Consider the following 128,541-nt stretch of genomic DNA (forward strand, 5'->3'; position numbering starts at 1 on the left):
AGCAAGACATCCAGCACCTCTGCTTGGTGCCCCCATCCCTCCTGCTCCTTCTTCCCACTCTTTATTTCTCCATTCAAATGATGGACTATGTTGAATTTTAAATCAATTTCTTTGCGTCAGGAATTGCCAATCCTGAGACAGCTCTTCAGTTCGTGCCATGTGGGGAACGTGAATGAAGCCTGTGAGCAAGCTGTTATTGCAGAGGGGATCCATGGACCAAGGAAGCAGAAGTGCTGCTCCTGAAGAGACGGTGTGAGAATACAAGGCACCCACAGCCCATATTCACACCTGTGCCCATATGAATGGGGTTGCTGATCTTGTGTGAGCACTGCACCGAAGTGGTGCTTCCCCCAAGGGCTGTGTTGGAGGCACTCAGAGCCGTGCTCTCCCCAGGGGAACGAGACTTCTTGTCCCACTCTTGACCCATTTGGGGCAGGCTGAGGTTGTGCACCAGCAGCTGCAGCTTGCCAGCCAGGTACTGGGAACTTGCTTAAGTACCCAAACTCCATAAAAACACCTCTACATCTCCTCTTTGGACCTGGTCCTCCCCTGTGCCTCCCAGAGTCAACCTTTGAGCATAGTGCCATCTGCTGAGAATTGAAGTACTCGTGCAGCCCAAACAAGCACTGCCACGTCTCACTCACAAAATAAAAATAAAACCCTTGGGACAGTAGAATTCATAACAGGGCCTCAAATGGTAGCACACCTCTGAAACAGGAGATGCAATGATTGGCCTAGCATTTCACCAAAAACTGGACCATTTGCACAAGTGAGTCTGCTTGCTCACATACCAGCCAGAAGCCCAATTTACTCTAGCTCCAGGCTGAGCTGGCTCCTTACCTGGCTTTCATACATCTGCAACTAGATCTGAAATTGTGTTTGGTACTTGAAACTCAGGATACACGGAGTTCTTGAAGAGACCCAAAGAGAGCCCAAAATACAGGTCTTGTTATGCCATGCCAGTGCTGGCGTGTCCAGGTGTCTAGAGAACTGTGACAACCTCCTGCTTGCAAAGCAAGACCTTGGAGACCACAGGGGATCCTCTTGGGCTCTTGATGAAATAGAAACTGGCCTGGAAGGAAACATCACCGTTGCAGAAGGCATTTTGTTTGCAAAGGCCTTCATTGATCCTTATTGTCTCCCTCACCTGCTTAACACTCACACTCCTCCTTGGTGCTGAGCTCCATCTTTCCTTGTTATCTGCTCCATGGAAAATGCTCTCCTCCTCTTGTGATCCGTGCAGGTGAGCATGCCTATGGTCCTGCTCTGGATGCCTTCTTCTCCAGCCGTGAGACAATGCTATGTTCTGCATATGGAAACTCATGGCTAAAGCCCCTTTCTCACAAGCAAACCATGAGCAGGGACTCCCACCTCACACCTAAATACACACACAGACATACGCAGAGCTGAGGGTTATTTCTGCAGGTTCTCTCCCTCATATGGGGGTCCAGCACCTCCAGCATGGCCCTAATTGCTCTACCCTGGCCCCAATGGAAGTTCGTGGGTAGACAACTGCACCAGAGATTCCCGACTCCATGTATCTGAGTGCTGCAGTGAACCTCATCCTCCACCTGTTTGGAGTCGCTCAACTGTTCTGCAGTATTCCTGCCTTGAAACTCTTCAACAACTTTTTATTGCACACTGTAAGCACTCGACAATAAATGTATGGTTGTTTCCCCATAAGACTACAATGAAAGATCTGGGTCCGTGCCTCTGGAGGGTTAGTGTCAGCAGTCCAGCTAACAGATATGGTGTCAAGCTTGTTCTGTTATCCTCTGAGTTAAATGCACTGACAGGTGGCAAAAGGCATATTTTATAAGTGAAAAAAAATCAAATAAAACACATGAAAATGCATGGTGTTTTCGTCTGTCGTCAGCAGAACAATATATTTTATTTATGGCTGTGTACGGTGGGAATATCAGCTCTGATCTGCAGAAGTGCAAATTAAACTGCTGCTTTAGATTATCATATTTTATGCATAGTAACTTTACAGGCTTTGGCTTTTTTCATTGTTTGTAAAACCTTTATGAGTTATTAACTTTTTGTGGTTTTGTCAACCATATTTTAGATCTGAGAGGTTTATTCCCGCTCTTATACTAAATGAGGCGTTTTGCTGCTAAGAGAGTTCAGCGTTTTATTCAGCTGTGATGACTTTCCCTTATTCTCTAGCACGAAGCACAATTAAGAGAGAAATGTTCAGTAGCTTTATGATGCCCTTGTCGTTGGAGCTAATCCTTTTTTTCCCCCACTCCATTTTTTCAGGGATTCCCCAAGGATTTTACAAACCCTACACACTTGTCTAGCATCTCCACAGTGGCACAAACAAACACATGGACCCCAGCAGGAGCCTTGGTTTTCATATTTTAAGTAATTCCACTTTCTATTATTGCAAGTTTAAAGAACATAGGAATTTCCTGATTAATATTCAGGGCTTATGGGTGAATTTTGCTCAGATTAATTTGCACAACTCGTTACTTTGGTAGGTAGCAGTGGCAATGAGGACTTGACTTTTAATATCACTTCATGTGTTATGTCATGGGAAGCTTTCTTTGCCCAGGACATCTCACAGGTTCACCTCCCAAGTTGCCAGTGATGAATGACAACCTGTAATGAATGCAATTCAATACAAATGACAGAAAGCTCTTCATTCTCTACAGGAAAACAGCACACATTCCTGAGGAAGTAATTTTTTTAGTCATTTTTCCCATTTGATAGAGTCATTGAAGCATCAAAGACACAAGCAAATGAGGCCAGAACACCTTGACCTGGGCAGAGGCTCCAGACCCAGAAAACACCTCCTGGTACTTTCTTAGGATGATCTCCCAGCACCCAGGGCTAGAGGCTTGCAGATGTCCTTAGCCACAGCTGGTATCTTTGTAGCTCATAATCTACTTTCCTAGGCAAATGTAGTCCTCCTCTGCTTGTGGGTTGCATATTTGAAGCTATCCCTTACTGGACTTTAATAAAGTTACTCTTCCCATCAGTTATCCAGCACATTTGGTCCTTTCTCCATCTATTTCTTAGATTACATTAGGATAAATTGCCCTGAGTAAGGAGAAGCGTGAAGCACACAGTCTGATATTTTCTCATTTTCTGCTTTGTCTCTTGGGCATTGGCCAAGTAAACTGCCATGGAGACCAGCAAATACAGCTTGCTTCCCCGAGACAGTCTTTGAGGAAGAAGCTAAGGAGCCGAAATAGCCACAATGGCAGGCTTCAGGCCGCTCTGTAACTTACTGTGACAGTCACACGCACAAAAATCTCCGTCGTGATGTGGGTGAGAAGAAAGGGCCTTGTCTGATTTTGCGTGTATCAACAGGCAGAAGCGTTTTACAAAGTCCTCCTTGCACGGAGCTCTGCAGCTCCCAGACATCCCAGGAGATGGAGACAGCGACCTCCTGGCTCACACTGCCCGGAGACTTTGGACCAAGGACGACAATTCGCCACCCCGATGGCACTACCAGCAGGTCACAGTCAGCATCTCCTCAAAGCCGCCTGAAATCTTCCTTTAAAACCACCAGAATGGAGCAGTTTAATGGCACCCCAAAGCGTCACTGCAGATTAGCTAGAACCAGCGCGGGTGGTGCTTCCCACAGGGACTCCTGGTCCCAGCTATTTTTCGCTGTGATCTTTTGTGATGATTGAATGCCATAATTTCTGGGATCCCCACAGCTGGTCATTAAGAAGCTGGGAAGTCAGTACTGATGACTGGTTTCCCCTGAGCTAGCAGAGCACTTCTCAGCACGTAAGTATACTTTTTTTCGCCTTGAACATTGGAAGAAATTAAATGTAAGCTGAATTTCTTTCCCATGAGCTGTTTGTATTTCAATGTACAAGGACATTTTTTGCAAGAAAATGTGACATCCCTGATCACACGCAGCACTTAAGAAAACCAAGTCAGATTCTTCCAATTGGAAAATAACAGCAAATGTAGGAGATGGGGACTGTTTTTGTGTTGATTTTGACTTCTGAGCCAGTGAGTTAGGAGAAAACCCGATGGCAAAAGCACTCACTTTTGGCGAGGGTGAGAGAAAAGACCCCAAAAGAGGTGGGCGGCGTAGACTCAAGATGTAATGTCAAGACTTGTTGACGTTCCAGCTGTTTCTAGTGATGTGCCAGTGCCTGGGAACAGCTGGGAAGAGCGGCTTTCTGTTGGAAGAAGGAGCTTTATTAGCTTATAGCAAAGAAGAACTAGGACCACACAAAGCCATGCTGCCTGGGGGAGTTTCCCCTCTCTCTTCATTGACCATACAGAGGAACTGGGTTCCCGCTTAAGTGCTCAAATTTCTGCTTGAGTGCAGTGAATAAAAGCCTTTGTCTTAGCTGCCAAAGTCCCTCAGCCAAACCTCTCCAAGTTTCCAGCCTTCTATCTAAAGCCACATTAGCAATTATCTTTATTGCTACAATAAGCCTCCACCTGTACATTTTTCTGACAATTATCAATGCCGTAAGCTGGGAATTACAGCTGGGATGAGCTGCACCACCCTGACAGCTGAAGGCAGGACTGTCCCTTCTGAGCGAGAGCAGTCCCTTTGCCAGCTCGTCACCTGTCCCTTCTCTGCGGGGCCTTTCTGAAAGGACTCAAAATGCACGTCCACCTTCACTAATGCTGTCGCTTACCCTGGCGAAGCGCTGTCCCTCAGATCCACTTTTCTCTTGCACCGAACAAGGGCTGTCCAGGAGGTGATGCTACACGCGTAATTAGACCTGAGGTGGCAAGCTGTCACCTGCTGATGGGACGCAAGCACCCAGCTAACAAACAGACCTCTCCTGTAGTCACAAGAGAAAAAGCAGCCAGCTTTCCTAGCTATGCAAAGAGCTCTATCGATTGCATCAAGAGGAAGGGGGGAAATTGCATGAAGGATGGACTAAGGACTCAATATTCACTACTGATTATAGACGTAAAGCATTGTTCATTTTTTTTTAGTAAGAGATTTTGAGAAGGAATTGTCTTTTCTCCTCCGGCACAGCCACAGCTCTGTGGGGCCCTTTGCTTCCCCCTGCTGACACTGTGGAGCCGCCCGGGTGGGCTGTGGCTGCAGCCAGCCGTGGGAGTGGGGAAACGAAGGAGGATCGGCTCCGACGGCAAGAGCTCCTGCATCCCACATCCCTCATCCTACATCCTACATCCCACATCCTGCACCCCACATCCCGCATCTCTCATCCCGCAGCCCCTCCAGCTGCCAAGAGGTGCACGAACAGGAGACGAGGAGGAAGAAAAGCACCTGAAAGCCCCCACCACACCTCATCCCGGCGGGCAGGGTCCCAGCACGCTCTCCCTCCTGGCTTCTGCCCAAGGCTGGATTTTGTGGCTCCCCAGCCCCATCTCCCAGGAGTGCCGGTGAAGGGGTTTGGGTCCCGCGGAGCTTGCAGGTAAGGGGGAAGGTGGAGGATGCGCTGGAAAGGCGTGTGGGGTAAAAGCCAGTGTGGGGCTGTGGGGTTTGTCAGGAGGAAACTGGCTTTGGAGTTACTTTAGAATTACCTTAATTCAGATTGTTCTCTAAACATTCACTTGGCTGCGAAATTTTTTTAAGGAAACAAAGAAAAAACATTTTCTCTAGCAACCTTTGGAGAAGAGCCCTTGCCCTGGAGGTGCTGGCTGGACCCTGAGCACTGGCCATGTCCCAGCAGGACCCTGCACCTTTCGACAGTTTTGTGTGGGAGCTGGGGTTTTGGGAAGTGCTGGCAAATCTGCCTGCTGTGCTCCTGAGTCCTGTCTGGGGCACCTGAAGCTGGCAGAGGGCAGAGCTAAGTTTGAGCAGAGCCTGAATGCTGTAGGGCAGGTGTGGAAGTGGTCCTTTTGTCCCTCGTAACCTAAATATTTAGGGTGAGAATAATGACCAGCACAACTGTTCAAAGCCAAAACTGCCTGAAATAAAGAAAAGACCGGGCTGGAGGGTCCGTGCTACAGAGGCTTATCACTGCTGCTTGTTGGGGACAAGGAGCAGAGTTACAAAAGAAGAAGTGATGTGGGACATGGCGTTAGGGCCACCTCCAGAGGGGGCACAGAGCAGAGGAGCGGTGTTGGGACAGGCTGCGGGAGGCGTAGGGGTGCCGTGGCTCTGTGCTCCCTGGGTTGCAACCTGCCACCCCAAAAAGTGGCGACGTGGAGAGATGTAGGGGCTCAGCAACTTGTCCCCCACATCGCTGGCATCTGTGAATGCAAGGGTAGTGCTGTCACCTTGTGGTAGTGACCCCAGGGAACAACTTCTGGGAGAAGTTCCAGAAGCTGGCTGTGTTTCACTTTTTTTTTTTTTTTTAATTTATTTTTATTTTTTCCTTTTTGGCTGAGTTTTCCATTGTATGTGACTTTTCTAACTCTCCAGCCATCGTTTCAGCTTTGGCAGGGACAGTTTTCAACAACGGCAAAACTGTTCTTGAGCTGCCTGCCAGCTGAATTGCACTTCCAGCACCCTCGTGCACCGACAAATAGGAAAATATTTCAATATTAAATAAAATATTAACTTTAACACTCACGGTAGCTACTGCAGATTCACTGATGAGCTGGGGTGAAGGGGCAAAATGCATTTATCCAGCAAACACCGGCTTTTTCGAGGGATTTGTCAGTCTTGTAGGAGTCAAACCCAGGGTCTGAGGAATGAGTTGACACCACCTCCTAGTGGTTATGTGCATTGTGCCCTTGTGTGAGCAGGATTTCTGTGTAACCATCACGATTTTACCCAGTTTTACCTGGCACAACTGCATGCCAGGGCTCTGACTCACCGTCATTTCGGGGCTCCATCACTAGGTGGGGACATGCTCACACACACCGAGCCCTCCTTCGGTTTGTCTTCACCGTTTTTTTTCCCCCTGTAATGTAAAAAAAACCAGCAAATTTAGACAAAACATACCTTTTACCCTCTGGTTATGGACATACAGCATTCCTATCCAGACACGGATCTGCTCATGGCAATTTGGTGCTCAACCAACTTTTAACGTGGCATTTTGTTATTGGGTTTCCGTGAGACTTACTGCCACCAAGGTAATTCCAGGCATGAAGATACGCATAAAGACAAATCCTATTGATCTCTGTGCATAATTTAGAGCACTTATGTCAGTAGCCAGTAGTATACTCAAAATTAATGTCTACTTGTGCACTTTCAAGAATAAATCTTCACCTAATGTTTTAAGGCTTCAAATTAAGGTGAAATTTGGCTGTGAAAGCTACCAGTTTCCCTTTATCCTTCCAGTTTTCCCTGAGCATGTAACAGAGCTCATGTCCTCCCTGAAAGCATTCGCCAATACCTGTAGTCCAAAGGCCCAGGACTTGCTCTTCTGAGGAAGGCCTGGATGAGGGATATGTGCTCCCCAAATTTGTTCAGTACTCACTGTGATGCCCACCGAGATTTGGGAGGCTAATTACGGTAGCTACAGCTGATGTGATAGGAAATAAAGTTGGCAATGGGCAGGAAGCAGGCCCCATCCCGTTCCCCACGGTAGCAGAGGGTCCTGGGCCGCTGAAACTCACAGGCCCTCTGGTCTGGTCGGTCCTGCAGACCACAGGGAGAAGAGGCATGATTTGGGATGGCTCTTCTTTCCTGTGCCATCACCACACGTGCCCCTTTCTGGTCAATCTTTCTCCTGCACCCAGCTTTGTTTCTCTCCACCTATTCATGCCAATGGTGCTGGCGATGGACCTGTGGTGTCTTGGAGGCTTGGAGCATGGGCATGTGTGTGTGAGGGAGCTTTCTGAACTCCCACCAACACTCCCACGGACACAGGATGCTATTGAACTGTCTAGTGGTGTCTTATGCCCCGGCCTTGGATGCCTAGCTGGTTGCTCATCCCTCACACCACCTCATAAAAATTCTCCATCACAAAGAGCAGCTTTCTAATCCGGCTACTTTTTAATCAAAGGCATCTTGTTCTGGGCTCCCTGGGGCTTGCAGTTTCTATTCCACGTTCCTCTTCAGAACCTTCCTTGATCTGAAAACTGTTTTCTCCCCGCTCTCCCTCTTCCTTTTCTTCCCTGAATTCGCTTTTGCTCACCAAATAATCTTCACAGAGCTTTGTGTCGTGTAGCAAACTGTACCTGTTTCGCTGGGCTTTCTCACAGTGTCAAATAAACTTTGTGCTGCCTCCACCCCAACCAAAAGCAGGGCTCTGGGGACCCCCCCACATGGCTTTGTGGGTTTTTGGGGTAGTGAAAGCCCGCTGAAGTGCGTGAGCCCCTCTGGGCTAAGATGTTGAGTCAGCTGAAGACACTGCTTGTGATTTTCATAACTGTGTTTGTTTCTGTATCCCCACAGACACCCCAAAAGGTGCTTCACGATGCCAGCCGGCCTGGAGAAAGCTTGTCACCGGTGCATCTCCAAAATTGCCAGCAATGGTAAGGCAGCTCTGGGAGAAAGCTCCCTATGTATTTAAACAGACCTGTAGCTAATATAGAGAGATATATAATGAAAATAAGGTAATACCAAGTCCCACCTGAAGTTTCCTTTTCTTTCTCCCCTTTTGCTTTCTTTCCTGGACAATTTTAGGTGCTGATAGAGCACCCAATAGCAGTTGTATCTCTAAAACACCCACCTGAGCTGTATTATTTGGATTAAAGTAGATTCGGCAGGAGGTTAAAATGCAAGGATTTTAAAGCAACTTACTCCCACTGACTGTATCTCCTTTTTACTCTGAATCACAAATGCCTTTCACTTTCAGGTTTTGGTAGTAACAACTTCTAATTCCACTCAAGTATGCGAGGAAGAAAACTCCTTAATATACTCCACCACTCCCCATAATCCATGCTTCACCCACGCAAACAACTGCACTTGTCAGCCCGTGGCTGTTACCTCGGGGGCTTCTGTATTAATGCCTTGGCTTCACTTGCACAGCTCTCCAAGTTCAGAATGAACTTTTACAGGGATTAAGCCTCATAGCTCCTCGCTGTCTTGCAGGCCTTCAGACAAAACAGCATCAGTGAAGATTCCCAAATGCATTTCAGTGTGACTGGATTTGGGAAAAGCAAAATTCAGGAAAGTGGCTCTTGGGTCTGGCACTGGAGGAGCCCCCAGGGTTACTGCTCCCTCCTGCTATTATGTTGCCACTGGGGCTTTTAGGATGGCTGAGAAAACAAATGATTGTTCTGAACATTTTTTGAAAGAACAGGATTAGTTCTGATCTCATCTGTGCTCCTTTACATCAGGAGCACCCTCCTGGATACACGCGGTCACCCATGCATGAGGAAAATACCCTCCCAAGAAATCCATCATCTTTAGCTTTTCTTTACGTTTAAGTTTGAAATCAGCCCAGCTTTAGCAATGGATCAGCCAGTGCATCCCAAATTGATTTTCTGTTCATTAAAATGCAAGCCCTTCTGAAGTGCACTGGTGCTCAATTTCACATTTTCTCATCATCCTGGGTATATTTTTCAGACTGCCTTTCAGCACAGCCCCATATTGTACCTATGGTCTCCTGGTATTTAAACGACTCTGAAGAGACAACCTACTTGTGCAGCATCATTTAAATTCTTTTCATTGTTGGCACAGCAATTTAAGTTCAGAACATCAGGGCAGCTTTAATTAACTGACCGAAAGGAAAAAAAAATAAAAGGCTAATTCACTATGCTGGGTCTATCGCAAAGCAAACCGATGGCTCTTTATGCAATGCCTGTATTGTGTTTAAAAAGTACATCTGGAAATTAATCACAAGGGTCCAAATAAAGGACTGAAAATGTGACATGGCTCTACTTCAGTAGCTAGAGACCTGCCATAACACTCAGGCAAGCTGTTCTGCAGCACTGCCTAACCCCCAAAGTACCTACAACCCATATACACCCTCCCCAACAGCTTGAAGGGTCCCAGGTTATCAGCACCTCCTTCTTCTACACCACTGCAGGTGAGAGAAGCACTGCTGGTGTCAGTGCCGGAGCCAGCAACTTAATTTCTAGGTGTCACGGTGCTGACATTGCTTACCTGGGTGCCCAGGTGCTATTTCACAGCAGCACAAGCTTTGCTAAGCAGACGGTGATGGCACGCAGCAAACAGCTGCATCTCTGAGGCTGGATTTGGTTTGCAAGTCAGCTCTGTCACAGCTCTCTGCTCCCCGTGGTGGCTTTGTACTGGGGCTGGAGTCCTCCCCAAGCCCCTCTCGGTACTGTAGGGGATTCCTGCAGATACCATGAAGGAATAAATTGGGGATGAAGACACCTGCTACACGTACGCATGCTGGTACGCTGCCAGCTTCCTGCTGTTTTCCAGTCATCTCCAAGGCTGCACCCACACTGCCATGTGCATCTGCCCCAAGGCATGATCCGTCCCAGGTCCCAGCACCCGAATTTGGGTGTCAGAAGGGAGTAATGTGAATTCACACCTGGGCTTCTGCTCCTCAGCTTGCCCATGAAGACAAACCCAGGGGTGAACGCAAAATTTGGTTGGAAGCTGGTAGCAGCTCATTAAAAATAAAATAATAATAATAATAATTCCTTTTTTATCAGGACATAGACTCGTGGCAAAAACCTGGCAGGCCATAGAACAAACAGCATTTGAGAGTGATGGCTAAAGGACCCAACACCCCATTTATTCCTGTGTTTGGTGTCAGGGAGCTTGTCACACACTCTACTGGGTAGGCTGCCCACTGCCATATCAGCATGCCATCGAAGAAGTGGGTAGGTTAGGATTTACACCCATAAATCACTCCAGAACGGAAGAGAGAGCGTGACACAGCCATGGTGTCAGTGGTGATTGGAAGTTCATTTACTCCTTGCAGTGGAAGAGCATGGGGAGCTCTGGCTGGAGGCTGAAAGCTCCACTGAACGGTGGGTTTATGGCAGCAAAATATCCTGCTGGGCAGGAGGCAGGGGCTGCACCCACCCTGCTGCTTTTCCTACCCACAGATTTCAAGGAATGTGCAAGATATAAAGCTATCTGCTCTCCTCTTTCCCTGCTGTGTCTGCACACTGGGACTTGGCTCACTGATGCCTCCCAAAGCAGGACCTTGCTCATGTCAAACACCAAAGAGGTGCCCAGCGGTGACGCTCTGCCTGATGCCCTGACACCAGCTCCTCGGAGCAGATGTTCTTCTGAGCCATGCCTTGGATTATTTCCCTCACCTGCCTGTGGTTTTAGAGACTACTAGCTTTATTATTTTATTTTTTTCTTGCTACTTTTTCTCAGAATAGGTCCAGGGGCGTCTTTGCCCAGTGGTGGTACCCCCAACTTGAAGCCATCACGTGTGAAACCACGCAGAGAGCAGCTCCCTCTCTGCAGAACTGGGCTGCCCTCGCAGCAAATATCATTTTCCTGAGCAATTTGTCTTCAGACCAGGCTGGGGCAGCACAAGCCAGGCAAATCCAGGCAAAGCACGCGTGTGTCCTGCCTGAGGAGCATTTCTGCGAACCGCCCCTCCATGCTCACATTTTGGGGGAAACGCTTTTCCGTGCTGCTAGCAGCGCTCAGAGCCACGCAGAGCCCTGCCAGTTGTGTAGGCAATTGCGTCTCACGCTGGTGAGCACGGAGCTGGAAACCTTCCCAGACTACGCATCTGCCCCTCCAATTCCAGACCTGAGAGGCTGGAGCTGAATGGGGAGATAATGAGTAAATACATCCCCGGCGACTGCTCTGGGAGGGGAATTAATGAGCCATTATCTTTCCCTCCCGAGCAGCAGCGAGCGGTCCCTGCCTCCCATTTCTCTCCTCCAAAACCCAGCTTTTGGGTAGACGCAAACCCGGCCACCTGTGAGCCAGATGCACAGCCCCAAATAAATGCGGGTCCTGGCGAGCCTTTTACAGAGCTCCCCACAGCATCCCTGCGGGCAGATCATGCACCACACAGGAGGAGGAGGTGAAGCCTCAAAAATACGGGTGACGCCTGAATTTTGATGGTGCCCCTGTGTCCCCTGCCTCAGTTTCTCCTCCTGTAACAGGAGGAGAAATTGTTTTGCAGAGGCTGCAGTTCTGGGCCACGAGCTGGGATTTTTTTCATAAGCTTCTGAGGAGACATCCTACTCTTTTTTTTTTTGTTTTATTTTCCTCAGCCCCTGTGCAATCTGTGCCTACCTCCATGTCCTGCTCTTTTGCCTCCTTGGGCAGCTACTTGCACAGAAGTACTCTGCAGGGATGCTCACCACAGCACTTCCTCATTATGCTTCCTCCTCATTTTTCGGAGCAGCAGCTCGCTTTAATATTGCGAAGTGCTCGTGATTAGGTACAGAGGTGACAGCTCTGGTAAAAGACGGGCCGCTCGCACTGTTATTGACGCTATTATTTCTGGGTTTCTGCAAAGGTAAGCACTCATCCTCTGCAGCAGCAGGCTGTGCTGGGGAAGTACCAGGGCTCAGACACACCAGAGGCTCTCCGAGGAGTAACTGAGCACCGCAGGTCCACTTATTCCAGGGAAGAGTTCACGTGCAGCCCCAAGAGCATCCCTCTGCGAGGCCTCACTGCACAACAAACATGGCATCCCCCACTGCACTGCTTTTCTTGCCACACATCTTTATGGATAAGCAGCATCCAGAAAGCACTGGATGGCACTTCTGATCTTTAAACTTCAACCAGCCCCAATAACACTGTATTTTCTTTCTTTTTTCCATTCACAGCATGCTTTATATTCGGGCTCCTTGCTTTCCTTGCCTTGCCGTTGTCCATGACTTTCACAGGTAAGTCGGCTGTTACAGCAGTGTACCAATATGAATTTCCTGACGCTGTGAAGCAGGTTATCCTGTGGGAGAAATGAGTAGGCGACCTTAAAGTTCCCAACTGTTAGCCCCGTGTGTTGGTATTTAAGCTTCAGACAGAGAAGCACAGCCCACGCTGTATGGCGGGGAGCAAGCAGCTCTTGAATTTTGATCCTGTTTGTCTCAAATACATCTCTGGTGTGAGCCACCTCAGCACAGGGCAGGGGTCAGGACATTTGGAGGCCTTACTGATACATGCTGGAACCTAACCAGGTTTCAGTTTCTCTATATTTACCCATAACTCTGAATTTTCTGGCTTATTTTGGGGGCATCCGAAACACTTCCCATCACTGGGTTGGGCCAGGTGACCTCCAGAGGCCCCCTCCAACCTAAACCACTCTGTGCTCTCTTTTTACCATGAAGTTGCTGACAAGCTCTGAGCCTCAGCCCTGTTTTAATTCACTTTGATAGCAGTGTATTTACTTCAGCTCAGTTGCTGCTTAGGCTACCAGCAGCTGGCAAGGGGCTGGGGGTGTTTGGGCTCAGTCTGTGGGAGGAAGCTCAGCATCCGAGACACGAGAAGATTTCATTAATCAGGATCTGAGCCACAAAAATCCTAGAAGCATAGGGCTGGAAGGGAGGAAAAGATCATCTAGGCTGCTATTTCTCCGCCTTTTTGAAAGCTCGACCTGTTTTTTGGCTCATCTGTCTCTTTATAGCCACCTGAAGGCTGGATTTGCAAGCAGCATTAAAGATCAACTATTTAAGAAAGGAAAGAAAAAGACTTAGACTTGCATAATTTTATACATTGTTAAACCGTGTGAGGCTCTTTCCTTCCCTGAGCAGCAGTTTTTCCTTATCATTAATACAGATTTTAAAATAATGTATTTGCTAACCCTTCGCTGCTTCCTTTGGGCCTTCTACCTCCTCCCCAGGGGCTGTGACCCACACTTGAGACACGTCGGTGGAGGCAGAAGCTCCCTCCCCTTTCAGACAGGCTCAGGGCACCCCAGCAGACATCGGACTTGTCCTTACTCAAGGAAATTCCCCAGCTTCTCAGGGAGATTATTTCAGCGTTTTATTGCTCTCACAGACAAAATATTCCCCCCCCCATCCAATCTAAATCTTCCCCATGGCAAATGAAACAGATTACAGCCTGTCCTACGCCCCGTGATCACAAAGATAGATTGGCTGCTGTCCTACCCACGAGAAGCTTTGAAGTACTTGAAGGTTCCTGTTACAACCCCACTCCATCTCTCTTTTCCCAAGAGATCTCAAAAACCCGATTCTTTCAGCCTGACCTCACAGGCCACTTTTTTTCTAGAGCTCTTTTGCTCTTTTGCCTCCCTCCTTTGGCCTCTGGAACTTATTTTTTTTCCCCCTCAAAAAAAAAATATGACAGAACACAAGGCTCAGCTGAGACCCGAGGAACGAGCGGTGCAGGATAATTTCCTCCTCTGCTTAACCTGCAGGATTCCTGTAAATGCACCTCAGAATGAAGGATGCTCTCCGTACCAGCTCGTTGGCTCTGCTGTAGTTTATGGTGCGTTGCAAGCCCAGATGTTTTTTGGCAGTGCTGCTCCCTATCAGACATTCCTCAATTTTTTTTACTTACATTTCAGTTTCCTCTCCCAGACGTAGTGCTTGACTTTATTAGGTGTCATCTCATAGATTTTGGATGTCTTTTTCCAGAGTATCCAGGTCACTTTACATTGTAAGTCTTGTCCTCAAAATCCCTACCAACCATTCCAGCTCGGTGTCCTTGCGAACCTGCCCACCTTCTGCCTCATTATTAACGATGGCCTGGCGCAAACGAGCTCTGCATGCAGATGCTGTGGGCAGGATGCATCCCACCTGGCTCTGGACTGTACGCATCTGTAGCCAAGCTCAGCGCTGCCTGTTTCCCCTGCAGCCAGTTAAGAGTGATGGGCATTTCGGGCAGCCAAAGTCCCACAGCCTCCTTCAGATGTCTGCACTGGGAGGAGATGGCTTTCAAGGGAGCTGGACAACCAGCCTAAATGTAGGCATCTAAAATCTGGCCAGAACTGTAAAAATGTGTTCAGCTACAGGCTGGCACTGCTCCCTTCAGCTGGGGCCTTCTGAATACCACTGATGGCTGTGGCAGGACTCTGATTTGGGTGTCCTAATTAAGAATTAGGGAGTTCTAATTAGGGATTAAGAAGCAATTAGGAGCTAGGGAGATGGGCTGAACTGTTACATCTCAACACATAGGCTCTTCTGCTTAGCCATGACTTAAAATTGCTATTTATCCCATAAGAGGATTTCAGCTTTAGCTTTTCCCTAGGCTGAATATGCCTGAGCTGTGGAATAGGGGTGGGAAGGTAAAATTTCAAGTGCAGTACAGCTTGCATGCATGTTGACAGCTAGCCTCCTGGAAATGAATACGTGGCTGGAATCTGACCACTTTTAAATATCATTTCTCAGGAATATTTCATTAGATCTTTAAGATCAGAGAGAAGTGGAAAGCGTAAAGTAAGACACTAGCCTGGAGCTGTGGGTATCTCCTCCATCAGATACAGATCCCTTTTTTTTTCCGAAATTAAGACTTACTGAAGACTTACTGAAATTAAGAGATAATGTCACCGTAATATGGTGTTGTCAGAGGATGTTGGTTTCCAGCAGCTACATATCTGCAAAGGCATTTTTAGGAAAACTAAATGTCAAGGAAAATGCAGATATTTATTATCTGAGCAAAAGCCTCTGATTTTTTTTTTTTTTTTTATAACAGTCTGTTACCATGATCTCAGAGAATAACTTGCTGATGTGTCACCAGTCATTTTGGCTCTTGCATTCTGCAGAGGAAAACTGTGAGATATTTTCAGATGTTAACAAATAACTTATAATAATATTAGTTAAAAAACGGAGATGAATAACTGGTAGCTCTGGTAATAATTATACACGAACAACATACATTTTACAATTTTAGGAGTACTGTAAATCACAGGGTAAGTCATGACACATGAAAAGGAGTCACAACATTTTCCAAGCTCCAGACTTGTGACATCATTTGAGCCATGGCTTGTTCAGCAAATTTCTAACTTCTACTGGTAGGGCTGATACATTTTTCATTAAACACTCCAGTAATAATGACAGCGATGGAAGGACCTCCTAGACTTTTGTTTTTTTGGAGATTTTTTCTAGTTTTCTGGACAGTGAAAGATTGCTCCCAATAACACAATCCTGTGCATTGTCCAGGCTGTCTTTATGTGCAGTGTTCCCCAGGGGCAGCTAAATCAGATCTGAAGGCTGATGACATCATTGTCTCAGTAGCCAGTCTAAGTCTTCCCCTGTTCAAATTTAACACAGTACTACTCCTTGTGCTCATGTCTATACCAAATTAAATAATTCCTCAACCCTCAAGTGCTCCCAATAGTTGTCTGAAGACTGCTCTGATACTCTGTACTGTGTTTAGCCAGTCTTGATCTTTAGTGGCTGTTGCTAACATAACCTTCCCTTGCATTTCATTCCTGCAGCCACTGCAGGGATTCTGTGAGTTTCCCCTGAATTGCTGATATGTTTTCTGATCAAATGGTGCCCAAGGTACTCACTTAGCAATAAATCTGCTGCAGAACCTAGATCCTAGGGTAAGGCCCCCAGACCAGGCCTGCCAGAGGGCTGGGCTAGGCGATGGTGGCTGCAGCCATCCCCTAGGAACAAGAGAAAAAGGCCTGGTGAGAAGGTGGGGAGCAGGCAGCAGACATCAGATTGATCTTACCTGAGAATCATAGAATCATTTGGGCTGGAAAAGACCTTCAAGGCCTTCAAGTCAAACTGTCAACTTGACCTACTGAGTGCCATCACTAAACTATGTCCCTCGGTGCCACGAAGCCAACCTCCTTTGGTACGAGGTGCATCGAGGTGCATTTCAGCGATTTTCAGCTGCCTGGGAAGAGAAAAGCAATTAAAATGAGGCCAATGCTCGGAGCCAGGACAGGTTGCAGGGAGCACTCGACTGAAAGCAGAGCTTTGATCTCCCATGGTCCATCTACCCCATCATTAAGAGCCGAAACGAGCTCCTGCTCATTTTGGTGTTCCCAAATAAATCACGCATATGCTGTGTGTGAACTGCTTAGCACAAGACACATGCACCCAGATTTCACTGTAACATGCAGCACTGCCCATCTGCCAACACTAGGTCCGTATTTCCTTATCACCCACAGTGCTGCATTTTTGAAGTTACAACTGCATTACTTCCTTTCACCTCCTCTTTTCCTGTCATATCTGTCTGGAATATTCTCCTGTCATTCAAATTGTTCCCAAGACTGACTGCTGTCATGCTACATATATGAAAGGACCCCAAAACAGATTGGTCTGGGAAAGAGAATCTTAGCTCCAAGAAAAATATTGGCATGTTTTCTTGATTTCTTTCTTCCTTTTTTTTTTTTTTTTTTTTCCCCCTCAAATCAAAATCTCAGTAATACACTGGAAATACACTGGAAATAGCAATTGCCTGGGTTCCTAAACTGAAATATATTCCTTGAGCTCCCTGACCAGCTGCTTTTGAGGCAGGCTATTGCAGGGCCAAGGACTCTGGAAACACTGACAGCTGCTTTCTGAAAAAGATATAATTTTCAGTGATGTCCCTGCTGCCCACCTCTTTACATTTGAAAGTCTGAGCAGGCCTCAGTGTTAGATAGTGGCAAAATGGACAAAAAATTGCAGCTTTGGGAATAGCAGACAAAAAGGGAGAGAGGCCAAATCCAGCCAAGTCCAACCCTTTTGAATTTCAAGAAGACTGATATAAATGTTTAGTCTAGGAGAATCCACTGGACTCAGCCCAGAGACACGGCAGATCACTGCATCCTACAACTAACCTAAAATTAGCAAGCAACCACAATGCAGGACACCTATATTATGCTATGAAAAATGTGTGGGAGGGGTTCAGAGCGTCAGCAATATTCTGGACCAGCAATGGGAGTGGATTTGGTGGGCAAATTGAAAAGCTGAAGAAGGCCACAGCTATAGAAGCAGGAAAAACAAACAAAACCAGAAAGCACTGGTACCTCTTTCCTTATCCTGTGTCTTTTTTGGCGTAGTTCTGAACATAGAGGCAAGATGTTCTACCTAAGAGACGTTTAGCACTGAGAGCAGCATGTTGCTTTCAGTGTCCTGCATCTAGAGAACCCCAGTTGTTGAGAGGGAAGTCAAAAATGCTCCTAGAAAACAAGTTATGCACCAAGAAGAAAACAGAAAATCTCTTCTGGCCTCTGCAGCTGATCAGCAGAAGGCCTGAAATATGGGATCAATGACAACAAAATTATAGTGTAATGAAGAGTTTAAAATTGAATAAAGATGCCAGTGGGTAGGAGACTTGGGCAAATGATTCATCCCTGCTAACTTTAGGTATTTACAGCTGGCTGTCTAGATTCCTTGTATAGTTATAGAGAGAAAGAGGCACTTTCAGGGCACAATTCATCTGACCTATTTTAAACGCCTATCTTAGGACGAGAGGAATTGAATTTTCGAAGTGTCTATTTCTCCCTATTGACTATAAAGAGTCTAGGAAACTAGTTCAGATATAGATGCCTGCATTGCAGACATCTAAATTTGGACAGATGAGTCTCACTGCCACAGACCTGTATCACAAGCTTCAGTGTCTAATGCCAACATCATCCTTGCACTGCCATATATTCCCTTCCCTAAATCCTACTCAGCTTTCTAGCAGTAGATCTGGGGGTTGCCAGGATCCCTGGCTCCATAACAACCAGCGCTTTTAGCCTCCAGCAACCCAAACAGCCTGGAAACTTGAGCTTCTCTGGTTCCCCATGAGCTGGTTGGGAGGCTAAAATGGCTCCAGGAGCTCCCACATGTGCTGGCACCCAAGCTTTGAGGTATCTGACTTGGGAACATGCCACATGCATGGAGCTAATGAGCAGGAAAGACCTGGGAGAAGCTTATCAGAATTCATTTTTTTTTCCACAAATGGTTTTAATTTTCAATTTTCTACTTCCGATGAAAATTCCCTGACCCAGCAAAGTCAACTGCTCATTCAACAAAAATGAGGTGGCTGATGCTAAGGAGCAGCATACCTGGCTCAGATTAACTGTGCTCCTCTTGCAGCACCTTTAATTTCCACTGCATAGCTCGTTGCACTATTTGATCACTCGAGATAACAAACGCTATTAATTTTTGCCGTTCAGGAATGAAGTTTTTGGAAGACTGCCCAGTTCAGCCACTAATTCCATTATATCTGCTGGTGGGTGGCGTGATTGGCAGCTTAAAGGTAATGTGCCTCGTATGTGTGAGAAATATCTTGTGTGACTAGACTTTGACTTGCTAGTTAAGACATAATGATGGCTCCAGACAGCTACGTGCACGCAGCTCTGAAGGCAGCTCCCTGGATTGAACTGTGCTTGTTCCAGCACTTAAAGCTCCCATCAGGCAAGCGAGATGCTAATGAGTTTTCTTCAGCATTGTCCCACACAGCGTGGTGTGACTTTCTCCTGCATCACAGCATCTGTGCTACCATCCCTGCCGGTGGAAATGCCTGCAGAACGTGCCTGGCTGTGGCAAACAGGGTCCTGTTTCCTTGAGGAAAAAAGCAGGCTTTATTAATTTAGGCACAGTATTTTCTAACCACTGCTCCCCATTTTCTAGTAGACTATACTTTTATCTTTGCTGAGCCAGAGCCTGGCAGCTTGACAAGTCCAGGTACCCCCATATCTGTGTCACACCCTGGGCGCTATAACAACGCTTCAGCTCTGCATAAACTCCAGGGCAAAGGATGGCCCCTTTGATAATGTTTCTAGCTCATTTTCTTTTGCCAGGATTGAAAGAAGGGGGGAAAGAATATTCCCCTGCAGGTCTCTACATCCCCTGCGCTCTTTTCGCAGTGGTAACCACACTGTAGCACATCACTGGGAAATGAATCATCACTGCGAGGACCTCTGGTCAGTAAATAAGTAAATGGGGAACAAAGAAAGTGCTTAATCTGGCTGTATGGATTTGCTACGCTGTGAGTTCGCCTGGCAAATGCTTAGTCATTCAATCACAGCATCGGGCCTATTTGTATAATCAAAGATTCATTTAATAATGGTTTAGAAAAGATTAGATCAGAGTTGAAAGGAAATTTTCAGGCTAATGAATTGAAGCATTCATCAAAAACGTTGACGATTTCCTAGCTATTGCTGATTCGAATCCAGTTTTTCTCAACCAAAATGAGTGGGTCGGTTAATAATTCCTGCTGACATCAAACGACGGCTTGAATTTGGTTTCAGCTGACAGCAGGACTGCGTATTTTGCAGCCTGCTGATATATCTGGTCGGAATTTGATTTGCCTAACTCGTGTCATCTCATAGCGCTTCATCTCCAGCTAAATTCCACTGCCTAAATTCTACCCTGTTAAACTCTGCACTGACTGGTACCGGGTGATGGGAGCAGTGCCTGAGCAGTACGTTGGGCTAGCTTGAAATCAGAGACCTAAAAGTCATTCTGGTTGTCAGGATCTGGGCAGATCTGTAGGTTTCTCATCTGTTTCTTTAGGACCTCCAATCTTTTAAAGGCAGTGGTGACCTGTGTTCACCAAGGTGATTGAGCCATCCTACAGTGCCTGCAGAGCCCTGCTGAATTCATGTGGAGGTGCTCCATAAGCAGATAATTCTGCAGTTATTAATAATGTGAGCAACAGCCAGAACGTGCTTCAATCGCAGCTTGGCAAGGCAATGAATGTAGGATTTAAATGCACTTTTCCAAAACTCGTCAGATACAGCTGAGATCTATAAATCCAGCTGGGAGGGCTTTCTGACTTCCTCCAAACTGACGCTCATCCACTAATTAACCCCGTTTCCATCACTGAGCATGATGAGGCTTGAGCACAGGCACCAGCCTGTGTCCTGAGCTCACCTCGAAGCTAACAAGCTGCATGGAGCAGTCAGTTTGACAGGGAAGAGCAAGAGAATCCCGTTCCCAGGATGCCCACCCAATTAACCTATAAGGCAATGATAAACGGAGCTAGGAGAGACAAATCCACCCACTACAAGGCAGGAACTACTCTCCTCAACAAATTTAACAGTTACTCTGATCTGTTCTTAAAAATCCCCAGTGAGGGAGCTGCTGCCATTTCCCCATGTAATCTGTTCCCATGCCTTTCTGTCCTCACCATTGGCAAGTTTTTTTCCCATGTCTGCCCTAAATCTCACTGGTGAATCAACTGTATGCAAAAACTTATTTTCCAGCAGAATCTGCCCCATTTGTGGCTGCTCTGATTCCTCTTACACCATTTTCCCGGGCTCCATTTTAATTTGCCCAAAAAGCTGGCAGTGGTCAGAAGGTATTATGATTTTCCCCACCCAATTTACTTCCTGCCTTTTCTCCCCCAATGTCTCCAGGTGACCCTTCTGCTGTACGACTCCACCAGGATGAGGCAGCTGCTTTCCAAGTCTGTTGTGATTGATGACGACGACGACGACGAATATCCCTGGAGGCAGAACGCTCACAAATACTACATCCACCTGACCCTCAGCCTCTTCCTCTTCCTCTGGTTCATTCTTGGGAACTACTGGGTTTTCTCCGTGTACCTGCCAAATTTCATCCCACCTTTCCACCAGCCTCAGGATTACTGTGACAAAACCCTGTACATTTTTGCTGTTGGTGTGCTCATTATCAGCCATACTGTGCTCTTTCTCCTTATCTTTTGTAGCTGCTGCATATACTGTGTTTCCAGGCAAAGATACTCTTCTGAGGAAGACTAAATGCCACAGAAATTAAGCTCCAGATGTTTGGGAAAGGGTGTACAATGAAGAAAAGGCAATAACTCACCCTTGTGTGTATCTTTGTTGTACTATAGATATGTATGTTAGCAGTCAACTGCAAGAGGAAATTGTAAAATACATTCCAGTGCCATCTGGAAATAGCTGAGCTGGAATACAGCACATTCGATGTAAAATTGCTGCTACAGATGCCAGGGTGCACTCTTGCTCACTTCTCTATCTCTTTTTTAACTCTTGGATTTTCTCTTTGTAGTGTCAAGCTCTGCAGTAAGCCCTTGCAGATGACGAGCTCCTCTAAAACCAGGTCCCCTTATGTTATTGCAGCATAGCACATCTTTGCCTGTTACAGTAGCCATGCTGTCCTCTTTCCTGGGACCAGAACACCTCCGTAGCCTTGCTGTTACTGTCCCTGCATTAAAGATGAAGGGGCTGAGGCACAAAAGATGAAGGGCTGTATTCAGACTGCCTTGCGTGGCACGTGGACTGCGACAGGAACTTAGATGGCCACCAGAAAGCTTCTTGGGCCAGTGTGAGACCAGCCAAGGCGTAGCTGTGATAGCAATATGAGCACGTATAAAAGGCAGCCTGAATATGGCCCCAAGATCTCTCCTGAACCTGGATTAGAAAGCATCTGCATCTATCTTTGGTGCTAAAGCAGGTGGTCTGAGTATATCCACACATATCCAATACATCCAAACCGAGCCAAGGCCACAGTGCGAGTCTTTGGCAGAACGAGGAACTGAGCTACTGAACACCAGCTCAGCGTTCCCCAGCTTGGGGAGACTCCTCTTTCTCCACTTTTTGTATAACAGCAACGTGTCAGTACCACACCAACACAAAGATGCTTGCCAAGCCATTGTGATTAAGTTCACAGAAAACCTGGTGACGTTATGCTGGTATTTTCACTTTATGATAATGAGACACGGGCAGGGATGTGAGAGGCTCAGGTGGACGTGCTTCCTACAGCAGTTCTCTGGTTGTGGTGTGAGTGTACGTTTGATTTGTTCACCGTGGTGCTGTACTTATGGAAATCTGTACTCAATGGGCAGACATCATGAACACAGCTTGTAAGTCAACAGCAATGTCAGCTCTAAAAGCATCGGCATGCACAGAGACAATTGTTTTGTGACATGCAATGGAACAAGCCCATAACTGGTCCTGATGGACTTTTCTATTTTTATTTTTTTAATGTGTTGGTGAATGCAGTGTAAAAGTGCTCTTTCTGCTTCTGCTCTTACGCATTTCTGTTGATACGGTCAAAGTGGAGGGGCTCCCCTCTACATGAGCATGAGGATGGCCCCAGATGGAGGAAGCAGATGTCTCTTTGGGGTATCTTTTCTGTTAAAAACCACACAGCTGAAGCCTGTGTTTTAGAGAAACCTGAGTTGTAGGACACCTGTGGAAGGGCAAGATTTGTTCAAGAGCAACAAAATGCCATAGCTGAACAGGCTTTGCTCAACCTTCCACCCTGGGACTGAGGCTAAACGGTACAACACCTGTGGGAATCACCTGTCATCAGCCGTGAACAGTTATCTCAGGGGCTATTGCGTAGACAGCTAAGGGTGCATTTGGTCCATGCAGATTTTAATTCACGTCCTGGCTTTAAGAATTATTTATTTCCAGAGAGCTAATCTTAGAAAGAAGGTAGGATAAAGGGTGGAATAATCTGCCAAGAGGGAAGCAGCAGTGCAGCATTCCCCAGCCCTGTAGCAGCCACTCAGAAAGAGTCACAGTTAAAGCTGTCCCTGCCCAAAAATCCAAGGAATGGGGATCGCTAACACTGCTGTGGTTGTGTGTTGGAGGTACAGGACCAACAGCATCCCTTCCTTTTAGCTGTGGGCTGCAAGAAGAAATCACAGGCTGTGTTTTTCCATGAGCTGCTCCACCCCACACTCTCTACTGCCTCTCTAAAGGCACTACACATTTCTGAAGGCATATTTCAGAAACATAATTAAAAAAAAAAAAAAAGAAAAAGAAAAAGAACACAAACATTATTTTAGCTAATGGTGGAATTCCTCCTTCCCACCCCAAATATTTCAGTGGCTCAGCACTTGGGCTCCCGGGCTTCAGCATAGTCATACGTTCAGAGTTCAGTTCTGAGGTGATCTAAGTGATTTTACCTTCAGTGGAGAGCATCTTTCATTCATTAAGATGCCAAAGTGTTTAAGAAATTGCATCTCAGCAGGAATAACTCCATCCATCACTTGAATGTAACAAAGCAGCTGTTTAACATTACACAGGAACTTCACCCAAAACCATAAAAAAAGAAAATTATACTCAGTTGATAATGCAAAGGAAAATTTTCAAGAAAGTAGCTACACACTCTCCTTTCATGGGACTCCAGTAAAAAATGTCCCTGTTCTTGCAAAATGCTGCTAGGATCATTCTTGATCACAAAGAATTAAGGGCTCAAACTCCTGAGTGAGTCGGAATTGATCACCATGCTGCCGTGCACCCAGCGATTTGGCAGCAAGTGATGAAGTGTGTGCTCCTAAAATGAGTGGACTTCAGTTCAGTCCACAAGAGAAGAGATTTAAGCTATGTGAGCCTGCGTGAGGACAGCTACAGCAGCTCAGTAGATGAGCAATGATTTATGAAACCCCAGTGACACAACAGTGAGTCTGAGGCCCGTGTCTCTTTCAAGGAAGACTAAGACTGAATAATTCTCTGCAGTCTACTTTGGAGATTTAATATTTTAGGTATGAGAATCCAGTGTGTTCGCTGACTTCTTGGGAAACTGCTGCCAAATCACATTGCTAGTGCTCGGTACATGGTTGATTCAAGTGGAAAATAATAGAGGAGGTAATACGGAACGTAATGGCAGCTGTGAAATACTTTAAAGTTATACAGAGTAAACAGAAAGCTTTGTTAGGATCCGGAAAGGAAAATTCTGAATTGACAGCATTTACCTTTACTTGTGTACATGAGTAAGCTGAACATCCACACCTCCAGAACTGCTGGAGCCATCCACTCTGTGTCCGGACAGATCTGAGGATGCCTTCTGCATTTTCACTGCCTCTGCCTTCTTCAGCAGGGTAGAATCTCACAGGTGTGGAGCAGGGGCACCTGGTTTTGGGCACCTGATTAAACACAACTGAGTTATGGTGGCTTCATAAGTTTTCACTATTTCTCTGACCCACTGCCATCAGCAGAAGAAGTTCTCTTGGGTTGCTCCAATTGTTAAATAAAGCACGTAGCTTAAACCCAAAGGAAGGCAGTTTAATTGAAGGAATTTTATCTCACTTTGGGGTAAACTAGGAATATTTGCATGATCCACAGCACCTTATCTTGCAAACAGCAACTTCTTAAATTGCCACAGACCGACAGTGTCCCAGGCATATATATGCTCAGTCCCTGGAGGAATAAACACATTCCCTCAGCAAACTGCTGTGGGGGAACTAAGTCATTACAGTCCAAGTGTTGAAGGGCTGAAAATAGAATATACACCTCGGTATGAAATTGTTTAACATTTTGCCACTAGACTAGAATTACAAATTGAAAAATACCCAGTTTTTTTTTTTTCCTACAGTAATACAAATGTCTTCGGGAAAATCGAACAAAATACACCCTTAAAGCAATTACTGTGAGCTCAGAAATGTACTGATTGCGATGGAGGAAGTCACCTGTAACTGTTCTGGTTAAATCATCTTCCCTTCTTGAGAAATAAAGCTCTCTTTCTAGCTCTTAAAGGAAAAAATAACTATGATTTCAACGGATTAGATAGCCTGTGCCCTGCTAGTATCTGATAATACAAAGACACAAAGACATTTCTGCTTGCACATACAGACCACAGACATCTACATACCATAAATGCAAAGGCAGCAGCCATAAAACACAATATGCTTATTACATTTTATTGCCCACATAATATTTCTCCTCCCTCCACTCCACCTTCTTTGGCAATAGGCATAATATTCCAAGGCTCTGAGGAGCAGCTTCCCATAGCTTTTCCGAAAGCCACAGCCAGACAAGTAAACGTTTCAGTCTTTCATTTCAAATGCTGAGCACAGACAGCTCTGGAGTCCTACCTGCTGACCCAAAAAAGGGGAAGATGGACATCAGCCGTATCTCACAGGCTTTGTCTCCTCTGGAGTAGAAACAGGAGCTCCGTACTGCTGGGGAAGCAGGAGATCGTTCTCACACAGCACTTGCTCTCTGAGCTTTATGAGGTCCCAAGACACCAGACTTTTTAAAACGACAAGGTGACTGTGCAGGAGAAAAAAAAAATAAATGAAAAAAGCAGGAGCTATCCCAGGTTATTTCAAGAGCTGTTTTAAATGTCTCAGATCCTGAAATGTGAACAGTCAGTGTAAATGAACCTAAATGTTTGGGCTTTACAAGCAAAGGGCTACAAATCTCAAACCAGTGACAGCTCCCATGCTTTGCACAGCATTTTAACGGCTTATTTTCTGTAAGTTGCCTTGAATTTTATCTCTGATTCTGATTATTCATCTTCCCCGAATTCTGGTTGATCTGGGCTTTGCCTCACGATGAAGACCCATGTGTGTTCTGCCTGTAACAGAGGCAGGACTGTTACATGGGGAATGCAATCTGAAATTGTTGCTTCTTGGCTTATGTTTCCTGATCACTACCGGCGTACGTGAAAGTCCCACAGATGTTAACCATAAGGGGAAAACCTAAACATTTTTAGAAAGTATATTTAGAGGAGGAATAAAAGAGGCTGACAAGTACAATCTGATATTGCATAGTACAAGAAAAAGTACAAGAAAACTGCTGAAAAGTACAATGTTGTATTGCTAGAACAGGTTTCTGAGAAAACTGCATGAAATGCTGAGAAATCAGACATACAAGTTTGTAGGAGTGGATTTCTATCAAATGTCTCATTTGAATAAAAATACCGGGAGGAAGATATTGACCAACGTAAGCGCATGAGCCTATGTGATTGGAGGTTAAAAACTAAGGAACGCTACATTTACTAGTCAGACTAATTATAATCAACCCTGCTGCAATTTCCCTGAGATGAGTAATTATTTCAGAGGCTGATTTCCCCCGCAGATTTGAATCCAAGCCATGCTGACTCCTCTGTATGGCCACTAATGCTCAGGCAAAGGGGAAATCCGTGATGCTTTTCCCCACGCTGCAATCTAGCAGCTCAGATGTGAGAGGTGCCCTGAGATACAAACCGTGGGCTGGTGGGCCAGCGTGTATCAAAGTGTTTTTTTGTAATAAGGTCCTCTTGATTTCCAGGTCGGTCAGTTACCTGGGTATCTTAGGGATTTGACTCTCAGTCCTTCAGAAAATAAAAATAAAAATAAAAAAAATCACAGAATCACACATGGTCAGGGTTGGAAATGGAGGTTGGCTGCATGGATAGAAACAGGTAAGTAGGATAATCAATCCTACTAAGCTGTAAGATTTGCAGAAGAATAAAACTAAGAGAAAAAGAATGGAGTGTGGCAGAACTCAGCCAAGTCAGTAAGCCCATGAGCAGCCCTGTCCAGGAGCCAGCAGTAAGAACAGCAGGATCCAGGAGAAGGGCAGTAAGAAGAGAATCAGGTAGCTGAAGGAAATATCAGTGCAGATATTAGTGCAGATAACTGCATTGCTGCCACCGCACAGCCACGGACATGGATGTGTTGGAGTATGTGGTGTACCGTAAGGACACATTTTTCAAGATCATTTTTCAATCAAGGGGATCATAAAACTGATGTTTTACTGACTAAAAAATTGATTTTTTAAGATGAAAATCAATTATAAAGTTCCTATTATTATTATTTTTTTAAACCAGTTATATGCTAAAGCATCTATAAACTCTATGATATCCAGGAGCTGAATTAGCTAAACCTGCTGCACCCCATCAGTTCTGTTCACTTGGGGGGGTCACTCAGCAATTCCTCCTCTCCTTTGCCAGGAGATGCCTGTCCCTGGTGGACCCCACAGGCTCTCGGAGACCAGAGCCCTCGGCAGCTGATGGGAAAATCTCTAAGGCAGAGTGAGAGATTCCTTTTACTGGCCACTGAGAGCAGATGATGACAGGCTGGCATTTGTTTTTTGAGAACAAAAGGCTACATGGTCTGGGAAAGCCTGGCAGTTTGTTGAAAACCCCACTGATGACAGCTGCTAGCAAACTTAGCAATGGCTTGGGCGTAAGAACACCCAACAAACACCCCGTTGTTCCTAAAAACACCACCACCAGAACTTCAATACCTCCTGGTGTTCAGGATGAGCAGCTTTTCCTTCTCCCTCCTTGTTAACAGCGTAAGTACTTCAGATGTGTCCCTGGGACCTCGGGGCCTGGATGTTCCTCTTCAACCACTCACCAAACCCTCAGCTTCAGCCAGGCAAGAGGAAGCGTGCCGACTGCCTCTCCTCGAGCTGCTGACAGCTCGTCACTGCTGTCACACTCACTGAGGCACTGCTGGGCTCTCAAGTTGTTTTCAAGTGCTCTGCATCCGGAGCTGAGGCCAGCAGCATGGCAAAAACTCGCTCGCTGGTGGCTCCCCCAGGGACGGTGACTCGCACGTGGTGCCACTTGGAAAACCTGGCTCCGGCAGATGCTGAGCCTTGCTGCAAAAGCCTGCTCCCATTCCCCTTGCAATCAGCAGCAAGGCTCTGATTGATTTAATGGGGGCAGGCACAGCAAGTTAATTAGAAAATTGGTGACTGCAACGCGAGGAGGGGATGCGCAACAGCCTGATGGATCTCCTGTAGGAGCCAGTTGTGCTTCAGACAGAGATTTCAGCCTCTCCAAAAGAAAGAAAGAAAAAAAAAATGATAGAAGAGACTGGCAAGATGGCCTTGAAGCTGCTCTTAAACATCTTGCATAATACATAATTGCTCTTCGGCTCTCGAGTACTCTACCTACCTTTTAGATCTGTCCCCTGGGAAGAAAATATGAAACAGGCTGAAACACAGAGCCCTTACCAGTAATCAGTATTTTTGACTCTTTTGCATTGTGAGGCAATTAAAAACTTGCCTAAAACTCCTTGCTCTTTCACAGATATAACAATGGATCAAGTCTAATATTTATTTTTTTTTTTTCCTGAGCTTGTTTTGGACGGATATTATAATTAATATCTACAGAGAACCTGGGCACCATCAAGTATTTGTGGAGTGTGGGCAATACAAGGATCAGGACCTGGGAATAAGCCATGAGTTATTTGACAGCGTAGACATGCCTGAAGTGTTACAGTCCTCAAGGGAAATAGTTAATATGAGTAGATTATATCAGGGCTAAGCACTGACAGGGTGAAGTCATCTTGGTTTGTGCTCAAATGAGGGAAATGTTAGGAGCTCAGCAGTCTTGTGCCTTTTTTGATCCTTCCCCCTCCATCGTAGTTGCTGGCTGTGGTAACTATCTCAGATGTTGGCCGCCAATCCACGAGAAGAATTCCTTGTCCAAAAAGTCCCTCCCGTCCCGATTAGCCTCCTGTCTTTGTTTAATGCTAAACTAGCAGTAACCCTGAAAGAAACCAAAAGCTGTAACTTGCCATATTTCCCAAGCTCCAGAACAGATTCTGAGTCAGCTAACAAAGTGTATCGACCTAGAATTCAGTACAAAAGGCAACATGCAGCCAGAAGTCTTGATGTGGGTGGAAAGTTTGCCTGTGAGAGCACTGCCAGGCAGGCACTTCACTGGCACCAACCAGCCCTTGGCAAAACTGTCTCAGCTTTCTCCTGCACACAACCCCTGTGGCGTTACCACTGTGACAGCTGGGTTAGCTGAGAGCACTCGTTCAGTCTCTAGTCTCCTGCCTCTGGAACAAGAGTACAAAAGCAAAACACATCAGGGGAGGTGAAATGAGGTAACAGAAACATCTAGGAGGTAGGGCAGTGCAAGAGCTCGCTTCTGAAATGAAGCTGTTCAGACAGATATGAGAGAGAGATTTCACGGCTGAAATTCTCATGCACAGATGTATCGACACGGTTCCTGCACAATTCCTTTCGTGGTGCTACCTTAGGCCCTCACCATGCAAAAGAATAAGCGATTCTAAGGGAATTGGGGATTGTTGCGCTAACCCTTCAATGACCAGGACACCATTTCGTTATGCTTACAGAATCTACATTCAAATCTCTTCCTAACAATATCTTCTCTGAGGCCCTATTGTTAAATAACAGAAGCATTATGCTGTCATTTACCACTAAAACCCCCAAATACCATAAGCTATTCCCACTGTCCAGCTGTCTCAGTGTGTTATTGTGCTTGCCTGGTGGACAGCTTCTGCCATGCATACCCACACTGGTCAGTACCTCAGTGCTGCATCACCCAGCATCTTCTTGATTACAGTTCAAATGGTTTAGCCTGGAAGAAAGGCAGAATCTTGAGTATCTGCACACTCCCCATTTACTTTTGGAGAGGTCTGCAGACTGCAGAAATGCACCGCCTATCTTTGAGAGCATAGACTGAAACTGCAAACAAAATGTATCAGAGCCACTTCTGCTTTGTATTAAGCCATAGTCTGAGTGCTTAATAAATACACAGGGTAAAAAAGAATGATAAGGGAATAAAGCACAACCTGGCTTAATGCATTTACTTACAGAAACTTCCACAGGGTTTCTGTTTCGTTTGGGATTTACTAATGTTTTTCAAACTGAAACCGTGTTTCCTGTAAAGAAAGCAGCTAATTCTGCAGGTAAGCGACCCTGAAACATTACTGTTCTTGTAACAGCATACTGAGACACACCACAGGTTACAAAGCCCAAGGTGAGACATTCTCCAACTAGCATAAAAATGTGTGGGACACTGGATGTTCCTAATGGCAGGCACGCCCACATCATTCTCTGTTTTTCCCGTGCTTGTGTTTTCCCAGAACCAGCATTCAAGGAGAGTAACCAGGCAGATTTGTATAGGCTGTGAGGGAAAGGGGAAAGCTGGAGGGCTACCAGGGCCAGGGATTCAAAGCAGGGAGAGGGAACATTATGTCAGACTGTACGCAGGACTCTCACAGGCCTAACATCTGCTCTGTTCACAGTGAATGTGATTATCTAACATCATTATAGCAGTCTAGGCTGTGCAGTTCTGGTTGCTAATTGCAGGCTGTAGGTGATGATCACAAACCTATTTCCATATAGCTCACAATTATATATTTACGCTTACCAAGTACATAACTATAGTTCAGGCTGCCATTCACTTTTCATTATAGGAAATAATGTGCTGCCAATTACACCACTGCCAAGCTGTTCCCTTCTGGGCCAGAAGTCTCCATTTTGAGTATCAGAATCAGGATGAATTGTTCAGGAACGCTTCAGTCAAAAAGTCCTAGGCATTTCCAAGAACAAAAACAGTTAAAACTGACTCACTCTGCTGGTTTTATATAAATTCTTTCAACTGTTTTGTAAGAACACGCATTTTCAGATTTGGTGCAAAGGTAGGGTATTTATCTGGATGGTGTCTATGGGGAAGAAGATATCCCTGTGAAAACGTGTCTTTTTGCCCTCTGAAAAATCTTATTCCATGCACAATACCTACTACAAGCACAGTGGTGAGTTCAAAAGTTTTAACTCCATGGTGGGAAGCACCTTTTGTGTGAGAGCCTAACGCTTACACAACATGCTGAGAAAGCTGAGTGCTTGAGTAGGAGCTCTTTGCAGCTGTGAAGAGATTTAGGAAAGGAAGTATAAGGCTACTAATAGGGTCAAAAAAGATGGAACATTTCTCCCTGTCTCTCCTATTGAAGCCAGGTAACTTAAGCTGCTGAAAACAGTGTGTTCCCAAAGCAGCTTGTGTGTGTGGCGCTGCATGCTACATAGGAAAACGTGAACTCAGCTAAGCGTGTACACTGAACTTTGTTAAGTGCATAGTCCTTAACTGCTTAAAAACTATACCTATAATGACAATTTCCTTATGGCTAACATAGATTGTCCAGATGTGCGACTACAGATGATTCTCTTGGGCTTAACATCGTTAACACACACACCACAAGAACTGAAAACACGTTTTAATTTCGCTCCCTTGCTGTAATGGCTACTTGCCTACCCTCTCCTACAGCCGCACTTTACCCCATTAGTAGAGGCAGGGAGCTTCACGGGCTTATCTATCGCGTAAAATACTCTGTTGTGGTGCAGTATGGTTGTTTATGGTTTTGCAAGAGCTTTCGTTTAACATTTTTTGCAGAGCAATGGGTTCACAATATGCAGGTCCCAGCCTCTATTAGCAAAACCTGCCATCTTTTCTCCAGCCCTAGCGAGGTTGACAGCACCACTTGTCCTGAGCAGATGCCTCAGCAACCTTTTTTCTTCTTTCTTTTTCTTTCTTTTTTTTTTTTTTTCTTTTTATTTCTTCTCTCTTTCCTTCCTCCCACTGCTACCACCCCAGCCAGCCAACACAGCCACTGCCAGACGTGGCCTCATGTCTGTAGCAGCCTCCCGCACAACGTGCCAGAGGCTCACAGCAGATCCCTTTGCTTTCTGTCTGATTAAGAAGGGAAATAAAACACGAAAGGATAAGGAAGAAAAAGCCCCAAGACCGCTGAGGTGGCTCCCCCTGCCCTCGCACCCCTCTCCCCGTAATGGCGGCGGGGCCGGGCCGGGCCGGGCGGGCCGTCACCTCAGGGCGGGCGGGCGGGCAGGGCTGCACCGGGCGCCTTTATGTAAGGGCAGAGGCGGGGCCGGCACCGTGGTGGCGGTGACAGGAGCACCGCCACCATGTCCTGGTACCGCAACACCGTGTGGTTCGTCAAGGGGCTGCGGGAATACACGAGGTACCGGCGGCCGCAGCCCCTACAGCGGGGCCGGGGGACGGTGGCGGCGGGGCTCTGCCCCGGGGCGGGCGCCGCGCTGTGGTTTTTGCCGGGGCGGTGTTGGTGGGGGAAGGTGTTAACCATTTGAAGGCTTTCCGCGTTTGTTTTCGGCTTGAAACCGAAACTTCAACGCCAGGGCAGGGGGATTTCAACCCCTTGTCTCTGGGTGCTGCCTGAGGATGGGAGGGGGAGCCCGCCTGAGCTCACTCGGAGCCGCCCCAGGTCCCCGTGCAAAACGCTCCCAGATTTTGGCACATAACTGGAACAGTGTTGGCACGGCGTGTTTCCTGTCCAAAGAGCACAGAGAGCAGTGGGGAGAGGGGAAATTAAGCCTACATTGCATCTGCTGGGAAAAAAAAAAAAAAAAAAGTATCTGAGCTGTGCAGGGGAAGCGCTCCTCAAGCTTCCCTGCGGTTAGCTGGGTGTGCTCGCTTCTGGTTCCTCACACAGTGGTCTCTGATCTGCCTAGGAGCGGCTATGAATCTGCCTCCAAGCACTTCAACCCCGCAGATCTCGAGGTGAATGTGTCTGGAAAATCCTTCCTGATCACCGGGTCAAACAGCGGCATCGGCAAGGCCACAGCCAAAGAGATAGCAAAGAGAGGTGAGCCAGGGCAGAAATGAGGAACCCCAGGAGATCTGTACAGAAAAAGCTCCTTTAAAAAGGCCAGGCAGTTTATTTTACAGTGCTATTAGTATGGGTTAAGGGATTAAGTGTGAGAAAACTGAAAGAGTGGAACAAAAAAATCAGTGGAGAAAACCTACAAAGTTTCTCAAGTGCATCTTTACCAATCTTGTCTATGTTATAACATCATCTGAATATGTCAGTGACTTACCAAGGTCTATTTGAGTACAAGTAGCAGCCTGGCAGAATTTGAACTATTTGCACAACTTAGAAATGTGTCATATGATGAAAGAAAGCAAATTGACTTTGCAAAGCTGGAGATGGGAGAGTGAAGTATTGTGCTTGATCTTGAAAATAACAACCTGGAGTTTGTGCCCCTTAACTGATTACATGCAGACCTATTTTTTTTCCTATCTGTAAACAGGGAGATGGTATGAACTGAAACTAGCTACTTTTTAAGGAAAAAAAAAAATCCCTTTGGGCTAAAATAATTCTCCTTGTGTGAGAGTGACAGGAGTTTGGGCATATATAATAAAATGGAGGAGCTCGTTGCTTTCTTTGCCTGCTTAGGCTCTAGCAACTCTCAAATAAAGGAGAGTGGGGACCTAGTTAAATTAAACTAACTCAAAATTATTGGCATAAAGAGCCTTTGGGTTAAAGATCCCATCAGTGCCAATATATGATTGATCTCAGGTTCCCATTACTGCCATTACACATAATGACCTTACTGCTTTGCCTGGTGGCTGTTCTGCTCACTGCCAGGTGTTGCATGCTGTCAGGCTGACCTGATACTCATAGGATTTGGTCACGTCTAGAATTTGGAGCCTGGATAATAACGTTGGACTCAGACTTCTTGTCTGATAGATACCCTTTTAGGCCATGGCTGTGCATGTGAAGTTAAAATGTCTTTATCAGTGTCTTCCTGATGCCATCCTTGCATGTGTTGCTCTGAAACTCCATGTCAGCTGTTGGGACTCTGGCTTCTAGTTAAATCTCTTCACCATGACACATTAAGGAGTTCAGACTTGGCAGAATAACCAAGCTACGTTGGCTTTATGTTCATGCACATCATACCTATGGCAGTCTTGAGATGACACCTTCTCTAGCTTGATTTCAGCTCTTCTCTGAATCAGTGTCATATGGCATAGTGAGTTAACTCCAGTAGGCAGCAAAGTACCACACATCTGCTTGCTCACTTCCCCTTCCACTCCTGGTAGGATGGAGGAAGAGGAAAGGAAGAACAGAAGTGAGAACTTGTGAGTCCAATTTTAAAAGAAGAGGGAAAAAAAAACAAAAACAAGTTTATTAAGTGAAAAAGTGAAAGGAAAGAAGAGACAAAGAAAATAAAACAAGTGATGCAAGAGCAATCATTTTCCACCTCCCATGGGTAGACCAATGCCCAGCCAGTTTCCAAACAAAAGATGGCAACTCCTGAACCCCCTGTATTCCCTCTCTACTGTTGAGCATGATAATATGCAGCACAGACTTTTTCTCTGTTTAGCTGCGATCAGTTGCCTGACTGTGTCCCCACCCAACCTCATCTGCACCCTCCAGTCTATTCACTGGAGGGGCAAAGTGAGACATGGACACTGTTGGCACTGTGCATTGTTCAGTACCAGATAAGGCATCAGTGTGTTACCAGCAGTGTTTTAGCACAGCATTGTATGAGCCACTATGGAGAATGTTAACTCCATCCCAGCCAGACCCGGTACATACGGGTGTTGTGGAGTTGGGCTTTCCTGTGGGACTTATGAACTGCACTTCTGGTTTGATGTGGTCTTGTCCCAGCCGTGTTGACAGTTGCCAGTGTTGTTTAAATGTGGATAATTTTAGATCTTTACCATGGAAAATGCATTTAAATGCTTTTTGTAGTCCATGAGTCATACCGAAACAACTCCCTCTCCTTGGCAGCAAGAAAATGCCCATATTCAGAGCCCTTCAAACCCACCACTGGGACTTTACCATGGACTGTGAGAATGTTCACGATCAGCTGGAAGGCCAGCCATCTCTTCCTTGTGTTTAATTTCTGCAAGTGCACATTACTTTGTGCTTCAGGAAGAGCTCTTCAAGCACAACTGCCTTGAGATCTCTCACTAAAGCCCTCCTTTGCAGTGAAGCCTACAGGTGCTGAGTGGCCGAACAGATGAGCATTGTACACTGCCTCTTCTGACGTTTGTCTTTTCTCACTGGTGAAATCTAATCTCACTGGGGCACAGTCTGCCTTTCATTCTGATCTGCCTGTGTTCAGCGCTTCACTGAACTCTCCACACACAGCGTATGTGTAGCACAAACAGGTTGAAGATGAGACATGTCTTAAAAATTGGTTAGTGTCATCATTATAATTATCCTGGATTCAGGAGTTTCAGCTGGGCACTCAGAAGAAGTAATGCGACCAACTCTGACTGGTGACGGAGGAGTCACACCCTGTTAGAAATTTTCACAAGAGCCTCGAAGCACCAGCTGTGTGCCAAGAATGCTTGCTGTAATTGTGCTCCATGGAAAAACATCTCTGATGGACAGACAATTGCACTTTTGGAGCCCAAACGGGGCCGTGCACTACATGGCTGCTCTATGCCTAGGATAGACTTGGTGTCTTGCATTTGGGTTCTGGATCGTCACTCCTTTGGGATTGCATTGCTTAAGCCTTCTGGCACTGGACTGCTTGCAAACTTTAAAACCCCTTCAAGAACAGATAAAAGTAAAGAGTTCATGTGTTCCCGTGACTGAGATTAACAAATTGCCTGTAACAATCAGGGAATCAAAGCATAAAGTCATTTCATCTTCCGCTGCTGAGAAGAACTTTGATACCTGGTGTTTTGTGTTCCCTTTTCACAGAGCAACTCCAGTCACCTGTGCTGTTCAAGCCCTTTAGTAAACTTCCTAAGATGTGCCAAAACAAGCGTTTGTGATACAAATGCCTTAGCTTTAATTTCCAGTGCAGCCCTGGTATTTCATCAACACTAAAAATGCTGTGCAAACCTAACAGAAAATAGTTTGAGCAGACAGTGCCTAGGCTGCAGTGGCCTTCTCTGTACATACAGCCTTACTTGGGGACCCTGTTACATTTCTTTGTGCATCCATTCATTCACTGTGTCCTAAATGTTTTGTTGAAACACCCTTAATAGCCCATGGGCCCTGCCACGAATAGATATCCTACAGATATCCCACGAACTGGAAGCAGTCACTAAAGGTTTCTCATTTTTTCTTACTTGTACCAAAAACTAACCCTAAACAAGAACTCCAAACTGGAAATCGCTTTCTGACCCCTTTCTCTTCTCTGATGACATATTTAGGAATTAATTGTCAAATGTGTTTCTCGTTGAAATCCACCAGGTGGCACGGTTCACCTGGTTTGCCGGAATAAGGAACGAGCTGAGGATGCCAAAGGAGAAATAGTGACAGAAACGGGCAATCAGGTGAGCTGTTCCTCAGCCCTTAGCTTACTTCACTTTTTTTTTTTTTTTTTTTTTTTTTTTACTACCACAGGGGGCTTGAGATACTCTGTTTCACTGTTCGGCTGTTTTGCTTTTCATAGTATCTCCATACAGACATGGAAACACACAGTAGCATATCATTGATACAGTTTCAAGTAATGTAATTTCATTTGGGGGATGTTTTCAGTTTTCTGTGGTCAATGACATCACCAGCAGCATGTGTTACTTAGTGTTTTCTGTCATTATGCTTTGTCACTCCCTGCTTACTATTCCTAGCAGTGTGGCTGAGGCTTTTGAAAGTTAATTCATTGCAACACTCTCGCAATAACATTAACGCGTTTACGGCATTGGAGTCGGAGGTTTTCTGTGTATGAATGACATGTTCTTGATTTCCTAAGGCTGGCTTTCCTGTTTTATCAACTCCTGTATGTGGTCCCAGCCCCATGCTCTTTGTAGGATCTCTTCCTTATCTCCTTGCCTTCTGGTAGGGATTCTTTTTGCTTCTGCTTACATCACTCTGCAGCAGCCCCCTGTAGCTGTCAGTGTTGCTGTGCTAATTATTCAGGAGGGTGTGCTTGTGGGGAAGTGCAGCCAGTGACTTTCTACCTTGGGTGGAGAGCTCTCTTCATTTTAAGTGGTGCCTTGGCTCTCGAACACAGTATTTGGATTCCAGTAATAGTTTTTTAATATGGATCAAAAATCGCAAAGACTTTTTATGGTTAGCGATAACATATTGACTACATTTCTGCTCCTTGGTTTCAGCTCCCTAGCGTGACACAACCAGCATTACACTTCAGTTCTTTACTGGAGGTGAATTAGATCAGTCCTTCTGTAGAGATAAATGCTCTCCAGCTGTTTATGAAAGCACAATCCCGTGGCTGTAGTAAGACACAGTTGTGGAAGGACGGGTGGTTTTCGGTGTTACTTCCTTTTCTAGCTGCAGTCAGACAGTCAAGGGGTGAGTTTGATGACCTCTGGAGGTTCCTTCACGTGTTGTGCTCTACCATTTGGTGAAACACAACCCGAGACAGACAGGGTTTTTCATCTGAAAGCAGCACCTCTACTGCACACCCAGCTTTGGCAAGCTTCAAACCTGTAGTTGGGTCGCGGAAGGGTATGAGGACACTGCAGAACTTGTGGGTGACCTTGGGGACTGGGCGCTTGCATGGAAAGGAGCATTCAGGGAAGTGTTAGATGAGCTGCCCAGGAGGCCCTGTAGGACATGGGACTGCACTGGGAAAGGTCAGTTTAATAATTTGTTCCCAAGAACATCCTTTTTTATAAGTACCCATTCAGAAATAATCCAGGGAGTTACGAAAATGCCTTTTCTGCAACTTGACAAGCTGCATCCAGACCTAATTTACTCTTCCTGATCACCTGGAGAGAAATCCTTTTGTAACATACACCAGAGATTATTTCCAGCTTCCACAGCAACACATGCCAAAGTTCAGTGCTGGGAAGGAGTCACTCTTTGGCAGGCACCTGCACCTTGACCTGGGAACTAGGAAGGTCTCCTGATCTGTTAATTTAGATCTACTCGTGGAGATTAGCTTTCGCCTTGAAAATGGCTTTGCTGCCATCAAGGATTTTGGTAGGGAACAGATCTGTGGGTCCTTTTTCTGCATCAGCATGACAGGCTTCAGCAGATAAGTGTTGTTTTAGATCTTTTTCAGTCTCTGAAATCACTTGTGATATTGAACATCTGCCCCCAAATCTCCTACTCTTCTGTTCCAGCAGTTCGTTGTAGTAGCTCTAAAAGTAGAAAGCTTTTCGAGAGGTATCTGGCGTGTAGAATAGAGTCAAGGTTTTGGTCAAAAATGAGCATGACAATGAGAAAACTCTGAGCTAATTCAAATAAGGAGCTAAAATGCTAAAGAGAAAAAGCCAAATGTTTTTATCTTCAAGGAAGCAGAGTTATAGGCTGGGAGCGATGCCTTATAATTTTCCCAGCTTCTTTACTTATCTCTTCTGCTTGTATAATGAGTATTTAAAGAAACAATTTGGGAAAAGAGGAGGCCCTTTAATGATTATTTGTTGTTTTCAGTGAGAACATATTCTCTGCATAATTATTTTCGAATGGACTTTTCCAGGGATATGCTCTAAGACGATCTGTGGTATGTCTTTGAGATTAAGGGCTATGCAGGAGAAGGGTAGGATCTGACATCCCCTTTGTATGCTGATAAGTGTTACCGAGCAGGAATTTACAGAAACCAAGAGAATTGCCCTTAACAAGAAGTAGAAGCTCTTAGATGTTTTGGAGAGAGGAAATACTTCTGGCTTTAGTGGCTTGGAAAATTATAACTTCGCTCAACGAAACGATGGGTGGAGGCTCCTAAGATGGGGAAGCCTGGAGGTTTGTGACTGCTGGCAGGAGAAGGCAGGCTCGTTGTCAGCCTCCAGCTGTGCGTTTGCAGGATAGGTGCAATGCCATGGAAACAGGGGAAGAAGCAGCTCTGTCAGGGGAGCTGGCAGAGCCTCAACCCTTGTCAGCACCGGGAGGAGGTGGTGAGCACGGCCGGAGGCTCCCTCCTGTAGGATGGAGGCGCCCGTCCTCCTGTGCTCTGCTGCCACGTGATGGGAGGGCGCAGAGAGGCAGTGCCGTGCTCCTCTGGCAGGTGTGCAGGGAAAGGACGAGAGGCAGCAGATGCGGATTGCAACACAGGGAAAAGTTCTGTTAGATAGCAGGGATTTTTGTTTTCTCACCCTGGGGGGGGTCAAACACTGGAGCAGGTTGCCGGGAGAGGCTGGCAAATCTCCGTCCTCGGAGATAAAGGAACAGTCCCTGGATAACCTGATCCCAGCGACCTGCCTTGAAACAGGGGCGGGACCAGGGGGCCTCCAGAGGTCCCTTCCAACCTAATATTTTGTCAAATGCTGTGACCTTGAGCATCCCTTCACTATTTCCTGAGCTTTCCCTTACGGGGCATCCATGCCACATGATGCAGCACTGGTTGAACGATGCGTAGGTCAAGTGGGTTCCCTGTGCAGGATTGCCAGGCAGAAATAAAAGCTGGGGTCTCTTCAACCAGGCAGTCAGCATTCAAAAGCCACGGCTTAGCAGCAACTGAGTGAGGTCACTAAACTTGTTTTATGGGCAAGAATTAGATTTCCCAGTTGTGCATGTTAGCCATAAGTGTTTTAGATCTGCTCTGGAGAGATTTAAAGCCATATTTTTTCATATGGCTTTAAATGCTTTTCACCTAGACAGGCCTTAATGGTGACCAGGGCCTATTCACTGTTGACGCTGACTGTAACTTGTTTTTTTTTTTCCATTTAGAACGTCTTCCTGCATATTGTGGATATATCTAATCCCAAGGAAATCTGGAAGTTTGCTGAACAATTCAAAAACGAACATAAATTAAACGTGTTGGTAAGTTCGCATACTTCAGTCATGTGTCTGGTTTTGGAGCGCCTGTCCTCTGAACTTATCCAGCGAGGAGTCTGGATTTCACAACCAGTGCTGCAATTCTCTGCTTCATTTTCCCTAAATGCTGCTGCAGAAGTCTCTTTTTTGTTTGCTCTTGTCCATTCTCAGCTCACATGCACAGATCTAATTATAAAAGAGAGAGAGAGAGAAATGCAGTCATTTTTTTGGTTGCAACTTTTGAGTTTCTCGTGACGTGTTTTCTGTTTCATGGTTTATAGAAACAACCTGTAGCTTTGTGTTGCAGTGTCAAAACCCAGCTAACTAGCATGGGCTGCTTGTATGGTTAGTTGTGTAGGTTGCTTTTGTTTACAGGAGTTGTCTTACAGATCAACAACGCAGGATGTATGGTGAACAACAGAGAATTAACTGAAGATGGACTTGAGAAAAACTTCGCAACAAACACCTTGGGTGAGTGGTGGAGGCTTCTGAAAAATGGTACTAATTTTTGGTTACAAAAGTGTGTGTTCACAGCTGGGTTCATGAGCTGTGTATTCCTGCTCAATGAGGGTTCATATTTTTGCTCTGTCAGGGAAGGAGAAAGAAAAGAAGTATTACAGCTTGTGTGGAGTGTCACTGTTGAATTTCTCCATTTTTCATTTTTTTTTTCATATCAGTGCCTTTATCACAGCAGCAGTGGGCAAATACAGATAAGATTTAATTCAATTGATTCTGAAATTTGATAGGAAATTTGGTTCCAAGCAGTGCCACTAATGACAGGCTGTGTAATCAGTGTGCTCCTGTGGCTTGGAGAGAGCTCAGAGCACGTTCAGGTGCTTAAAGAGACATTCATACGTTCTGGTGGTCCTGAACTGCCCTGTGCATGTGATGGAGGCACTGTATGGGAAGGCTGTGCCCTCTGTAGTGTCCTGGGTGCTCTCAGACACAACACCCAGCCAGGTGACTGAGCAGACTGGGTAAGTCTTCAGCACTCCATATTTAAGGGGTGTATCCAACGAGCTGTATGGTGGAGGTGTAAGAGGGACAAATTAAGGGGAACAAGTAGGGGGAGATGTGGCTGAGCAGGGAATACTGAGCAAAGTGGCAAGATTCCCCCTGAAAAATCATGGAAAGCTGCAAGCACACAGGCAGGCAGCAGGGAGAAAAGCTGTCTGCTGCCACTGGTATCTGGAAGGGTGAAAGCTGCACTTTTTGCCAAGAGAGGTGCGGCGTGTGCGTCGAACAGCAGTCCTGTCACTCTCGTTTCCCTTTGCTTCTGTGCAGGGATGTGGTTTTCCTGAGAGACTGGCTTTAGTATATTCAGAAGTGACACATTAAGGGGGAGCTGCTGTGCTATGTTTCTGTGTTTCCCTCCTCTTCATCAATAGCTGGGATGAGGAAGGGAAGAAGCTTGGGCTGTAGAGATTGGACATTTACAGAGCTCAGCATTCAGCGGCTGGAAACCCTTCTTGGGTTTTATTTATTCTTAGCTTTGTTCCTGCGTAGCTTTCTTAACTCCTATTTACTTCTGAAAACCAACGTTTTGGGCATAAATATCTTGTGCTTAGCTGATACGGCACACGCAGCTTGTTCTTCTGCAACTCCGAGTACACTAAGCTGACAATTAAAAATTCAAGTGTAAAGGCACAGTTTTCATTTTCCTCAAATTAATCTTTCACTAACATTCTTCTGCTTCTTGTGGTCAGAATTCAAAATGAGTTTTGTTTTGCCATCAGTTTTCCCTTGGCTATAGAAACACCACATCTTTTACCTCGCGAAAATGTATTCCTCTTAAATTAGCTTAACCCCCTAGTGGTCTGTCAGACAAAAATCCAGCAATGTGCAGAGATTCAGGTCTTGCAGAGAGAAGCAGAGGGGAACAAGCGCCACAGTTTGAACATGAAAGCAGGGCTTTGTGTAGCTTTAAACACTGAGGAAATTGATTGCTGAGGTACTGTGCTGGTGCATCACTTGAATCAGATTTTATCACGCAAGCAGAAGCAGCAAGGTTCTGCTTTCCGGGCTGTAAATCAGCCTCGCTAGGAGTATGCAGCAGAATAAAGCTGCAGGAAGGTGGTGGAGGAAGCTGAATTATGATTGTTGTGGATTAGGGAAGTGCTTGTGCTACCTCCTGGGTAGGTTATGTATGGATCTTTATTCATTTGTGTACCATTTGCTGCCCGAGTGTATAAGAAGGTCAAGGAGGTGCCTGCACATTTGAGCAGATGAGGTACATCAGGTAAGTCGTCCTCTGTTGTCCAACCTCTGCAGAGTTTGAGCAAGGAATGAGTTGTTTGCTTGGGCTGCTTCTCTCCTGTCAAACGTAAGGAGAAACTTCCGAAGCGGAGGAAAAGAGTGGGGTTTGGTTGAGCTGGAAGAGTCTGTGCAAGGGAAAGCTGCTGTGCCTGCAAGTCAAACACGTTGGAGGACCGCTGCTATAAACATCACGGCTTCTTTTCTTCAAAGCCAGAGGTGGGGAAATAAATCATGCCTGTCGGAGTCACAGTAGGAGAAAGTTTTATGGAAAAATGCACGTCAGAGTAGATGCCGTGTCATTTCCCTAAGCACCGTGTGCCTTTTGGGCGTGCTTCACTTTCAAGAAGTTACTTCTGGATCAGTAACTACCTGTGCTTACAGGTTCCTAGAGAAAACCTTGGCTAAATTAGGCATGGCTGGTGTACAGGTTGGCTGTAACCCAGGACGTGGTCTGAGAGGACAAACTGAATTCCCCTCCCTGCCTTTCTCCCCAGAAAAGCTAAAGCCTGGCCCATGGTTTGAAAATCTGCAGCTTTCCCCCTCTTGTCAGCAGCACAGAAACAATAACTTGTGATTGCCTGGTTTCTCCAAAAATAAGATGAAATGTTATTAAGATTTTTTTTTCGGGTTTTCACATGCAGGCATTCTTTTCATCTTTCTTCGACTATTTGTTTTTACCCTGAATCTTAGCTCTGGTCTAATAAAGGAGTGTGTAGGTTGTAACTATCTAAGAATGCAAGACTCTGAACTCTAAAGTGCTTTAATTACAGAGCACAGGCTGTGAATTCTGCAGCTGATACCTGATTAACGTTTACATAAGCTGCAGAATTGCTCATTTGGGGGTCTAAAATGCTCTCAAACTTTTAAATCCAGGCGAGGGGTATTTTCCTCCTGACTGCCTCCTTAGTCTGTTTTCAGGTGTTTTGCATAACGGATGGTAGAGCTCAGTCCTCATTGATCACCTGACTCGTGAAACCCACTTTGTAGCCTGACCTTTTGTTGGACACAGTGGGCAAAAAAACGAACGTGTGAGTCCTCTGATAGCTGAGATGAATTAGGCACAAAAACAGTGCTGGTACCAACAGCAAGTCAACCTCCATCCCTGTGAAATGCCACTGACTGAGGACAGCCTGCTGAAGTGGGAGGTGCAGCGTCCTCTCTGGTGGAATATGCAGGTGGGTGAGGGTCAGGAAAATGTGCCACACAGGTTGATGGTCCAGGCTTTGTAGGGTTTGTGCAGTATCTGAGTCCAAATCATAAACTGATTTGAGCACACAGCGTCTGTGCTGACCCGCCACAGTCTGTGCTGGTGCCTGGCATCCTTAAAATGGGGCTCAGGCACAAGCTCTGCGTGGCTCGTTGTGCTTCTGCTGTCGCTGTCAAAACACCTTGCCTTTTTCCCCGTTAGATCCCCAAGGATTGTTGCTGTCATTCCCAGAGCTCGGTGGAGGTGCAGCGAGCAGAATGAGCCGTGGAGCAGTCGGGCTGTAATGTGGGAGTGCTAGCCAGGCACAGGGCTGTAACAGCACCTCAAATCACACCTTCAGCATCAGATCGAGTGAGTGCCTTGGGTAATGCAGCCTGATTTCTGGGGGAGCTGCAGAGGCTGACGGGCAGGCTGTTTTTCTGCTTTGTCCTGTTCTGTGTGCTGTTGCCCCCGTTTCTCCTCCCGTGGGCTGGCCCTGTACTCAGGGCAGCACCCAGGAGCAGGGCAACGACAAGCAGTCGTTTCTTCTGATGAGACTTGCTTGATTTTATTTTGTTTCCTTATTTTGGGGCCTGCCTCACTTTACTTTTCCTCAGCTCATCTTGCTTGACATGGAGAAGTGGCGTGTACTTTACATTTTATTGCTGCTTTCCAGCAAAAGGGATGCTAAAACACGCTCCGAGATGAATAAATGGTGCTCCCAGTATGCATCTTCTTCTCAGCCTAGTGAAACCTCCTCTGCTCCCTTGTTTTAATCACATAGCTGCACGTGTTTGCTCTGTGTGCAAGGAGGGGTAGGGACGGAGGAAATAAATGCTTCTCTCCCATAATAACTGTACAGCTCATCTGGGGCAAATTGCCTAACCTCTACGGGTATTTTTCAGCCTCTTCCCTCCACATAACCCATAACCAACTGGTGTCTCACCCAAGCCAGCGCTGCCTAGCAGATTGTGATCTGAGCTACGTGCAGGTCAGGCAGCTTGGATCTGCCACAAGGTCAGTGCCTGAGCTCTGCAGACAGCCTCACCTGTGGAAAGGAGGCTGTGATGCCAGTTTTCTTTTTAAAGAGCTTTGAGACTTCCTGATGAGAAGTGCTGCACGGAGGAATGAAGTTGAATATCGTTGTAAAACTAGTAACAGGCCTAAAATCCAGATTCCCAGGACACAGGGGAACCCTTACAGAGCTGAGCTTTGTAATTCAGGGGAAATGTAGGCCTTAGTTTTGTCTTTCAAGTTCATTAGCTCTTCCCATCCTCTCTCAGTTGTCGGTAGCGTGGTGGAATTGGCCCTCAGAGACAGCACACTAAAATCTTCATTCCCGATCTCGTACTCAGGAAACGGGCTGAGGGATGTCTCTTACTTGAAGCTGCATAAATTGAAGGCTTGAAAAGATAACCAGGTCAAGGGAGAATGTCAGTTTGTGCTTTATTTTTTTTATTTAAAACTCGGACATAGGAAGAGCAAGCCAATTTATTTAACTGATTTTTACCAGATGAATGAGCCATTGAAATACATACAATAAAACTTTTTTTTTTTTTCTTTCTGTTCCCACTTTTTTTTCACAGTTGAAACAGCTCTGTTCCTAATAATAATGCAAAGCTCAGGCAGATGGAAAACTCCACTGAGTGTGGTGCTGGCTGCCTGCCCTCGTCTGAACGTTAGCAGATTAAAAACCTCACCACCAATTTGCCACTAATTGCCAGATAGAGCACGGAGCAAAAACTGTTCGAGACTCCACCAAGACACTTGGGTCTGCAGCAATTTGCATCGTCAATTAATTTGATGCTCTAACCAGGTAGTGGCTTTACAGCACGACTGCTGCTGAAACAAGAATTTTCCCTATAAATCAAGGCAAAGTCCAGGTTTTGGGGTCACTTTAAATCTTTAAAGCATATGCAGCAGACGTGTGGGAAAGACCCGTGTCTGATACACTGTAGGCTTCTGTCCGTGCAGGGGGAAGGATTTCACTTTGGTTATGCTGTTGTGGAGAGGACGAGGCCCATGGTGAGTTATTTGTTATGAGAACAAGCAGAGCTACCTTCCAGCAAGACCTGAGTTTTCCACAGTTCCCCAACTTCTGCTCCAGGTCTTGTGAAAAGCAGCCTAATTTTACGGAGGAGTTTCTGAAGCAGCCCAGCTGATTTTTGTAATATATTTTAAATCAACTTGTGTATGTGGAGTAGACCCACGCTGTCTAATCTACCATGTGACAGAGTTGGTTGAGTGGTTTGTAATAGTGGGGTAACCGTATCCTTATAGGAAAGACTGGAATGACGCTGGTTTGTGCACGATTTCCTATGAGGGGGGCTCAGCTTCGAGGCATAAAGCTTACAGGAATTTTTACAGAGAAAAGCAAACGCAGAGAGGATGTTTATCTTCACGAGGAGTTGTGCAACGGTCCCAGGAGCCTCTTTAACTCGAGAAAACGTGGCCAGCGAGGACTGTGTCAAGCTGCATTCCAGGGAACAGGGTTGTCACTTGTCCAGTCGGTTTCTCTAGCTTCTTCACCTCCGCAGAGCTCAGCGAGGGCAAGAAGAAATCCTGGACGTGTGGGTGACAGACCAGCCCCTTACCCACCCGCTTCCGCATTTCTGCTGCTCCTCCGCTCGTCTTGCTGAGCTCCTTTGTGGCACAGCAAATGCTCCTTTTCAAAGGGAAGTGTTATCTACCATTTTACTGCAAAAATGTGTTGTTTTTTTTTCACCTTTTCGCCAGCGGGAGCCGAGCTTTCAGGCCAAGGCAGGCGATAAACCTTCAAAAGGTGGGAAAAGTCTGGCCTCCGTCACACGTGCGTCGATGCAGGCGGTGCAGCCGTGTCCAGCACCTGCCAGATCTGAGCTGTGTGATGGAGACAGGCTCCTGCTTGAGGAATTCATGGCAGGAATTCTCCATGAGCAGTCCTCAGACCTGTGCAAGAAACGGGTCATGGTCTGGGAGAGCTGTTCGGGCACAGACATTCCTGATTGCTCTGTGTCCTAGCCAGGCAGCTCAATTTATTGTGCATCTACTTGAGACAAAGGCATGTTTTCACCAGAGTAGCCCCAATATCATTGAAACTTTTTGTCTTTCCAGAAGAAAAAATCTTCCTTTGTTTCTGGCAGAATCACACAGGTCCCCAGTGGAGGGGCAGGATCACCGGACTACCCAGTGCTCGTTGCTTTTCCGGCACAAGGAACATCGCTGGTGGTCATCGTCTTTCCCTCCGTGCCCCTTTTAAATAAGAAAAGAAAAGAAGCCTCAAAAAATCTGTATGGTTTGAACACGGTGATAATTAAGGATTAATCACATTTGAAACACTTATTTTAACTACGCTCTGGGGGAGGAGGTTTAACAGACAAAAATGTTAGTGTCAAGGACACGTCCTAGAGTGATGAAATGTGAAGGCAGCTGGCCAGCACTTTGATATTAATAGTCAATTATTAGCAAAAAGATCAATAATTTGGATCTTGCCTTGATTTCCTGAAGAGGGGTGGGAGGAGGGGAACTGTAGTCTCTCCTCCCAGATTAGAACCTTGGTTTTCCTGACACAAAAAATAGCTAAAAATAACATTTTCCTCTTTCATTTTTATACTGTCAGTGCAATTCCTGTTTTTATGAGGACTGTGGCAGGCAAATCATTCATTTTCGGCGTGCCCTTTTGCTCCGAAATTCATTCCTGTGTTGCTGCAAGCTGCACTGCAGCCCTGCCTGGCAAAACGTGTGCCGTGAGGTACAGGACCGGCTGGGTTTCACATTGCTCTTACCCACTTGAACACGACAGTGAAGCCACACGCCAGCTTTACGTGGGTAAAAATGCAGAGCTTTAACTTGAGAACGATGGACCCTGACCACTGATACGCTTCATTAATCTCATGCTACCAAGTTTCTTCTCCAGGCTGTTTCGCCTGACAGCCCAGCCCGTGCACGTACGGATACAGAACATCTGAAAATATTTTTTTAAACTACTGAGGAATTTGTGTCTGGATGCCTAAGGCTGGGGCAGGAGGCGGAGGAACGAAGCGCTGCAGGCGCAGTGCCTGATGCATCACAGCTGGGAGTGCTTGGAGACCCCGATGCCTACCCTAGGAGGCTGGGATCACAACCAGTCTTGTCCCGCTGCCTCAGAGCAGATGAGTGACTGGTTTTGCGGGGCAAAGTCCGAATATTTGGGCTACGGGGGATTTACTGGGTTCTTAATAAGCTTGAGGACGAGAGGACGGCTTGTGTTTTAAATCTAGCGAGTGAATATGGATGTCCTGCTGCTGACACAGAGAAAATGAGGACGGTTGTGACCCAACGGGGGAGCTGAAGAGTTTGTTCACCAAGCGTTCAACTTTGCTAGCGTATTTATAAAGAGGCTGTGTTTCAGCTGGGTGATCTCATTGCCTCTGTGGAAGAGAGGTTATGAAGACACACGCTGAAGTCTTCATGTCCAGTGAAAAACACGGAAAGCCTCGGTGGCTCGTGGAAAAAAATTGCTGACAGAGAGTTGTTGAACTCAGGCCATGTCTGGAGAGACAGGGGAGAAGTGGTGCACTCAACACAGAAATGCTGGGCTAAGTGAGGCTGGGTTCGTTTGCAGTTAAGCAGAACTTTTTAAGCACACTTTAAAGTGGGGGGAAAAATGAAAGAATCGCTCGTAAGAGATAAAAACAAGCAAAGATCCCTCTATTGCAACTGAGTGCAAACTGCACGAGGTGTGTCTGAACCAAGCACAGGAGCAGATGAGCAGGGTTGTGAGTAACAAAGTGCTGGTCGTGGGAACAGCCGTGACGGAGCATGTCTGGGCTGTGTGTGCACCTTCTGCTACATGGACACGTGGGGAAGGATGCAGTTAAGTTTCCCCAAGTAAACCCGTCTCAGCCTCGGACACACAATACGAATACTTTTTTCCCCCAGGGGCTCCCGATCTTCTGTCGTGCTGGGGATTTACGAGGCAGTTTTTATGTGCAGCAGGATCCCGAAGTGTCGGGGTTCTCTGTGATGTTTCTCCCTTCTCACCGTGCAGTTGCTTGGTGTGATGGATGAGTCTCCAGTGCACACGACAAGCGTGGTTTGCTTCTCTTGTTCGCTTTGCAGCATAGACGTGCATATGTGGCATGCACAGAGGGGAAACACCTCCCCTGTTTCTTCCCTGGTGTCGCCTCCCTTCCCAAGGAAATCCATATTTGCCTTCAAAGGCCTGGCTGGAATGTACCGAGCAGTTTATTCAGTAGGTCTGATACACAGAAAAGCCTGTAAAACAGCAGATGTGCCTTTGGAGAAGTACGAAGCAACACAGACAGCTATGAGTTGAAAATTTTACAAGTAAAGCAGCACCAAAATCATTAAATCCCACTGAAGTTTCAGAAACAGACTTTATATCTTTGTCGTAGGGGGCAGGGAGAAAAGAAAGCTTTTTAAAAAGCTAAATGAATGTTCATGTCTGTCTGTCCTGTAGGTACGTACGTTCTGACAACGGCCCTGCTGCCCCTGCTGGAAAAAGAAGCAGACGCCAGAGTGGTGAGTTTGTGATGCTGTTGAAAAGTGGAATTTTATGGTTCTTTCCTTGTGGTTTGTGACAGCATCCCCTTGACTATGTTAGCAATGCAGGATTATTTATAATGCATTAAGCATCGCTAGAATCCTCTTGGATTTTGCCAACAACGAGCTCCTTCTCCAGGGCAAAGGTCCTGCCTGCTGCCCTGAGCCCTGCATTGGAAAGCAGAGTAAAACACTTCTGGAAACTTCTCCTTTTCCTTTCTCTGGGGCAACTTGTCTCCTGCAGCAGCGCAAATTACTGATAGCAGGAGTATAGGCTTAAGAGAACTTCATAGGCCTTGGCGTAAAACAGGAGAGCAAAGACATTTTTAAAAGGAAATTTCCCAAGTTTTATATGGCTTCTCTTGTTTTCTAATCAGTTTATATGCTCTGCTATTTTCTTTCTCCCCATTGGTCTTCAAAAAGAAAAAGGACAAATTGATTCCTGATGGAGTTGACACCATTTTGAATGAATATCAGTTTTTTGCTTTGTTTCTTTTCTTTTTTCTTTTTTTTTTAAATTATTTCTTCTACCTCATCTCCAGGTAAGCTGCATATCTGAGCTCAAGCACAGTGCAAAGAGTATGCAGAGGATTCCTGCTCCGAGAAACTTCAAAATATGGCCTGAAGCTCACATTGCATGCATGAGTACTCATGCTGGGGAGCTGCTGATTTTGGTTTTTCATTAATTTATCATTCATCTGATTACAGATAACTGTCTCGTCTGGGGGCATGCTAGTTCAGAAGCTGAACATATCTGATTTGCAGTCAGGAAGTGGGACGTTTGATGGGACGATGGTGTACGCCCAGAACAAGGTACAGTGCAAGGTTTTGGAAACAAAGCCCACAGCCTGTTTGCTAGGTGGCTTGTATGCTGTCTGCTTTGCAAAAAGCTTTGCAAAAACAACCAAAAATAAAACCATTGTGGCTTTTCCGTTGCATCCGACCTGTACAGAGATGCACGGGCAATAATCTTCAGTGGATGTCCTGCGCTCACTGTGTGTATCATCTTGCATGGGGAGCATGGCTTTCAGCTGATTTAAGTCTCAAAGGAGAAAACTGTCTTTTGCTGAAAAGCCCTTTCTGCTTGCTCAGCTCTCCCCTGCAGTCTGCAGCAAGCGGACTCGGTGAGGAAAAGCACTGCAACTGCTTTAAAAATGAGCTTTTGGCTAGGGTATGGACTGCAGTGATCATGATGGTCTCTGACAAAATCACCCACTAAACCCACTCAGGGTGACTGAGGGTATTTTTCTGCTATATGTAAATGCTTTTATATTCACAGCACATTTGATGTATTTTATTTCCCTGGGAACAAACTCAGGGACAGGCTACTGAACTTGATGCTAGTTTGGCTGTTCTTGCTCTATCCTAGAGACAGCAAGTTGTCCTGACAGAACAATGGGCAAAAACTCACAGAAACATCCATTTCTCCGTTATGCACCCCGGCTGGGCAGACACTCCAGGTATCATCTCTGTGAAACTTATTCTTTTTTTTTTCCAGATTAATCTAAAAGCAAAGAGAAATCAGACTTTCTGGTAAATTTCTCTAGCAGGTGCAGCGATTTCTTGGCTCCAGACTGGTGCTTAGAGTAGTTTGGTACCACTTGGTAACCCTGCTCTCTCTCAGAGGGCACAGCATCTGCCCTCTGTGTATGGCTGGAGAATAACGAAGGGCTGTGAGTGATGGCAGCCCCACGCAAACAATCAGCAAAGCCCGAGTGCTTTAAGCTAACATTTAAGTTCTGGGATACACAGATTCTGCCTCCTTGTTCCTCTGCTCTTCCTCTAAACGTTTACGGCCCTCCCGAAGTGGTGTGTTTGGCTGGACAGCCCTTTGTCTGAGCTGCAGCTGTTCTTTGCTGACTCTCTCAGCAGGAGGGCCAGCAGGAGTTATGCACGTTGTGTTCTGCAATGTGTTCCCAGCCCCTAACACCCCAGCTTGCGATGCAGACCAGCAATCCAATATCTAGGTCTCCTCCGGAGACACGGTTTGCCAGAGTTGTTTCTGATCAGAGAAGCATTTAAACCCATCTACTCAGGCTTGGAAGCTATGCTTTCAAAATAAATACCTTGGTGTTGCCTTTTCCTTAAAATCTATTTATTTTTGCACATCGTTCATGGGTTTCCAAACCTAACGAGCTTTAAAGTTATGCCACCTTAAAGTTCAAGGCTGCTCCAGCCCTCAAAATAAACTGCTGCAGGGGATAGGCCCTCAGTTGTCATCTGTTGGACAAAATAAAAAGAAGCCAGTGTTTAAACATGAATAATGTAGTTGGTACCACTCAGCATAAGATTTTGAAATACTCTGCTGCAATTGTTTTCCTAAAACTGATGTGAAAATAAGAGCTAAAAAGCCTGTGTTTTTAGCTCTTATTTTCACATCAGTTTTAGGAAAACAATTGCAGCAGAGTATTTCAAAATACAAAAATTTTTAGAGAAGAGCTAAAAAGCCTGTGTTTTTAGCTCTTCTCTAAAAATCCAGAATACCTGTGTTGTGGTATTTCTGTTTCCCCCGTGTTTAACTTCTTTGGGATTTAGAACGGAACTGGATCAGAAGCCTCTGGCCGATCCTGTGCTCACCTCCTTGCAGCTTTCTGCCTCCCATTTTAACCCAAGCAAATGACTGTTTGATCACCTGGCAGCTCAGCACCGTTACCCCACCACCGCCGTACCCCTAGCTATGTGGGAATACTTCTTCTTCATGAGCTTCGAGCTGCCTTCTCTTCATTGTAAACCCACAATGGCAATTTTTAGCATTTTCTTTTAAATCATAAAAGCCTGGCGTGGCAGCCCACCATCCCATTGTTCTTCTCTCTAGCTGTGAGGTCCTCCATGCCAGATTTCTATCAGAAGATGAAGAGCAGCTTGCGCACAGAGGCCCAGGGAGCTGACACCGTTGTGTGGCTGGCAGTATCATCGGAAGCAGCAAAGCTACCGAGCGGCTTGTTCTTCCAAGGTGAGGCAGCAGAGGCTTACTTTGCACATCAGTGGGGACAGCTGAGCTGCCTGGAGCTGTAGGATCCCCATCTGGCCTGGAAGGGGATGAAGGCTTGGCCTGGCAACAGTTTTTCAAAGGATAAAGTGTTTCTGAGAGTTGTTCCAAGGCAAAAGGTTTCAGTGAGCCCTGTGCAACCAGAGAAAGACCGTATTAAGCTGTTACGTTCCTGCTTTTGTCCTCCAAATCATCTGATACAGACTTCAGAGCGTTTTTTTAGGGAGCTTGTTTTTTTAAGTGAAGATGGCCGCATGCAGGCCCATGCCAAGGGAAGGTAAATCACAGCGGTCAAGCAGAATCTTCAGCCTTTGTTTAACCCCAGCTTTAGTGAACAGGGAGCACACCTTGGCTCTTCAGCTGTACACGGTGATTTTGAGAGCTTCAGTCCTTGCGTGATGGCTTTTGAGGTTAGAAAAATTTCTTGTTACGTTATTACTGAATAGGGATGAAGTCAGACAGGTTTTTTCTGTCTGCAGCTGCCCTATGGAAGCCCCAGCTGAGTGCAGGATCTCTGGGCCCCTTCAGTAAAGGGCTTTGCGTCCTGGAGCTCTTTAGCAGCACAGACCCTGCTTTTCTGGTCCTAGACGGCTGTTTCCTGAATCAGTAACACCTTCCCGCTGTTTCCTCTGTTCCCTTTTATTCTGTTCCCTGTGAGTGCAAACCAGCATTTCTTTTTCCTGAGGAGTAAATATGGAAGTGAGAACATGACTTGTACAACCAAAATTCTCTGCATCTGCCAAAATAAATTAAAAAAAAAATGTTTGATGGAGTCCTGCTTGCCAAAGCCTGGAAGCATCCTTTCCGTGATGCCGAGTTTGGGTTTCGCACACAGTTCCCAAACTTTAGCACACGCGACTTGAAACACTCCACTCAGGTAGGGAGCAATTCATATTTGGGGATGGAGAAGGGGACGTTCCTCTGCATGTTTCTTTCTCCTCGGGTTTCCAGGAGCAGAGGTGATGTGGCGTGTGCAGACAATTGCTCTTAAGAGAGCAAACATCTCTGCTCCCCTGGAGCAGTGGCAGTTGCTTCATAGACATCTAGGAACATTGCCACCAGGTTCCTAGGCTCTAGATATCATGCTTTTGGAGAGAAAAATCCCTTCCAATGGGCAGTGATATATTAACACTGAGTGAGGAGGACAAGATTTGGAAAACCAAAGTAACAGAAGCTCAGTCACACATCTTCATGCTGGCTACGTGTTACTTCTGGCAGTTGAGTAATTAGCAGTTCTTCAGCATTTAGAATTTAAGCATTTATTATTAAGGATGAAAGTAAGCGTTTTGAGACTGAAAAGAATCTAAGCTACAAAGTCCCAGCTGGGGAATTTGTGTCGCCCTAGAAGCTCTATGCAGGAGACTGGGAAAACTCACATCTGATGCTGAAAAAGCAACTTCTTCCTGCAACAGTGATCTCAAGTTACTGGTCTTACAGGAGCTCAACTAGTGACAGAGAGCAGGTGTAAACCCCACAGTAATGCTTCCTTTCTCTTGTCCCAGCTGCAAAGGAGATCTCACTTTCCACTCTTGAGCCATATTGAGCACAAGGGCAGTAATTCTAGTTCCTGAATACAAATGGAAGTAGTTCAGTTTCTGGTTTGGAAGCCATACATAACTAACACTGTTTACAGAAACCTAGAAGGTAAATTTTCTGGCTTCAAGGCCATAAAATATGTTTGGGAAATATAAAGTCTAGCAGAAAAATCTCCTGTGTGATGCTAGAAGAGGTAGTTAAATATATCCATAAGGATTTTGTTTTTCTTTCTTCCAGACAGGCAACCAGTCCCTACACACTTACCGTTAGCGAGCACTCACAGTCCACCAGGAGACGAGGAGAAGCTGATGGAGCTGCTGGAAGAATTCTCCCAGAAGTTTAAATCCCCTTCTTCAGGAACTTAGCAGCACTGTTGACGCAACACAACCACAAAGCTGCTAATTACAGAGGAACAGTGCTGTAGAGGAGAGGTAGGATGCTGTAGGCCTGTTAAAAGTAAATTGTGTTCAGGAGTAGTGGTGCCTGCAAATCTTTTTTGTTTCTGAGAGTCTTGACCATTGTCAATATGCAGCTGCTGTCTCAAGGCTCAGTGAGGTTGTGGTCTTCGAATTGGAAGGAAAATGTGGAGGCATCAAAATAAAACCCAAGCGATAACTCTAAGCTTTGTGAAGTTGCCCAAAATCTTCAAAGCACTGAGCACAAACAGAAATGCAAAGGAGCGTATCTTTAGTAGCCCTCGTGAAGGACTTAGCAAAGAAGTGGGTAAAGTTTCAAACAATGTTTAAACACTATATTTGACAGGTTGGTGGCTTCCTTCGGTGGGTGAGGGTGACGAGGCTCAAACATGTAACTGGGAACGCAAAAACTCCCGCATCGCCTGCTTAGTTTAAATGGAAGGTTTCTTCACAGCCTTCGGTTTCTATAAATCAATGCTGGTATGCAACAGCGATCTGCTTCCTCATGTTTAAGCAGCAGGAATTTAGGAACGCTGCCAAGTGCCTTCCACATTACTTTATGGAGCCAGGGCTGAGCATTACCCCGTTAATGTCAAGACACCATGAAGTAGGAAGCTTTGATACATACCGCACCCAGTCATGGCTGGATCCCTCCCCTTCAGGAAGAAGAGAAATGGCTGAAAGACTCTGGACATGAAAAGAAATAAGGTGCTAAGCTCTGTGCACCTGTCATTTCTGTGAAGGATCAGGGAATTGCTTCGTCATTGTGAATGGAATATGAAAGGGAAGGGAGGCACAGCCTTTAGAGGCGAAATCCACCTCCTGATACGAGGGCTGTATTTTGCCTGGAACTGTTTTATTTCCAGACACAGAGGATTGGATTTGTCTTACCTGACTTACGGACATTTGAATAACTCATTGGGATTCTCACTGTAAATCATTAGAGAGAAAAGAGGCTCTTTCACTGTGATTTATTGGATCTGTTTTAAGAAACAACCCTACATTCCTACATCTTTCTGCTTACTGTAACTAGCTCAGACAAAGACATTCAGGGGGTATTTTATCTTACATATTTCAAATTTACTGCAGAGCCATGATTGTTAATAGCAGCAGTGGTAACGTTTTTCTCCTGAACCAAGTGTGTTTGATGGCAAAAACAAACAAAGAAGCAATAAAAACCCAATAAAGTTGCACAACTCTTTCTACACATGGCTGCAGACCGATGTGGTAGTGCAAACGGACAAGACATTAAAAAACCCACGGGTTTTCTTTGGGGCTCTCTACAGTGACTGGTAGCTAAAGACCATGCTGATAGACAAAGAACTCATTATGTCCTCTTTCCATAATTTAGTTTTACAAAAGATATCCTCCTGGCCGATGCCTCAGAGGTCTGCCTTCACTCATTATTCAGAGCCATTCTATTAGCAATTTAGAAAAAACCTTCCCTTTTCAGCGTTTTGTCAGTCTCCTCAGAAAAATGGCTTTACTGTCAGAGAGGCACTGAAATAAGTTTTCCCATGATAAGCAGCGCTGGAATACTTTAGGCTGTCACAGCTCTTCCTGCAGAGGCTGGAACATCATTCAAACTGTTGCTTTATTTTAGAAACTTAACTCCTTCTTACACTGCACTGGAAGATAATGGTGGCAAGGCTTACACATTCCCAAAGTCTTGAATTAACAACATTTTAGATTGTTCAAACTAAATACAGCTACTGAAAACAAAAGCACAGCTGAGAAAGGATTTAGGAACTGCACTTCTCAATCTAGTGGCTGCAAAGCTAATAAAGACAACGTTTGTCTACTTGAGTGTCTAAGCCAAGTTGCTTCGCTGCTCTGCAGAAGAGAAGTTGAATGACAATGATATTTATATAGTTCATAAAAATAATCGGAAGTGCACCTTAATGTGTATTAAATCCACGTTCTTTACCAATGCATGTAAATATCCTGGATTTGTCATTTTAGTCACGGCTTATGTTGGAAATAAGGCCAACAGTATGAAAACTGCTTTAATCAAAGTTTGGTCACAGCGTTAAAAATAGCCAGCTATTGTGTTTTAAGAGCACTTGGGATTTTAAATAAAGTTAAATACGGGGCAGCAGTTAGAAACAACATCTGGAATCTCCCCTAGTGCTGTTGTTGTTCACCATGATGCTTTATTTCACCCCTTTCCACAAGAGCAAATGAGGTATGTGGCCATAAAGCCAGCCAGACGCTTTGTGTTAATGCGATTCAGAATAAATTTTCGTTTAAAGCAAATAGATTTGGTGTCACCTGTAAAATTTTTAGGGGTGAGAGAAAAATGGCATCCAGTGACAGAATCAGAAATGCAAGGCAGCACAGACTCTTGCTAAACAGTTTACATCAAGGACTTCAGTACACACCTGCTTTATGGGAGCTGACATACAAGCACAACACTTGCTCTTCCTTCCCTTTCTGTGCTCAGCCCAACACTTCTTGTATCAGCTTTCAAGCTGATGTGACTCTGACCTCAGTTCTTTAATTATTCACATTCCGAAGGCTTTCTCATTTTTCTTCATTTTTCTAATGTCACTGAATCAGAAGATTTTTGCTCTTGGGGGTTTTGCACAAGGCAGAGTGCCCAGCCCACACGTAGAGCTGTAGGTCTGACCGCGGTGATGCAGGTGCCACTGAAACTTTTCTCATTAACAAGCGAAAACTTTAGGAGGTTCATGCAACAGATGGTCATGTACATGGCATTTCCTAAAGTTTCATTGCTGGGCCATGTTTATTCATTCTTAAAAACAAATAATTCATATTTGGTTAAAGGTATAAACCATTGTTTATAGTCTGTCTTTGAGTGCCAGGACGTGCCCATATCTATCACTTTTTTGGAGTAAGCTGCAAGAACCAACTGTTGCATTTGCACCACCGTACCCACCAGCTTTTGTGCTGTCCTAGCTGTCCACACTCACCCTGCTTCCACTTGCTGGTAAAAAAAGGTTCAGGCAGGGCCAGCCCTTTCTGTTAAACAGGATTCAGGTGTCGTGTTGACCATGCCGTGCTTGGGCCCAAAGATCACAGAATCACAGAATCACCTAGGTTGGAAGAGACCTCCAAGATCACCGAGTCCAACCTCTGACCTAACAATAACCAGTCCTCCACTAACCCATATCACTCAGCTCTAAACCTAAACATCTTTTAAATACTTCCAGGGATGGTGACTCAACCACTTCCCTGGGCAGCCCATTGATGGGAGTTTTTCTGTAGATTTTAAGGTAAACAGCTAAGTCAGTGCTGAAAAACTCATCGTAAACTATCTATTTGGTGGAACACAGTCCTGGGCCAGACATGCCAATGTTCAATTCCATCAACTGCTGTATTTTTGGAACAACAGAGTGTTTTTAAAAGACACAATATTAAGAGTCACACTCTTAAGTCTCACACTCCCTGCAAAACTAAAGCTCCCCTCCTGATAGCAGACCCTACTTGTCTGAAGTTAGCGCTGGGCAACATTCACCCAGCGGCTTTTTCACGGAGCTGTTAACACTTCGGATGGAAGCAGGAAGCTTCAGATCTCTCTCTTGGCTCAGAACAGTTCCCTATTTGTTTCTTTGTTTTATTTTCTTTTCTGTTTGTCAGCCTTAACATTTCATGTTTTGCCGGGACAGGTGGTTTGGGTGCACATGGGCAGACCCAGTGGTGGGTTACAGAAGATAATTTTGAAATGCAAAGAAGATAACTGGAAAAAATCATATTCCAGCAGCACTCATCCCAGCACTGAGCTAGGCAATGAGAAGGAGAAAGAAGGTGTTGAACAGGCAAGAAACAGAACGGAGAGGAGTGTAAGAAAGCATTTCTGGGGCTAAAAGTGACTGAATCCAAGAGCTCCAGTTTGCAAAGTTGGTCAGTATTTGTGCTCCTCTCTCCCTAGAGGGAGCCATCAGATAAGTGTTAGGAAAATAGCGCATTCTTCTGAAGAAAACTTGCTCTCCACCAAGCCTGCACAGCCTACGAAGAGACACAACATCAGCCTAGCCAAAGGTCTTCAGCTGGCCAGGTTTTCAGCCTTCTGTTGAGAGAAACAGCCGTGTTTGCCGTGCCAGCAATGTCAGAGGTACTGCACAGATAAAACTTTGGAAGAACAGAAGAAGAGTGGCAGAACCTGAACAAGTACAGCATCTATGAGCACAGTGCAGGGAACCTCCGTGCCCAAAGCAGAGACAGCGGGGATTGCCCCAGGCTGTACGCCAGGGAGCTGGGCTATGGGATCCAGGTGGGGTGGGAGGAGAAGAAATAGGTCTTCATGGACCCCATCTGCCACCCCATCACCAGAAAAACTACATGCTCCTCTGGACTTCAGGATCCTGACCAGAGCTGCTGCTCAGCTCATCGTGCTGGGACAGGGATGGTTCAGCCTTGTGCAGGTCTGCTGAATATTCATTGCAACATTACTGTTGTTTTTTTTTGGTGTGCTGATAATAGCATATATTTATATTTGCAAACACTTTTCTGGTAGACTGGTCTCTATTGTTTTCATTTTGTCTTGAGTTCGATGCCCACATGTGGCAGAAATTTCAATGTCTTTGAGTTCAACCTCTTGTTGTCCTGCAGCAAACACAATTTCAGATACGGCCAAAAAGTCACAGTGGGAAATCCCCACAAACCGGGAAAATGTAATGAAAATTCACATCACGCAACCACTGGATTAATCTCTGAAACTGAAATTCTGGAACTTCAGGTTACTGTCAAACTAGGGAATGTTTTTTTGTTTTGTTTGTTTGTTTGTTTGTTTCTTCTGAGGGGCAAAGATTTCCTGCAAGATTTCCTATTTGATTTTAAAGAGAAAATCCGAGAAATTCCTCATTTTTACACAAGAGGTCAACACTGAAGGGACTCATCATATAAATCTTAGTATTTGACATTTCAAGATACTTATTTTTTCTTTTTTTTTTTTAAATTTTCTGAGTCATGCAGTAGATGTAGACATGGACTTTTATTCATAGACTCGTGGAATGGCTGAGGCTGTCAGGGAGCTCTGGAGGCCCCGTCCCCAAGCCCTGCTCCAGCAGGGCCCCAGCGCAGGGTGCCCAGTCCAAGTTCAAGAGGACGAGGTGGGGAGGTCGAGTGGGCTTCACTTTAACAAGCAACTCTAAATGAGTGCTGCCAGATGAGGACATGACCGTCACCATTCGGGGCTGTTCCAACACCGTCAGACTGCCAGCCCTGTGCATTACCCTGTTTTAAAACGTCTAACCATGGCGTTAGTCTTAGAAGGACCATCAGTGCCAGCCTTGCACTGCCCACGTTTCCCTTCCCTCGTGTTTCCCCCTGTCCTTCCCCATCACCCACACGACCATCACAGATACAGTTCACGTTAAGAGCAGGACGGGCAGGTGGATTCTCTGAAGAACACTGCTCCTTCCCCCAGAGAAACGCCAGCTAAGAGAGAAACGAAAACCAAGCTTTATAAAAACAAAGAGCAGGGGAAAGCCAGCATTGTTTGCGTGCCCTCTGGCACAGCAGGAGGGAACACTAAAAGCTTGCCGCTGTAATTCAGCAGCCGTGGGGATGAGAGACTTTGTTTGGCTCGAGTGTGTGTGGGTGCATCGTATGGTTTACATCTGTACCAAAAGACACGGCACCCTCCGTCCCTCCCTTCTCTCCCCCACACACCCCAAAATAATGTAATTCTTGAAAAACAGCTCAGATTCGTTATTTGGCAGCTATAATGTAAAGAAAAGCACCAGGCAACAGGCATCCCTTCTCGTGCTGATCTAGAAGACAAAAGAAATCAACATGGTTACACTAAATAGCACAAGACAGAGAGGTAGGTATTTTTACCTCTCCCACTGTCAAAGCCTCCTCGTTTCATTTTTCATTTGGGATGCAGAGGGATGATCGTTAGGCAGACTTATTTCCCCCTCATATCACTACATTATCGCTCTAAAGGTCAGAGCAAAGGAAAGCATTCTGCTTTCCTCCCCAGCTTCCCTTTCAGCTTGTATCATTTTCTAAGCCACGACCAGTCCGACCTGCGATTGCAAGGTAACCGAGCATTCGTGTCAAATTCAGATCACCCTCCAGGTAGTGTATTTGGAAAGAATAACAGAGGAAATTTTGCAAAACGGGCTCGCGTACCCAACATCCACCCACAAGCAACACCAAAACCACAACCGAGAAGATGGGGACAAGAGTTTACTGCAGGAATTTGAACAAACCTCGCTCCCAAGTCCAGTCACCAGGAAAGAAAGTATAAGGACTTACAAAAATATTAACATTTGAGCAGGAAAGAGTCTTTTTAGTGCTATGTGAATGATGTTTGAAAATATACTTTAAAAAATGCTGCCCAGAAGGGAACCACCACCAGGCTGTATGACCAGGAAAGCCAGGGTGGCATCATCTCAGCCAGCTGCAGAATGCTTCAGCCCCGTTTATAGGTTGTACAAATAGAGAATTGTCCCTGAAAATATGTAGCTGTCATACCACGCACATGTGAAAGTCCAAACACTCTTCATGAAGGCAGCTCATCGGTCTGAGATTAATGCCATCGATTGCGTTTACCTTTTTGTTTCCTCGAAAGTGAATTACTGCCAGGCAAGCAAAGGAGAAGGTTTGTTTTCTTTTGGCATTCCCTCTCATGCGAAAGCAGAAAGCTCTTCTCTATGCAGCAACGTGCTTTGTAGTGGTAGCCATCACGACTTCCCATTTAGCACGGAAAAGTGAAGTACAAACTGGGGCAAGACTGAGCACCACCGACCTGCTGTGTCAGAGGTAGGGACCGACAGCCCTGCTTAAAGAGGAGACCCAGGAAACCCCCAGCCTGCTGCTCCATGCCAGTTTCTTCCAAAAGCATTGGCAATAATGTGTTAAATACTGCAATGGATGTAGAGGAACTCAAAGATGACTCCTCAGATAACATCCCTCTGGAAAAAAAAAGCTGTGGGTTTGTGTTGTTGCTGTTTATTCATCTCGACAATTTCCTTTTAAAAAGGTAAGTTAGTAACCCAGGTTTTTAAATACTTTTTATTTTTTAAAAGAAACTGTCAAATATGACAACAGGACAACGGGTGTCATTCAGCAATATCAGTTTCTGATCTAAGGAGGAAATTAATAAAAACCATCAGCATTTTAAAAAATAAATATGACTAACCGTATGGAAAATAAGGAAAAACAAATTCATGTTCAACATCACCGACAGATATAAATGCTGAAATGTTGCTGCGCAAGGTAGAGGTAGAGGTAAAACAGACTTTTCAGACCCAGACCAGCTTTAGAGCCGCTCCCCACGCCCCCATGCACACCCTCCCCAAAGCTGCTGACAGTTGTCACTGATTTCATTTGAATCAGCCCGCAGCCTCATCAAAGCAGGTCTGCGTGCTCCTTGCAACGCTCTGAGCTGGAAAACTATTTCAGCTTTTGTAGAAATGAGTTGCTATGCAACCTGGCCCCCCGGTTTTGCAACTTGTGCGGCAAGGAGAGCGGCTGGAAGCTGCACTTCAGCTCCCGCGAAACAACACAGCGCTCGCCAGCTGATATCTGCGAGGACAAGTGGATGGCAGAGCCCTTTTTAGGAATTTTAAGTCCACCAAACGCAGGGAACGCGCAGCGCCGTGCCTGGAGCTCCTCCACGGAAGAGAGCATCGTCAGCAGGACCGTCCCCAACGGAGAGGTGCTCGCTGTGGGGAGAGCCGATTGCCTTTGTGCCGTCTGTCGATACTGAAAACGCACGTGGTGAGACACAAACCCAGAGCCCTCTGTACAAAGCAGCAAGTATCCTGACACAGGGAAATACAAAAACTAAAAATTGCACCGCACACGGGTTTTCCGAACGAACTCAAGACAACCGACGTCAGGTCGTACAAACCATTAGTTAAAAAAATACCTTCTGGGATATTTTGAGAGAAAGTGGAAAGAGTCTTCGTGCAAATGTTCAGCCTTGATCAAGCAGAGGACATAAAATCGTTGTAAACACATTAGTTCCTTTCTCATCTGCCGTATGCGCCCGGCGTTATCTATCTTCTGCAGTATGATTAGGGTTAGGAAATCTGCTTCTTCTGTCAATGTCACCCTTCCAGTTCCACTGATGCATCATCAAGACACTACTGGTGTCATATCCCACAGCTGTTGATGTAACAACATACAATAACATGGTGAATAGTGGCAAAATACAATAAAATACAGTATGTAATGTCAGATCTAAGCAATTTGTATTTATTTATTTTTGCCTAAGGGAGGCTACTTGGCCAGGGCTGGATGCACCACATCCAATGGTCCAACAAAGCTTAATTTCATTTTCTAACACTCCTGTCACTTTACACTTTATTCCTACAAATTGAGTTTATAGCTGGCTTTAAGAGAAACTAAACAAAATCCACACTGTATTGCTAACTTGAATGATAAGCAGCCATACTATGATTACGAGGTTGTGTTTTTTTGGTTTTGTTTTTAATTGCTGGAGCTTTGTTATAAACTTACTCATCATTTTAGCTATTTCTCTGCATGGAGATTTGACATCTGTGGGGCCTTTCTTCACCTGGCCACACGAACTAATTAGCCACATCAAAACACGGTTTGTCTTCCTTGAAGAGAAGTCGCCGTGAGCACTGACTTTGCTGCAGTGTCGTCCCTGTCCCTTCAGGCAGTAATTCATAGACCAGGACCTCTTTGCTCTTTACTGAGCACAATTGCATCAGTTGGTGAGAGAGAGCTCTGGGTGGAAGACAGTGGGTAGGATGTACGTGGATCCACATGGGAGAGAAAGGGAAAATGAAATAGAGGAGCTAGAGCCATCCCCTCCCTCCTACCTTAATAACCTTGTCTGTCCCCGAGGTCAACAGCCATCCTCTGGTGGCATCGAAGTGTACGTGAACTATGTTGTGCTTGCTGTCGTGGAAGGTAGCTGTGGGCGCCCGCCTGAAGGAAGAGATCAAAATCAGCAAAAAATGTGTCAACAAGGAGCATTTGAGTGCTTCTGTAAGCCTCCAACTCAGCAACCCCCCTGTAAACTGCAATTTGAGACCTTCCCAGCATGACAAGAGGAGGGTTGGACGTCCCTGCACCCCTCTCTGGTCTGTGAGGCGTTTCATGGGCTTCTCTTGCCCCTTCTCCAGGGGCCACCCCACCAGCTGCTCCCTCCCACAGCCCCACAGGCCCTCCCAGACGGGGAGTTTTGTCCTGCTCCAGGTTGTCCACACTTACTCTTCATCCGTGATGGACTCGTGGCAGCTATCGCAGACCCTCACTTCAAACTCGAAGCCCATCAGGGGGATGGAGGAGCGCTTGGAGCTGCACTTGCCGCAGACGGCCTTCCCGCACTTGCGGCAGTGGTGCTGTAGGAGACAACAAAAAAGTTGTCCAAGCTGTCCTCTTTTTGTTAGGAGAGAGAGAGAGATGGGAAGATGGGCGTACCTAGGGCAGGATGGACATCTTTTGAGTCTTGCATGGGGCTGTAGGGAACTACACCACCACCGAGCAATGCCTGCCGTGTTGAAGGATGCCCAGGTCAAAGCAGGAGAGGGCTGTGGTGCTGCAGCATCATTCTAGGGCCTTATCCCAGCCTCTCCCCTAACACATACCACCGAATCATCTCAGTCAAGCCCTTGGTGTCTTTCAGCCAAGGCTGTGTTTTCTCACACGTGTTCCAGGCAGACCAGTAAGCCGAAGCCATTTCCAACACAGCCTGAGCAGTTACAGATGTTTACCCAAGCCCATTGGAAACAGCTTTGCTTCCAGCACCATCTCCAAAAATCATCTGCAAATTTCTTTCTACAGCAGCCTCAACTGACAATAAGCAAAATCCCACATGGCTAAAGCTACAGACAGCCTCAAAACAATTTATTCAGCCCAGGCTCTATTATGTGCATTTGCTATTGGAACTGGCTGCAGAAAGAAAAAAAAAGGGAGAAAAAGCTTCTGCTTCTGACGGGCCAGGTTTTTGGCTCTCAGTGTGTTCCTCCCAAGCAGAAATCACAATTGAGCACTCAGCAGAAGAACAAAGTACAAGTTCTCAAGCTGTTAGGGAGGAAAAAAATAACCAAAATACATGATGAGAGAGAAGAAGCCTATCTGCATCGCATTAATGCACCAAAGGACCCATACGAACCTGCCTGAGGCCTATTTTCTTACTGTCCCACATTTGCTTGAAGTTCCAGAAGAAAGGCTGGTCACATTTTTGGCAGGAGTCGCTGTCCAGCCACTCAGGGGTCTGCAACATAAACGGAAGGAATGAGCAACAAAGTTCTGTAAGAGCCCAGAGACAGGACAAGAGAGATGTGTTGGGGTGCAGTAATGCTGTTGGATTAAAAACCATTTTCACAAGAAGCCATTTTACCTGTTCGTGGGGGCGTCTATTTGGGCTCGGCTCCGAGCCTTGAAGGACGCAGGAGGAACACTTCTCACCCACCACACGAAGCAGAGTTTGATTATAAGACCCTAAAAATAACCCAGGAAGAAACAAACCTCCCCCCACCTCTTCGCTTTTGGAATTAGGCGTGTAAAACTGAATGTCCCGTCTGGACAGCATTTACCATCTGCTGGGGGAACTGGAGGCAATGAGTACTTCCAATAGCTGAGCTCCTTATCTGGAGGGAAGGGGGAGGTATCTGAAATGTGGCTTCCCCCTCCACCTCTCCCTCTCTTTCTTTCCTTTTCTTTCTTTCAGTGCTGTAAGAGGCGTTCCTGCTGTCAGAGGTATCTGTGCTGCAAATCACACAAGGCAGGCAAAATGAGGTTCTCCTGAACAAGCCTGAAACCCAAAACAGCTTTTTTCCCTGCTTTCACACAAAGATGATGAAAGGAAAGCCTTCCAGTTCCTAATGCAATGCACAGATCGGCACTCACGCTGTGGATAAAGAAGGTAAAAAGATTTAAAGAAAAAGAAAGAAAACGTCAAAGGCCTTTCTCTCTCCTGCAGCCAGGTTTTGCTGTGAAGAGCAGCAAGGCACAGACTCCCCATAGGGAAGCAAGCCTTGTCAGATCCTGCAAGATCTCAGAAAATGCCTGAAATGGCAGAGGGGGGCTCGTGGAAGGAGCAATTGACCTCCTCCCCTACACTTGGATCCTGACACGTGTTGTGCATTGAGCTGCTGGTGGACATGCAACCCTTCTCCCCACGGTGTTTAGTATTAATATTCCTAAATTATTATTATAGGAATATTCCTAAATGTATTTCCACGTTCCTAAATATTGTGACAGGCAGGCAAAGATAAGGTAAGGCTGATGGAGACCCTCCACTCCCACGAAAGGTTTAACCTCCAACAATAAAGCAACTTGCCTGCTTCAGCTTCTTCTGTCACTTACTTTGAAGGCTGTTCACTCTGCAGGGGCAAATCTGTCTTTTCTACCCACAACAGCATTTTAGATTAATGCCTACAGATCTGCGTGAATAAAGTTTTCATCTCTTCAGCATCTGAACATGAAACATGAAAAAGGTGTTTTGCTCATGACAAGGAATTGCTTTGTAATCAAAACAGAGACACGCTGCTAGGATTTTTCAGATGTTCCCTTCTCACCGTTTTTTAAAAATAGAGATTAAAATAAGGAATCGAGGGATAACATGGCTTAATTCACTCGAATGCAAATCTCAGAGATGTAGGAAAACCTGATATCAAAGTGAATGCTGAGCAAACATCAAGTGGAAAAAAAAACAACAAACACCTTAAATCATGGGAAAATACCAAAGCCAAAATCCAAAAGAAAGTGCTGTAGGACCCCCAAAAAGGTGCTAAAATCTCAAAGGTTTACATTCTGGAGGTGTTTTAGCACAACGGACAGACACCCTATGGTGTTATGGGTGACAAGAAGAACCCAAATAGCGATAGTCAGGGAAAGCAGCGCACCCATTAGCACCTGCTGCTAAGCCCTCATTTAGCTAATTATATTTCTTCTCCAGTCTTCTCACATCACTTCTGTCTGTTTTGCAACAAACCAACCTTCACCCCTTCCTGCAGCCTCTCGAAGGCAGCGGCTAAGTAAGGTTTTCATTTCTGGGTGAAGGTTGGTTTTCATTTGTGGCTGAAGTAAGGTTTTCATTTCTGGATGCTCAGGCTGCAGCAGAAAGGAAACATCTGGTGGGAGGGAGGAACCTGCTTTGCTTTCGTTTCACTTTTGGAGCTGATGACATAATTGGCCATTAGATGAGCAATTAAAGAGAGCCAACTGGAATGCTAATTCATGTAAAAAAAAAAAAAAAAAAAAAAAAAAAAAAGGAGCAGGAGTAGCTCGGCTCCTGCCTAGGCCTATTTCAGTCGGTTTTAAAATCCAATTTTCCACTTAACGTTCCTCCTTGCTCAAGGGAGACTCGCACAGCCCGAGGAGACCAAAACCCTCGTGGAGAGGCAGCAAAGCTGATTACAGACGGTGCTGCTACAAGCACAGGCTGCCCTGGGAGAAACTCATCACCCTTATCCCTCCTTGCTTTTCTCTACTTACAGCGGTCTTCCCCATCCCGTGCTAAAAGGATGAGGTGGAGGAAAGCACCCAGAAGCGTGTTTTCAGCTGAATCCCTTGCAGCCACAGCCCCACGCTGGCTGGGATTAACCTCTCCTTAGCCCAACCTGCCTACCAAGGGCATTCGGGGTATTTGTGGTGCCTGTGCCCACCCGCAGCCTCGCCCACCCGTGGGAGCAGGGCAGAGCACTAAGCACGGCTGCTGCCTCCGTGCAGGAAAGCGCAGAGGCTTGCCGTGACTCATTTTGCCAGAATGTGCCACGTTCACCACCAGGGCTGACGCCTGACTCACTCACTCACCCTGCTGAGCCAGGTCTTCGAAGCTGCCGAGCGGAGGCAGCTCCCACAGCACCGAAGACCCAGGGTAGGTTTCTGCACGTGGCTGCATTTGCTGGCCACGCAGCACGAAAGGAATTGGGAGTGTGTGGGTGAGATCTCACTGTGTGGGGCACCAACGTCATCATTTACCCAGTTATGTGTGTTTATACCAGAAGGGAGCAAGACCTGGTAGCAGGTGAGGCTGAAGCCCTAACTAAACGCCTTTTAGCAAGAATAAGGGGAAAAAAAACCACCGGGGTTGCAGGTTTCCAGAGATGACAAAGAGCTTTCTTATTCTGCTTCTTTAAAAAAAAAAAAAATCAATCTATCCGTTTACCTCTGAAATATTTCTCGTGATGTCCTGAAAAAACAAAGCAGAACATCTCACGATACCCTCCTCAGAGGATGTCTTTCAGAGCAGTAAAGGACAGAAACCATTTAGCAGCTTACCTAATACACATTTTCTGCCAGATAATTTCCCCTGTACCGTGTTATCAAAGGCACGGCATAATTGCTGTATAATAACTGGAGCATGTCCAACAACATTTTTAATGCCTGGAAAGATCTTGTTTGAACGGAAAGCTGCACACCTTAGGAAGACCCCTTCTTCCCAAGACTGTTTCAGACTGAATCGGCAAGAGCAGGCCCCTACCTCCTGTCTCTCAACATCCATGTTCCAGACAACGATTCCCCCGTCGGCACCACACGAGATGAGCTGCCGAGTGTGGTGAGCGTAGGAGAGGGACTGAACTCGGTCACTGGAAAAGAAACAAGACAGTTACTAATCAGCCATTTAAGGCTAGCACAAAAGTAACCACAGAACGTACAATAAAGCAATATAAATCACCCGTTTGTCTGTATGCTGTTGTTTCTTTCTTTTTTTTTTTTTCCTTGTTTTTAATTTTCTTGGTATTCACTGGATGCAAATTGGAGTCTTTGCTGTCCAGGTGGGACCAGAGCCAGAGCGTTGCTCACCTGGGCAGCATCCACAAAAGCAAGGACCGGTTCTGGTAACTGGTTTCATTGCTCCTGGGACTGGGAGCTGAGCTGGGAAGCCAGAACAGGGCTGCAACTGCAGGGTCTCTCCCACTCACACCTGAGTGCCCCGGTAAGGCGGCCACAATGTGCCCTTATGGCCAAGAAGGCCAATGGTGTCCTGAGGTGCATTGGGAAGAGTGCTGCCAGCAGGGCAGGGGAGGTGATCCTCGCCCTCTGCTCAGCCCTGGTGAGGCCACACCAGGAGTGTTGTGCCCAGTTCTGGGCTCCCCAGTACCAGAGGGACGTGGAGCTACTGGTGTGAGTCCAGAGCAGGGCTGCTTAGGTGACGAGGGGTCAGGAGCAGCTGTCATGAGGACAGGCTGAGTGAGCTGGGCATGTTTATCCTGGAGAAGAGAAGGCTGAGAGGGGATCTTATCAGTGTCTATAAATATCTGAAGGGAGGGTGTCAAGAGGATGGGGCCAGACTGTCTGCAGCAGTGCCAGAGACAGGACAAGAGGCACTAGCAATAGAAACACAGCAAGTTCCACCTGAACGGGAGAAAGCACTGTGAGGGTGACAGGGCACAGGAACAGGTTGCCCAGAGAGGCTGTGGATCCTTCTCTGGAGATATTCAAACCCCACCTGGATGGGATCCTACGCAATGTGCTCTACATGATCATTTTTGGCAGGGGTGTTGGACTGGATGATCCCCAGAGGTCCCTTCCAGCCTCAGCCATTCTGTGACTGTGTTTTGGTAACACTCTGCAACATCTAGAAACAAAGCCCTGAAGGACTGCTGAAGGTTTTCTTTTAGCTCTAACAAGCACGGAGAGTTTTAAAAATTGTACAGGAATTGTTAAACTGTTTCTAAGCCTTCCCAAGGTAAGACGGATGATTTAGGTGCTTTTGCTTCTTTGAAAGAAAAAGCAGCATTTAAGAAACAACACAGTTTAAACCACTATGTATTTTTTGATTCTTTCTTCCTTCAGCCTACCTTCACAGCGCTGACCTGCTGGCTCCAGCGTCACCATTAAGTGAAATGTTTCCTGATCCCCATTGTCATTAGGACCGGGTCTGTAAACAGCATGGAGCCAGCCAACAGCCATGCTACCGATTAAGATCCAGAGGCTAACTTCATACCAGAAGAACTAATTTCCACAGCAATAAATATAGCACAAGTGCATTAGCAAGCGCCAGCGTTAGGGTTCGGGAGTGATCTAGGAATTCCCACAAGAACTCTGCAGTGCTCTGAAATCCCAGCAGCCCGACCAAACCACTCAGCAGAGCACAGCATCACTCGAGGGAACTGGATGAATATGGAAGAAGCTGTAAATACTGCCAGACCAGAACCACCATGGGATTTTGCCTCTCCACACCTGAGCCTGGCGTGCCAGTCCCACATGTAAGCCAGCATTTAACAGGCTCAGAAGTCATTGCAGCTACAGCCAGTCTACCTCTAGCCTAATGAAGGCCCAGCACAGGCTTACTCTTCTTCAAAGACTTCTACTGTACAATGCACGTGTGAGGTCTGTACGTGCAGAGATGAAGCCTCTTAGCATTACGGAGATGTTGAAGGCCCATATGGGCAAAGCACATTACCTCCAGCCTGAATTACAAGTAAAGTGAGACGGAAAAGACCCGGTTAGCATGGAGTAAAACGGAACTAATTGTCCAAGCCTGATGCTCCCTCTAGGGGAACGAAAGAACCTGACACCTAAAAGCAAGATTTTCCCTGCAGCTGTGTTCGTTTGAGGATCCTTCCTTTCCAGCATAGGTGCACTCTCGCATAACATGTTCAGGACTGCAGATAGTTGTGCTTTCTTTCACTACCCTTTGCAGACTTTTAAACTAGCCTGTGGGCCCCAAACTGAAAAACTCACTTTAAACAATTTATTCTGGTTGTATATGGGCCACAGGGAGTCACACATACAAGCTTGAGGCATGTGAAAACTGTAACCTCTGGGCTGTTTCTATTTCCAGATGTGGCTTCTGCCTTCAGCTTTTCTCCCATAAAAGCAGGAGGAACGGCTTTGAACGTACTTATGTCCTTGCAGCTCGATGGCTGTTCCTTTTCTTCCTCCAATATCCCACATTATAATGGAATGATCAGAACTGCCTGAGAATAAAACTCGCTGTACTGGGTCCCAGCAGAGAGCAGTGACGCCGCCTGAAAGAGGAGATGCACAGAACACTCATTTCATTACAGAAGAATGCAGCTAAATATACAGGTACATATTTAAAGATATCACCAAATATACAGACAAATATTTAAATGTATCACCAAAAACAAAGAGAGTGGTTAAAAGCGGTCTCTTTAGCCATGGCCATGCAGACACTGTACTGGCCATCTGATAAGCATCAGCCTGGAAATGTTACCGAAGCCCTAACCTGCTCTTCTGCAGCCAGAGGGCTCAGCTGCTGCTCCTGTGGATGAGCCCACTGAGCAGCAGAGTGCAGCAGCAGGAAAGCCACCATATGATGGTCACGGTGTGACTGCACAGCTTTTCATCTCCACCACTCCCAGGTGACAGATTTTACAGCAAAACAGAAGGCAGTGGGAAATGTACAGAAATCTGCACAGTATCACAGCATTTAGTCACAGAGGAGGGACACGAAGGGAAGGTGCTGAGGAATGATCATTTCTTCTGTTAGGCAGCAAGTTCACATCCCAGGGCTGCTGTTTGTAAAGCATGATGGAGCACAAGCCCCAGCAGCAAAGCAACCACTCAGCTCCTCCAACGAGCACATCTTGGATGTGCATATCCCACCGGGGCAGTAACATCTACCAATATGGGTCTTTCCCCAGGAAGCATCTTTTCCACCTTCCAGAGTTACTGCCACTTTTGTCCTCATTCTACTTTAATTAGCAGTAACTGATTGGGGTGTTTTCTGTACTTAGTCTAATCCCTCTTCTTTTCACCAATAAAGAACAAACTCCCCTGAGCTGTAGGGACAGTTTGAGCTCCCTTCCATGCTATTTACTGTTTCACAGGAGGGTTACATTGCTGTGATGCCACGCACAGATGAAGAACCACATAGGGTCTCCTCCTCAAGCCTTACCTGTGTGTCCCTTAAATGTTGTAACAAGGCTGCAGGACTCTTGCTCTAGCTTGAGTATGGTTACTTGCCCAGAATGGTCACCTACAAACACGTGCCGGGTTTCCACATCAAATCTGATGGATAAATGCTGAGGAATATACGCTGTTTACACACAATTTTGTTTTATGCACTGCTTTTCATGACTTTTTAATGCTTTTAACGTGAGTGTGCTGCAACCTCATGAATAGTGCTCCAGTTTCAAGGAGGTACTCAGGGTGTACTTTTAGATATCAAACTCATAGCTGTTCATATTAATAATGCAGTCTCCCTGAGTAAACCGAACAGCAAGAAAAAAAGAGACTATTCCTGAGGATATAAGAACATAATAAAAACACAAATTATGAAATGCCTTGGAAGTAGCTCTTTGCCATGAACAGAAGAGACTCATCTCCCCAGGCTCTCTAGCTTAGGTGCTAGAGTCTGATGGTGTTTATTATTCCTCTTTCCTTCCATAAAATTGTTTAAAATAACTGTTCCTTGTTTCCTGCTTCTTTGTTATATTTAGGTATACAAATAAAACTCTCATCTTTTTTCCAGACCACTGGCCAGTGTCACAGAAGTCCTCCAGAAGATTATCTCCGTAAATGGTTTTTAATAGCAATTGCTCATGTTGCAAGAGCCAGCCAATGTTTTATGTCCAATCTGGGGAAGTGCCAGCTACACCAGGTGTATCACACACCGTATTCTAAACAGAATAAAATCCAGACCTGTTCAGCCACCTACTGGAACAATCTCAACAGGTTCTGACCTCTTCATCTGATTTAATTGCACATTTAGATTCCATAGTGCATATTAAAGGATCAATTGCTTCACATTGATCAAATGCAGTCAGGACACTGGGGAAAACAACAACAACAACAACAACAACACAACCAACCAAACCCAAACATTCCTGGTTCTGCCAAGTTTTTTGCAGTATTTGTCAATGGCTGTCATTTCCCCGGCCCCCCACCAGCATGACCTGATGGCCCAAATTAAAGCGTTCTCCAAAATTTGGAATCACTCGAACCAGTCTGCTCTCTAGAGAGCTTTAGGAAATGCAGTACCAATTTCTATATCACACTTTCTAAAATATTAATTAATTAATTTAAAACTGAGTTCACCCACTATGCCATTTAGATCAGTTTGCCCTTCATTCAGCCAGAAGATATAAAGCAAGTGCCTAAATTTCCCTTGCTCAGAGTATAATTTTGAGTCAGTCTCATTTCCCATGAACTAGCAAAACACACATCATCTCTAGCACATATGCTATGGGGCACTAAAAGTCTGTTTATGCTAACCCTTGCTTTCAGCCTAAGAGCTCATACTTTTCTACTTCCCTTTTCATTTGCAATAAAGCTGAATTAATATTTCTTTTATTGTCAGGCAGCTGGGGCAGCTCTAGGTGAATAAGCCACTTGAGTGCCATTTCTGGAGCCATTTATTCTTTAGTTGGCCCAAATTCCCAATGCACAGTGGGCTGTTCCAGAGTGAAGGACAAGTACTCATTATTTCATATTAAAGTCATTTAATTCTTCCCATGCATAGACACACACACACACACACGCTGACCTGATCGCCGACCTACTTTGCTACTATTAATTTTTAGAAAAAAAAAAGAATGCACTGCATGTTTGAACGAAGGTCCTGTCCTTATTTATTACAATAGCAGACCACAACAGGTTGCAGATTGCCCATTGTTTTGCTCAGAAATGCTAAGACCTAAATATGCCACCACGTATTAAGGAGACAAAGCAAGGAGAACAGTTAGTGTTGGGCTGCTGCGTTTTTTTTTTTTAATCGGCTTTAGATAACGGTTTCTCTAACAAAACACTGAACCTACACAAGGCACTAAAAACGAAGGACAATTAGGGAAATAAAAAAAAAGAAAGCTAACAAACAAAGAGGCTGTTTAAGTGCCAAAGAGCTCAGCAAAGGATACTGCAGGCCACAGGCTCCCGCGCTGGTGCGGTAGCCTCCCAGGCGCTGGCCGCTCTCCGAACAGTGCCACGTGAAGTTCTTGTCTTGGCCGGTGCTCAGCACCCACTCCATCTCCAGGACGAACAGAATCATTATGACCCTGCTTTGATGAGCTGAAAATTAAGCAGACAGACATATAATTGTACTACTGCAAAGAACATGCAGGCAGAAGACCACTGGAAACGGCAACCCTTGCACCCAGCTTTGCCATTCCCTACTCATCTGCTCACCCTCCCCTATAGAAGAAGCTCCTGGTCAATAATCCTCTTGACATGAGATACCATGAAAGCCTGTAAGGTTCCTCCCCTGCACATTCAATGTTTGCTTGAGGAAGAGAAGCAAAACTTAATTCCTTCCACGCCTACAGCAGCCATCTACCGTTTCAGGTAGCCCAAGTCTTCCTTCCATCCTTGTACCATCACCGACAAAGCAGCCACTGTGGAAAAGGCTCTGTTTAAACCTGTCTTGAGCTGGTTTTCTGACAGCAGAGCAGATGCCCACGTGGCAGCATGCTGCTGCTCCTCCTGCTGTGAGCTCTGGTGGCTGTGGGCTGCCGATCGCGGTGCCCCAGCAGCAGGAGGAGTTAGGGGCAGGCACAACCCGACAGCAGAGGGAAGCTTTAGCACTGCATGGGAATCAGCTAAAAAGAAAATGGGGAAAAAATAACAAATAAAAAAAGGAAAAGATCACAGCTGGGCAAGATGAATAAACCAGCTGAATGAATAAATTGCTGCTGCTGCTACCTAAATAAAGCCCTCAAAAGCTTTTCATTAAAGCAATGGAACCCAGGCTTGTACAGAGGGCTTTTTGTATGAATGACCAGTGGGTTTGGTTGTGAAGTGCTGATTGAGCTGACGTTTTAATAAAACAAGTGGCTTGAAAGATGTGCCGAATTATTCCCAGCTGTAGCTGAACAGTGACTGCCGTGCTCCTCAATCCACAGGCCTACTGGTTTATTACTGTTCTGGGACCCAGCAACATGTGTTGCACAAAGAAGGTTGCTTGCATTTGTTTGTGTAAAAGCTGACACTCTGGAAAGATTAAATGTCTTTGGAAGCATAAAAACCACCCCAAACCCTCCATCTGAAATGCAAAGAAGTTCCTCGGAACAATATGGAAAGATTGCTGTCTACCCTACAGGAATTTGGGTACAGAAATTGAAGGAATCTGGCCCGTGCAAGGCTTAAAGAAGTAAAATTTCAGATGGTTGGAAGTTGGTAGTAGAGCAAGGAAGAAGCCTGAGCCTTGGGATCAGTAAAGGCTCAGGAACATGAAGCAGCAAAATAGAAAGCTGGTCCTTCATTCGCAGGTTTGACCACTGCTGGTGTGCAGAAAAAAATTGATTTGAATTGTACTCGTAAGAGAAAGCAGCAGCAAGTACCATGCAAGGAGCAGGCTGGAGAGAAGATGGAAAGGGGATGAGCCATGCCTGGAGAAAACAGGCACGAGGGTCTGCACTGTACATAAGGGAAAAAAGGCAACAAACACAGCCAGCACGTAGCCATGCACAGTGCAGGGCAAGAGGTTTTGCTGGGGGAAAGCTGCAGAAATGAAGAGCAGCACCAAGCAACAAAAGAGAGGTAGGAGTTAGTAGTAATAAATAAAAGGGATGGACTGCCTGTTTCCAGTGTGAAGGGGATACATACAAAACCTCACTTCAGCTCACCCACCCTTCCTAGGGTGTGATTAGCCTGCAGGATTGAATCCAAGCATGCCATTGGATAAGCTAATTGCAAAGGGAGTTGCAGAGCTGATAACAGGACTCTGCATTGCAACAATTTGAACATGAAACCCAGCTGGGTCAAACTTCGGTGACCGTGGAACAAACCATAACCTCAGATACTAACGACTTGTAGAGCAAGACTGCAGCAATCTTATGATTTTCATACAGAGACTTTCACAGAGAAGCATAATGCTCATCATATATCACCCAAGTCTAACAGCTAAGGAGATAAAAGAATAAACTGTAGCATGTATTTATTACTTTTATAAGAATACCTACCCCAAGTGCAGCATCGTTTATAAGTTTAACAAGGATAAATAGCCAGGCTTCTTAAAGCATCACATTAATGAATATGAGAAGGCAATTAGAGAAGTTATGGTTTAATATTTCTTGGCCTTTTACTATGACAGGTATCCAATGATAATCTTGAGACTACTGAAACAAACGTTTATTGAAATATAACCAGACTGACCCCAAAAGCTACAGTCCTAAATGCCTCAGCCCTAAAAGATGGTTAGTCTTCTAAATTGCTTCATTAGATACGCTATATTACTACACAATAAAAATTAACATTTCCTTTCCCTCCACAGCCTGGATTTTGGACTGTTTGCTGTCTAGAATGATATTCCTAAGGAACATTTAAAATCAAACACGGAACATGAAATAGCTCTTTAAAAGTCTTGCAATCTCAGAACAAAGCACATTATTGATCTACTGGTAAAAACAACATTAATATTAGTTTAAAAACAAAATCACAAAAAAAGGAGGCTTCTTTCAATTCACAGCCCTGAAGAGCACTTCAATAAAAATTAATGACAATACAGACTCATTAACATGGATCAGAGGTCTTACCCTGGTAACTTTTCACTAGTGTCATCTTGTTGTAGTCTTCTGATAAGATGAATTCCTGAAGGAAGAGAAAAACACAGAACAGAGAAACAGTGCTTAGCTATGTGAAGTGTTTGGGAATGTTTTCACTTGAATTTGTTACCAATGTAAGCTCTCCCTTTGCAACCACAGCACTATCTACACTTTTGCTAATTTTGAATACCTCGATCTAAAAGAAACCCCACAAGTTATTTCACTTTTTAAAACTGCCTAAGAAAGCTTCACGAGTGCTTCTGAACAGAAAGGTGGAGATAAGGGAGGAACTAATGAAAAGAAGTTCTAAAAGCTGGCCAAAGTGGATGGCACAGACCAAACAACCCCTGGCTTAGGATTACTTGGGCAGACATCTCTATGTGCATCCAGCTATAAATGCATGTGTGTGCACACGTGCATGCACACCCCAACTCGTACACATAGGATAATTAATTTAGATTTGTGTGAGTGCCCCCTGAAGTTGCTCATTCCAAACTACACACCGATAATCTGGGAGGGGGATGCAGTTCAGATTTCTGTTCAGAAGTCTCTCTGTACTCAAATAAACCCAGACCTTTTCCTCCTTGATTTTATCCCACTGTTGGTTAATATTTACTCTGGTATCTCAGAGGCAGACCTTCCTGCTTTGCTACTGCTCCACCGTGGCTAACTGTGCACGGGCAGGGAGGGCAGCTGAGCACAGACTTCAGCTGCCTGGGGACACATGCATGGGGTGACCCATCCCGCTCCCCTGCAGCCAGGGAAGAGCATGCCTAACAGGAGATGGTCTGCAGTCCTGCTGCCTTGGATTAACCACTGATCCAGCTTTCAGAGGAGGAAATGATGAAAAACAGCAGTAAAGAGTCTGCATGGCAGTCTCAGCTCCTGGAAAAGTCCCATATGGTTACACCAAAGGAACACCTGGGTGTTTCTGCCACTTGTTTTAGGGAGGGGAGTTGCGCAGGGCAGGGGAAACAGCGCCACAATACAACCCCTGCAACGTCACTCTGGAGGAAAAACCCAGGCAAAGGGTAGGCTCTGCAGCACCACCACCTGAAATTAGCTTTCAAACCACTCTCAGGTATCTGCGTGCACACGCCACGTACTCAGAGAAACACAAGAAAAAACAAGGAGCTTGAAAACACATCGTATTAATTATTTATAAACAATCTTTACAGAAACTCCCCGGGCTAATCTCCCTAGGGGACAGAAGTAAAACCTAATTTGTTTAATCTAGAAAGAGAGTGAAAACAAGAGGAACGTCATTAAACACAAAATAAACTGAATTTTAAAGCACACAATTGTGAAATATTTATGTATAATAAGCACTGCCAAAAGCACTGTGCAGCAGACAGGTAGAGAGGCCTGAGCTTCATGAGCCTACAGACTATTATCATAGCAAACCAAATGCTTCGTGCAGGAGAGTATGAGAAGACAGTCTAACCACTGAAAAGCTGATATTTACCCACATTTTCTAAACTGGAGCAAAGACGGTTGCTCTGTGCTTCCTGTGGGGTCACTAGGTGATTAGCATGGCCTTCCAGCACCAGGATTACCCCTAACCCATCATACCTAATGCTTGGCATCAATGTGGAGAGGCCACCATAGCTGTCTCTTGAAAAGCTACAGAGCCCAGCTTCCAGGAAAACAACTGTGAGTGGGTTGAGGCATTTATGTATTTTGCTGTTACTAGGTTTCTGCTTGTAAATTAGTTATAAATACGTTCTCTTGAATTGTGCTATTTCATCTTCCCCTCCTTTATTCTGATCTCCCTCCCCTCAGCTTTCCCCCGGCAGCCGAGGCCTACACCGGGGAGCGTTATTTAAACAGCAGCAACAAATCACTTAGGGCAGCTGGCTTTGTATACCAGGGTCACCTTAACTCGACGAACTACAGAGCATTAAAAATCTGCTGCACCTCCCTGCCTCCTTCTGGGGGAAGTGGTTTCCATTAACCACCGCCTGCAGAATGTTAAAGCCACCACATGAAATGCTTCGCTACAAAGCCCGACTGAAGCAACACGCTTTGCTATGAACACCAACTGTCTGCTGTCGTCGCCCCTAAAAACAACAGCTTTAATTGCTGCAGCGTGTGGTGGGAGATGATGTCTGCCTTCCCCACCGATGTGCCTGGCCTGGTACTGCCCCCAGATTTCACTGTGGTGACGCATGGATGCTGGTGACCAGAGCGTCAGATGAGAGGAAGAATGTGGTTTGCTTTCTCACTATATTTTGGCATTTTGCCGTTGACAAACTTGATGTGGCCAGTCTGTTCAGCTACCTGCAGTGGAAGACTGAAAAAGGCGTTTGAAACTCTTCGTTGTAATGCACTGAATCAAAACACAACTGCAATTCATAAGGTTTACCCCGGTATTGACTACCTATGTCTGCTGTAATGCCAACCACAGTTCCACACGACTGCTACACCATGCCTTACAAACAGATGGACACAGTCCCAGTAACATGAATATTGGATATCATGTGTTCTTTTTTTATGACCCCAAAAGACTCCTTGCTTCTCCTTTTCTCCCCTGAAAGCACACGTTACTCTGAGAAGCATCTCCTTTGCTTTTCATTTTCTAATCTTCCTCCATTTCTTTTCCTTCTTGCTCCCCTGCACGCTGTCACATGCTCTTCTCTTCCACTGCCCTCCTTCCCCTATCCCTCTCAAGGCCAAATGTTTTAGTTATGTCAACAGACAGGTATTTTAACACGGGGCACCTTGCTCCAGAAATTCATGCCCCGTTGCACATACATTGTTGTCCACACTGCAAAAACACTGACTACATCTTTTTAACGTTAATTATTCCCGTTAAGGTAAACAAAACCCATTCTGGGGTGCATGTTTTTCAGGGTCCTGGTCCACAGGGCTGACTGATGTGACCCAAGGACTGAAGAAGAGCTATGCCTTTGCAGGGCTGCAGGTGGATATCAAGTGATGTATCACAAAATAGCTCTAGAGACCTCTGCACAGGCAACTGAATCCCTCTGAGAGTCAATAATGTTTATATATTAGCCATGTGTTACCCATTCACAACTGAGTTTCCACCCCAGGGAATTTACAGCCTGTGCTCTGATAGATGCTGCCATTTCGACAGCACCGTGTGGATCTCCTTAGAGGTTTGACTTCATCCTATTAACACAAGTGACTGACAGCGCTCTCACCACGTCTGCCAGGGAACTGGCTTCATAAACGGAGGAGAACGAAGACCCTTAAATCTGCTGCCAGAGCCCATGTCTACAACTGTCACAAAGAAAGCTCTAAAAAACGATTACAGCGTTTTCACTTTATAAAGCACAAAGAGTGGAAGGGGATAGAAGCTATCATGTACTTTTCTTGAGGGAAAAAATACAAAACTTCCCACTGTGGCAGAGGTGCATACCAGCAGACAGAGCCTAGGTATTCAAGTGCTGTTTACAGCCAAACCTGTGGACACCTGCAAGATCAAATGATGTGGATAGTGAATCTATCTTAAGTGCCACCCCCAAGGGATAATTCTGAGGGGGCTGTTCTGATGCCCTGTTTCCTTGCAGCCCTTCTCAAATCATGTAATAGCTTCAGTTGGACACATGCAGGGCCAGAAAGATCATTGTCATTCAGCTTCAGCTATTTAAAAACTAAATGCCTCCGTTAAATCTTCCCAGAAATAGGGAGGGAGATCTATGCCATTCTAAGACAGATTCAAGGGTAAATAATATGGTCCAAGGGCACCAAGATCCAAGGGCAATTCACCTCTCTCTACCAGTGGCAGAGCCTAGTGATTGACTTTGTCTAGGAAGCCGACTTTTGGATGAAATTAGGTGAGGAGTTACATCGTGACTATGGATGTCTCCTGTTTATTCCAAGCGATAAACCTTTCCTCTGTTGCTTTTCATTGTGATTTCTTGAGGGACTTTGCACCCATTAAAGTATTTTTCCTTCCATTCAGAGCAAGGAATTTATGACCACTGTAGCACCTTTTGGCAGTCTCTAAGACATGAAGTAACAGAAGTGCCATTTCTCTTTAAAAACAGATTGCAAGGTACATATATATTTATATATATATGCGTGTGTATATGAAGATCACAGGAGACTTTTTGCTTGTTGGTTGGTTTTGCTTTATGTACCAGTGCTTTTCAAGTAAGATGCTTGACAAACTTTCACTCAAGAGAACAGTACATTGTGCTGCACCAATGTTTGTGCAGCCTTCATGCTGAGAAGTTATAAAAGGTTGAAAACAATCTCTTCATCTTTGTAGGAGCAAAAATTGTCACCCTGCTTCACAAGGAAAAGCGGGGCATAAAAGCTCACCTCATGGTGCCAATGCTGGAACATCTCTCAGACAATAGCAGTGCTGCCCATCCATCTCGAAAGGCATCATCAACATTGCTGGAGCACCAAAGTTTAACCAAAAGCCATATAACTTTTAAAAGTTTCATGTAAAAGGCAGTTTCACTTTCTTATCCCTATTTACATCTGAAAGTAATATCAGGACTCCCTCTCACTGCAAATAGATTCATTTGACAGTATGTGAACTATGTTAGCTTATACAGCCCTCACCAGGAGTCCTTTGTTCCTTGTTCTGCCTCCATCACCACCTTCAGCCTGTGGAGGAATGGTTAAGTGAAATAGGACACGTGGATGTTGGGCAGTTAAGAGGCAATGGGCTAGTGAAGTACCGTACTCAACTCACATGAGTCTGGCACGTACACAGCTGGCTGAGAGCCAATCAGGCTCAAGGACACGATGCCCTTGAGCGATGGGGACAGTCCCTAAGGCGGGACGGTGGCTAAAAGAAGGAGGAACTACCTGAAAAGAGCGGGAAATGTTAGCCAATCCTGAGCTTAGTTTTTGCAATATGTATGAGTTGATTATGTTCAAACTAGATAAAAGGCGACTGAGCTATCCATTAAAGTTGAAGTTCATTGTTCACTCATATTGAGCGTCTGTGTCTTCCTTCCGTCGACAACAAATTGGCGCCCGAACAGGGACCTGTCTGAACGGGATTTGGACACTGCTGGCAGTGATCCTGGGCCACGTGTTCGACGGAATAAGGGAGGAACTGGTCCTGCAACGCAGCCCAGGAGGTGGAAGGGACAAGAATCCCCGCACCCGCGTCGGGAAGGTGAAAGGGACGTGGAGTCCCCGCACCCGGGAGAGGATCCCGACGGTCACGCGTCGCCAAGGTCTGAAAGGTGAAAGGGACAGGAGTCCCCGCACCCGCAGCTCAGAAGGTGGAAGGGAGTCCCCGCACTCGGGATGAGCCTATAAAGGGTCCTGCCGGAAAAGCGCCGCCGAGGTCTTTGGAAAGGCTGTAACTGTATATATAAAGGTATGAAAAACAAGCGGCGTATAATTTGCTCAGATGCTTTTTAGAAAAGCGGAGTATTTTAGATATAGATTGTAGAAAAAGATTTGCCAGGGTTATTAGCATATGCAGTAGCGCAGGGTTGTTTTACAAATCCTGATACAGTTTTTTGAACAAACAGAGTGGCGTAAATTTGGAGATAAATTGTTTGGTGATGTTATTAATGATATTAAGTCTGCTAAAAAATTTATTGAAGCCTTGGAGAACAGTCACTAGCGCTTTAGCTACACATCAGGCTGAGCAGAGAGTCGCTGTTGCCGCTACAGAGCGACTGGGATTGCCGGGAAGTGCTGGAGCTGGGCATTGCCCACTGCCGCCTTCAGAGAGAATGATAACGCTGCCTTGGGGCTACGGGGCAATGGGAGCCTCCCCACCCCCCTCAGTCACTGCCACGAGCAGCGCTGCACTTGGAGTTCACCGTGTGGCGAGTCGGCACAGAGCAGAGGGACGGACATCAGGACCCTGCAGCCTGTCTGACGTAACCATGGAAGCAGCGGCGGCTGTGCTGCTTCTCTCTGGCATGTTTTTGATCTGTGGAGACCGTGCATGGCAAGGAGTACCAGCCAATGCTTTTGGAGGACCGTGTTACCTAGGGCGACTCACACTTTTCACTCCAGATTTACACTCGTGGCAGAACTCGACAAGGAGCAGAAGAATTAAACGAGAACTAAAAACTTTGGGTTCTGACTGTAATGATGATGTAGAATTGTGGGGTCCAGCAGAAAGATTCTTTGCTTCTTTGGTGCCTGGTGTGGGAACTGCACACGCTTTGACTAACATTAATAAGCTTGCTTGTTGGGCTGTTAAACAATCAAATGTAACAACACAAGTTCTTTCTGAAATGTCACAATATATGGAGAGTCTAAGACATGCTGTATTGCAAAATAGGGCCGCTATTGATTTCTTACTGCTGGCTCAGGGACATGGGTGTGAAGATGTAGAAGGAATGTGTTGCTTTTATCTTTCCGACCATGGTTAGTCAATTCACGACCAGTTGAAATGGTTAAGGGATCATATGCAAAAAATTGTAGTACAAGATAGTTGGTTTGAAGGTTGGCTTAAATCTGTTTTTGGGAACATGGGTGGATGGGTTTTGTTAGTTAAAGAGGGACTTCGCTTTCTACTTATAATTATATTGATTATAGTTGCTGCACGTATAATCTTTAACTGCCTAACTAAGAAACTAGAGCAACTCACAGAGAAGGTATTTGTAGCGCAAAATAAAAACGGGGGAATTGTGGAGGAATGGTTAAGTGAAATAGGACACGTGGATGTTGGGCAGTTAAGAGGCAATGGGCTAGTGAAGTACCGTACTCAACTCACATGAGTCTGGCACGTACACAGCTGGCTGAGAGCCAATCAGGCTCAAGGACACGATGCCCTTGAGCGATGGGGACAGTCCCTAAGGCGGGACGGTGGCTAAAAGAAGGAGGAACTACCTGAAAAGAGCGGGAAATGTTAGCCAATCCTGAGCTTAGTTTTTGCAATATGTATGAGTTGATTATGTTCAAACTAGATAAAAGGCGACTGAGCTATCCATTAAAGTTGAAGTTCATTGTTCACTCATATTGAGCGTCTGTGTCTTCCTTCCGTCGACAACATCAGCCCTCCTTATAGCATATTACAGTTGTGGCTTTTCTTACAAGCCTTAGGTTTGCTGCAGAGGGAAACTTTTAATTGCTCGTGGAGCTTTGTGGAGCATATTTTCTGCAAAAGCCTCCACCACACAACTGCCTGAAGCTAGGAGGGACTAAATGAAGCAACACAGACCAGCCCTTCCCTGCCCTATGCACTTGTATCCAGAAGAGGGGAAAAGAAAAATGCAGCATGGCAACAAATACAATCTGCCTTAGATATGGCAGTATAAGTGCCCTAAGTGGCATGTTGTTTTACCATCTGAATATCTCATTCACATTCTTTAGTTTTAGAATGGAAAATACTTGACTCCATTCAGACTCTCTGACTCTTCAAAGCAAAATGCCCCAAAGACAAAGGACACATCTCTTCCATCGAGCTGGAGTACTTAAATGCTTTCTTTACTGTCGCATTCACATTCCTCAAAGGCCTGGTAAAAACAAATGTCTCCAGTAGGACTGGAAAATTAAAGCTATTTCAGAGAGTGGGAAGGAGGGAATTTCAGAAGTTCAGGGAATTCTCTGGCAGCTGTCCCACCTCCTAGATACAAATAGAGAAATCTCCTACAGGCACCCAAAATCTCTGGTGCTGAGCCATTAATATTTTTACGGGTCAAAACCTTCACATCTTTGATACAGCTCACAGGCAACAGCTAAAAGGGTCACACATCCATTCCCAAATGCTATCTTGGCTTTAGTGCTGACAGCTGCCTTTATGTCAACCTGCAAACATTCATTCAGTTATTAAGCCCATAAAGCAGAGACAACAGCAGTAAGAGTCTGAAATGAGGATAAAAGGTTATTAAACTCAAGAGGAGTCTATTGATGAGGCAATGGTGAGACCCTCTCTGACCCATGGCTCCCTTCTACAAGGTGACATAGCACTTCACCAACCATTCCACATGAAAAATCCAATGATTAAGATCAACTGCTACTCTCTGTCCCATATCTAAAAGACAGACTCTTGTTTTAATATCCTGCCTCATTTCCATGTACACAGATCTTTCTTAGATGCTAATGAACCAAATCTTTCAGCAACAGCACTGCCAACTCCTATGAAGGAAATGAGATGAAAACAAAATCTGAACCCTGAAATTTGGAAAAGCAGCTAAATATGGAGCAGAAAACCACCTTCTGCTTCTCAGAAGATGATTTTTCCTCTCTTAATTGCTGCTTTCAGGAAACTTTGGTATGACATGATTAACAAGGCACTCATTTAATAAAACAACAGCTGTTTTCTGTTGTATTTTTTTTAAGATATATGCAAATTAGGACAGTTTGTTTAGTTGCCTAATAAATATTGCAAACTTATTGGAAACTCCACTCAGTCTCTACGTGAGGGTTGGAGCAAAATTTGCAATAATCTACCGTTTTCCACACTGCAGCTTCAGTTCCACTAGCAGTAAAAATTATCTTTCCCAAACGCTAGCAAAAATATCCTCACCACAGCACACATGGGAAGCATTTCAACTAGAAATCTTTGTATGTACTTACTGAGATTGTACCATTGTCTAGACCTATGGACAGCCTTCTGGTTTCCGGGTTAAAAGACATGCATGAACATGGAGCTGAAAAAAATGAACATGATGATGAAGTTAACAAAACTGCGATTCTCAATTTCTTGAAGTTCTGGAAAGCCTAAAAGTAGCTAGCATGCTTCACGATGCTTCATCATTTTGCCCCCTTCTAATAGAAAAGCATTTACAAAAAAAAACAGCATTCGTGCAATTCAATCAGTCCTATCCTATTACGACATGGAATAACTACTATTTCTTACTCCAGCTCTTTCATTTCTCCTTACTAAAGTTATCTGAAAACACTCATGAGGTATGTCATACAAGAACAGCGCTGATGTCTTGATATAAGCAGTACCTGACATTCCTGTACGACTCTTACAGTTACTTAGCTGAATAATTTAGGTAGGTATTTTGTTATTGTTGGTTTTGTTTTTACTTTGCTAACAATAAAAGAAAGCACTGTAGTAAGTCAGAGGCTCACATCCTATACCTGTGGTAAGAAAGTTGACTTGAATCAACGTTAACAGAAATCAGCTATCAGCCAATATCTGATATGGACCATGAGTCCAGCTGCCCCCTACTCTAGTTTCACCACAAACAACACTACTACAATATTGCAAAATATGGCCAAGACTATTGAAAACTAGCCATAGTTTCTTACATCAATACTACTCTAATAAGCATCAGGATACACTCTTAAATTGCATGTAAGTCAGTCAGTCCCTCGAGGACCTGGAAAGGTATGTATCAAGGGTAAAACAGACTTTTCTTGTAAAAACTCAAGAGCTATGCTTGGCTTAATTGAGAAACTGTGAAGCTGCTTTCAGAAGGCAGGGATTGTTTTCACTGCTCAGCACAACATGCAGCTGGGGGTCCTGCTGTCCCAACAAAACCTTCAGTAACCATTTTTCAGCATCAGTTGCCACAGGTAGCTAAGGGCAGGCATTCTTGCCCTTTCTGTAGTGATAAGAATGTTTTCTAAACTGTGTTCTTGTGATAAATATAGAGTACAGTCAGGTGTGCTTTTAGTTCTGCTCCCTGCACCCCTTGTTTTCTATTCTCCATGATGATGACTTGCAGTGCTTCAGTGACTAACAAGTTTGGAGTTCTTTCTTTCCCAGTAACCTGTACTTGGTATATTCTCCATTTGAGCAATGTCTCACCTAGGATTAAACACTTCATAAATCAGCTGTTCATCCTCATTAGTTTACCACAGAGCTGTATCAAGAAGAGGACAGTCTATGTTGACTGTTTAAAAAATAATAAAATATATAATCTCCTACTTTCATTATTGCCCCCCTTCTGTCCCCCTTGTACATTTCCTAAAGGACAACTAACTGCAAGCAGAAAGCCTACCAGATTCACATCCAGACTGACTGAATTAAACCAAAGAAAAGGCTTCAATTCAAGGAAATTGCCGGGATAGAAACAGTATATTATGGCTACTAACAGTGATGAAATTGCTCCTTTCTTTACCCCTTCCTCAGAAAAGGCAAACCCAAAGCCTCCCTTCAGATGGTGGTGCATTACAGTTATATATTCAGACTTCTAGGGTAGTAGAGAATTAGAAAGTTGCAGAAAAAGCTGAGAGAGACAAAGCAATTCTGAGCAGAGTAAACATCAAATCCTTTTAAAAGGCACTTTATGCCAGAAGAGGCATATTCTACATACCAGCTTTAAAATGCCAGACGTTGTGCGTACATTGAAAGAACTGTTAGTAACTCTGAAGATGATAAACAGCTCACAAAGAAAAAGTCTCAGGTAAATTAAGCCATTTCAAGTATGCTTTTTTCCAAACAGCCTGAAACACTTCAGATACAAAAGGTGCAAGCAACTGTTTGAGACAGGCTGCTAAAAAAAAGTCACTTCTGAGTTCCAAACCCACGTGCACATAGTCACGACAGTGTAAAGAGATTTTGCTGTAATCGTTTTCCTAAGGGAATTCTTCAGTAATATTTACTCTGCGAAAAATTAACATGTCAGCACTAAGCTTATGTCCACACTAGCAGCACTAATGTGGTTAAAGTGATCCCAGTTGTGACCAGACTGCAGCAGCTTATGCTTTAGATGAAAATTAGACAATGCCATTCAGATACTTTAGCATGTAGGTTCATTAAAAGGAGGGGTAAAATGTAAAAAACCCTAAGCCTCCAAGATGTTTAAGAGCCTTTCAAAATAATAACCACGAAAAATAATAGCACTTTGAAGGCTCTTGATTTTAATGCCTAGCTGATTTGGATTTCAGACCAGAAAAAGATTGATCTGAACTATGACAGAGGATGTGTGGGATATTCCTGACACAGAGATCTGGCTGTATTCTTTACCTTAAATACAAATTCAGACTGACACTGAGATTTTTGCCTTTGGAAACTGAATTATGCAGGGAAAAGAAAAAAAAAATGTCCTTCATGCACTCAACAGTGCGTCACCTCAATCAGAGGCTGACAGAAGTAGAAGAGAAATAAACTCTGTATCCGCAGTTTCAGGGACACCCCATGAAGTGCCAGAAGTGACACAGTTTAAGGAGCACATTTTGCTTTGCACAGTTTTTGACCTTTCTCTTCAAAACAAAGTGTTAACTATAAAAACCATCGTAAGACAGACATCATAAGTCATTATCTGATTCAAACCCTGGGTACTCTTCCGTCCCTCAATAAAACCTTCAGTCAGTTCTCCACCTGAGAGAGTTTTTTGTCTAGTTTGGGTCTTTCTGTGTGTTTTATTTTTATGCAAAGCTTACATCTACAGACTACAATGCTCTTTTGTAATTTTGTGAAAAGCAATGTGTTGGTTTTTTTTCCTCCTGTACAGATACCACCCAAAAACGTAAAGGTTACACATATATCCATGAGGAGGATTAACTTGCTCATCAGAGGTCCATTGTTAATACAGATGTTGAGACATCTCCGACATGAAGGAGAAGATTAGTCAGACTTCCAGTTCAGCTAGTTTGCCATACTGATACTATTCAGTGTGTATTTTTAAATAGGGGTTCTGCCTGTGGTGGTTTTTGAAAGCAGACCGAGTTCAACCAGTGGTTCAGCATGGCTGAATACAACCCACTCTGGCCACCAGCCTCCGTGACCATGCTCTGTGCAGTGCTCCAAAAAGGCCTCTTGGTGCTCGACACTGCCGTGACACTGGCTGAGAAAGCCAGCGAAAGACCACAGAAACTATATCCACCACAGGATGTTTCCATTACCCCTTCTCTTTGTAAAGGCTTGGCTGTGCAGCGATCTGGTTTGAACACCCACAGCTCTCTCTAGGCAGTCTAGGTGGGACCGCCACTCTCACAGCTTGCCAAACAGCACAAAGGCACCACGATGACCACTTTTTTTTTTTTCCATAGAGAACCTATATGCAGGTTTGTTCTCTAGACAACAAAAACCAATGTGAAGCTAAACCAGAGGACCATCAAAAAGGTGATCCATGCAGAAACAATCAAAACAATCATTGCCAGTCAAGCGGAAACTTGTGCAAAGGCTGACTTGGAGCCCTTGCTATGATTTCCAAGCTTAAAACCATGGCTGATAACAATGTAAGTGATGTTGCTCCAGTCTTTAATTATACCTGATCATTCTTGAAACCGGTGAATAATTCAGCATAACTTAAATGTCTCATGACTCAAAAATTTACCAGCCTTAAGTGAAGGAAGAGTAGCAGGTGTTCAAATCCATGAAGGAGCTTTAAAACAGCCCCCTTTGAGTGGGGCTGAATCTACTCAATCTTTTCCAACATAGCTGTTATTACTGGCAATAATGCAGCCTCTCTAAGACCAGAGGAAAAGCTAACAAGATTTTAAAATGCAAGCACATGCAAAAACACCACATGGAAAAAGAGAAGTATCAATGCCTAACTGTGAGAAGAACCATTTCATAACTATTTGACAGAGGTCCACAAACTGCCACATCATTAGTTGCTTTCCAATACCCTTTTGAGTATAATCTTGAACAGAAAATAATTCTTAGGCTTGAAATATTCTTACGAGTTTGCCTAAAGGAAAGAGATCTTCTTCTCCATTTACCAGGCAGGCAAACATCAGGGCCGCTCTACAGTCCCAAGCTGCTGCTGGGTTACTAAAACTGTTTAACATTTATTTATAGCTATTAAGTATTTTATGCATTATGGAGACAGGTGCCCTTTTCCAAATCTAGCCATGTGAGCTTAAAATACTACCTTCTCCAGACAGAATACCTCAATGGGATTGATAAATACTCCTTGATCAGTTTGATTTAAGGTCAGTTTCATTAGCATTCTAAAGATGGGCTAACCCAGCACATTTGAAGGCAAGGGAGGAATATTCGCATGCTCCTGCTGCTGGTGACCTGAGGAGTTATACCCCTGCACTCAACCCAGGTTATGACAGGGCAGTACTTTCTTCAGCTGCCTCCTGGAAAAATGGACATTGATCTGCAGTTTCTTTTAAAACATGAACACTCTCTTTGGGAGAGGAGGCCTACAGCAGATCATACTGAAAGGATCCATCAGGGAGACTTGGTTTTTCCACATCTAATTGCAGGGGTAAAATGATTCTGCTCCTCCACTGGAAAATCTGCCTAGTATGCCCTCTATCATATTAGCTACTGCAGGATTTTAAGTTCTTATCAAATAAAATCATTTACCATTGCACTCTAATGGCCTGAGCACATGAAATAGGAAGGGCAGAGTGATTTATACTGGTGACTTACAAAGCTTTATGGACTCCATTAGAGGCAAAATGCAAGCCTACATTTTGAGCTCCCACATTTGTTGATCTATGTCTGCATTACATGCTCATCCCTTGCTAGCATATTTGTGTTCTTTCGCTGCTGTAATCCCTGATGTCTCTTGGGAGCATTAGCATACAACTTGGTAAAGCTTCGCAGAAACCAAGGGGACTGTTGAAGCATTGAATTTAACATGGATTGGTAAGCTTGCAAATGGCCGTAAACATTAGGCTTCATCAACATCAGAAGAGACATTTTGTAAATACACAGTAGATAATGAATGCTTCCTTATACTTACATGGCATCGCATGGTATATGCTGGGCCAGTACTGCCCGCTGTCTCTCTTCAGCCAGACACGAACAGTTCTACGAGAGAACAAACACAGCGCACGTGAGGAAGAACGGAAAACTATGAAAGAAAACAAAGTGGCGGCGATGAACGTGGAAGACCATCTTCAAAACTGAATTATTTCACTGAGAAGAACAATAAATGCAGAAACTCCTACAGCAGGCCTACGTATCAAGCTTGGATGGTGATGAGGGTAGCTGATTCCTTGGCATGATGCAGTACTAAGCTGAATGCCTCGTAACAGTTGGCTGCCTGGCAGCCCTCCTCCTCCTCCTCCATCAGTACAGAGTTACTGAAGTGCTCCAGCCTCTCCGCAAACACATCAGTGGTTTTCCTTAGCTAGAAAACTTTCCCAGTCTTTAGGTTTCTCATATTCGTATCATATTTGCAGCTCCCTGGCACTCAATGAGTATGCCCTTCGCACAGCTGAGACGCTTGTTAGTTGTTTCCTGAACCAAGGACTGAACTGATGTACCGTCCAGGTCATTAAAGATTTATTTCAGCTCTCAGTATCATTTACTTCGTCTGACCCAACCTCTAAAACTTCTTTCTTAACGAGACTCTCTCAAACTTCAGCTAATTTCATCAAAACATGAGTACTAATGGTGTCACTAGTTAAAGCAGCTGGCACACAGTCCCTAGTTAATCTCAGTAGTCATCTCCTGCTCGTTGCTGCTCATCTCACTGCCAACTCTTACCTGCCTTACTGCTCTTCAAATCCTTATTTTCACTAATTTTAACTAGTGATTGCTCCATCTAAACCTGTATTCCATGTTCTACTGATTTACACTAAATGTGTTAACCTTATCTAGACAACTTAGTTATCCAAGACAGCATCAAGTTAGTGTTAGCACAATGCATTTTAATCCATGCCTGTTTATTTTTTCTACCAAAGTTAGGATACAACAATAGATACAAGAGGGATCTACAAAACTATTGTTAAATATAAGCCTTATTCTCCAGCAGCAAATCTATAACTTGCACTCAATAGTATTAAAAAAATAAATACATCAATCAAGAATGGCTCTTTCCAGGTATTGAAACACATGGAAATACGGGGTTATGGAGAGGACTACATTGCTATTGCTACTGTTACCTCTTTTCCCTGGAAAAACGGATTCCATCCCTTTTTACCCAGTAAAAGTTTAGAGCAATACATTAATATAATTTAATATAAATCGATCTGAAATGTTACAAGTACAAATCACGTCTGAACAGAGATGCCACATGATAAAATAATGCAATTCAAAAACTAGTTATTTGCCCTGTCAACAAATTAGTGTGCAAATTTCAAGTTCAGGGCTACATTACTCTCTGTTCCTGGATAACATATATCCCAAATCAGTTTTCTCTTCATCGTGCCCTGAATCCAAACTCATTTTTGAGCAGATAATTCAGCGACCTGCATATCTGGCCACCATGCAAGCTGTATCATTCTAAAAATGTCTTGTGTGTAGCTGAATTCACTGTGGGAATGAACATGGATGCACAAAAAAATAATGGGATGAATCGTGGGGAACTGATTTGAAACTGCCTTGAGGAAATGCACCGATACCCTGTGAGAGACCAGCATTTCTCGGCCATCCCAATCCATACATTCAGTGCCACTGGTTTCCAAAATCCCAGGCTTAGAGAAGGTCGCCTCTCCTTTCCAAGTTAAGGTCCTGGCAAATAATAAATCTAGGGAGGTATGACATATTAGACATTATTCAACTTGTTAAAAAAAAAAAAAAGGTGGTAGGAGAAATAAAAATCAAATTTATTTACAAAAATAGCAATAATTTGGAGGTTTTGGTGGTTGTGTTCTTGTTTTTGAAACTGTACCCACTGCAGACTTACTGTTTAATTTGACAATCATGACACAGTTAAGACTGTTAACCCAGTTATACTGAAACAAAAATATTCTCTGCCTACATTAAAAAAATGCAATATCTGGTGGTGGCTCCTTGTTAAGAGAGAAACTACATTTACTAGCGTATGCCTCTTCTGCAGGCACATAGTAAATTCATTTCATTACATAGTCAAATGTATCTCTATTCAGTGACTGCTCATACAAAATGAGAAAAAATATTGTAAGAACAAAGAGTATGAAAAGATGTTATCTTCCTCTAAGGTGTCTGAAAGGGAACATAATCAGAAAGTCTGCTCATGTAATTCATTACAGAAGTGCTCATCTTCCCAGCAAATTGTTTTAAATAAAGAAAAACAAAAGGTCTTGTAAACAATTTATTTTTTAAATTAAGGATGATTACTATGCAAAGCTTTAAAACAACTATTTAAAAGTTATGTTAAGCATTATAACAGACTTCTAATGTCTATGTATAAGATAGAAAAATACAAAAATCCTCACATCAGAAAATGATGAATCATGACTTTCTTCTCTTAGATGACTGGATTAGGTAAAGACTTGTATTGAAAGAAGAAAAACTGACCTCAGTTCATTAATCTTTTTTGGGTAATTGACATTTTTCTCAAAGTAGGCTGAGGCTGAAGAACAAACAGCACCAACAGCTGAACCCAGAAGAAGCCCTAAGAAGGGAGCATCTTTTTCAGCTCAAGTTCTGCACATTTTTGTGTACCTCTTGATACAATACTACCCACTAGATGTGAAAGCCTGATCTTTTGAAGCTTCTAAAGAATGCAAAGAAAAAATGTGTGAACAAAAACATCATTTTTTTATGGATATATAGAATGAAGAGTACTTGCTAGCTGCATGGTTGTTGGACTGCAACCCAGCACCCACCCAGGTCAGGATCCATCCTTCAACTGCTCTGGAGTGATTCAATTGGCATCACCATGGAAATGAATTGCCCCTTCATTTTGTTGCCAGTGAATTGGCTTGGAAAGACTTTTTGAACCTGTCAAATCAATGGATACTCTTCTGCTGCTTTTATAAAAGAGATGATTTATTTTTAAATGAGACAGGCTATGCAGAAGTAATCCTGCCAGGCAAAATACAGGTTTAGTCTTCGTATATTAATGGGATGTGAAAAATGCATATTCTAAAAATTGCTTTTTCTCTGTTATACTTGAGAGCAGGTGTCTCGAGTCCAGGTTACTGTGGTGGTACCAGCAGGTCTCAAACACAGTGCTAGGCTGTGTGTATGTGCAGGAGCTGGGCTTCACCTGCTTGGTGCTAGTCACGGTGCTGCTGAGGAGGTGCTTACATCTACAGCAACATGCACACCTCAGCGCAGGAGCTCTGAACTTCATCATCTACAGAAGCTGATTCAATTACTTGTATGTACCCAATTCTACCATTACCTAGAGGAACAAGTTATCCTGTCCTCTGCAGTTCTCCAGAATACCTGGAGAAACACTGGCTCCAGCCGCATAGATACATGCTGTGGGTACAGAAATGTAGGGTATTGGTTTTATTCAACAGATCCCACCTCTCCTTGTGAATGTTTTCCTTCCTTGCTCCTACCTTTTTTAAAGGTCTCTGTTCATGGAGATGCATGCTGTGATGCACCACTGCCTTCCTGCCCCAAGGACACGCTGGCTGCCAGCTGTGCAAAAGAGCAGGGGCAGCCCTCACCACATATGATTTACTGTAGTATTTTAGGTATTCCTGGGCTTCAGGAAGGTGTTTTGAATAGCATTTCAACATACCCTTCAGCATTGTTTATAGATTAGATCGTATATATGTGTATTTTCAAACCTCCTGTCTTACTAAAGGGCTGGGAAAGGATGGGTAAGCATCAGACCCAGCAGAAGGTATGAACTGAGCTATACTCGTGAGTGCCTAGCAGAGACATTTCAACCTGTCACCTTCTAAAGCATCGGGCTCATCCAGAGATCAAAGCCTGCCCTCTTGCTGCTCTTTGGAAAGGGAGGGAGGTCATCGGTGTTAATGACATTACATGGTTAAAAATAAAGGCATCCGCTTCTGCCAGCTGTCCTAACCCCAGAGCTGATTTAACCCACTTACAGAGCAGTTTGCAAAGAGGGAAAGGATCCAGTCTGGAGAATTCTTTAAAAGTTGTGGCTAGATATTTAACTGGCATATTTAACTGGGTATTTAACTGATTCCCACCATCAGTCTTTTAAGTTTTGTTTAGTGTTGAAACAAAAAAAATAAAAATACTACCTGTTCCTAGATATCCAATAATAGATAATTTAGGAGTATTCAAAAGCCACACCCCTGGGGAAAAAAAAAAAAACTGGACTGGAAACAGCAAAAGCTTTATCTGCTGTCATTAAATAAACATGACAACAGTAGTATGTAAAAATCCAAGCACAGCACTGACAGTTTTACTGCCTTTAACAGACAGACATTGTCATTAGAAGCAAGATAAAGAAAAATATTTAACCACTGCACTAAAGATCCCGCAGCATTATAACCCTCTCCCCCGGCCCTCCCAACTTCTCCAGGGGCTTTTGTGGGCGTGAGATGTGAAGAGCTTCTGGCTCCTGTCAGTTGATGATACGAGCCACTACTGGGGTTTTCTGCAACAATAAGAAGACCTTTCATGTCTAGTGGCAGCTCATGGACCAGTGCCAGTCACTGGGACCAGTGACAGTTTCATTTCTGATAGTTTTTGCAAGATGTGAAACCAAAAGCCAAAACCAGACCCGATTTCCAAAGCAGCCTGTGCTTCAGGGAAAACAGAAAGAATTTTAATAGCTGAGAGCCAAAACCTCAGGCACCAAGAGGAGTTTATCTTATAGATCCTCAATCCTCTGTCTTTCTGGAAGCAAAACAAGCCCCACAAACCCCCCCCAACACTTCCACCACCATCCCAGGGAAGCACACTACTGTCCCTCGCATGCTCACCCGTAGTGGTCCCCACGGAGACCACCACACAACTCTGCTGGATGCTTCTGCAGGACCCATAAACACTGGGGCACATTTCAGGCTTCACCTCATTTTCACCGGTTTTGTGGAACAAAGCTGTAGGAGGGGTACGACCTGGCCACCTCCCAGCAGCCAACCCCTTGAACATCCTCCTGGGGTATCCGAAATCCCACCACCGTTGCCACCAGTCCATCAGTCCCCGTGCACAAAGCTGTTCTCAGCACCACAGAAACACAACCACTGCTGGGGAGCCAAAGCAAGCCGTGCACAGTCCTAGAGGTGAAGAGCACAGTGAGCACACCAAAACTCACAAAAAGAGCTGGATCTGTTGGAAGGTAGCACAGGCACCAGCTCTGCCAGGAAAAGGAATCTGATGACTCCTTCAGTGTTTGAGCACACAGTGAATCCCACCCACTGATATAAAACCCCACTGCTCCAATTTTCATCCATGCCCAGGCTATTAGAGAACCTTTTAGGGCCACAAGGATGATAGGGGCCTGAAGCATCTTCCCTGTGAGGAAAGGCCGAGACACCTGGGGCTGTTCAGCCTGGAGAAGAGAAGACAGAGGGGATCTTATTAATGTCTACAAATATCTTAAGTGTGGGAGACAGAGGGATTTGGCCAGCCTCTTTTCAGTGGTCTGTGGGACAGGACAAGGGGCAATGACCACAAAATGGAGCCCAGGAAGTTCTGCACCAACATGTGAAAGAACTTCTGCACGGTGAGGGTGACGGAGCACTGGGACAGGCTGCCCAGGGAGGTTGTGGAGTCTCCTTCTCTGGAGATATTCAAGGCCCATCTGGACGCCTACCTGGGCAGCCTGCTCTGAGGAACCTGCATGGGCAGGGGGGTTGGACCCGATGATCTCTTGAGATCCCTTCCAACTCCTACAGTTCTGTGATTTTTAGGTGAAATTTAAATAGCATTATTAAATCTTTGCTTTCCTTGCTTTGCCTCCTGTGAATGTCTCCTGCTTCATGCATTCTGAGCAACTAGTGTAGCTTCTTGCCATACCACAGCAAGAGCCTGGATCCCACAAAAACTAAGAGACATATGTTTTATGAAACTTTTAATCATGAATAATCTCATTTTGAGCCAGCATCTGCTGAGAAGACGGGGAATGAACTACTCAAGAGTTGTGCAAAGTAAGATCAGAGGTTACTGACCTTGCAAAGCGCTTTGCTAGTTCCTCTCTCCTCAGGAGGGAAGCAGCAGAAGAGCCCTGGAATGAAGCTCTGTGCTGAAGTGCACTTGGAAGAAAACTGCAGACTTTAAGGACTGCACATCTACCACCTATCTTCAGGAAAAAAACACATTGCACACAACAGCGTGCCAAGCAAGCAAGCAGATGTATCAAAAGGTGGGATTTTTTCACACAATGTTCTGTTTGAAGGGATTCGAGCCATTTTCAAGAACAGCTGCAACTCGCACTCAGATGACACAACATTCTAACTCGAAGCTTGCTTTTCAAGATATTTCCCCATTTAATTCATGCTGCTGTAAACCAAATGCAAATGCATATTGCATAATAGGGAAAATTTCAGAGTTTTGGCAGGTTATATGCAACCATGGAGTTACATATCAAGGAAAAACTTATGACTATCAGTGGTACTTTGACCTAAGAGAAAGAGACACCTCCTTATTTAACACAGCTTGGTTTACAAAGAAGTTTTTTTTGTTTGTTTGTTATTTTGTGGAAAGCGTCTCCTTCATTTTCTAGTCAATCTCAGGAGAAGTGGATTTTTATTATTCAGGAAAAAAAAAAATGATAGCAACATGACAGTTTTTCTACTCAGCTGTGAAACAGTTTCCAGCCATTTCTCAGCTTTCTGGACAACGAGCAGCACAGTTCAGTGATTTTTCCAGTTACTGGAGCATGTATGCCTGGAAGCTGTGTGCGCTCCGCTGTTCAGGCACTGGACCAAAATCAGATTCTGACCGGTTTCCACTGCAGAGAATATGGGCAAGTACAGACTGACCAAAATGGACTCAAAGTCACAACCACAGAGAAATAATATGTTACCTTGAGGTTACCAGCGCAAAGTTCAGGACACTGAGCTGCCTCAGGTCTTCAGCAGCTCCACAGCAGCTCTGTAAATCACATATAACATGAAGCAGTGCAGTGACTACACCACATTCCTGCATAAATGCTGTAGGGAAACTAATTTTATCTGCAAATGCAGGTAAATGCAGGGTTGAAGTTCTCAGTAAGCATCGGCCTACAGCTTGGGAAACCATTCAGCACAAAGTGTTATATCACGCTTGAGTTCTTTTCCAGCAAAGTTTCAGAATTAACTCCCTCATCAAGACCTGTGCATAAATCTTCCTTTCAGGTCTTTGGGGGAAACAAAATAAATTTCATCACTCACTCACCCACAGATTTCCCCCCTCTGCATCCCACTGAATGATTTTCTTCCAGATCAGATGCAGTTTTGGTGCTTCTTGCTCTGATCGATTCCTGTTTGCATGTGGGAAGCATGAACACACAACCTTTTGAAGGTAATCACATTGGCTAATTTAATTATTTCAACCCAATTACTTTCACCTCCTTCCCACATTCAAACGTCTAAGTAATGGAAGTTATTAGAAAGATCCTCATTAGATTAGAATAGAGGCCTGCTATGCAATAAGTGACTCAGTGGAACCACACTAAAAATACCTGGAGGATCAGTGATTTGCACGAAAGCAACCTTCCAACTCTCCTCTATGTTCTCCATGAAGCAAGAGGTGAAGAATAAGAATCTACCAGGTGATCAGCCTGCTTCTGCACTGCCCTGCAGGAACACCTCTTTGGCATTTTTTTTTCCTCCAGAGCTTCTACGGGCTTTCAGCTAAGTTAATGATCGATTTTAAGTTTGTCGTTTATGCATGCTTCACCCTGAAAAAACAAATTCTTTACACAACAGATTTAAAATAAGATGCTTTTAAATCTTTTTAGTTAAAGTTGGATATACGCATTTCAATATACCCACCATCAGCATTACATTTCGAAGAAATAGTGTTTGTGTATGGGCTACAGGGTGAGGATTGATGTTTGATCCAAGGACTAAATGAAGTCCCTAGTTGAAATTTGTAACAAAAATGACTGACAGATGGGGCAGAAAGAATTGCCTCGGTTTTACTCTTCATTCTCATTCTGCTCTGAAATGATACCACGGCATCAGCGAGGAAACAGCACAGCACCTGAGAGGAGAGATGAGCACTGAAGAACAAAAGCTTGCAGGTAATAAAGGGATATGGAGGAAGACGAGAGATCCTGGCTCAAACAGCCATACCCTAAGGCCTCGATTTATTTTTCATATAAATGCTTCCCTTGGTTAACTATACAGTGCAGCACATGGTGAATTATGTATTTACTGCGGGGGAAGGAACCCACAGTTCCACTTCCACAGGATGCTGCTCCCGCAGCATTTTAATTTCTGGGTGTAAGTCATCTGCATCATCTGTTGCAAAAGAGCAAATTAAGTCGTGAACTACTTCACCACTTCTTGAGGGATATTTTATGTATTAAACAGAGTATGACCATTTATCGCAGATATTTGAGAATACCAGTGTAAATGTACCAGAAATAGGGGTCTGGCCTCTAAAAGAGGAAAGTACAACAAAGTTGCAGGGGAAAACCTGTTTCCACGAGTTTCTTAGATTTCAAGAACAGCATCAATCATACCCTGGTGCAAACAAACTCCTTTCCAAGCAAGGACCTTTTAGTCCTAACACCCACATAGCTCGCATTACAGTTGTTATCTCCCAATTTACACATGTATTTCTATCACTATATGAACTTTCACTTTAATTAACCATTTCTATTTATTTTTTTTCTCTGTGCAGAAAAGAAAACCCCTATACCTGTACTATAGGGATAAGTTCCTTAGTCAACAAATGTAACCAGCTGATTGTTCTATGTGGCTGTAGATGCTGAGGGCTTACTGAAATCCCCTCTGTAAGCACAGCTGGGCTCTGTTTTCCACATAGGGATGAACAATCATGGCACTGTTTTTCCAGAGACAGCAAACACATCGGCTTGGAATGCGTTTGCCTGCTCTGCACCACACCAAGACGCCTCTGGAAATGCTGCCCTTGGGGCATCAAGGACTTTCTGCACAGCCCCCCCATTTCCAGTTTGTCCAGTTTACCACTGAACCATGATTCACAGGTGATAAAATGTTCCCTCAGCTTTTCTGCTCCTTGCTGCTTCGTTCTCAGGGCAGCCTGACTCAGAGATGTTCTCACTGCCCTTGCACAAACCCAGCCCCTACCTGCTTTGGTCTGCCAGAGGAGGCCAGAAGCTCTGATCAGCAGCACAGCTTTGGCTGGGGACTCAAGCGATCATCTGGGAACGAAAGCAGCAAGCCCAGCAGCTTCAGTGCCAGCAGAAAGGAACAGAGAAAGCCAGGCAAAGCAATACAAACCCAGCCCAGTCCTAAAGGGTTTGCTCTTCGGCTGCAAAACTGCAGCCCTGAAGTGCCATGCCAGGTGTCTCATATTTCTTCTTTGCATGCAGACTGAAAAGTGCCTTGTGAGGTGCGAGCAAAGCCCAGACCTCCATGTGTGTGTAATTTAGAGGCGATCTGACATTGAGGGGTTAGCAGGCAGTCACAGCTTGTCACCCCAGCATTCCCACGAGGGCTGTGTGCAGGAATGGAAAACAACACCAGTCAATAGAATCTCTTTTTAAACCTGTACTGTGAGACCGAACATCCCACCTTAAACTTTAGATGTTACTATTAAAAAAAAAAAAAAAATCCATTTCAAACATGCAAAGCTTCTTCACATCCAGACACCTCTTTCATACAGCCACACTGCAGCTTTCCCACCCTGCGGTATTCAGTTTCATAGTGAGCTAATTTTGTTTGATCACCTTTGAAGTTAGTTAACTGCTAAGTTCACAGAACATCCTCCTGCACTTGTGTTACAAGACTGGAAGATTGTTGTCCCCAACATCTCTGTATGTAAGTTGCCACGTATAGTCCTACAATTTCTTATGTGCTTCCTCTTTAATGTAATCGATCTTTCCAGTCTCTTGGGAAGGCTGCTTGTGTGGCCTATTCTCCTCACCTGTCTTCCACTCCCTCCAGTAAGGCAACATCCAGACAGAACTGGCATCTTCTGTGCCAGACACTGCAATCCAGACAAACCTGCTGAATTGTAAGAGCTTTATCTTTCTTTTTATCCATCTCCCCCCACCCTTACGTCCCCCAGCAGTGTTTGCTTATTTGACAGCAGCTGCGCATGTTTTTTCATTCAGACCGGCATAATTTAGAAACTTCCAACATATGGATGAAAGAAAAAAGGAGATATATTTATCAACATTAGATTCTCTCTGCAATACACTGTCATCCACTCGCTATGTTCTCCCACAGTTCTTCCCATCTCCCCAGTCCCCAAATCAGCTTATCTGCTAATTTGGGGCAGCTGACTGGCCCAGACTGCATTAGGCTGGCAGGAAACAGAGGATTCACCAGCTACAGCCCCAAGGGGCGATCCCAGAACCACGTGTTCCTTGCAAGAAAGGTGGAAAGAAAATAAGGAATGAGAGCAACAGGCAGAGGCAATCACATACCAGGGGAAACCTCGATGGTACACATCATGTTTTCTCCTTGTAAAGATGAGCCCAGAAAGCAAAGTCTGTTGCATAAACATAGGGGGGACACAAGACCAGCTCCACCATCAGGTCTGGAAACATGCATCATCTAAACATGTCAAATGGTGCAATGCATTGCAGTGCAGCTTTGTAAAGGGATCTGGAGGAACTCTGTATTGACAGGAGGCCACTGCTTAGGTGGCTGTTAGCCATCCACCAAACCAGCAATGCCTGCAGCAGCTCCTGTTCATTTATCCAATTGCTACCTTACAGGTAACTGCTGCTTTGCACTGAGACAGCTTCCTGTTCATGGCAAAACCATCAAACATTATTAAAGCCTCTCTGCACCTCGTTATTTTTTTTTTTTTTTTTACTACTTACTATACCTTGTAGTCTGCATTGTGTTCTCCTGACTTATTTTTCTCTAGAGGGTTACAAGAAGAATCCTCTGCAGTTCCTGCCCAGACGCTGCCTCTGCTTCTATTCTCCAGGTCTTGATTGCTGCCACTCATCGGGGAAGTACTGGCCTTATCTTGGAAGAAACAGATTTGAGGTCTCAAGATAAAGATTAGCTCTGAAGATCTGCTTCTGTGTTTTGCAGCCCTTCACGTTTAAGTCTTATTCCAAGCTAATACAAAAGGCAACATCTTGAAGTCCAAAAGTTCTTACAAGGTCATGCTACTGGGCACGGGGATAACAATAAAGGTGTTAATATTTATATATTCAAAGGAATCAGGTATTTGAGGCAGAGCACTTCAAAGCAAGGACTTTCAGCTTCATTTCTCTTTTTAGCTCCTGGGCAACTATGTATTTTCATGGGAAACCTGATCCACTTTTCCCATCCGGAATAAAGAGAGGGTTCCTCACCAGAAAGCTTACGTTCAGTAAGCTCCCATCCCAACATGTCCAAATTCAGAGAGATAAGGATTCTTGGACTCACAAAGAAACACCGAGAGCTAACAGATGCACAGCTTACAACAAATGCAAACTACTTCATAACAACACAGAGCTGGCCTGTAGCAGCAGCACAGCACATCATCAGCTGTGCAACACCATTAGAGGCAGCACACAGCATCCACAGCACGGTCAGCGTGGTGCCTTGCCTGTTACTGCTATGAACAAAAGGCAGTCCTGAGCTATTCTGCTAGCAACTGGAGGATGACTTGTAGGATTTCTTTTTAGGAAAAGGGCAACGTGGTGTGAAACAAGACAGATACACACCACAGACAGTTGGGTTAAGAAATATTTTCACGGTGGCCAGAATTACATGCAGAGGTGTTGCATGTCACAGCTTCTTCCACACCGCTTTACTCACAGATGCTGCCTTCCAGCAAGACACTGCTAGTTAGCACAGAAATGCAAAGAAAAGTGCCTGAAGTAATGACCTGGGCTATTTGAGAGCCATCAAAACCAGGGGATGGCAGCAGATTGAAGCAGACCTGATCCATCGCTGCCCTTGACAGAGGACACCAGATTTTAAGTGGTAATGCAAGGCAGGAGCCAGCTAGAGCCCACCCAGTGGGCGAGTCAATCCTGGTGTTATCAGTTAAAGCCCCAAATCAGCTCACAGCATCTGCTGGGGGAAAAACGAGCTGAGAGGAGGTAAAGGCAGTGAATATGGGAAGGCTGCTTTGCGATTCTGCTGAGTTCAGCAGGTTCAGCACCGCCTGAAAAACCCAGTCAGGTTTGTAATTCTGGCTCAGCTCTTCACAGATCAGACAGGATTGCTTCTTAAGTGGAGGGCACGGGGGAGAGGAACAGCTTTCCCTGCAGACAGTTAAGCTACTGTGCAAAAAAGTTGAAGAGGATACATCCAGTTACCTCAAGCCAGGAGATGTGCTTCCCACAAGCTAGAACTACACCCTTCTGGTTTCAAACTCCACGCATGTTGTGCTGTATCAAGCAGTGCCTCCTCCCACTCTCCTGCTCTGGCATTTGAGTCACGCCAAAGCCATCCAGGTGAAACAACCTGACGGTCCGGTCAGCCTCTTCCACGTTTCATAACTTCCAGGAGTGAATCCTGTCTGGTTATCAGCAGCACCCAGAGCTTTGGAGGGATACGTGCAAGCCAGGAGCAGTTATCAAAAATGTAAACCATTAACAGCCTTCAGCAGATTAAGCAGTTTACTTAATTCAGCCATGTCCCAACTACAGCATCTGGAGGGAGGCAATGCACGGGGTGGTGGAAGTGTTTTAATCATTTACTCAGAGGCCTTTGGGAGCTAAACATTTTTGTTTGTCCCGGGGGTAGGATCTGGCCCCTAAAACAGATCAGCTGGACAGTTTGCTCTAAATGACACCAACAAACAGCAACTGCAAGTTTACAGAGAAGACCCAAAACAGTTATGACCTTGAACACTGAAGCGAACAAATGGGTTGTTTTGGAAATACACACAGATTGTCATCATCTGCACTGCACAGGATAAATAAGGGCAAGCTAAAAATGCAGCAACCAGATGATTTCACAAACACATCTTCCCCTCGCTTGTACTGCACCTTTAAATACTTACTTCACTCATGTAAGTCTGAAAAATCAAGGTTTGTCTTTGCTTTTCCCACTCACTTTTTAATATATTTTTTTTGGCTTGATAATTTAAGTTTATTTTAATCAAGTGTTCAAAGGAAAATACTTCAGGGTAAAGAACCAAGAGCTCACGGTACGGCAGCTCCATGCTGATCAGAAGGCACTGATCATTAGGGATTTACATCCTGACTTCCCCGGTGCTTGACTACTACCTTGTATCTAAGACATACAGGCACCGAAGACAGTCCATTAGTCTCCTTCCCTTCCAAATCAATCACTTAAAAGCTTAGAGCCATTTTTCTGGACTCCCATCAGTTCTCCCAGCCAGCCCACGCTGCCTGCTCCTCTGGCACCCCTCACGCTCACGCGCATTTCAGCCATGCTGTTCCTCTCCCCAGAGCTTTGGCTCCAGCACTCTGGTTACGCGAGGGCTGACAGTGATTTACACGTCCTGCTAGGCTCGGCCATTTAAAAACACTCACGCAATTGGCAAGAACATAGATTTCAGATGTGTGTGTACGTGGGGGAAAGGCGCAGACGCTCGCTCTGCATCCCAGCCTTCCTGTTTTCAGCAGCGCCCATCAACCAGGGACCAAGGTCACCCCTCTCCTTGGCAGCAGCGAGGTTTCAGCATTGGTGCATCCCCAAATAACTGCAGTGGTAGCCCCCATACCTGCTCCAGCAGCTGTTGTCCCCTTCCTCACCAACTCAAACACGGCTTGGAAGCTACAAGGCAAAGGTAAATATTGCCATCCCCTTCGTCTCATCTCACTGCAAAGGAAAATCCCTTCCCATTTAAAAACAGTAGAAAAATGCAACTCAGCATCCCAGCCCACTCCCCGTTGCCTGAGAGGCATCACGCGTTTGCTGTCTCAAAAAATCTGAATGCATTTCAATAATAAACAGGTTTAATCAAGTCCACTGCTAAACTGGGGACGGCTGCGGGCTGCTGGTGGGAAAAGGGATGCAGGAACACAAAGATGCAACGGGACTTCAGGTTTTCAGAAGGCGACATCTGGTAGATAAGAACAGCTGAACGTGCCAAATACCTTTCACATCACCAATGCACGAGGCTTTTGGTGTTGTTTTCAAACCAGATTTCTGGTGCCAGTGCTTTTCCGATCCAAGCTGTCCCATCTCGCTTTCGTATCAGATGACTGCTGAATATTGCTAATGCTGAGTGCTGTTAAATACCAGGGATGTGCAACTGCTCCAGGACTTCATGCAGGAAGTCTTTTTTCAGCCTGCCTCTTCTGAATATCAAATGGCTAAGACAGAGCCAGGGAAAGAATGAATAAACAGGAAGGTGAGGAAAAGGAGAGAGCGAGGTGAGAGGAGATGTATTATTGATAGAACATGAATGGGAAGAACAAGCAGTAGGGAGCAGGTTATAAACTACAAATGACACACAGCCTGCAGGAAGGATGGCAGTGAGCATTTGATTTAGCAACCCCTAGGCAAGGAAACTAAACCAGCACAGTATTCTGGTAACAACAGACCTAGCCAACTGAGGCAACAGGCTGCAGACAAACCCTCCGAGCCCCAAGACTCGCCCTGCACCCCAGTTACTGAGATGGCTGGGGCATCAAGGAGGTGTGTGTGAGGTCACCCCAACACCAGAAGGAAGGGAGAACTCAACTCGTGTTTACGAAGCAGTCTGGTGGTGACAGACGTGGTAATGAAAACCCTTCCAGCTGCACTCGACAACTGAGTATTTCCCTGCCTGTAATCTCCAAATATGTAACACGGAAAGTATTTCCTCCATTAAGGCTTCTCTGCGTGGTGTGCTGGCACCTACCTCAGTGCTTCACAAATGGGAGGTTGGGACACTGCTACCTGGGACAGGAAACACATCAGGCTGATTAGCTTTTGGCTAACAGGTTAACTGGATTATTTTTTTTTTCCCCAGGAGTGGGAGGAGGGGAATGGTATTTAAGGCAAACAAAGGTTCACTATCTATCATTGTGAAATAAGCATATTGAAAATTAAGCAATAGTTTAAAGTTTTAAAAAAAAAAAAAAAAAAAAGGGGAGTCTAATGAAGACTATTTACCCAAATTCAAATCCAAGGTTTGTTCCCCCCTGCCCCAACAGTGAAATTTGTACTTGAAAGAAAATACACAGTGAAAATGTTTTTCAGGGAGAGAAAAAGCTTCAGTCCAAATGGCTTCCTCTGCAGGGCTCACAGAAAGTTTCAAGTTTCAGCACTGGCTGTTAAGAAGTTCCTCCTCTTGTGGCCTCCCAGATTCAGTCAAGTTGCTATTGAGACTCAAGAATAAAAACTTTTGTTGTTGTTCAAAAGAGCTTAGCTAACAATAAGGAAGCACACACCGTGGAATCAGACTTGGTCCTGTTTAGAAAACATTTACAAAATATGGATATTAGTTTAAAAAAGCAAAAATAAATGAAAAATAAATCAAAGCACAGATAATTTGAGATTCTTTTAAGTCAGCCCTGGGTGGGTAGAGAAGGGATCCACCAGGATCCAGCTCCACAGGAGAACCTAAGCACAGTGATACCAAACGTGAGCAGGTTTCACTAAGTGCACAGATTTGGTAGCGCTGCCCTGACAAAAGAGGCAGGTTCTCAAAAATGGGGCTGTTCAAGCCAACCACTGCAAAATGCCAAAAAGACGTGAAATCCCACAGTCTTCCCCAGGCCCTGACACATCCTACAGCTGTAGTTTGGACTGCATAAGCACAGGGATCCCAGCCTGCCTCCTCGTGTACTCCACAACAGCTTAGCTGTAAGAACACGTAACGGGGAGGACCAGGAGGGCTCTGAGATCTCCTCAGCGTGCAGGCGCTGACACCACACTCTCCAGAATCGAAGCTCAAACAATCTGGGGGAATAAAAACAAATTAAATGAATAACTGATACTAATTCACCTGGCAGGACGGCCAGCTTCTGAAACTTTCAGTTTCAGCAATTGATTCCACCCTTCTTCGCCCAAGCTGCTTGATTTTTTTTCCAGGTACTAGATAACCTCACCAAACAGCAACACCAGTGTCACTCTGATCTGTGATTTCTGGAAATCATATTGATTTGGTTGCATAGGAGGAAAGGGGAGCCAAGCTAGACATCTTGTCCTGTTTATTTTCATGTTACTCATGCATAAATTATGAGTAGCTATCAGTTAAGTATATTTGACTCCAAACCTTCTCCCCTCCCTCTTACTAGCTGGTTAAAATTGTTTCCATAAGATGTGATGCAATGGGTCCTCAAGGAGAACTTCTGTGTGCATCTGGAGGGAGAAAGTGCAATTTAGTGGTACAGCAAAAGAAGCAGATTTTGTAGACAAACGCTATAAAAACTGCTGTAAAACCACTATCACCTGGGTATTCAAGGTACACAGGATTCTAGGGAAGTCTTTTTATTTTCTTGATCCTCTGATCTTGGACCTTGAAGAGGCAGCAAGTCTTATAGCTGGCTGAGCTGAAATGATCTCACACAATCTCCTCGGTACCAGAGGACCCAGACCAGGGGATAGTTTCAGATCAGTCATCCTGTGGACAGCTAAAATGGTGTTAAAAAATAAACACGAAACTTTCCCTAGAAGAGGAATAAAGACAAAAGGCTCCTCCAACAGGACACCCCGCCGTGGCAGTGGAAGGTAAGAGACCCCTGCGATCCCTGCCTCGTGCAGCACTTCAGCAGCACTCATCTGATCCTGCTCACGAGGTCGGCAGCAAAACTCTCAGATGACATCGGAGCGGGGTGAAACCAAGCATGATACTTTCGTGTTTGTTTACATGTGGAAGCAAAGCAAATTAGTTGTTCCTCCTAGCAGGAGACCTATCAGGGTTAGTGGGATGGGAGGTGGATAAAGCACGCTTCAGTTCAGGATAGGGTCTTCCCCAACTCCCAGACTCTGTTCTAATAGCACAAAATTGAAACAAGCAAAATAAAGTGGTGTGGGGGTAGGCAAGCAGCCTGTAAGCAGCCTGTACAAAAATAAGCTTTGAAACTATGGAAAAGATGATTTATCCTCACAATTTTGTCAGTGGCGGGCAAACTGGACAAGGCAAAAAGACCTGCAGAACAAGTGTCACTCCCTGGACAGTGCTTTCTGTTGCAAACACATTCCCAAATACTTCATTTAATTTGTGTACTCAAAATTTCCCGTGCTTTTCTCAGGTAGAGAAGCTCACAAGCCGTGGAAGTTGCACGCTTCCTCTTCGTGGTTCCTGTGTGGCATTACCAGCTTTGACTAGGAAACGAAAGTTTCTTATCTTCTGTCCATCTTGAAGATTTAGGCCAGCCTATGTAGGACAGTTCTCTACAGTCACTTGGCAGCAAAACCAAAGATCTTACTGAAGCCTTGAGTTACAGCAAGAGATGCTTGAGGTGAAAACAATGCTTGGAATAAGGCATGGATACTCCACACTGGCAGCCCTCAGAGCAGCCCCACTGCCATGAAGATGCCACCTGAGGACGATGCAAGCGGGGCACGAGCTGGCGTGCAAAGATGAGTTCCCATCTCTTCTCCCCGATCTCCAGGACACGATGAAGCAATGCTCCGCTCAGACCAGTCAAACGTACTTCTCCGGGCATCACATGAGAGGAAAGGGCTCACGCAGAGAGATTCCCTTTACTGGCTGATGTCCCACGCAGGAATTTGGCAGTGCCTGCACTTCTGCTCAGTGCTGCAGCCTCCACAGGTCTGCCCTCCCCCAGACATCTGGTTAAAGTTAATCTTAAGAACCTCAAGCTACTTTTGGTCTCAAATTCAGGCTTTTCAAACTTATTGTTACACATCTCAAACCAGCAGAAATGCTGACAGATTGACCATTATTAAGGCCCACGCCTTGTCTAAACCAGCAATTTTATTTTATTTTTTAATCACAGAACCAATATCTCTTAGGCAAATTGATACCTCATCAACAGGGGCAGCCACATGAGCTGGGTGCCCTGGGCGTGTGAAATCTATCTAGGTTAATTAATGATAAAGGCCTGGGACAGGACTCTGGCAGTGAGGCCATCTGACACAGAAAAGAGAGGCTGCATCCAAGCTGTGGATTGGGAATGGTCCCTGGTCCAACCTCATTTCCACGGCTGGGGTGGTTTGGGACCAAGCGAATTGGCTCACAGCACGGACATTGCCTGGTACCAGCAGTCAGGCAGGACAGCCAGCCAGATTCCCCTGCCTGAAAACATACACCGGCACTTTTAATCTTATTAGAAATTATCCATTATAGCCACTGGCTCTGGGTTCAGCTGCCTGTTTCTCCCAGCTAGTTGATGTAGTTACTGGAAAGATGGAGCAATACTGATCTTGTTGAAGTCTGTCCTACATGTACTGCTATTTGCAATTTTGTGCTCATCTACAAGGACTAAAAACTTGGAACAATGTGGGGCTTACTGTCTCTACTCACAACAGCCTTCCTTTTCTGGTTACATTGTACCACAGCAATACACCAAGGTGGTCCACGTTTTCCCATTTTTCCTCCTTCATTTTTATTAGCCTGAGGTCACTGTAAAGGTATAAGCCAGCAACTGAATAAGCAGCAATTTCTGGATTAAAAAGAGCCATGACTCGCAGCCATAAAGGGAAAAATCAGACAAGAACAACAACAAAAGAAGGGCAGACCATGGCCAGGATAATGCTTCAGAGCATCAACAGCTGGCTTGCAAATCAGGAGCCTGCTAGCAGACAGAGACAATGTCTCTTGTTTCTGGAAGAATACCATTGAATCTGGGGTGTCAATTCATGCACACACACCACTTTTTGAAACCACATTTTGCACTTTTTAATCTGCATGCAACAATTTTGAGCACAAAATACCATGTCACTTGTTGTCCCACATCCAATTTTTTTTTTTTTTTGGTGGTCAAAACAGTCATTTACCTACTTCTTCCTTACCACCCACTACAGAAAAACACTTGCCTACGTATTAATGGACATATTTTTGTAATTAAGTGATGAATAACAATTATGCTTGTTTCTAAATGAATCTGACTCTATAAACCATGTAAAAGTGTCTGTTCATGTAAAAAAAGTGCACATGAACACAAGCTCAGCTTTAGAGCAAACAAAAGGAAAGACAATGGGAGACACTGACCTAGGTGCTCCAAGCCATTTGTTAGCTTCACCCAAACTTCGTGCTGGGCATCTCAAAGTTTGCAGGACTTGGGCCACCCGTTCAGACTTGTTTACACCCCATAAAAAGCAGACAGCTATGTTCATCCCTGATTATTCAGAAATGGTTTTCAAATCATCATAGCTTTAGAAGGACATATATAAGCTGTTACCTAAAGGATGCTATGGATGAAACTAGTTGGGGATGGAGACTTCTTAGATTTTCTGTTAATAAAAACTTATTAGGGAAATCCTCACCAAGCTCACCTGCCATCTACCAAAGAACCTATTTGGGAAGAAAGAAAGGAGGTGTCAAAACAACCTAAATAATAGAGGACCTTTCAGAATTCAGATAAATTTGATGCATTTCCAAGCATTACAGCATGTATTTTTTTAAAACAATCAGCACATTCATTGTTCTTTCCCTACTGCTTTCTCTGGTATCTAATATGGGTCAGCCACAGCATTTGAGAAAAAAAAATTAATGACTGGAAACTTAAGTACCAGGTCAACCAGTACTCACAGAATTTCTGGTTAGAACAGAAACCCCCTATTTTTTCTTTTAATCTCCTACTCCAATATGAAGATTTTGGAACAGAATTAGTGGTACAAGCTACTGCGGGATTTCCTACCTTCCTGCTGGTCTTGTGCTCCCTCATCATGAAAGCAACTACAGGGAGGAAAGAGCACAGAAAGGGGAAGATAAGGTGCCAAGCATCAGTGTCAGAGCCCCACTGATGCCTCCCAAAGCAACATGCCCATCTGTGCAGCCTGGAGAAACCATGCCTGCAATGGCTCATTGCACTCAACAGGGCTCCTCATCTGCCCGTGCTTTACAGCTTCAGCTGCTGCAGGACTCCAAGCACCACAAGTTCTCTACATTTTTTCAGTGTTTTTGCTTTTCGGCTACAAATAAATGTAACAACAACATGAATAAGAACCTGAAGGATGTAGCTCAGTAAGTTTTTTGTATGAGACTGAGCCGATGTCCCTGCTGAAGTCTGACAAAGCCATTTGCTAGCTGGTATTTTGGAAGCATGGTAACAGATTCAACTATTCCCGTTCATTTACTGGCAGTTGCAGAAGTCAGCGAGAAGAGATTTGTTTATGAAGTCTGATTCATTTCCTGAAGGGAAGAGCCTGCGCTCTTCTTAGGAAATGGATTAGTGTCTATATGTTGTGTAACCAGCCCCTTCTACATAACATACTGTGCCAATTACAGTGGTCTACCACGCATCAGAGCTGAAGCTAACTGCTTCCCCTGCTCCCTCCTGCCTGAAGAAATCCAGCATATGTCTATTCTTAGCTGGTAATGGCAGCTAATACAATTTCAAAACCCCTATTACTCCTGACTTCAGATGCAATGCAACCTAGAAAAACGATGTGCCATTAGACAGACTTTTGCCCTTCAGACAGTGCTAAAAGCCTTAACTGTTAAGGCAGCACACAGCACAGGTGGGGCAAGGCTCTGGTGGACCTAACACACACTTTTGGAGCTTTATAATTCAGACAGACTGACCGGGTGGAACATAAAATAGGGCTCTGTGGCAGAGAATAAAATGCATCATTTCCCTGAAGCAAGAAGTATCAACTTTTTAATTCCAGCCATTAAATAACTTTAGCCCAAGCTAAGGGAACAATAAAGCCAAAGGTGTCCATTCTGACTTGACAGATACGTTATTTTTTCATCCCTCTCCCTCAGCACGATTACTATAGAGCTGGTTTATTCCTCCTCCCCATGGCTTTTAGCACAAGCAGAAACTGATTAAAACCAACCAAACTAACAAAACAAACAACAATTGTCATAATGGCTTATTAAAAGCAGTCATTTGGCTCTGAAAGCCAAACGCAGGGCTCTTTGAAGAAGGCCCTGCCACCTCCCCCTCAGCTGCCGGCCTGCAGAAAGTAGGCCTCAGGGGGGCCGCTGGCTGCTGAGGGGATCCTGAAGGGATCCAGAGGGACAAAAAGTGGCCCCAGGGACTACACGTCCAAGCCCAAGACTTCCTACTGGTCATCTGGCAATTGTGGAAGTGTGGTCAGCTATTGGGGCTGTTATTGGGTCAGTTATTGAGGCTGGAGCTGCTGAAATAGCTGGGGAGTGAACGACATGATTCGTAATGCCAACCAAGACACCATGAAGAGAAACCTGCCCACCACCAAAATGCTGTTGGTGATTTTTATTATATTGTGTGTGCAAAACTATCCTCTGCACGTGCTGCTGTAGAACAAGAGGCTTTCACAACACCAATTTTTGAGCCACTCTTTGGATGCCACTGTAGCCTACACCTGCTCTAGCAACATGAAGGGGGAACAAAAGTGACCCTGTGTCAAACACAGAAGCAGGGACGGAGTAATGAAATGAGAAGACACTGCTTAATAACACTAAGGACCAAGAAGAAATATTTAAAAGTTAATTCAGCACATAAATGAAATGGGTGCCAACTACTGACAAATAAAATGTAAGCCATCATTTCCAGTTTCACAGCGCTGAAATTCCTCAGGTTTCCAACACACATAAAGGGGGCAAAATACTTAATAAGGAGCCATCTATTAGAAGAGATTATTTTACGTGGTTTTCTGAGATAAGAGGCAACTCGATGATATAACCAGGCAATCCCTTCTAGATCCCTGTATAATAAACAGGCCTAGAAAGAATACAGATAGGCAAATACGTTACAGATTATTGAGTCTGACAATATATTCAGCCAGAACCTGTAAAGAAAAAAGCTTCAGCGTGTACATTGTCAGAGAAGCGAGCAAATCAGAGGACATCTGTACGATAAGCCGTGCTGTGCTGCTTCAGAAACGATGAGCAGCAACCCAAAGGAAAGCATCACAGCAGATGAATTTCAGTGCTTTCCTGCTTCATCTTATCACGCATCACAATAAACATACCCATTTCTTCTCTTAATCACTGCCCAAATATATTTTTTTAAACAAAAAAACCCTACAAGCCATGGATAAGCTAAGTAGTGTGGAAGTAGGAGACCGCTGGTACCTGTATCTCGAAATCTTGAAATCCTTGCACGCAGAGGATAGGCCCCACTGTTGGTGTCCTGAAGCAATACCAGAGCCTTCTCTCATCACTCATCCGCTGGCATACACTAGTTAGCATCAACGTAATTGTGTGTTTGCTCTACCTTATTACCTTTAAAGCTAAGTAAAAGCTTTAGCACCAACTCATGATGAGACCTTACTAGACCTTCAAAAGCAGAAAAGCTGTTTACTTTAAGACCCTAAAGTACTCCACAAGGCAGATGCACTGCCTGCTTAAAAATACAATTAAGCCTTTATTTGCTATTTTAAGTGAATTTGGAGCTGAAGGTAAATTCATCAAATTTGTACTCACTGCTGGAGGTGCAAAATCTCATTATCTATCACATTTTAAACACAGGGATGGATCTTCCTTCTGTGCCCCTTCGAGACAGCGCAATGCATTTGCTCTATCATCTGAATCCAGAGAATCCAAGCTGGTGGCAAAATAGGCCAATTCACATTAGGACAGCCTTTTCTCAGATTTCTCTCGGCAGGACTCGGCATGAAGGAAACTGCTGCTACAGGCTGGTAAAGGTCAAAAGCATTGCCTTGTGGGGTTGATCGACCACCCACCACTGTTATTGCAAAAACCTGCTAGGATCATTGATCTTTACCTCACAGTAAGACGGAACGATGCAGAACTTGAAGAATAAAAGACTACTGAGAAGTTTGATCTGAAGTTAACTTGGCAGCAGAACAGCCATGCTCTTCTACCCAGGACTGTGCCTTGGCATCGCCTTAGATTCAGTGCTCAAAACCTTAAGAGTTCCCTGAAAAACTTGATTTAGATGGAGAATACACATGGTATGATGAGCAAAGCCCATATGTTCAAAGTCTGGCCAAGGTTAGTTACACAACAGTATTTCCTGCAGACTGACTAAGAGAAAAATTAAAACACCACTTTTTTTTTTTTTTAAACCCAGCCCCCACAACTGTTCTCCCTTTAATGAGGATAAAGGCTGTATTTTCACTATACAAAATTTCAGCGCAGTCTAATGTTCAAAGCTTATTATCCACTTTCTGATACACAGATATTCATTTTGACCATTATTTATTTGCAGTTTCAAGTCATTAGGCACACAGGCTATGACACACAAGGGTCCTAGGAGACGCATATGGTTATGTGATTATGCAAAGCTCCCTCCCTGGAGGGCTGCCTGGCAAACTCACCCTCGCCTGCTTCTTCTTTCACGTAATTGTTCTTCCCGTTCTCCAGGCTTGCTCCAGCCACTCACCCAACCTTGGATAACACTTACAGCATTTGATACCTCACCTAATGAAAGGATAAAGGAGGCCATTGTATTTTCTCTTTGCTAAAGTGACCGACGTGGGATGAAGCTCAGCTGAGCAGCCTGACTGCCACCACTCGAGGCTGTGCCCACCACCATCCCAGCCTGCTGCATCCTACAGCACCGGGGCTGCATCCATCACTCCCCCGAACCACATGAGGAAGGGAAACAGCTGTTTTCTTTCTCACTCCTGTTTTGCAAGAGCTTACGGTAGGGATTACTGTGAGATCATGTAGATAGCTGCAGCGTTTTACATAAAGCCACCCGTATTTGGCAGGTGTCTGATGGAAGAACCACGGGCAAGGCAATTAAAACGCAGCTTCTGGAGAGTTTTTATGTGAATGGCCCTTCAACACCCGAGAGGCTACGGTGCACAGAATGCAGTGATGTACAGAGGAAATTTGTGCAAAAGCCAGCTTCTCTCCTTGGGGCACTCTCCATTGTGTACGAAGCTTTCAAAGCTTTCAAACGCATTACGCTGTCCCGTATTCTCCTCCCCGTTTGTTCTCCGAGACACCAAGCATGTTCTGACTTCAGACCGTTGCAAACGGCATTCTGCAAAACAAGGGACAGCAGGTTTTTGGAAGCCCTCCTGCACTACTTTTCAGCAGTTTTCCTGCATACATTATTGTGTACATGGCAGCTGCTGCGCACAGATCACAGGCAACACACAGCTTGTAGAAACCAGTGCAGCTGGAGAGAGGGAATGAAGAGAGGAGTCTGCCTCAACAACCCAAATCCTTCCGGGCAGGCCAGACAAGCTATTGACGTATTTTTAAGGTGCCACAACTTCATACAATATTTGAGAGCTTCTATCTGCTAACTGAGCTTCGATGAAAAGCCAACCTTACCACACTAGCCTGGTAGCTTCAAAAACATTGCAATGCATTTATTTTATGGTATTGCAGTTGTTTAACACTGCAGCATCACTGTCTCCTCTAAACATCTTCAGCTTTAGGAGAAAAACCAGCAGGTTTTCTGCGAGAGTCCCTTTTGAGTTATATGCCAGCCCTGTGCTGCACAGCCACTCCGTAACGCCCATTTGTGTTTCTGCCAAGGGCTCAGGGCGCACAGAGGTGGCATTGTGCTGTCCCCTCTCTGCAAGGGGCATTGTTCGGCTGCGGAGCTGGAGCAAGTGCAGGGGAAGGTCACCGAGCCACACAGCGAAGCCTGACGGATGGGAGATGTGGCGATGAGAGATCTGTGTAAAGAGATGCCGGTGAAATTAAGCTGGGGTCAGGGAAGACAAAAAGAAAAATAAAACCCCAGTTAACGTGGGAGATGGGTGTGCCATCCCAGAACTTGCAGAGCACTGTGCAGCAAGCGGCAGAAAATTAGGCTGCTGCCAGGCATGTGGCAGGTGTATTAGGCAGCTCTCTATTTCAAACAGAGCTTTTCCGATATGAAACACACATTACATTTCTTCTACAAAGGATAATCTTTAAATCAGAAAGGGGATTAAAAACCACCGCATCTCCGGCTCTAAATGCTCAAGTGCCTGATCTCCCGCTGTATTTGGATGCCCAACCACAGCGCAGACGCTGGGTTTGCAGGAGTTGTGGTCCAAGCCATGCTTTCACATCACATTTTTGCAGCTGCCACCTTGCAGTTAAGGCATGAACTTCACACAGCTGCAGGAGCTGCAGCAATTTGTGCACTGACCTACATGAGCTTGCAGTAGCCGGAGAGCTCACGTCAGAAAAACAAGAGGGAATCCTTGTGCTTTAAATATTTAAATGATGCCCAGCGGAGAGCATTGTAAGGCAAGGTACATACAAGCTTTGCCAGCCTCCAACAAGTTATGTGCCAGTGGCACAAAGTGCATCGCAAGGTCGCTCAGGAACCTACAAGTTCCTAGGCAGAGTTCCTCATCCCCAGCAAGTGCTCAGTGAAACATTTTATGTCCTAGTCCCCGGGTTTTGGCATCTCCACGGGATACATGTTAGTCAACGCAGGAACAGACGCTCTTCAACATCTGGAACCAGTTCGGATTCCATGAGCTTTTGGGCCTCCTGTCTTCTCTTACTCGCCCTGCCAACAACCACTGGAGCAGCCAGCACTAACCTCCGCCCCAAGCTTTAGTCCAAACGCAGCCGTCCAGTTGCAACGCGTCCAATTAGCTGACAAAAAAAAAACAGTCTGAGCAAACAAGTTCGCATCTGCAACAACAGGCCTCAAACTTTGACACCGTTTTTGCAGGGTTCCTCCATTTCCTCTCCACAATCTTACTTGCGCCTGATGATTTTAATCAGAATTTAAAGAACAAGTCCTTTTGCACCTGTGAAGAACGTCCAAACCTGCGTGCTGCTGTTCGCACTGCGCTGACCTGGGTGTGAAACCGACGGGCTTGGACTGAGAGACACACAAACAGCCCCCAGCAGAATCCCTCCTCACACCACCTGCGCTTCTGCCGCGAGCCAACAGCCACACGCCAGGCAGAGCTGCTGTCGGGGGCATAACCCTGCGCTGAGATGAGCACGATAAACCCATTCTGCAACCACTGCTCTGCAAAGCAATCGCTCTGCATCGCTCCAGCGCAGAAGGGAAATTCGGAGAGCTTACCAGGAGCCTGCAGTTCCTTAATTCCTGCCTGGATGCAGGACAGCGTGATGAATCCCACCTCACCTGGGCACAAACTATAACTCCGGGCTGTCGTTCACCTTTGCTACCCCTACAAACCATGCTGGTTAGCTTGTCCAGAACAGCTTAAGCGTGCATCTGCGTTTCGAAACCACAAACTGTAAAACAAACCTAGCAGGACAAGTTCTGTACCGTTTTCTCCACGTGAGACAAAGCCACTAATATGAACACACATGACAAACAGCCTGGGCTCACTGCCACTTGTGCCTGCACAGCGATCCCTACAAAGAAGCCAAGACATCCCAGCACAGAAGGAACTTCAGATGATAAAGGGTAGCGCAGACGGCAAAGGTTTTTCTTCCCTTATTTAAAAATACAGAACTATTTGCTGTGGCATAAATTTTCCTCCTGGATTTTGTCTCCTTCTAGGAGACAAGAGTGCCTGGGTTTTGTTTTTTTAAAAGAATCCCGAAGAATTTTGACAACTTTCAGTTGCAGGCTACGAAGGTTTTTGAATACTTTAAGGGAAACAATTCTTGACTGCAACACCGACATTTTAAAGTTCTGTCGCATGGAAGCCAGCACAAAAGTCCCACCTAAATGAGGGCACAGACCAGAGTTATCAATTATCAGGGAAGTTGTCTGCACCAGCAGATATCTAAGATTTCCTCTCCTACAATATAGCAAGCGGTACCACAAAAAAAAAAGAAGGCAAACGCAGGATTACCACCACGACACCCAGCCACCTCCTGCCAGTTCATGGTGACACCAGCTCAGCACATCAGGCACCCACCTGAAACAGCACTCACATCACTGGTGAAATGAGAGATTTCCCACTCGTGGGAAATACAGAAGCGTGCCAATGCCGAAGGGACTTGTTCATGCTGAAAGCTGGGTGAGTCAGTACATTGCTCCCACCGTACCGCCACGCTCAGGTGAGATTAGCGATGCTAAATCTTCTCCGGAGCGCTGCATGGATGTGCCTGAACTTGACACGCCGGTGACCTACTTTTCAGAAGTGCCCAACACCCACATCTCCCTCTGAAGTCAACAAAAGACGAGGCCACTCAGCAATTTTGAAATGGTGGTGCATGCTTTTTACATAGGAAGCCAACAATAGCCTAGGGCCAGCTGTGCACATTAGGAAAATCCCATTTTAGCTCCCCGTGTAGAACCCAGTGCGTTCAGTGCTCTGGATCCCTCAAGACTCTACACGTTTGATGTACGTGCCTGCTAATTGCACCCCTTCGCTGCCAAGGAAAAGAGCATGCATGAAAGCTAATAATCCCTTTCTTACAGCCCTACTGCATCAGGCACATACATTCTTGGACAACAAATGCCGCCACTCCTTTAACCTTCACCTGCCTAGACAGGTGCATCCCTTTTCCTTAGAAGGAAAACACAAAATAAAATTACATCTTGTCCTTCCCAATGTACGCCTGCTGTCCTGCAAAGAGATACTGGCTCGATCTACTTTGCTCTAACAAGGAATCAGCTAAAACAATTAAGATTAGGAGACGATGCACGCTGTTCAACTACTGTGATTCTGAGTAGGGTTCAGAAGAGAAAGTATGTAGAGGATATGCACACTGAAAATAAACTCTAACCCTGCAGGTTATGTATAATTTAGATAGTCTTAATTAAATACGTAAACCCTCCTGAGGTTCCTTCTTTCCCCACCTATGCCCTTCGTTATGAGGAACAACCATACTCTGGTTTATTACTTAGTTTTCTTTTTTTTTATTATTACTAAGTTTTCATTTTATTCCTGAAAACGTGTGTGTGTGTGTGTGTGCTATAAGCACAAACAATTCAGGGCTACATAATGCGTGGCTATGTCTGCAAGCTATAGCTGGAACCACTTCCGCAGTCTTTTAAAACCAGATAAAACCACTGGTGTCACACGAAATACAGACTGGAGGCCAAGCTCCTGCTTTGAAGGATTTACAGCTATAGGGCCATACCGCGCAGTAAAGAAAACTGCAAAGCGATGCCTACGTGTTGTGTTAAAACTTGTTGTGTTAAAAGACTACCAGCAACTTCAGCTTCGATACGCTCAGCTATTAGCTAGCGAGCCAACAGGGAATTGCCTTCTCTTTCCAGATGAGCTCCCCAGTCCAAAGCACAAGCTGGGAACAGCAAGTCCTTCCAGCTGAAGTCCTCTGCTAAAGTTTCAGAGCATCTCTCTCATATGACCGACATATCCCAGGCTGGTAAACTCAGCCAAAACTTCCCTTATTTCCCCAAGTAAAGAGACAGATAACATCTCCATAACCACCCTTTGCAGTTTCCAGGAATCTCTAAAAGCCCTCCACATTCCAAGGCCATTAAACAACAACCTCAACACTAACACCAGGAGGCAGGTCCAAACAGGAAGGATCTGCAAAAGCCTGATCATAAGGCACAGGTACTGAGAGGCTGGTAAACTTTTCACCAACCCCAAGTATCGGGAAGCCTTCAATATTGAATTCCAAACTGCTAGGCCTTCCAAATAAGTTTTGGCCCCTGAATCCTCTAATCACAATAGAAACGCAGATGGAAAATGCAAGGAAAAGGCATCAATTAACATCTTCATACCTTAAGAAATAAAAGGCAAGATCACAGCTTATAGCACCTCACATACACCACAAACTGGCCCATGAGCAAGGAGGTTACCTCAACAGTGCCTTTATACAGAGAATGACCTCTGAGCCTCCAGACTTAACACAGCACTTGTTTCCTTTGAACTATCCCGTATCACCTTTAGACACCTAGCAGCAGATTTCTTTCTCCAGCTGCAGCAGCAAGCAGGACGGACATAAATTAGGGTCCTATGTTAAGAGTTAGTGCTGGGATAGGACAGAGAGGGTGATGCTATTGAACTAGCAAGTTGTTGAGTGAGAAACCTCTGAGCTCTGCTTCACCGCTGTTTTCTTGAACCTAACATCTCAGTTATTAGTGAAGCAAACACACGTCACCAATCCCTTTCTCTACCAAGAAGTATTGATTTGCAGCACCCACCTACTCTCAGCAATTCATACCTGCTAAAATAGCAGAAGCTAGACACTAATTGTTTTGTGCTGTGGGGGGGAGAGACAGAGGTTGAGAGAGACCCATATGAGAGCAAATCAATATCAGGAATACTTTCTTACTGATAAAAAGAATTAGCTGAGTAAGTGCTATTCAGTTTCACAACAAAAAACTAAACACAATAAAATCATGGCCATGTAGCACTTTAAAACTCAGTTTAAAGTCTCTTCTACAGTGTACTTGTTTGAAGCAGCTCTTTTCTTCTCGCTATGAGGCACGACAGCTCACTTGGAGACCACGGCTTAGATGAACTTAAATCATCTTGGATTTACACGGTTCACATGCCTGACAACTAGCTGGAAACTAACGCACAGTGAGGACAATGACAGGATGAAAGAAATGCTCACAGTTTTCAGGATAGCTGAGAGAGAAATAAAAGCAGACACTGAACAGGATAACGGGTATCCAAGAGAAACAGTCCCCCCAAAAAACCCTTGAGAACCGCGACATATTCATGCGTTGGCCAGTGTTTGCCCTTTGAGCAGACAGCTGGGGACCCGGGTTACGTGCACCTGAGCTGTAAATTAATTCTGTTTAAAATAATGATGGATGGATGGTGCAGGAAAACTGGGCTTTAAAGGAAGGCACCTTCACAACCCGGTGTGAAACTTCAGCAGGAAGGCTGCACGACGCTCGGGCTCTTGCAGGGCAGCACCAGCCATGTGTCCACCCCGCGCCGCGCAGCTGACGGGCCCGAAAACATCCTGCTCCTTGGCAGCTCCACAGCACGGGACCGAACTCCCAGATCTTATCACCACGATTTTTAAAGGGCGTTTTTAAACAATCACCGAGAAACGCTTGGGAGAGGGGGGAGAGGGGAAGGAGCACTGCCTCGGCCAGCAGCGCCGCAAACCTGCGGGCAAGGTCAGGAAGGGTCCCTGCGGCACCCCCAGCACCCTCACCACAGGACCTGGACCACCACCAGCAGGACCAGGACCAGCAGGACCACCACCATCACCAGGACCTGGACCACCACCATCACCAGGACCACCACCAGCAGGACCAGGACCATCAGCACCAGGACCAGCAGGGTGGCACCACCACCACCACCGCCCTCCTACACCCCCGGCTGCTCCGGGGGAGCCAGCGCCCGGCTGCCCCTTCCCGCTACCTGTCCTCGGAGACGCTGATGACCCCGTCCTCCTTGGGCACGATCGCTGCCATGTTCACCACCTCCTGCGAGCCCTCCACCTTGTTGAGCAGGAGGGGCTTGCGGGTCAGCGCCTTGGGCTGCGGCTCCGCCGCCATGGGCACCGCCGCTGCGGCGAGGGGAGGCTGCGGCGAGGGGAGGCGGCCGCACCGAGGAGGAGGAGGAGGAGGAGAAGGAGGGACTCGGTGCACGGTGCCGGGCTCTGTCGCTCATCCCCCGGGCTCCCCGGGAAGCAGGAACCGAGGAGGAGGCGGCACCGCCCCCGAGCCGAGCCGGGCCGCCCCCCTGGGCCGGGCCGGGCGCTGCGGGGGGCTGAGGGGGGAAATGGCGGCCGGAGGCGTCGCCATCTCGCAGCGCCCACAGGGGTGTCCCGGCGGCCGGGCTCCCTGGGCGCTGCGGGGAGGGTTAACCTGCTCGGAGGAGCCGGGCTGCTAAAGGGAGGCCTTAAGCAGGTCGTGGTGGTTAAAAAACGGGTGTAGATGGCTGCTTTGCCGAGAGGGGGTGCGGGTCCGGGTGCCGGAGAGCAGCCCCCCCCTGCCCCGTCACCACACGGTGGCCGGCTGGTTGCGAAGCTCCTCGGCTTGTCTGTATTTAGGTTACAAACTCTCTCCTGGTGAATTTTTAAGGGAAATGCAATGGGGCTCCAGCAACTGTTTTTCAGCGAGGTTCTGCTTTTTGCTCACTTTTCCTGTTGGATTAATGGAAGTCCGAAAAGGGCAGGTCATGTGCCCAAAGCTCTGTGCTAAAGTCAGCAAAACAAAAACAAACTAACACGCTTTCTCTTGAAGTGCGTGCCAAAGACAATCTTTCATAATCTGTCTGGAGAACTCTGGAAAACAACTGTAGGTATCTGAACAGTTGTCCTACATCGCAGAAGTGATTTGCAGCCTGGAAAGCGTTACTTCAAGTGTAACTTCAAACTTAACCCATGGTAAGATGAAGAGCAGCAGTTCTCCGAAAATAAATAAATAAATAACAGGGCTCCTTCCCATCAGCAGAGAAATTGAGGAGGCTTATGAGTTTAGCAGATAGGGCTATATTTGTTGTGCAATTTGTGACTGTCACTTGTGGAAGTGAAAACTAAACTCCAGATAGTGCTTAGTAAACCGGCCATATTATGCTAAACAAACAGGGTCTGGAGGTCGGCAGGCCCACAGCAAGGCATTTAAGCTCTACTTGACCGAACTATTTGAAGTTCACAAGTGTACTGTGGAGGGAAGTGTCTGGTCAGCAACAGATAATGGCTTGTAGGAAATGCATCTGCAATCTCAAGCTGTTTCCCAGGGGATGTATGATCACATTAGATAACATCCCATTCTCGCAGTTCTTAGAAGGGAATTGCTACTAGAGAACCAAAGATGGTAACCAGCCCTCTTAGCTACAGATGACCCTGCAATCCTCGGCTAGACCTACAGCTAGAAAACCTTGCATTGCTATGCAATGTATGAAATATTCTTTGAAGACATTGATACACTTGACAGTTTTCAGAATGGATGTACACCTTAAAATGTCTTGGAAAACTAAAGTCTGAAGAAATCTGGCAAGGGCTGCCGTCTTTGCAGTTTGTTTGCATTCAGGATTTGGCACTATGCACTATTCATAGATAAACATGGCCTGAAAGTATGCTGGAGGCAACATACTGCAGGCTCTAGGGAGACTTAGAATACTTTTTGCCAAACAGACCTTCAAGAAAATGAGTAAGGGGGAAATGAGTATCTTAATAAGGTATGGGTTACGGGACCAGGAGTAGTCCTATGCATCCCTCAAATTACCTGTTTTTTTTTTTTTTTTTTTTTTTTTTTTTTCCAGCAATTGCCTATTGAGACATTGTTTCCCTTGCCTCTCCTTTATCTTTAAACATTCTCGGACACAACACTACTCCTTCAAGATTTAATACACAGCCCTTCTGGAGGAAAACACTAAAAACAGTCCTAGATGGACATTTTATTTAACTGTCCTGTTTCTAAAAAGGTGCACAAGAAACTCCAGTTGGTGGCTATGACATGGTTCAGGTGCATCCGTTGAGTGCAGGTTTCACAGGCAGCAACAGCCTGGATGCCACGGGCGTGCATTTGGATCAAAATCAAATAATGACACTCTGAAATGAAATCTATGCTTTATATAAAGGTCTAATCTTTGGTAATGATTTACCTGTTTAAAAAAAAAAAAGCCTACAACGCAAGAGATGCTCCAGTGGGCTTATAGTCAGTCAAGATAAAAATCATAAGGGCTTATTTTAAAGCTTATCTTTAATGGTGACTTCCTCAGCAAGACCAGGAAGGTACTTAAATAATAGAAAACGAAATCCTGAGCTCTGGTACATCACTTTACCAGGTGTCCAAATCTGGGGTCAGTGCTCTCATCTCCCTTATAAGGTAGAGAAATATGCTTGGGAAATTATTGCACACAAATAATGGTCTTGCTGTGACTGAGAGAAAAAGAACATTGCTTGAAAAGCTGGGGAAAGGAAGGAAAGCAAAGAAAAAATAGGATTTTAGAGTAAGGCAGAAAACTGGAGCTTACTCCTGCTTTGTACCCGACAGGCTAAAAGAATGTGGTCATAATGGTGGAAAAGGCATTGAAATTACCAACAAGATCTGAATGTTTTCCCAGATCTACCATTCTCACACAAAATCCAATCAAAAATGATTCACTTTTGAGAAACAATTTTCCTATAACCACGTAAACTAATGGACAAAAAGACTTCAAGCTAGAATAGCTGTAGTCATCAATTTTAATGACTACCTGCAGAAACAAAATTAGGGTAGTTTAGAAAAGTGTTTCCCCATATAATGGGAAAAAAATCAAGAAAATAAATCTTACCAATACTTATTAGCAGATACATATTTTTTTTCATTTGCTATCATAGCTTTATGGGAAAATTGCATGGGTTGAAAATATTTCTAGGATGACTCCTTGTAACTGAACTAGAAGCCAAGCAAAGCAAGCATATTCAGTTCTTTTTCAACTTTCATAAAAATGATAGGATTAAAAATTATGTTTTTCTTTTCTTTTTCTTTTTCTTTTTCTTTTTTTTTTTTTTTTTTTTTTTTTCAGGTACTGCTGTGGTATGCTTGGAATATTTGAACTGTCTTCTAAGAACACATCTGCCAGTAGCATGGGCTGAAAAAAAAACAAACTGGAAAAGGCAGCTATATATCAAATGAATATTGCCTCATCTTTGTTTCTTAGTGTCCCTTCTCCTACTCTGCATTTTTGGCATGCCACAAGGTAAATGAAGCACTCAGCCGGCTTTTTTTCTTGGTATGGGTTGACTTTCACTCCTTTGATTCGGATGGAGTGGATTGAGCCTGCCTGCCTGCTAGCAATAAGTCTGGCCCACGTCTTCACGGACTGGGTGAGGACAGAACAGCTCTGGGAAAGGGTGCTGCTCTGAACCACTGTGTTCACGCACAGTGGAGCCAATTCCATGCCCTCGTACCACACCAGAGTCTTGGTTACTTTCTCTGGTTCCTCGTCTGCAGTTGTGTGAGCTGGAGCAAATTCAATTCCCGATCTTTGGCACTTTACTTTAAAAATTGCTCTCTGGCTCCATCTTCTGTTTTATCTTGTTTGCTGACTTTTGGTTTTGTTTTCTCATTTCGGTATATCGGAGTGAGATTTTCTTGAGTTTTAGGAACTAAATTTCTTTAAAAATGTAGGCAATCACTTCTTGCGTGACAGTTGCAGCAACATGGAGAGGATCTGGACATGCAGGTGAGCAGGGGGCCCAGGGAGGAGGGACCTGGACCTCTCCCAGCTCTGCTGTCAGCCCTATTTTTAGATACTTGTATCTTCAAGGTTGTTGCTTCTTGTTAGAACAAGAGGAGTAATCCCAAGCCCCAAAAGCACTGTCTTGGCATAAAGGTAACTGTTCTGCAAAATGATGATCGTGACATGATCTGGCAGCATCGTGACATCTCGCAAACCTTTCAGCTAAAACTGGGAAGCGCTGGGGCCACCCAGTAGGAGTGGGACAATTCAATAAATATGTTGGCACCTTTGCAGGTACTAACAAAAACTGTCCTCTTTTCTAAAGTGCACAACAATAATTGGAGTAATATTTATATCCCCAGGAACAAGCCTTTCATAAAGGAAAAGCTATTTTATGGTGATTAAAATTTAAGAACTATTTAACTTGTGCCCCTTTGAGCCATTTCGTAAACTGATTGGAGTTGCTCTCCCTCTGCAAGAGGGGACCAGTGTGGAAGAGAAATTGCACGTTGCCTGAGTTAGTGCTTAGATTCAGAAATGCTCCATTGACAGTGAGCCAGATTTCAGCTTCTGAGGCCTCTTCCTCAATTACCCATGTAAAACCAAAAGGCCTGTACACACAAAGGATAACCACATAAAAAAGGTAAAAACACTTGGCAACGAATAGAGCCACCTCTCAATAGCCATCGAATGTAGCAGCAGTTTACCCTTTCTCATGCTTTTCTTCTCTGCTTGTTGGTAAATTAAATGTTTTCCCACTTTGCAGTATATGGGATTTACTATTTCTTCAAAACTCCATGAGCTATGCAGCTGCAAAGCGTTGTGCTTAAAACACTCTCCTTTGCAGTTCCCTTGTTTTGCCAGCAGTGATAGCCGTCATGAGATAGTTACTAAAAAATATTTTTAATTTCAGATGCTACATCATTCTTAGAAGCATGTGGGAAACAAATATAGATCCATTCTTTATATAGAAAGGCAAACTTCACAGAGTACCAAAGCGTTCTGTGGAAAATACACTTGTCCATCTTGCTTAAAAATACAAAACCTTGTAAAAATGCACCCTTATTTTGCTCCAGGTATTTATCATTCACACAACGAATAACACTGCCCATCACATTTCTGATAATAAACCCTACATGCTCATTATGACAGTTTTCTTCTGTATTTCATTAGTTTTGCTTCATGTTGGCATTCAGAAAATGAGGACCTTTAGTTCTTCTTTCATGTTGGCATTCAGAAAATGGGGACCTATCAAAAACTGATCCAAAATTCAATCTGCTATATGTCGAAGTTCTGGAAAAAAAAATAAATTAGCTTTAAACTATGGGCAAGGCACTGTGCATGGCACTCTGTAGAACCTTACTGAGAAGTACACTAATTTCTAGCTGCTGTGCAAGTGCTGTTGGCTTTGTAACTGACTGTGAACATGTGAGAACAAAAAAGTGATGCTGTGTCAGTGTGTGGGCTGCAAATGAGAACTCCTGGCTCATGTATTTTGCCCCATAAGCAGTTCTGGCATTGTATGCAGTCTTATTGCTGTTTCCTTTGTCCTCACTGATCCAGCTATAGTATTACTCACATTTTGGGCTTCCAACTTGCTGTCAAAAATCTCTCTAATTTTATTCACTGTCTTTTTAGTAGAACTCTCTGATCATTAATTCTAAGATCATTATTCTTGTACTTTTCTAGGCTTCGGGACTTCAGAACTTGCTTTTCTAAATCTTTCTTCCCTCTGTGATGTTGAAGAATCATGAAGAAGCACCAATAAATACATTTTCTATTTGGAAAATAGATTAAATTATGTAACTTACTTAAAAGGTAAATAAATTTCTTTTACATAATACACTAACTATATGAAAGCTTTGAAGCTTTTTTTTTTTTTTTTTTCCTGATGTGTACAATTAAGAGTGTGTCTAGGGAATATCAAAGAACATTTTCTTACAACTTGTGTCTTTTAATTATTTTCTTCAAGTTTCTTACCTCTACGGCCTGTCATGTGGCCCAACAGTGGATGACAAGATACCGAGCATATAGAAGCCTGGTTTGAGAAAACCAGCTTTTTTGTTTGTTTTTGATTGCTAATATTGAAAGTTAGAAGTAGAATGGTGGAATATTTTACAAAGCCAAAACAAAACAAAAAACCCACCAACCGACCAACCAAAAACAAACAACCACAAAACAAACAGAAAAACCCGCAAGGAACTCTGGTACAAAAAGGTCCCAACAGTGCTATTGTGTTTTTGAGAGGAAGTTTTATGAAGCTGAGCAGTTTTCTTGAAGTGGAACCACTTTGTAGATTACCTCTTACTGCAATCCCATGGAAAGCTTCAAATTGTACAAAACCAGCATCTGAGTCTTAAAAAAAATAGGTAGACCTCCTCTAAAGCTGACAAATTTTTTCAACTCAAACCTGTAACAAAAGATTTGTTTAAAAGCTTGTGGTTTCTGAACCAGGGTGGGTAAAGTCATCCTTTAAGTGGAAAAGGATTCCTGCAGAAAAGTCCTGAGAGGCAGCTTATGACTCAGTATGATAGGGCTGTTTGTGGAGTTAAAAAAACATCCCAGATCATCTAATCAAACTCGTTCATGTGTTGTTCTGTGCAAATGTTATGAGTCATCTCCACGCTAGCAGGTAAGCCGGCATTTCTGGCCCTCGCTGGAGCAAAGAGTTTCTCAGTCTGTGAGCATGTACGTACATCGCAGCAATGCTGGATTCAGATGGCACTATTGCAGATGGCGTTGTGGAGCATTTGGTTCTGATTACCTCACGGCCATTCCCGATCAGCATCTTTTTTATTCTAGATAGATTACAGCCGGAATATCTGATTGCCTTGGACATCTTGCACAGTAGTAGGCCCATATGTCTGTAGTCAGAATCTACGGAGTGCACTTGGATTTTGAAATGATAACCATATCTAACTCAAATTTAGCTGCTTTGGGGAGATGTCCTTTGGAGAAGAGTGGGTGTGGAAGCACTGGCCCGTTCCAGGGCAGACACCTAATGAGAAAATCTGTGAAAGTGAGAGCAATGCTTTTTATTTTTTAAAAAGCAAATGCTCTAGAGACAAGAGGCCACACATTTGGAGGGGAAAACCAATTATTCAATCATGTCCTCATCTGTAACTTGGTGACTTCCTTGTGCAAAAATACCATCTGACAATTACCTCAGTGAAGACTGAGTGGAATTACCTCCATGAAGACTGAGGAACTGGTGAATCTGCATCTCATACCCCTGAAAGTGGATAAGGAAAGTCCAAGTGGAGGGGAAAAAAAAAAAAAAAAGTTCATCTGGGACAAACTAAAAAAAAAGTCTGACACTTTCAGTTTAGCTTTTGATGTTCAAGCTAACTGGCACCAGAAAAGCCTCCATATGTAATATCAGAACAAGAAAATTTTCACACAGAGGCTCCAAATCAGATATCAGTGTCAACAAGAAGATGCTCAAAAGATTCCATGTGAGGGCAAGTGATGCTCTGAGGTCAAAGGAACTCATCTGCTGTGTTAGTTAGGTCAGCTCTCAGTAATAGGAGGGAACAAGGCAATAGTTATTTTTTTTCTGAACCATGGCAAGAAACAGTGTAAAAATTGGCCATGCTAGTGCTCCTGAAGTGTTCAAATGCAAAGACCTTGGATAAGGGACAGACAGTAATTACGAGCATGTAAAGACCCTCCAGTTGTAATGAGGCAGTCTTGGAAACAGGTTACTTCATTTGAAAAGCCCCATGCATATATATGGATGTATGCACATACCTAAACACATTGAAATGAAGAAACCTTTCCCAAAGGCCAGAGAGCCTGAGGCCATAACTGCAGCAGTAAGTTTTGCTCCAGAATGGGTCTGGTTCTATTGGTTCATAAACCAGACCTTTTTTTTTTTTTTTTTTTTTTCCCCAAACCTTGCTTTTTTGGTTTTGTGCCAGCACGGTCCGGTTAACATCACAAAACTAAATTTTCATCTTCCCATCTTCCCCCAAGACAGTGTGGTGATGTAAAACTGCCTGTGGGGAATGGTGCCTAGTCCATCATAGAATTATAGGAAGGCTTGGGTTGGGAGGGACTTCAAAGATCACCCAATTCCAGCCCCCCATGTCTTTTTCCATGCCATATCCAGATACCTTTTGAGAAAATGCCCAAAGTCACGTGCCAGAACTGCCAGGTAACGTGCCCACAGTTCAGTTTTAAGAGCTTGCATAGCACTGCCTGAGCATTGGCCTCTTCAGTTTACAGCGTAGATCCAGGTGATGAATCTCTCCATAGTTTTGGTCCCTCTCAACCCAGCAGTTTGGCCACAGCGACCCATCCACCACAGGAACGGGTACCAGCAAGGCATCTAGCGAACTTTTTTGCACTCCTAGGCAGCTGCTCAGGAGCCTGAGTGCTCCAGGAGCGCTCGTGTGTGGGCAGTCTTGAGTTAGCTCCTTCTCAGTGGCACACAACAAAGCACGGGCCGTCCTCTGAAGCACTTTGCTGTACGGATTCACATTTTAGGAGCTCCAGCATCTGGCTTGCAGAATCCCTCTGTAGAGATGTCTGAGCAGGCCTTTATCAGTCAGCAGCCAATTCCTCTGTTCCCTCCCCTGGGAGACGAATGCCAGATGTTAGGGACTCTTTTACCTCCTTGGTACAGCCCTGCCTGACACTTTTCTTCTCCCTAGTGCCGGCAATTGAAGAGAGCATAAAAGCAGATGACAAGCCAGGACAACTTTCCTGTGCAGGGCTAGCTCCTGATCCAAATGGCGAGGAGGACGGAGGGGGTGGTTGTACAGCAGCAGTGCAATATTACAGTGTGCACACATCACTACCTGGGGCTAATGATCTGGCACCAGTGCCTCGAAATCCTCTTGTAACACATTTGCCAGACACATAAAGGTGACAGTCAAAGATTTTCCTGACGTGGACTTTTCTAGGCATTTACCCCTTCCCCAGCTGGACGGCTGACAGTGTCAGTTCTGGCTTGTAGTTATAGCAGTGCTTTTTCTTTGAGTTATATTTTGTTTCTTTTCATATTATTTATTTATTTTTTTTAATTCATGTCCTTTTTTGACTGGAAAAAAACGTAAGTATACATGTTTATATATGTACACATATATGAACATAAAAATTCAAAAGAGAACAAGGAAGAAATACCCCTTCTGACCAGGCATAATGATTCTGAAGGGGAAATTATACACTTTTTGTGCTTTTTTTTTTTTTCTTTTTTAACTAAGAGGTGACATGCTGCCCTAGTGCTGACTTGTAGCAGAAGAGATTAAAAATTCTTGGGCCATCAATAGCAAGAAATCACAGGGCTGTATTTACAGAGGCCATTAACTGTCCAGACATCTGTTGGGTAACAAATTCTGCTAAACATAGATCATGAAATGATTCTTGAATTATGCAGAGGGCAATTTCACAATCCAGAAAACACAGAATTCAAGTGGAGAAAAAGCCATGCAAGACCCTCTTACTGCCAGTCGGGGAGGAATTCATGATGATGTCAGGATTACAGGAAAGTTTGGTGCTAGTGACAGTGGTCTGCTGGATTGCTACCAGTGTGATAAGGAACAGCTTTAGATGATGGTCACAGTTACAGCTCCGTTCTCAACAAAGTAACTGACATTATGGCAAAATTGGTCATGGTAATTAGAGGAACAGTGTGATAAAGCTAGCTGGACAAAAGTAAAATTTGCAAATGTCTTCGTGAACACTGCTGTTAAACACGTTAGCACACGGGTAATAGATTTCAATACAAAAAAAAGGACTTAGGGAATGACAAGCAGATGCAGCAATGGAAAAAAAAATGGCACTCTGGTGGAATTTGGAGCATTCCAAGTGATATATAATTAAAGCACAACAGATCTTAACTCCCCTTGAGAAAGGCATAGCGCCCCTTTCCCTGTAACTTAACTGCAGCAGCTGCTTGGGAGAAGATCACAAGTGAGCCCAGTTCTGCTGCACTGTACTGTAATTGGGTTAAAGGGCTGTCACTTACCTCTGAAATGAGAGCTCAAGTGATATCTGTCAACCTTTGGAAGCTTTTGCTGGATCAGGAGTTACTTATTAGCTGCTGCTGAAGTCAAGCACAGAGCACAACCAATCATCAAAAACACAGAGAGTGAAGACTTGTCAGGGCAAATTAGTAGTTTTGGCTTTTTTTCCCTCAGCCAGCTGAGGAGAGGCATGCTGAATATTTAAGCTGAAACACCGAGAAAAAAATCCTGTAACTTTTTTCTGAAGGAAAAGGTAAGATAGAGAGGATGTGAGATGGAAGACATGAAGAAAAAAAATGATCAAGGAAAATCAAATAAAATCAAATAAATAAAATCACAATACCTTGAAAATAGGTGCAATGGATATAACAGTTAAAAGCCTGGATTTGCCTCCATTGCTTTATTAACCTCCATCTTCCTTCAAGACCACAGTTATATCGATCAGTGCGAGCTGTGCATTCACAACCCACATAACCCAGTCAGACATGAACG

The 128,541-nt window shown here is 44.9% G+C and overlaps 3 protein-coding genes across 4 annotated transcripts; 2 read left to right on the plus strand and 1 right to left on the minus strand.

The window, feature by feature from the left end:
• Positions 1-8,270: 8,270 nt before the first annotated feature.
• Positions 8,271-21,314, plus strand: TMEM272 (transmembrane protein 272; the record flags this gene model as incomplete). The annotated part of the gene is made up of 4 exons (XM_084286394.1): positions 8,271-8,328; positions 12,526-12,585; positions 18,765-18,847; positions 20,952-21,314. The coding sequence occupies 4 exons, from the start codon at positions 8,271-8,273 to the stop codon at positions 21,312-21,314; spliced, it is 564 nt and encodes a 187-aa protein (XP_084142520.1).
• Positions 21,315-31,921: 10,607 nt separating this feature from the next.
• Positions 31,922-54,528, plus strand: DHRS12 (dehydrogenase/reductase 12). The gene is made up of 10 exons (XM_084290102.1): positions 31,922-31,993; positions 32,502-32,635; positions 35,990-36,072; positions 39,368-39,460; positions 39,844-39,925; positions 48,337-48,398; positions 49,128-49,232; positions 49,789-49,879; positions 51,235-51,372; positions 53,182-54,528. Exons 1-10 carry the CDS (start codon positions 31,938-31,940, stop codon positions 53,307-53,309), a joined length of 972 nt encoding a protein of 323 aa, XP_084146228.1. The 5' UTR covers positions 31,922-31,937; the 3' UTR covers positions 53,310-54,528.
• A 5,627-nt stretch (positions 54,529-60,155) lies between these two features.
• Positions 60,156-118,588, minus strand: WDFY2 (WD repeat and FYVE domain containing 2). 2 transcript variants are annotated; one of them, XR_014619342.1, is made up of 13 exons: positions 118,328-118,588; positions 88,210-88,277; positions 83,183-83,256; positions 74,699-74,753; positions 72,086-72,236; positions 70,126-70,238; positions 69,106-69,232; positions 66,739-66,844; positions 63,424-63,525; positions 62,520-62,650; positions 62,126-62,234; positions 61,204-61,442; positions 60,156-61,096 (listed from the first exon to the last, which is right to left on the minus strand). XR_014619342.1 is itself a non-coding variant. In XM_084306360.1 (12 exons), exons 1-12 carry the CDS (start codon positions 118,462-118,464, stop codon positions 61,413-61,415), a joined length of 1,203 nt encoding a protein of 400 aa, XP_084162486.1. In that variant the 5' UTR covers positions 118,465-118,588; the 3' UTR covers positions 60,157-61,412. The 2 variants fall into 2 exon arrangements, 1 of the variants encoding a protein (XP_084162486.1); XM_084306360.1 differs by having other exon boundaries at positions 60,157-61,442.
• Positions 118,589-128,541: the final 9,953 nt, after the last annotated feature.

This window comes from Netta rufina (assembly GCF_964035555.1).
Source record: "Netta rufina genome assembly, chromosome: 1".
NCBI classification, from domain to species: Eukaryota; Metazoa; Chordata; class Aves; order Anseriformes; family Anatidae; genus Netta; species Netta rufina.

Coding starts and splice junctions, on each gene's coding strand:
- DHRS12 (XM_084290102.1), top strand. CDS start 31,938: ATGTCCTGGTACCGCAACACCGTGTGGTTCGTCAAGGGGCTGCGGGAA. Junction 31,994..32,501: donor GGGCTGCGGGAATACACGAG/GTACCGGCGGCC, acceptor TGATCTGCCTAG/GAGCGGCTATGAATCTGCCT. Junction 49,233..49,788: donor TGGTGTACGCCCAGAACAAG/GTACAGTGCAAG, acceptor GCTCTATCCTAG/AGACAGCAAGTTGTCCTGAC.
- WDFY2 (XM_084306360.1), bottom strand. CDS start 118,464: ATGGCGGCGGAGCCGCAGCCCAAGGCGCTGACCCGCAAGCCCCTCCTG. Junction 74,754..83,182: donor TAGACAATGGTACAATCTCA/GTAAGTACATAC, acceptor CTCTTCCTTCAG/GAATTCATCTTATCAGAAGA. Junction 66,845..69,105: donor ATCGAGCTGCAAGGACATAA/GTACGTTCAAAG, acceptor TTTCTTTTCCAG/TGACCGAGTTCAGTCCCTCT.